Genomic DNA, 143,452 nt, shown 5'->3' on the forward strand with positions numbered 1-143,452 from the left:
GAGACACGACCTAGTAATCATGACCCAGACTTTTAAGCTTAAAAAGATATTCAATGTGAGCTTTGGGCCAAAGTCATGCGCCCCCTACATAATAATCCACCCTTAACAAGAGTGACTACAATATTCGAATTGTTGCTTGGGTCTTTGACCCAAAATCCCAAACTTTTCAGATGCTTGAAAAGAAATTGTGAAGGCAGCCTTGAAACCCACGCAAGGATCTGCTACCAAAGAAATAATGAAATCTGGGGCATGTCAAATATCCTAGATATGTAAGGAAACAGACAATAAATCGCATTTACTTAAGAAATAATATGACTACTTTAACCTGTGTGACAACACCGATACAATAATGTAGTCGTGGATTAAGGCGCTTGTTCACCCTGAGAAGAAAACACACATTTCTGCCATGAATATCTTTTTAATGTAGTGAATAGGGCAGTAAATCACATTTGTTTAAGGGAAAATATAACTACTTTAACCTGCGAGACCACATCCCTCGTTCATACTGAAAAGTTGTTTCCAGCACTCCACAAGCGCTTAGAGGCTTTAGAAAGGCTGGAAACGCTATGCAGGATTCTCATAACGTGAACTCATTATGATTATTATGACCAGACATTTCTCCCATCACATATCCTTTATGTGTAATGAAACAGATAGAAAATCACATTTACTTAAGAAAACATATGACTAATTTAACTTGGGAGACTAGAACGATAAAAAAAATGAAGTTGTGTATTTAGGCGCTCTTTCACTCTGAAAAGGCGTTTCCAGCACCACAAGCTCTCAGAGGCTTTCAACTGGCGAGAAATTCTAGGCAGTATTCTCTTAATGTGACCTTAATATAATGATTATTAACACACACTTCTGCCATGAATATCCTTTTAATGTAGTGAATAGGGCAGTAAATCACAGTCGTTTAAGAGACAGTATACCTACTTTAACCTGCGAGACCACAACTGTACAATAATGAAGTCCTGCATTTAGGCGCTCGTTCACACTGAAAAGGCGTTTCCGGCACTCGACAAGCGCTCAGAGGCTTTAGAAAGGCTGGAAACGGTATGCAGTGTTCTCTCAAGGTGAACTCATTGTGATCAGTAATAACGAGACATTTCTCCCATCAAAAATCCTTTTTATGTTATGAAACGGACAGAAAATCTCATTTACTTAAGAAAACATATGACTAATTTAACCTGCGAGACCACAGCTGTACAACAATGAAGTTGTGACTTTAGGCGCTCGTTCACACTGAAAAGGCGTTTCCAGCACTCCACAAGCGCTCAGAGGCTTTAGAAAGGCTGGAAACGCTAGGCAGTGTTCTCTTAACGTGAACTGTTTAAGAGAAAATATAACTACTTTAACCTGCGAGACCACATTATAAGGATTATTAACACACATTTCTCCCATAACTTTCCCTTAAATGTAATGAATATGACAGCAAATCACTTTTTTAAAAGACAAAATATGACTACTTTAACCTGAGAGACCACACCTGTACAATAATGAAGTTCTGCAGTTAGGCCCTCGTTCATACTGACAAGGCGTTTCCAGCACTCCACAAGCGCTTAGAGGCTTTAGAAAGGCTGGAAACGCTATGCAGGATTCTCATAACGTGAACTGTTTAAGAGAAAATATAACTACTTTAACCTGCGAGACCACACCTGTATAATAATGAAGTCCTGCATTTAGGGTGAACTCATTGTGATCAGTATGAAGAGACATTTCTCCCATCAAAAATCAGTTTTATGTTATGAATCGGACAGAAAATCATATTTACTTAAGAAAACATATGACTAATTTAACTTGGGAGACTAGTCCGGTACAAAAATAAAGTTGTGCATTTAGGCACTCTTTCACACTGAATATCTTAAAATATTAAAAATATCTTTTTAATGAAGTCCTGCATTCAGGCGCTCGTTTATACTGAAAAGTCGTTTCCAGCATTCCACAAGCGCTCAGAGGCTTAAGAAAGGCTAGAAACGCTATGCACTATTCTCTTTTGGTGAACTTATCAGAATCATAATGATTATTAACACACATTTCTGCCATAAATATCTTTTTATTGTAGTGAACAGGGCAGTAAATCACATTTGTTTAAGAGAAAATATAACTACTTTACCCTGAGAGACCACACCTGTACAATAATGAAGAGTAGTTATTAACCCCGGTAAATGTCAAAATGATTTATGAGTTATGCGTGACGTCACGTTTGAAATATGTAAAATATTTTCCCAGAGGGTTGATGTGTATAAAAATGTAAACATCAGTGGTATGACGTCACTTGTGAAATATGTAAAAGAATTTCCCAGGGGTTGGTGTGTGTAAAATGTAAACATCAGTGGTATGACGTCACGTGTGAAAATTGCAACTAATTTTCCCAGGAGGTAATGTGTAAAAATGTGAACAACTATTGTAGGCTGTAAAGAATTTTTTTTTTCGGTGATAAAATGTTCAATTTTCCCCAGGGTGCGTGTTGGGAGGGGTGGCAAGCTTGAGCAAATTTTCCCCTTGAGAAGTGTTACTGAAAAATATTATGTGAATTTTGTGTAAAAGTTTAAAAGGGTGTGAAAAATTAAGAGTAAGGATGAAAAAAAAAAAGATGCGAGGACTTACCGTCGGTGGGGTGGGGTGGGGTGGGGTGGTTGCGTCGGGGTATGGTGTGTGTGTGTGTGTGTGTGTGTGTGTGTGTGATTGCTTTTTGATAACTACCCGAGGTTTGCCCGGTATGATGCCTGGGAATAATTTTCAAAAGATTCCCAGGATGTGTTTTGGAAAAAAAAGATGTGTTTTGGAAAAAAAAAAGATTCCCAGGAGGTAATGGTATGACGTAGTTGTTGTTGTTGTGTTTTTGAGTGACAGTAGCAAGTGGGGGGGCCCCATTCTGCTAAGCGTGACTAATAATTGAACAGGTGTCGCGGTGTTTTTCTCCTCACAATACTACAAAAACTGGCCGAGAGCCATAATAGTTGTAAAAGTTGCTCATTATGGACCAGTTTGCGAGCAATTACAATACCCCTGCTGGGGGTGAAGCTGAGGTGATAAACTTATCGACCGACTCCGAGTACGAGTCTGACACCGAATCTGCGAGAAGTACGATGGTTCTCACAGATTCTGACGAATCATCCACAGCGGAGGATGGTGTTGTTCGCAACACCCCAGAAAAGGACGCGCCAAACTCAGCTGTCGTTCAGAAAAGACCCAGCGTGATCGTGTGGCGATCTTTCAGCGGCACTGGTTCAGACGAATCACTCAGAGCGGGGGCGGCGGATGAAGTTATTTGTATCACCCCTGAAAAAGATGCGACAAACTTGGCGGCGGTTCAAGAAAGACCCAGCGTGATCGTTTGCAACGTCACCAACTGTGTCAACTGTATCACCGCCACAGGAGGAGGAGGAGGAGGAGGAGATTCCAGGGGTTTGTCAGCCACGACCCGGCGACCGTGTTTGCAACACGCCGAAAGTCGGTGCCAACACAGGTGACGGACCGTCGATCGCAGATTACAGCCCGGTCTCCGATTACGAGGGGCGAGTTGATGAGTCGAGAGTTTCTGCTAATTTGACGTCAACGATGAGGTCTGTGTTATTTAACGATAACGCTGTATCTTTTTTTGATGACAGGATACAGAGAGATGCCTATGACGATGTTGCGACAAACGGAGATGTGAACTTTCTAAACGTCGAAGATCCGGTCGATTTGTTTGAACTTGAAACTTTAGTGGACAGAACTTTTCGCTGCGACTTCATTCAATAGAATGAGTGTCGCTCAGCAAAACGATACAGGAATATTGACCGAAGCTGAGGATGGATTACCGTCGCAGAACGAATGGGATTTATCGGATTTTACCTCACACACTGATGATGGAGCGAATCAGGATGTTTTTATGCAGGATATCAACGCATCGACTTTGGGAGGGTTACCACCGCAGAGCGAAGGACACGCGTCACACGTTGACGATGGAGCAAATGGGAGCGCTTAGACGGGGTGTGAACGGAGGTGTCAGGCGGCAGACCCTGAAATTCACACAGAAGACCTTTCGATCAGCAGGCCCTCCACAAGCGGGGAGGGGGATGGGGTGAGGGAGAGACACAGACCCATGTTTAATCACAGTGAATACAATTATCAAATAAATTTATCGGATCTAGGTACAGCCCAGTGAGCAAAAACATGTTAAAACGACGTCTTTATTACGTCTTACCTGGTCGTCTAAATGACGTCCTCAGAGAGTGCAGAATGAAAGTTTTTAAGACGTCTTTTTGGACGTCTTTTAGACGTCACCTTTTAGACGTCCTGTAAACGTTGAAATCTAGTCTTGCATGTTGCCATCAGTTATGTGCAAAAACATGTAAATTGCTTTTTAATTTCCATTTAACTTAAAGGCTGAATGCTTAACTAAATTAATGGCATTTTGATACTTGGAAAAGAATTTTATTTTATTTCAACTCAGAGAGAGAGAGAGAGAGAGAGAGAGAGAGAGAGAGAGAGAGAGAGAGAGAATAATAACATTTTAACCTCTTAGACTCCTTAAGTATAAAACAATTCAGTTACAAACAAGTCATTGCAGTTACATAATAAATCATTGTAGTTACTGAACTACTTTCAAAATAAATTAACTAAATAAGTCTGTGCTTAAAGGGGTTAATGATCATATCCCACACCCCCCATTCTTCCAGGTGCATGTTTCAAGTGGTCAGATGCTGCAATCCGGATCTCCGCTTCAGTGGCACTTTTGTCCCATTTCATAACGGCAGCTACAACATTAATTTCATACATATTAATCATAAAACAAAGTCAAAACTCCCACCAATTATTAAAAATTATTTTCAGAATATATGAAAACACTTACCTTTAATTACAGAATACAAGTGTGTGTCTTCAAGGGCCTTCTTTTTCTTTTTCCCCTTTCCCTTCATGTTGAAGCTGCCCATGAGGTTGTTAGTTAAGAGCCTTAGAACAATAAAAATAGTCAATACATGAGCCAATTTAAGGGGAGCCTGGCCACCTCCTATTTCTCCAGTTATTAAAAACATGACTGCAAAATGCCAGGGGTGCCCACAATCGAGTCCATAAGGAATGGGGCTGAATGGAGCTAAACTGCTAAAAAATTAAAAGAGTTTCCAACCACCAGTACCTTCTTTGAATTTTGGAAAGTAGAGGGACATATTTCACTGAAAAAGCAAAAACTTGCCTGTTTATTTCCTTTTTTCTGCAACAGATTTTAGGCTATATAATACTAGCATTACAGCTACTGAGTGCTGCTGGTGAGCTGATCAGCTCATTGGTGGAATAAAGCAGCTTGCTTGCTTTGCTTGAGTTCAAATGTTCTGTTCTGTGTTCAGGAAATAAATGTATTCTTTTATATAAAAATGTTTAATCATTTACAAACTATGATTTTGCTCAAATGCTCCATATTAACCCATTCATTTTGGACTCGCCTGGGAGCCCCCTCTAGCGTTTAAGAAACCCGTAAGACATTACACAGTGGCAACTCTCCTCTCTACATATTCTGTATCAATACTTAAAAATGAATTAAATTAAAAACAGACAACAGAATTAAATGGTAGTTTTTTATATACAAATCGTGAAAACAAATCCATCTTACTTAACTAATGAAGCTATATGTAGATACCTGTCCAGAACTTTGTGGGTGCAGTCTTTCACATTTTTTCCACCGACACTGGATAGTTGTGCAGTCTTAAAGAAAAAAAAACAACAACAACAAAAAAAAAGACAAAACAGGGCCAACATTGTGACTTTCACTGAGCTCTCCAATGTATGATCTGAACACCTCATCCAGCCTCTGCACTCTTACCAGAACCTCTCTTGCATTCCTGTCCTGAAGTCTATGCTCTTCCCTTTCAAACTCATCAATACTGTCCATTTTAACTATGTGTGTATCAGACAGAGGTGGCTCAGCTCTTCCAAGCCGCTTTACCTCCTCATGTATGTCCAGAAGTTTTGACAACACTCGCTTCTGAAACACTAACCACAAAAATCACAATAAATCCTACCTTAGTTAAAATTTATGAACATTTGTTTGTATTCATCGTTGTAGACATGTAATACCAGTGTTAGATGCAGAAAATATTTCAGGTGGAACATAATATTAATGTCATGTTCATAACAGTAACGAATAATTCATTATCTGTCTGCGCTAATGTTATGTGATCTGTATGAAGACAAATTCTCAATGCAACAATGAGTGAAATTACAAATAGTAACAGTACACCTTAGATAAAAGAGAGGGGGGGGGTAGGGGTGGTAAATAGCTTACAAGCCTCTGACATGGGAAATAGGTTCGGAGTGTTAGGCAGGATGGACACTGTGTTTAATAATTTAAGTGCAAAATTTGTGGCCTGAAACAGCTGTTTTTTGTAAATATTATTTCACTCTGCTAGTCACTGAGAGGCAATATCACATACCAAATTAACTATTATGAATCAAATGACTTACCAGAGGGCTGAGAGGCTCTGTCACCATAAGAACTATAACAAATTTGGCTGCGGCTGTGACAGTCTGAAAACAAGATATAAACAGTACAGTCACTAAAATTTACTACACAAAACCTGAAGGTTGATGTATGATTGTAAATGTAGTTTAGCTAGTTGACACTAGTTTTAACAAATCTATGCTGTGAAAAACAAACCCTGTTACTGTTCCCACTACTAACCAGGAGGCACAAGGTTACTGATACCATGAGAGCTAGGGCAATCTGGACTGTGTCTGTGATGATCCAAATCTACAAAACAAGATAAGTAGCAAAAGCAACAGCACTAGTGTATTCTAGTTTTGCTGGGCCGCCATCTGCTGCATAGTAGCTGCAACATTTTAGTCCACCTGCCTGCAGTGTCTGGTGGATGCACATGCACCAGGCACTTTTCCCCCCAATAAATGCTGCAAGGAGATCATTTCCAACTGATAGACACTCTACAAGCTCAAACATCGAGTACTCACCACTACTGCATTCATTCATGCAGGAGCTTTTCTTGATGTGTTTCAATTAATGCATTTTCTCTTTTCTTCCTTTATATATTAACCCTACATGAGTAAAAGGTGAGTAATGGACATCATGACCTCATTTCATCTAATTTGGTCTATAGCACCATTTAATGAATGAATTCATTTCACTCAGTGACTCAGAGATAGTGACTCTTATAGGGTGGCCTAGCAAAAAATAAATCCAAAAAAAGAAAAAATTAAAGCCAATTGCTATCCATAGGACTGGGGGGCTCTGTCACCACAAGAGCTCAATCGACTTGGGCTGTGTCTGTGGCATACTGTGTATGTAGAAAACAAGACAGGCATCATCAAAGTGACAAACAAACTTGAGGCTGGTGTGTTCACGTGAGAGAGGCTCTTTCTAAATTAAGAAAATTTTGGTACTGATAAATACTGAGTGCTGAAAAAATACATACTGCTTACCAAGAGGCAGGGGCCTTCTGTCATCACCATGAGAACCTGGGCTGCGTCTGCGATGATCTGAATCTGCAAAACAAGGTAGCACTAGTAGTTGTGGGCAGTATGGACAAAAATGTATAATCATGGTACAATTAAATTTTCTGATGGTTTAGTATATTGCATTGGTATATATAAAGGGACCGGCAATAATATACACACACACACACTCACACACACACACACACACACACACACACATACATACATACATACATATATATATATGTATAAAACACACACACACTATATTGCCAAAAGTATTCGTTGGTCTGCCTTCACACGCATATGTAATTGAGTGAGATCCCATTCTTAATCCATAGGGTTTAATATGATGTCGGCCCACCCTTTGCAGCTATCACAGCTTCAACTCTTCTGGTAAGGCTTTCCAAAAGGTTTAGGAGTGTTTATGGGAATTTTTGACCATTCTTCCAGAAGCGCATTTGTGAGGTCAGACACTGACGTTGGACGAGAAGGCCTGGCTTGCAGTCTCCGCTCTAATACATCCCAAAGGTGTTCTTTCGGGTTGAGGTCAGGACTCTGTGCAGGCCTGTCAAGTTCTTCCACACCAAACTCGCTCATCCATGTCTTCATGGACCTGAAATTGTATGGATTATGAAATTGTCCAAAATCTCTTGGTCTGCTGAAGCATTAAGAGTTCCTTTCACTGGAAATAAGGGGCTGAGCCCAACTCCTGAAAAATAACCCCACACCATAATCCCCCCTCCACCAAACTTTACACTTGGCACAATGCAGTCAGACAAGTACCGTCTCCTGGCAACCGCCAAACCCAGACACATCCATCGGATTGCCAGACGGAGAAGCGTGATTCGTCACTCCAGAGAACACGTCTCCACTGCTCTAGAGTCCAGTGGCAGCGCTTCACACCACTGCATTCGGCACTTTGCATTTCGCTTGGTGATGTAAGGCTTGGATGCGGTTGCTCAGCCATGGAAACCCATTCCATGAAGCTCTCTACGCTGTTCTTGAGCTTATCTGAAGGCCACATGAAGTTTGGAGGTCTGTAGCGATTGACTCTGCAGAAAGTTGGTGACCTCTGCACACTATGCGCCTCAGCATCCGCTGACCCCGCTCTGTCATTTTACGTGGCCGACCACTTCGTGGCTGAGTTGCTGTCATTCACAATCGCTTCCACTTTGTTATAATACCACTGACAGTTGACTGTGGAATATTTAGTAGTGAGGAAATTTCACGACTGGACTTGTTGCACAGGTGGCATCCTATCACGGTACCACGCTGGAATTCACTGAGCTCCTGAGAGCGACCCATTCTTTCACTAATGTTTGTAGAAGCAGTCTGCATGGCTAAGTACCTGCGGCCATGGAAGTGATTGGAACACCTGAATTCAGTGATTTGGATGGGTGAGTGAATACTTTTGGAAATATAGTGTGTGTGTGTGTGTGTGTGTGTGTGTGTGTATATATATATATACACACACACACACACACACACACACGATAAATTATGTCAGAATACAAGACACTACTTTTCTGAACAAATCGTGGATACTGTCAATACTTCTAAAGTACTAACCAACTGCATGTTTCATTATAGAGAGAGCAAATTTAGTCCTGTTTAACTGGATTTAGTGTAATGCAGTATAGCAAATATTGAATAAAAATAATTGTGTATGTGTAAATTTGATGATTGATGGACTAAAAGAAACAGCCCAAAATTACTTGGACATCTGGTTCCATTGACTTACATTAAAAGTAAAGTAGGTTTTTTCCTTCTCCTGTAAAGTTTTCAGTTATCGAGGGCCTGCTTCAGTTTTGTTTTATTTTCAATTGAAATATGACAAACGTCCATGACTCATGATACGGTGTTATCTGTGCTTATTTGTGATTAACCACTACAAAGGGTATGACAAAGCTCATACCTTAGGAGGAATTTCAACCAGTACACTGCCTACTAATAAGCACCATAAAAGTACAATAAGCACGATAATAAAATTATTATATGTAGGTATAATACAACCTACGATAATATGTAGGTTGTGTGCTGTGTTTAAAAGGTTAATGATTCTTTGTAAATATGATCAAATAATTGTGCTAACATGTTATATGGAACCTGCAGTGAAGCTGATCACTAACCAGAGGACAGGATGGTTCGGGTTCCACCACAAGAACCAGAGGAACCTGGGCTGCATCTACGATGACATAAATCTGGGAAACAAAGACAGTCAGCATTACAGTGACTTCAACAAATTTGAATGTTGATCTATTCAAAGCAGGTAATTTTTTATAAATACTTAGGAAATAACTCAATTACTTGGCCAGCGCTCACATGAATAATGACCCCAACTACTAACCAAAGGACTGAGGGGTTCTGTCACCATCATGACAACTAGAACGACCTGGCCTGCAACGCTCTAAACCTGGAAAATGAGACAAGTGGTATTGCAATGAGGTATGCTGCATAAATGAAAAAGCCAAGAAATTTAAGAAGGAAGTAAACATGTTTGACTACAGAGAATTCTTAAGCCCTATTCGGACGGGATTAGTTTTACATGGGGAGGTGGTGTAAAGTAATTATTACTGGCATTTGTCAGTGTTTTTAGTCATGTCCGAATGCGCCACGTCAGTCCTGCATCAGTAAAGATTCTGGTGCCTTTTACCTTCTGTAAAATGAGCCATAAACCTTAGTTCATATTAATCCCCGGCGAATAAACGTCAGTAAAAACAATATTACACTCTGTGTATAGTAGTTTAAGTACGGAGGCATGCAAAGAAGCTTTTACTTGTGTTCTCTGACAAAGCTGAAGTCAGCTTCTTATTTGGCAGCTTTTCCCGTTCCACCTTAAATGGTGCGACAGTTATTATTATAACGCCTGAGGTACCAGAATGTAACTGATGCATCATTTAGGGTGGGAACTGAAAAAAATTCCAACAAGAAGCTGACAGATGTTCATGCTAAAATTAGGCCGATGCATAACGTTACAATTCTCTCGTGTACAACTCAGATCATGTAAAAATTACAGAAAAAAAACATTTTATACAGTGAAATTGACTGTTTACTGTGAATTCCCAAGCTAATGGCAATTTTAAATAACATGAATATTGCAATCGCTTAAAACAAAAAGTTTAATGGTTAGGGTAAACGGAATAATGGTTTAATTAAATGTTTTAAAGGGGACCTATTTTGATCATTTTCAGCATTCATAATGTTATTTCTGGGGTCTATTTGAAGCATGTAAATCTGTTCTATGTTCAAAATGCCAGTTCAGGCCCTAGACGCTCTGCCCCTGAACAAACTCTTGCTGCCTCCAGTTGCTGCTGCGGGCCGGGTGAGGGCGTGCAAAGCTTGCCAGTAAGCAGGCAAAAAGGTCTGCGTTACAAGATTGCGTCATCTTGTAACAATGGAAAAGGGCTGGAATTCCACATCCACAAATGAGTTAAACAAGGCTGCATAAAATCATCACACTTCTTAAATCTATATGCTGAACATATAATAACAGGAGCAGGATCAGAGGAAGATGATCAGGTGCATCCATAACCTTCCTTTAGCAGATCTCAATGCTCATAGCAGAAAATCAGGAAGACCTGAAAGCCCTATTTAAGGAAAGTTAAAGAACAGTGGACAGATGAGACTCAAAATATTTTTTAATGCTGTTCTATGCTAACGTTAGCTGAATCCTAACTGGCTTTCAGCATGGCAAACGGAATAGTAACGAGCATTATTTTTTCTCTGGCAAAGCGAAAAAGGTGCCAGGTGTTAACTTACTAGATGGTATTTTATCACTGGAAACACTGGCGTCGGCGTGTGGCTCATATATATTTAGCCCAGATTCTACCATTTCCGGTGGCAATGCAGTGCTGTTCTTCATGCACTTAAGAATTCTGCAGTTTTCTTGATTAATTGCGTATGTAATCAAATATTTCATCAGATTTGACAGATTTCGTTTTGAAAGCCACTATCTTAGGGCACTTGTTGCACCTGGAACTGTTATTAGTTACCTTTTCAAAGTAGAGTCAGACTTACGACATCTTCGACAAATTTATCTAGCTGTGTGCTCTCTGCGTTTCTGTTCGTCAGGGAGGCAATCACATTTTTTTTTTCTTTTCTTTTTTTGCATTAGTAGTAAGGTTACTCCAATAATCCCTCATGATTTGCGTATTATGCAAAGTTTTATGCAAAACAGGCACCAATATTTTTGAGGCTTTTCTGTACTTCGTAGTACTGCAATGTTTCATTTGGTGCCTTTTTGGTATCAAATTTCGGTACCCAGCCCTATTGAAGATACAGAAATATGACACATATCGGCTATGGTCTTTTCTGTAATTCTTCATGGTTGTGAAAGCAGCACAGAAAAAATATTTCTCTCTCTTAACTTTGATGCTGGCAATAAAAATAGTAACTTCAGAAGACAGCAAAAGCCCGGATGACTAAACTGAACCTCATTTTGGACATACTGTAATAAGAGCCAATTCATTAAAAGAATGATGCTTGGAATAGTTGAAAGTAAAAGAGGAAAAAGATGGCCAGCAACAAGATGTACAAAAAATTATCCATATGGTCAGCAGGTGTCAACCTGATGGCATTAATAAGAAGAAAAAGAAGAGGAAAAAAAAGAATGACATAACAGAATAATAACAATAATAATGACACATCAGAAAAAAACAACAGCAAACTTCAAAACCAAACTACTAACCAGAAAGCAGAGCAGTTCTATCAGCACCACGAGAGCTACAGTGACCTGGGCTGTGTCTGCCTTTATCCGACTCTTGAAAACAACATTCATTGGCTTGCATAAATGCTGTTAATTCAGTCCTGTTATGCATATGCAAATAGTCACTCACCATTATATGAAGGCGTCACTTTCTCTGGCTGCTTTGGAAATGGAGCTGACACCATATTCGAAACTGCAAAAGTGCACATGCACGAGGAAAAGAATAAAATGGTAATTTCTGTCATCAGAATATCTAACAAAAATTAATGCAGTTCAACAAAACAGAACTTCTTCGGAGTAAGTTTTGAAATCGGCCTACTTACCCTTACTTGTACTTGGTCTGCTCTCTTCCTCTGCTCCCTCTTGCTCACCTTCCTCAGATAGATCAGTTTCTGCAATTACACAAAGAAACCAAATGATTCACTTTATACATCTTGCACATCACTGTTGTTGGAAGAACACCTTGTATCTAAAAATGATAACTTTGCAGAAGAAGGAAAAAAATCTACTTTTAATGTAAGTCAATGGAAATAATGGAATCAGACAATAAGAGAACTGCTTGTGTTTTCACAATAACAGACTGACCACCCCTCAGAAAGTCCAGACCTCAACATCGCTGAATGTTGTGTTTGGGATTACCTAGATCATGAGAGGCATAAAATGCAACCAACTTCTAAGACTGAACTTTGCAGCTGTGGAAAAATATCCATGCAGATTTCTTGCAAAAACTCAAGGCAAAGGATGGACGTACTTTTTCCTGATGCTCGGGAAAAATAAATTACTTGTGCGTCGTTTTTGACTTGAAACTAAATGAAGGATTGTTTCTCAGAAGAGAAAAGAGAAGGATTCTTCTCTTCTGCACACTACTATAAGTACTGAAATCAAACAAATGTGCCTTTAGAACAGAACACAAAATAAAAAAGGACCACAGATTAATACCAAGGTACTTGTGTGAACATCAACCAGATTCCCAGCCCTAGTCCTGGAGTGCCCATGGCTCTGCATATTTTTGAGTTTTCCCTGCTCTAAAGCCTGTCAGAGTAGGAGCGCTGACCTAAGAAATAGAGGAATCCAACTGATCAGTTCATTAACATGCCCTGAATTTTCATGGACATATTATGAAGTAGGAACACACTACAATATGCAAAACCAGTATACTCCACAACTAGGGTTGAGAAACACTGAACTAGGTTACCTAATGATGAGATACAACAGACTTACAATATTACTTAATAAGAAAGAAGAAACTCACCCAGAATGTAGTCATCATATTTAGTTTTTTTTTACTTTCTCTTTCCTAGGTTTGCAACAGGTTCATCATCCTGGCTTGTGTAATTGTACTTTTCACATTCTTGACGACTTACTACAAGTGAACAATCACCAAAAGTTAAGGACCCCAATTAAATTCAAAGCTAATGACCAAATGTCATTACTGTCAAATATCGAAAAACTATCATTCAACACCAAATTTCTAGCATCTCTGAGCAAACAAGCATGCTTATTTTAAAAACTAGGCTGCTGATTAACAGTCTAAATTTCATGTTATTGAGGTCAGTGCCTTTTGGATAGTCTGCAATCCTCTACAATGACTAAATAGACAAGTTTTCAACACTTCATATTTAAGCTACACTCACTTTCAGTTCGTAATTTAAAGATGATATACACAAAAAGAAGTAATGCTCAGGAATCTGTACCAAGGTATAGTTATCAGTTAAAACGTATTAACTGCAATCAAGAAGCAAAATAACATTTATGTTTTATAATACAACACTCATTCTATGCATAAAAACTTACCAGATGTCATCTTAACCTTGATGAGAGAAAACATGAGCCAGTTTTTCTGAGGTGGTAGATGGTTGTTGAAAGCTTTAGATTCTTGAGACACTGGCCATCTGAGTAATTTTTCAGCCATATTAATCCAACTGTATGGGACGGTGCCTTCCAACTCTTTTCCATCTTCCAACCACACAGCCCTTGCATACAATGGCATTTTACACCTGGAACAGTAACAAATGGAAAAGTATCAAAGTATTTTAAAAACAGTTCAATCAATCATGATAATGTTGCTAACAATGAAGGAAAACAAATTACATAATGTGTACTGAAGGTTACAAGCTTCCACTCATGTTTAAATTATTACTTTAAACAACGATGCACTAGTACATATACACTACATATATATTAAACTAAAGTCATTCAGTATTCAGTATCCAATTTTGGTTCGGTTTAAGTTTATATCCATCGATTTTATTGTGATACTAACCTTGGTGAATTTAATTTGTTGCTTCTCAATTTGATTTCCTGCTGGCATGTAATCTCTGACTCATAATCACTAAATATAACAGATCTTAAGAGTCATGCCAACTTATTCTGTAAGGCATTGCTTCAATAGTTACAATGTTCTGTCCCATGGCGAAGGGGTATAAGGACACATCCACCATTGTGAGGGAGACAGGCAACTTTACGCTGAAGGTCTCTTTGTTGTATCACTCTTCTTTTCATTCTGCCATCAACATTCCTTGTAAATGCTATATTCAGTAGTTTTGATTTACATGGAAGTTGAAAGAAATCCAATGTATGTTAGAAAGTGTCAGAAAAATTCAGTATTATACTCTATGTTAATGCTTGAATCACCATATATGGTTATGCTTAAGCTTAGAACTCTGTAGGCAGAGGAGTTCAGACAGAGTGCACTGCGTACACTCTGGGGTCAGATGAAGGGCTCTCCTATCAGTAAGAAGTGAAGACAACGGTACGCAGAAAGGAGAACTGGACCTTTGGGTAAACTCTAAGAAAAGGGATGTATCAGGAAATAGATAAACAAGAAGTTGAAGAATAGTTCAGCTGAGTAAGAGTGAAACGTACATTTTCAATGGTATAAGACAGGGCATGACCCAAAGCGCTTTGAGCATTACATTCTAGACTTGGCTCTGTGTGTAACTGCTCCCTTGCTGCAAGAATAAAAGCTTCAAAGACATCGGTGGTCTCAGGCTGATTATTTAAAGAAGATTTTTCTAACAGAAAGTCTGCAATTTTTGGTCCACGAGTCAAATACACCAAGATGCGCCTCACTACCCCTAAGCAAACCATGTGCATGTAATCTAAAACAAATGTAGAGACGCAGTGAATTCCTGCATCAATCAAAGGAGTCTTTTTAGTTTGATGGTTTGTGTAATGCATTTCTCTGAATTTATCATCTGTTCTTGCTGTGCATATTTCTTGGTAAACAATCCTTCCTAAGACATGTGTACCTTTAACAGTACACCTCTCACAGCCATAATATGATGTATGACCTTTTATACATTTCAAATACGCCCTGGCTGGTGCATCGCACACAAACGCTTGAATTTGAACTGTATAGTTTTTCTCATTTTGCAGCAGACCATTTTCATTAAGTAGCTTGAACTCGTCTAAAAAGTCCTTCAGGTATTCCTCAAGAGGTTCTGGCTTTTGCTCGCCACAAAATAGCGCCACAACAAAGGGCTGAAAATTGTTACATGTTGCCAAGATTGGCCAAAGCTGCGTTCTGTTGGACTTAAAAAGGGGAACACCATCAATATTTATACTAAGGCTGATCAAATCACAAGGAGGTTTAAACTGTGACAAGCTCTGACGTATCCCTTTCTCCAAGCCAAAATAAATGTAATGTCCTTTACGTTTCTCCTGACACTCTGTAGTTTGGGGTGTAGACAGAAGTGTGCGTGCATCTTTGGGCAAGTGAAGGCCATGTTTTCTGAGAACTCCTAAAAGCCCATTAAGAGCCCTCTGACTGACACCATTTGTTACAGCCTATTGCTGAAGGTCATGTCTAAGATCTGGCAAATCCCTATCTAATATTTCTGTGTCTGATTCTGATGAAGTTGGCAGGCATTCCAAGTCAGAATAAAAATCAGAACTGTCCGTTTCTGAGCCACTTATATTGCTGTCTATATTGCAGCTCCCTGCCTCAAATTCTGCTGGGTTTGAAATATCTGTTGCATCTGGCTGAGCAAGTATGTTCAATTCCCATTTTCTTCTTCTCCATGCTCTTAAATAGGCCATATCTGAAAAACAATTACTTTTCTCAACTTTGGAGAAACATTTAGCTTAGTACCAAAAACCTAATTTGACAAATTAAACGCACTAAATTAGGGATGCACTGATACCATTTTTTTTCAAATCAAGTACATGTTTTTTAGGACTCACTGATACCAATTATGATACCATAGTGAATTATTTCAAATGAGGTAGTTGTTGGTGTAAATGACTGCAATAATAGTTCAATCATTAATTTCTAGCTGATTTTAGTGCATTAGCTATCCATACTAACTACATTAGTTACCTTGTACGGAGTAGCATGACAGTGAAGAACACTGGGTGTTGTTCCACATCAGAAAAACACTTCTGTACAGCTGTTACAGACAGCTCTGTCGACGGACAATTTCAACTTCAGCTGTTTCATTCAAATAACATGCTGCACACCTGAGTACTGAGCAGCTTGGCTAACCATAATGCGCAATAAAATATACATGGTAGGACAATAAAGTCTGTCTAAAGCCTATTTCACAAAAACAGTCACCAAATCAGTTTTAACGTGATTATTATATTCAGTTTTTACTATTATATTCAGTAAAACTAAGTAAATTCAGCATATATTTTACTTTAGAAGCAACTGTCGACTTTTCTGCCTCCGTGTCTCCACCCGTATTGGGAAAGTGGTTGTGATATTGTGTAAATAAAAATGGGCTGAAACCACTCCTTTGAATTCCTTGCTATTCCTTACTATGACAAGGGTTACGTTCACATTATCATGCTGAAGTGGCACAAATCCGATTGTTGCCCTAATGTGACTCAGATCTGATGTTTTCAGAGCTGTGTGGACACACATATCTGATCTTTTTAAATCCGACATGAGTCACTTTCATATGTGGTCCTAGATCGGATACGTATCCGATTCGTGGTCATGTGACCTTAATGTGACGTTCAGATCGGAATTCAAGTGCTTTTTTCCACTGCACTGCGCCGTCATTCAGCGTTACCATGGCAGCAGCCGAACAGAAGTTGAAGCCTGTAAAAGGTGGAAAAGCAACACATCTCACCTCTTTGCCTTAGTCTCGCTCTAATAATAAACAGCTGAGAGCTGATCAGAGTTAATTATCTTCTGAGCGAAGCTCGTTCTGCTTGTTAGTCTGTTTGCTGATGATGCACGTGACGCCCGTGATTCATTCATGTGACGTTATTGAGTAGGATGTGCTCATACAGGTCATTTCAGGATGCTGGTTCGTTCACATTAATGACAGATCTGAATCACTTACCTGAACGAGTGTGAACCATCGTGTGAGACAGATCGGATTTGAGCAAAAAATTGGATTTGAGCAATGAGGCTTGTAATGTCAACATAGTGAAGGTGGAATGTTTAAAGTGACCAACAGCTTTGTGTCCGACCACCACGGTGTCAGCAGCATATCGCTGTGTGAGCAGACTCTCGTTCACTGCCTGCTTGAGTTGTTTGTTCACTAGCACAGCAGCGTACACTCAACTTACATCACACAGTATCAGCGGATATCGGAATGTTCGTATTGGGAAATTTTTATGAGCATGAGTACGGGTAAATGAGTTCTGAACTGGCCCAATACCCGATACCAGTACTGGTACTATTGCATCCCTAAGTTAAATGTGTCTACATCTCTTTGCACCACTAAACATAGTAGCTAAGATAATATGACAAAGCTGTGGTAATATCGTTGTTAGTTTGCTTGCACTGCCTACAATACCTAAAATGGCATTGTCATCACATCTTTTTCAGCAAAGAACAAAGCAAATATGACCATTCAAACTAGCTAGATAACATTAGCTCAGGAGTTGGTATGTTAAACTGTTAGTTACAAACATCATTTATCGACATAAAATACAGCTTTGTAAGAAGCTGTCCACAGCTGGACATGTAGGTGTTTGAGCATATGGTTTACTTGCCTGTGACAAATTTGAGGTTTGTGCGTCCTCCACTGCTTGCACTCACTCTCTCTTAGTCTAAAGTCTCCTCCCACCTGTTAGTGAGACAGAAACATGTACAGTTTATTTGGAAATAAATTACAAGGACAGAAACAGTGAAACTATAAGACAATAAAAAAGAACAAAAGACAAAAAACAATAGAAAAGTGAGAAGAAGAGAGTTATAGACAAGAAAATGAGATCAAGAGAAAATGAGAAAAAAATATAGAAATCATTATGCACCTTTTAAACATAAAGCGAGTGACTGGGCTCACTTGATACAGTGAGTTCATTGCACATTAATACTTTTACAAATGTAGTTAAAACACAAAGAATTCTTCTACTAACATAACATTACAAGTTTAATGAACTCAAATGTCAAGTTAACCAGTTTACATTCATTTTTAAGTTTAAAAGTTACAACATTTTTTTTTTACAGGGAAGAGGGGGAAAAGAGTGACAGAATACAGAAGAGAAAGAATTAAAAAGAAATTAGAGGAAGAGAAAGAGAAAGAAGGATTCAACAACAAAAGAAAGAGAAACAGTAAGCTAACTATAAATAGCTACACCTCTTTCTACCACTTCATAAGAAGCTAGCTTCTCTAACATACTAAAGCTATGGTTATATTGGTTAGCTGGCTACATTAATCCAAAACACCTCACATTTTCTAAAGGACAAACAGCAATTCAAACTAGCTAGCTAACGTTAGCTAACATTACCTCAGAGCTTAGCAGCCATCCAAATTTAGTGTCTAGCCCGTTATGCAAATATACAACACCATCTTGACTTGATTGTAGGTTAACTCACTAAGCTACCTACACAAGATAAAGCTCCCAAACAACAAAACCCTAAAGCAAACTGCATATAAAAGTTAGAGCTAACTAGTATTCAGGGGGTCAAAAGTAGAAGTAAAGATAGCATTAGCCATCTGTGGCGTTAGCTAGCGGTTAACAATTTTGTCTGCTAAGCTAACGTTATCTAGCTAGTTACGCTAACAACATTTAACCTTAGCTAAAATACAGCTGAACATTAATTACAATGCAACGTACATATGCTTTTATTCATACATGTTCCACTAGCTGCCCATGAAGAGACTATTTTAGCTAGCTAATTTACACTTAAAGTCGTAGTCAGAGTTGTTGGTTCATGCTGCAAACTCAAACTAATGTTGGTAGGTTAACTAGTTAGCTAGCGTTAGCTAACGTTTGCTGGTACAGGTTAACGTTAGGTGGCTAACGTTAAGCGATTTTTTTCCTATTTGGATTAAAGTTAACCAAGCCTTACATGACTTCACCAAGTACAACAAATGTAATTCTTTAAGGTGTTCACTAAAAGACAGTTTTACTCACCTTTACCGACTGCACCGGCTTCCTCTTGCTGGTGCTGGTGCTGGTGCTGGTCCTGCTGCCGCTGCGCTTCTCCCTCAGAGGGAAGGAGATGAAAGGGCGCGAAATGAGGTAGTTCATTAAAAGATACGTTAGTAAAAAATATTTTTTTGCCTGACGGAATGGTGTAGCATTACGTATCCTGTTGGTACAGACAGGTTTTGACATTGTGAGTATTATAACCGCACGACTAGTGTTTTTTAATTATTTGGCATATGATTATAAGATGTCCAATTACGACTCCAGCTGACAGCCCAGTTTTCAACCAAGTCAGAACGTCTATGGACATCCAAAACAGAGCCCGACGGACTGGCCTATTATCAGCCAGTTCTGAACGTCTGCGGACGTCGCTTGCTCACTGGGAGGTTTGAATTTAATTCAGTTCACGCAGGCTCTGCACAATCGAGTAGAACGTTTGTTACAAAAAGCCAGACAGGTTTCAGAAGGGGATGACATTATCCAAATAAGTTTGAAAGGTGAAAGCCTGTTCTCGCCCGTGATATTTCAAACTAACGCAGAGGAGCTGAACGCTGAACATTTTCTGAATTACGTAGAATCGGTTGTTCAATCCAATAAAAAAAACTGTTAAGCGACAAATCACTCCCACTGAACGTTCAGACAGTGAGAAACCTTCGAGGCGGAATAGGTTATTCCAGAATGATAAACAGTATTTTGTCATCGGAAATACTTACAAAAAAAGTAGGCATTTAGTTATATTTTTAAACGCTTGCCAAAATTCCTGCTTCGCGTGTAGTTTGACGGGTGTGATGAAACCGGGTTTGACCCAAAGCGAATGTCAAAAGGAAGCTCTATTACTTTTAAATCGGTTAAATATTTCACCGGAACATTTAGTTTCATTTAACGACGTGACTTTATTCGAACAGTTTTTAAACGTCAAAATTGTGATTCTTTACAGAGTAAACAACGGTGGTTCATTTCAGACTTTCCAAGCGCATAAAGAGCCGCACGAGAAGACCTATTACCTTCTTTTGCTAAACAATCATTCTTATGGTATTTTAAATTTAAAAGGTTTTCTCGGTGTTAAACATGTGTGCAAAGCCTGTCACAAGCCGTATTCGCACAGTAAATACACGCACCGCTGCGATTTTATGTGTAACGTGTGTCAGAGGGTTTGTTTAAAAACCGAGAACGTTTTGAGGTGCGCGGAGTGTCTTAGATTCTGCAGATCACAGGATTGTTTTTCACACCACAAACGAATGGGGTATTGTGAGAAGGTTAAATGGTGTGAAAACTGTAATCGCTCATACATAGTGACGACGAAACTCCACAAGTGTCCCCGGACCACGTGTAACATTTGCAAGTCGCCTTTAGCCGAGAAAGAGGATCCCTCTAAACTCCAATGTTTTATCAGACCCACTTTGCCGAGGCCGCAAACGCAGAAATATGTATTTTTTGACATAGAGTCCCATTTTACGGAACAAAACGAGCACGCGGCGATACATATACACCGTCACGTACGAAGGTCGACATTGGTGCGCCACGGGTCACGACTGCATAGCAAAGTTTTTTAAACGTTTTAGAAAAAACAGATACAAAAAGTATACATTTATCGCTCACAACAGCAGCGGTTATGATTCGTATTTTATGCTAAATTATCTAACAAAGAACAAAATAGTACCGCATCTCATTACTCAAGGAAATAAAATCTTATGCATGACCGATATTTTTTTCAAACAACGTTACATAGACAGCCTGAGCTTCTTCCAAACGAAACTGGCTGATTTACCCAGAAGTTTTGGTTTTGAAAATGAGAAAAAGGGTTATTTTCCTCATTATTTTCACACAAAAGATAATTTGTGTTATGTTGGACGTTACCCGAAACCTGAAATGTACGGATATTCACAAATGGCTCCTACGGAGCGGACTGAATTTATAAACTGGTACGATTCTGTAAAAAACGGTGTGTTTAATTTAAAAAAGGAACTGTACCAATATTGTAAGAATGATGTGGTTATTTTAAGAAAAGCCTGCATGATATTCAGGGAACGAGTGCTGTCCATGGCCAACGTGGACCCGTTTCAACACGTCACCATAGCCAGCGCCGCGCTAAGCCTGTACAGAACAAACTTTTTGCCGGATAGGTGTCTGGCGTTAACGGGGCCGCGTTATTTTATGAAAAAAAAACAAAAGTTTTTCAAATTGCAGTATACAGTGGTTAGAGTTGTCAAGTTCAAGGAGAACGTTTTTATCCAACACGCGCTGAACATGGGGGAAAAGAAAGTCGGATCTATTTTTGTGGACGGGTTTTGCGAACGGACCAACACCGTGTTTGAATTTCTGGGCTGCGTGTTTCACGGGTGTCCGAAATGTTCGGACCCTAACGCCGAAAACCCTCTGACCGGTGAGTTACAAGGTGAACTTTATCAACGCACCACGGAACGGTTGGAATATCTGAAATCCTTGGGTTATAACGTTAGGATCATGTGGGAACATACGTGGATTAAGCTGAAAGCGGATAACGGGGAGCTAAAGACTTTTTTGAAAAGATGTGATTTTTCGGAGAAAATGAACCCGAGAGACGCTCTGTACGGCGGACGGACCAACGCCATCCGTTTGCTGCACAAAACCGCCCCGGACGAAAAAATCCATTACTTGGACCATTACTACTACTTTATATCCTTACTGCAACAAGCGTATGGCCTACCCCATTGGACACCCGACGGTGATTGTGACTGATTTTAAAGACATCAGAGAGTACTTTGGCATGCCAGAGTCAAAATCTACCCCCCAAGAAATATTTTCCACCCCGTGTTGCCTTTTAGATGTGATAAACTAAACAAATTAGTTTTCACCCTTTGTAAAACCTGCGCGGAGGAGGAGGCCGGGACGCGTGTCGACATTCGGAAGAAGAGAGAGCCATAACGGGCGTTTATTGCACGGAGGAGATCAAAAAGAGTTTAATCCACGGCTACACGATCGGGAAAGTGTACGAGGTTTGGTACTTTGAACAAAACTCCTGCGATTTGTTCGCAGGATACATCGATTTCCATTTGAAAAACAAAGTGGAAGCCAGCGGCTTCCCCCCGGGCGTGAACACCGACTATTTGTTTAAGTTTAAGCGACACGAACTGGATATGTCAAACATCGGATTTAACCCCGCTCAGAGGAGTATTAGCAAACTCGTGGTTTCTAACGTATTTGTAGCCGTTTCTAACGTATTTGTAGCCGTTTTCACGGCGGCTTACGGACGATTAAAACTGTACGATGTGCTAGAAAAATTACAAAAGCGGGTGTTATATTTTGATACGGATTCTGTCATGTTCACGGTGAAACAGGGGAATACACTCCTCCCACGTGGTTTTATCTCGGTGATCTGTCGAATCAGCTAACGGATGGAGATTATATCAAGGAATTTGTGTCTACAGGACCCAAAAGCTATTGTTTCGTCACAGCCGGCGGGCAAGTTTCTCTGAAGGTCAAGGGGTTTACAGTTAATCCGGAGACTTCTAAAATTCTTCATTTTGATTCCTGGTGGAACAGCACGTTAGCACGGGGCGATCCGACACTCTGCTGACCGAGACCCTTTTAATTCAAAGAAACAAAAAACGCTTGGCTCTGCGGAACGTCAGAGCTCTGAAATAATTTTCATTAATTTATAACAAGAGAATACTGAAATCCGACTTTACCACGGTGACTTATGGATTTTGACGTCAGATTAAAGTTGCCGTTTACATGTATTTTGGCCGGACCGAGCCGTTCGGGGAAGACGTGCTTTGTGCAAAGACTTTTGGAATGTTCTTCCAAAACTCTCAACGGAAAGCCTGGCAAAATCATGTGGTTTTATGAAAACTGGCAAAAAAGTTACGACGAACTACTGGAGCTTATGCCCGACGTGGTTTTCGTTCAAGGAGCACCGAGCAGCCTGCACGACGCTGAACTACAAGGAGGAGGAAGGGGAGGGGGTCTTCTGATCGTTCTGGACGATATGATGGACGTTATGGTCCAGTCGGTAGAATTAGAAAGGGCTTTCACGAGATATTATCACCACAATAATCTTAGCGTGATATATTTGACGCAGAATCTATTTTATAGAGGAAAGAATTCTCGCACCCTTAGTTTCAACGCCTCCTGCCTGATACTTTTTAAAAATCCTAGAGACAAGTTACACATTTCAATTTTGGCTAAACAAATGTATCCCGGACAATCGAAATATTTCCTGGAATCGTTCCAGGACGCTACGAGTAAACCTTTCGGTTATTTAATTGTGGATCTTAAAGCCGAAACGCCAGAAAGATTTAGGTTGCGGAGCGGGCTGTTACCCGGACAAGAATCTGTGGTGTACGTACCTAAAACATAGATTTTTTAAAAAAATGACGTCAGCCCGTTTAAGAAAAGCTCTCCCTTTTCTAAGCGCTTGGATAAACGCCAAGAGAAAAAAAAAGCCGACAAAACCCAAATACGTGATTTTGGCCATATGCGAAATAGTTTTAAACGTTTTAAAAGGCAACGTTCCGCTGACTGACTCTCAGTATAAACAGTTTAAGAAAAGGCGCTGTTTAAGGCATCTGGCTGACAAAAGTTATCCGTTTGGACGCAAGCGTAAACTCATTCAGAAGGGGGGTTTTATCGCCCCGTTAATAGCCGCGGCCCTGCCTTTTGTGTTACAAATGCTGACCCCCAGGCAGCAATGAACCACGCGCGAAAACTGTACCTAGTCTCTGCCGACCAAGGGAAAACAGCGAGAATGAACTGGAGCGGGAGATTAAATCCCTGTTGGAGAGAAAGGATTTATCCGCGGACACCAAACTGGATTTGTATTCTCAACTTTCGCGGAAATATCTGACTCTGGTCAAACCAAAATCTTTGGAAAAAAAAGAACTGACTTTAAGTTTACCTCCTCCTAAAGAAGAAGAAGAAGAAGAAGAAAAACGAAAAGGTAAAACACCGGACGGTTTCTCCATAAAGGTTTTGGAACACTTGCCCGGTCGTTCGAGAAACAAAGCCCGACTGATTATGGACGCGCTGGAAAACGCGTGGACGGCTCGCGGCGAATTCGTGTACAGAGGGGATGTCGTGGAAGGGAGTCATGTATTTGATTTGTTAAAAACGGCAACCTCTTATCAGAAGCTGAATTACAAACCCGTCGGGTGGAGCAGTTTCCTTCGCAGCTTGGCGGACGCCAACGTTCCTTCGGGGGCCTTGGGTAATTCTTTTGTAAGGCGAGAGATGGAAAAATACAAACACATCAAAGGGTCCGTTGATGATTCTTTAACGTTTAGCACGCCTGCGAGTACGCCCTAGCGGGTTAAAAAAAAAGAAATAGAAAAACACACTTTGAACCTCCGGGGTGGATGTCGTATTGAGAAATGTTTTCTTTCGTATGCTTAAATAACCACATCATTTATATCCGAATCAAAGTACATTTTATGCTTTTTATATTCGTGTCATTTTTAAACCAACGGATAATGTGAATGTTTGAATCTTTTTTTACATTTTTATTAATACCAAAATGCTTTAATTTATATCTGAATCAAAGTACATTTTATGCTTTTTATAATCGTGTCATTTTTTTTAAACCAACGGATAATGTGAATGTTTGAATCTTTTTTTTCTTTGCATTTTTATTAAAACCAAAATGCTTACATTCGTATGCTTAAATAACCACATCATTTATATCTGATTCAAAGTACATTTTATGCTTTTGTTTTTTTTTCATTAAAACATAGTCTCATATTTTTCAACTCTTTTAATGTTTTTTCTTGTGTGTGTGTTTGAATAAAGTAAACATTTATGAAATATATAATCACACAGACGTTAAAAGATCATTTTGTAATCATTTATTGATAAAATCACAACGGTAAACACAACACTGCACGCCGTGTACAATATGACAGTAAGAATCTATCCGCAGCAATCTTTTTACATATTTTTTAACAGAGCGATCATTTTCTCGTAAATCGGTGGAATAAGAATTTAGAACCTGAGAAAACGTAAGACCCTTCATACGCTGTTTTAGAAAATACACACAGTGATGACCGCAGGCGTCGGAAGTATAGTCCTGTACTTGTCTAGCGTTACACAAAACTCGTCGTGAATTATTTTTTAGAAAAAGCATGATGTAACTAGGGAAAAATTCAGAGTCCGGCGGAAACCCGTAGGAATCAAAAAATTCTGCATTTCCATCTGACAGTATTAAAACAGCCAACCAGTGTTCTCCAGGCCGAGTGTGAGGATGAGTGTTGACAATAAAACAGGACGGAGGTGTGTGGTTTAACACCCGAGGTAGTTGATCGCAGGGGAATACGCCTCTGAAACCGAGGGTGCATCGCATGGCTTTAGCGATCTGTCTGGTGTCCATTTTTTTTTTTTCAAAAATACTCCATAAGCACTTCACGTTTGTGATTAATTTCTAACACGTTGTCAGAAAAAAACCGCAAACATGATGATGTTTATGATGTTGGGCAAAGGCGCTCGAAACCGGAGGTCCAGTCTGACGTGCCCCGACTGTATTAAGGAAACGTGTTCGCCCGAGCTTTCGTCGGGGGTCAAGTTGAACGCGAATAAACAGTAGCCCTGAGAAAAATCTTCACGAGAGATGGCCAAAGGCTGGTCGCTGAACCCTCTGTCCGTAGCCTCGACCAGGCTGAAGTATTCTCACAGGCAGCGCTGCCTGGGAAAAAGGGGTCGAAAAGGCGTGGACGGGTAGGACACCCCGTCTACGCTCAGATTTAAAGATTCCACGTCGTAATGATGAAAATTAAAAGGATTTCGCGCGTAAGATCCGCTGAAAGGAAAGAATCTGCTGCGAACGACCAGGCCATTAACAGTGTAAAGTAAAAATTGTGGAATGGAAGCTCTGAGGCCTAGGCCCAGTGTCCTCTCACTAACATAAATCACCTTAGAATGTAGCAAATAATATTTTTGTGGAGTTCGAAGGCCCAGGCCCAGGCCAAGGGATCCCTGCCAAATTGCGCAGAAATAATGAAATCTGGCTCTTGATTCTGACACAAAGTCCAATGGCATGGGAACTAAAACCAACACTTAAGGATAGAGAATGTAATAAATTCCTTATTAGTCTCCACGATTGACAAGAAACTGCCAATAAATTATTAATGCCCAAGAAATGAACCAGTAGCATGAGCCAGCCATTTGGACTCTATAGAATAAAATTTGGAACAGAACCTCTGAGGCCAGGTCCCAACATCACATCACACACACAAAATCCCTTACAATAAGGTCAAGACCCACCCTCTTATTATAGGAAGTATAATATTTGAATGGTATTTTGGAGGCCAAAGCCCAGGGTCTTATAAGTGCACTACTGAACTGAGGCCAAGGATGATAAGAAACTGCAATTAAATCTCTGAGCCAATACCCAGTATGAGCCATTTGATTTTTAAAGAGTAAGATGGGACATGAGCACTTAAACACAGGGCCAGATTGACAAGAAACTGCGATTAAATTACTAATGCCCAAGGAATGAACCAGTAGCATGAGCCAGCCATTTGGACTCTATAGAATAAAATTTGGAACAGAACCTCTGAGGCCAGGTCCCAACATCACATCACACACACAAAATCCCTTAGAATAAGGTCAAGACCCACCCTCTTATTATAGGAAGTATAATATTTGAATGGTATTTTGGAGGCCAAAGCCCAGGGTCTTATAAGTGCACTACTGAACTGAGGCCAAGGATGATAAGAAACTGCAATTAAATCTCTGAGCCAATACCCAGTATGAGCCATTTGATTTTAAAAGAGTAAGATGGGACATGAGCACTTAAACACAGGGCCAGATTGACAATAAACTGCCAATAAATTACTAATGCCCAAGAAATGAACCAGTAGCATGAGCCAGCCATTTGGACTCTATAGAATAAAATTTGGAACAGAACCTCTGAGGCCAGGTCCCAACATCACATCACACACACAAAATCCCTTACAATAAGGTCAAGACCCACCCTCTTATTATAGGAAGTATAATATTTGAATGGTATTTTGGAGGCCAAAGCCCAGGGTCTTATAAGTGCACTACTGAACTGAGGCCAAGGATGATAAGAAACTGCAATTAAATCTCTGAGCCAATACCCAGTATGAGCCATTTGATTTTAAAAGAGTAAGATGGGACATGAGCACTTAAACACAGGGCCAGAGGCCTCTATCCTATTAAAATAGAATAGGGAATTAGTATTGTGGAGACACGACCTAGTAATCATGACCCAGACTTTTAAGCTTAAACAGATATTCAATGTGAGCTTTGGGCCAAAGTCCTACGCCCCCTACGTAATAATCAACCCTTAACAAGAGTGACTATAATATTGGAATGGTAGCTTTGAGTCGATGGGTCTTTGAACCAAAATCCCAACCTGCTCAGATGCTTGAAAAGAAATTGTAAATGCAGGTCTGAAACTCAGGAAAGAATCTGCTACGAAAGACCAGGCCATTAACAGTGTAAAGTATAAATTGTGGAATGGAGGCTCTGAGGCCCAGGCCCAGTGTCCTCTCACTAACATAAATCACCTTAGAATGTAGCAAATAATATTTTGGGGAGTTCGAAGGCCCAGGCCCAGGCCAAGGGATCCATGCCAAATTGCACAGAAATAATGAAATCTGGCTCTTGATTCTGACACAAAGTCCAATGGCATGGGAACTAAAACCAACACTTAAGGATAGAGAATGTAATAAATTCCTTATTAGTCTCCACGATTGCCAAGAAACTGCCAATAAATTACTAATGCCCAAGAAATGAACCAGCAGCATGAGCCAGCCATTTGGACTCTATAGAATAAAATTTGGAACAGAACCTCTGAGGCCAGGTCCCAACATCACATCACACACACAAAATCCCTTACAATAAGGTCAAGACCCACCCTCTTATTATAGGAAGTATAATATTTGAATGGTATTTTGGAGGCCAAAGCCCAGGGTCTTATAAGTGCACTACTGAACTGAGGCCAAGGATGATAAGAAACTGCAATTAAATCTCTGAGCCAATACCCAGTATGAGCCATTTGATTTTAAAAGAGTAAGATGGGACATGAGCACTTAAACACAGGGCCAGATTGACAAGAAACTGCCAATAAATTACTAATGCCCAAGAAATGAACCAGTAGCATGAGCCAGCCATTTGGACTCTATAGAATAAAATTTGGAACAGAACCTCTGAGGCCAGGTCCCAACATCACATCATACACACAAAATCCCTTAGAATAAGGTCAAGACCCACCCTCTTATTATAGGAAGTATAATATTTGAATGGTATTTTGGAGGCCAAAGCCCAGGGTCTTATAAGTGCACTACTGAACTGAGGCCAAGGATGATAAGAAACTGCAATTAAATCTCTGAGCCAATACCCAGTATGAGCCATTTGATTTTAAAAGAGTAAGATGGGACATGAGCACTTAAACACAGGGCCAGATTGACAAGAAACTGCCAATAAATTACTAATGCCCAAGAAATGAACCAGTAGCATGAGCCAGCCATTTGGACTCTATAGAATAAAATTTGGAACAGAACCTCTGAGGCCAGGTCCCAACATCACATCACACACACAAAATCCCTTACAATAAGGTCAAGACCCACCCTCTTATTATAGGAAGTATAATATTTGAATGGTATTTTGGAGGCCAAAGCCCAGGGTCTTATAAGTGCACTACTGAACTGAGGCCAAGGATGATAAGAAACTGCAATTAAATCTCTGAGCCAATACCCAGTATGAGCCATTTGATTTTAAAAGAGTAAGATGGGACATGAGCACTTAAACACAGGGCCAGAGGCCTCTATCCTATTAAAATAGAATAGGGAATTAGTATTGTGGAGACACGACCTAGTAATCATGACCCAGACTTTTAAGCTTAAACAGATATTCAATGTGAGCTTTGGGCCAAAGTCCTACGCCCCCTACGTAATAATCAACCCTTAACAAGAGTGACTATAATATTGGAATGGTAGCTTTGAGTCGATGGGTCTTTGAACCAAAATCCCAACCTGCTCAGATGCTTGAAAAGAAATTGTAAATGCAGGTCTGAAACTCAGGAAAGAATCTGCTACGAAAGACCAGGCCATTAACAGTGTAAAGTATAAATTGTGGAATGGAGGCTCTGAGGCCCAGGCCCAGTGTCCTCTCACTAACATAAATCACCTTAGAATGTAGCAAATAATATTTTGGGGAGTTCGAAGGCCCAGGCCCAGGCCAAGGGATCCATGCCAAATTGCACAGAAATAATGAAATCTGGCTCTTGATTCTGACACAAAGTCCAATGGCATGGGAACTAAAACCAACACTTAAGGATAGAGAATGTAATAAATTCCTTATTAGTCTCCACGATTGCCAAGAAACTGCCAATAAATTACTAATGCCCAAGAAATGAACCAGCAGCATGAGCCAGCCATTTGGACTCTATAGAATAAAATTTGGAACAGAACCTCTGAGGCCAGGTCCCAACATCACATCACACACACAAAATCCCTTACAATAAGGTCAAGACCCACCCTCTTATTATAGGAAGTATAATATTTGAATGGTATTTTGGAGGCCAAAGCCCAGGGTCTTATAAGTGCACTACTGAACTGAGGCCAAGGATGATAAGAAACTGCAATTAAATCTCTGAGCCAATACCCAGTATGAGCCATTTGATTTTAAAAGAGTAAGATGGGACATGAGCACTTAAACACAGGGCCAGATTGACAAGAAACTGCCAATAAATTACTAATGCCCAAGAAATGAACCAGTAGCATGAGCCAGCCATTTGGACTCTATAGAATAAAATTTGGAACAGAACCTCTGAGGCCAGGTCCCAACATCACATCATACACACAAAATCCCTTAGAATAAGGTCAAGACCCACCCTCTTATTATAGGAAGTATAATATTTGAATGGTATTTTGGAGGCCAAAGCCCAGGGTCTTATAAGTGCACTACTGAACTGAGGCCAAGGATGATAAGAAACTGCAATTAAATCTCTGAGCCAATACCCAGTATGAGCCATTTGATTTTAAAAGAGTAAGATGGGACATGAGCACTTAAACACAGGGCCAGATTGACAAGAAACTGCCAATAAATTACTAATGCCCAAGAAATGAACCAGTAGCATGAGCCAGCCATTTGGACTCTATAGAATAAAATTTGGAACAGAACCTCTGAGGCCAGGTCCCAACATCACATCATACACACAAAATCCCTTAGAATAAGGTCAAGACCCACCCTCTTATTATAGGAAGTATAATATTTGAATGGTATTTTGGAGGCCAAAGCCCAGGGTCTTATAAGTGCACTACTGAACTGAGGCCAAGGATGATAAGAAACTGCAATTAAATCTCTGAGCCAATACCCAGTATGAGCCATTTGATTTTAAAAGAGTAAGATGAGACATGAGCACTTAAACACAGGGCCAGAGGCCTCTATCCTATTAAAATAGAATAGGGAATTAGTATTGTGGAGACACGACCTAGTAATCATGAGCCAGACTTTTAAGCTTAAAAAGATATTCAATGTGAGCTTTGGGCCAAAGTCCTACGCCCCCTACATGATAGTCAACCCTTAACAAGAGTGACTATAATATTGGAATGGTAGCTGTGAGTCGATGGGTCTTTGAACCAAAATCCCAACCTGCTCAGATGCTTGAAAGAAATTGTAAATGCAGGTCTGAAACTCAGGAAAGAATCTGCTGCGAACGACCAGGCCATTAACGGTGTAAAGTATAAATTGTGGAATGGAGGCTTCGAGGCCTAGGCCCAGTGTCCTCTCACTAACATAAATCACCTTAGAATGTAACAAATAATATTTTTGGGGAGTTCGAAGGCCCAGGCCCAGGCCAAGGGATCCCTGCCATATTGCGCAGAAATAATGAAATCTGGCTCTTGATTCTGACACAAAGTCCAATGGCATGGGAACTTAAACCAACACTTAAGGATAGAGAATGTAATAAATTCCTTATTAGTCTCCACGATGGACAAGAAACTGCGACTAAATTACCAATGCCCAAGAAATGAACCAGTAGCATGAGCCAGCCATTTGGACTCTATAGAATAAAATTTGGAACAGAACCTCTGAGGCCAGGTCCCAACATCACATCACACACACAAAATCCCTTACAATAAGGTCAAGACCCACCCTCTTATTATAGGAAGTATAATATTTGAATGGTATTTTGGAGGCCAAAGCCCAGGGTCTTATAAGTGCACTACTGAACTGAGGCCAAGGATGATAAGAAACTGCAATTAAATCTCTGAGCCAATACCCAGTATGAGCCATTTGATTTTAAAAGAGTAAGATGGGACATGAGCACTTAAACACAGGGACAGAGGCCTCTATCCTATGAAAAATGGAATTGGGAATTAGTATTGTGGAGACACGACCTAGTAATCATGACCCAGACTTTTAAGCTTAAAAAGATATTCAATGTGAGCTTTGGGCCAAAGTCTTGCGCCCCCTGCGTAATAATCAACCCTTAACAAGAGTGACTATAATATTGGAATGGTAGCTTTGAGTCGATGGGTCTTTGAACCAAAATCCCAACCTGCTCAGATGCTTGAAAAGAAATTGTAAATGCAGGTCTGAAACTCAGGAAAGAATCTGCTGCGAAAGACCAGGCAATTAACAGTGTAAAGTATAAATTGTGGAATGGAGGCTCTGAGGCCTAGGCCCAGTGTCCTCTCACTAACATAAATCACCTTAGAATGTAGCAAATAATTCCTTTACACACAGGGCCAGAGGCCTCTATCCCATGAAAAATGGAATTGGGAATTAGTATTGTGGAGACACAACCTAGTAATCATGAGCCAGACTTTTAAGCTTAAAAAGATATTCAGTGTGAGCTTTGGGCCAAAGTCATGCGCCCCCTGCGTAATAATCAACCCTTAACAAGAGTGACTATAATATTGGAATGGTAGCTTTGAGTCGATGGGTCTTTGAACCAAAATCCCAACCTGCTCAGATGCTTGAAAAGAAATTGTAAATGCAGGTCTGAAACTCAGGAAAGAATCTGCTGCGAAAGACCAGGCCATTAACGGTGTAAAGTATAAATTGTGGAATGGAGGCTCTGAGGCCTAGGCCCAGTGTCCTCTCACTAACATAAATCACCTTAGAATGTAGCAAATAATTCCATGTTGTGTAATCCCACAACTTTATTGAGTGCATTCTGCCCTTCTTGTGGTAGGCTTCTCTTGAGCACCATTTGAAAAAGCCTTTGATTGGTTTCCGTCTGGTTCCAGGATGAGCCTGTTTCCTCCAACCATTTTTTTTGGAAGCTGTTGATAAATTCATTGACACATGTGCTTGGTTTCAGTTCCATTGTTTCCAGTTGGCTGGGGTCCATTACAGATGGAAATTCTTTCCTTTTAGCATCCTATATCCCATTCCTGTATGGGTCTAAGGATCTGTCATTATCTTCTGATGAATTGATCAAACTCGTCATATAGGTTTGAATCAGGATGGCCTCCATCTTTGCTTTTCCTATTGTCTGCAACAGAATGGCTTTGATGTCTCCAACCGCCAGTCTGTATCCTGATGTATGTTTTCCTCAAAGGCAGTGATCCACTTCTGGCCTCCGCTGTTCATACTTGGCAGCTGTTTAATTAACCTCTTCGGGTCTGTGAATGACCCGCTTACACCCTTTATACAGCAGAGGGAGTTGAGAGGCTACTTGCGGTCTTGGTCTCAATTGCATGTTGTGGGTGGAGTGTGCTGGCCAGGAATGCCTACGTCTTTGCTGAATGTCTGATGGGTCCTCCTTGTCATTGCAGTTCATCTGATAGTTCTCTTCATCTTGCTCTAGGCTTCCTGCATATTCCTCAACACTCTCTTTGACCCTTTTTTCCATTTCGTCTATCTTTTTTGTGAGGTTCTGAGACACCTGCTCCATCCATTCCAGCAGTTCCTCCATGTTCCTCTGTTCTTGTTGCAACTTTTCGTCTTCGTTGAAGTCTTTCTTGTTCTTCTTTTTCTTTGTGTGTTTGCTTTTCTTCTTGCATGACCTTAAATAATTCATTCGTTTCTCTTTGCATGGCATGTTGTCTTTCTCTGGCTGCTGCAAGCGATTCAATGACAACTTCTCCAGTGATTAATTGGGGAACGGTTTGGTCATTCCTTTGGAGTGGTTGCCGCTCGTGGTCAGGCCTATGCCATATTCTAATGCATCTATTGGACCAGCTGCAGTCTTCTGGTTGAGGGCATCATGCTGTGCTGGCATGGGTTCTGTCGACTTATAGGCTCTTGAAGAGTACATTTTGGCTAGGGACCTTAATGACTCCAGATTAAGCTGTCCATCACTCATCATTGATCCAGGCTCTGACATAGGTGGGGGCGACCTCTGGCCTGTGGGGCCATACAGACGTATCAGTTCTTCCCCTTGACTACCCATACTATGGACACTGACGAGCATAAGGTGGAGGCCCTTCTTCACCTTCTGTTACACGCTGACCTTTTTTCTCTTCATCTGCTCGTGTCTGCATATAGCTTCGTTCTTTCTCTTTCAGCTATATAGCACATTCTCTGAATGCTTGCAGGATGGCCAGTCTACGCTGTTTCTCTGCAAGTTGAGCCTGTGTCCTTTTCACTTTGTTTTTGGCAGTTGTTAGTCTATTTTGGTCTTGGGCTAGTCGAGCTTGTACCCTTATTGTTCCCTTTTCCTCCATCTCTTTTACAATGGTGCATAATTCAGTGTCAAATGACCCTCTGAGTGGCCATTACTTCTCTTCAAACCGAGTTAATTTATTTCATTTGTTCATGCATTGTAATTCCTTTTTGGATGCAATGACTTTTGCCAACATCAAGCTAAAAGGTGTTATTTCTCCTCTCTCTGACTTGGCTAATTTATTTCCCATTTTAATTCTCCTTCTCTAAGTAGTGTTTGATATTTTATATAAGTTAGGGCTGTCTGTGTTTAAAGCTCACAGTGCAGAGTGGCTGCTCTTTTTTTCTCAACAGGAGGGGCTGTTGCATGTGAGTGTGCACAGAATCTGCCCTCCTCTGAGGCCCCCCTTCTCTCACTCCCTGCACATAGTCCACTCTCCTTTGAGTCTCCCCTTCTCCTCTCACTCCCTGCTGAGACAAGACCATTATTACTCATATATTTAATACCTTTTATATTTTTATTTTAAGCCCTCAATTAATTTAAACAGCTGACCTTTCACCAACCATGCTTTCCACACCTCCTTTCTCCTTTAATTTAATGGGGCATTTTTGAAGTAATTTCCCTTAACTAGCTCGTTTTGTGAATTTCTAATGAAATGTTGAACTCCTACAAGAGCATTAGTGTGACCATCCTGCTGAGTATGCAACACTACTGCTTCCAAATTTGGATTTGGCTGTAAAATATCATATATTGGGTCAGATGGCCACCATCCTAAACCAATTGCTTTTCCTCTTCCCCACAGTTTATCTTGCTTTTGATAGACAAATATTTTAGAATTTCATCTACATACAACATCCATTCCTATTTAGGTTGACTTATTATGCTAGCTTGAAATAGTGTATTCCTGGGGCCATTCTGCATGGGACTCTATGGCCAGAGGCAGCAGCCTCATTCCAACTCATTATTGCATTTATTTTCCCCAACGTAACTGTTGGTCTCATTAACAACTCACAGTAATGGCCTTGTCCCAATGCATAAGTTTTATCAACCAGTATGGATGTTGCCAATCCTCTCTCCCACAGCACTTCTCTTTTCACAATTGTGAGATGGACTTCTAGCTCCCTGCATTGTCTCTCATCCTGGGGGGCAAATGGGCCCCAAGGTAAAGGTTCTATTCCTAACACAGATTCTAATGATATTTCACTAGCCAGCAATGCATTTAACACTGGTGTCAGAAGATCCATGCTCCAGATTCGCTTTATCCTCTCCTTTAATCTATGGTTTGGAAACACTGCTTGCACTTCGTCCCAGTTAACCCACTGCGTTAATCCCCACAACTTTTCATTAATTAACGTATTTGACTGCCCATGCTCTCTGCCCTCTACGTCTCTGTAAGTTCTCTCTAACCAGAAGTGTGTGTGAATTCCCTGTGTTTCTACTAACAAGTTATTATCCATGAAGCGGTTACAGTTAATACTCTAATACGACCACCCTGCTTTCTATTGCACCCAAGGTTCGGTTTATATGCTGACTTAAACACGGCCTACTACTGTGGACCAGGTTGGGCCCCACCCAGGTTTCAATTAATTTCCACTTTCTTAATTCAAATTCCCGGTCCCGATCTACATTTACACTAGTCACTGTAACAATGGTTATTTTCAACTGTTTGTATTCAATCCTACTTTTATACTTTACTTCAAGTAACACAATCATTTGCTTCTCTCCTTCTTTTTCGTCCCAAAAAATAATATTTTCAAAGCTTTAAATGACAGTGCTGGTACATATTCTTGTGTTACTTGTAACAAACGCGTTTCATCCGATCTAATGGGTCTCCCCAAGGGGTATAATTTCATTTCTCTACTGGTACCCAGTTATCTTTACCTCTTGTTCTGTAACTTTATTATTTCTTACCATTATCATTGTAATTCTAATTAGAACTTACTCAAAATTTCTCAATGTTTTAATACACACTTCTTCGTTTATGTAAAATATAAGCCTAATTCCTGATTTTCTCATGCTACTGCAGTCAGTCATGCATTTTAGAATTTTTCTACTCCCTTACCTCTTCACTTTTATGGCCACACACTTAGACAAAATCACACAGACATACACTTAAGATTTATCTCTCAGTGCTTTTTCCTTTATAGCATGCTTTTTCTTCTCTCTTTTCTCTCTATTTTTATTACCTCTTTTATTTCTCTGGCGCGCTATTTCTTTCACTTACTTTTTTTGTTGGTTTTCTATTACTCCTTTTTATAACATTTTCTACTTTCTTACATTCTCCTCCCTTCGTACTCAGCTTATAATCTTCCCTATTCACAATCACAAACTGATTTAAAGGTTACTCATGAACTTCCAATCACATCGCGACCACATAACCCAGTGAATAAAGCCTGTTCCCACATTTAAAGATCTTTAAAACAGGTGTCTGCTCACCTTTTTAGTACACGCGTTGTGGGCAGACCTTTTTTTTTCATGCGGTGGCTCCCCTTCGGCCTGGTGCTGGTTACGCAATGGTGTCACCGGTTCGTCTGGTCCCCGACACAGGGCCACCAATTCTGTCGGGCCCAAAAGCCTCTCTTCTGTGCTCAAGGCCCGTGGACAGAGATGGATTCTTCTAGTGTGTTCTAATACTGTTTCCTTAAGAGCTAACTGCAGTATAACTTCTTCTAACAAAATAAGAAAAAAGTCTAAGTGTAAAAGAGCAAAGTAAAACATCATTTCCAATCTTTACATTTCCTTGCGAACTCTTACACTTTCACTTGGGAACCCTTATTTCCAAACATACGTGAGATATGTTTTTTAAAAATATCTTATCTTAGCTGTACCAGGATGTTCTACTTTCCCAAGGACATTAGCTTTGACTGGTCGCATTATAAATTCACCTACTTCAGGACTGGGCAAGGACAGCTCTTCTCGCTCACACAGCAGATTCTCACAAACTTCTGGAGGCCCCCCTCTTTACTTAAAAGGGCACTCTGTGTCCAATTTCCCACGCAAGCTAAGGCCTATCTTACAGTGTAAGGACTAATACTCTTTTGGTTAATAAGCAATACTTGTTAGAATTATCAAAGATAAAGATTATTTATTCAAATCATCCAACATTATCTTGGGGGAGATGATGTTAGGCCTTGGCTCTTGTTCAAATTTTTAATTTTTAGGCACTAAATGTCTGGATCATTGGTACTTTTTCTTTTCCTGCTGTTTAATAATTTCATTACAATTTCTTATAAATCAAGAAGACTAGTCAGGGATATAATATATTCTCAATTCTTAAGTGTTGGTTTTAGTTCCTGGGTCTTTGGCCTTTGCCTCAGAATCATGTTTGCCTCAAAGGTCATGGTTACTAGGTCTTGTCTCCAAAATTTTTATTTCCTCCTCTATTGTAATAGGATAGAGGTCTCTGGGCCTGTGTAATTGCAATTTCTTTTCATCATTGGCCTAAGTTCAGAAGTGAACTTAAAAGACACTGGTTTTTGGCCTCCAAAGGACCATTCAAATATTACAGTTCCTATTCAAAGAGGTTGGGTGTTGGCCTTTTTGTGTTTTTGATCAGATGCTGGGACCTGGCCTCAGAGGTCCTATTCCAAATTTTATTCTCAAGAGTCCAAATGGCAGACTCATGCTACTGGACCTTTGCCTGGATGTCTTTCATTTCAACATTATTGTCCCTGTTTTAAGGTTTGGTTTATTGGTATTGCGCTTTGGACCACAGCCTTAGAACACAAATCCTAGACTTTAATCTTTCATAGTTAAAGGAAAGAAGATTAAGAACATGTCCCTGGGACTGGGCTTCAGAGAACCCAGAAAAATTTCTTTGTGTTATTCTAATGATATTATGTTGGGGGAGATGAAATTAGGGCTTGACTCTTGATCAAATTTTTATTTGTTAGACACTATATGGCTGGATCATTGGTACTTTTTCTTTTTTCCTGAGCTTTAGTAATTTCATCGCCATTTCTCATCATTTGAGAAGACTTATACATACATACATACATACATCATCTAAACCGCTTATCCTTCTGGGTCACGGTGGGGTGCTGGAGCCTATCCCAGCTGTCATTGGGCGGAAGGCAGGATACACCCTGGACAGGTCGCCAGTCCCTCGCAGGGCTTGAGAAGACTTGTCAAGGATTTATTATATTCTATATCCTTAAGTGTTGGTTTTAGTTCCTGGGTTCTTTGCCTTTCCTTAAAATCATATTTTAATTCTTTCAAGGCAAAATCGTAGAGTATTGAGAGTAAGACCCTTGGTCTTACTCTCAATACTCTACTAAGGCCTTTCATGTTGCAAAGAGGACACTGGCCCTAGGCCTCAGAGCTCTCATTCCACATTTTATTCTTTACAGTCTAAATGGCTGGGTCATTGGTAGGTTATCCTTGCCTGGGTTTCAGAGCTCCATTCACAATTGCTTTTCAACCGTCTGAAAAGTTTGGGAATTTGGTTCAAAGACCCACTGACTCCAAGCACCCATTCCAATGTTATAATCACTATCCATAAGAGTTGTGTATTAGACACTGGGCCCATTACCATTGACTCAAAGCTCAGATTAAATGTTTTCTTAAGCCGAAAATTCTGGGTCATGTTTACTAGGTCTTGTCTTCACAATTTTAATTCCCTCTTCTAATGTTATAGGATAGAGGCCTCTGAGCCTGTGTTTAACAGCTAATGTCCCATCTTAACCTTTCAAAATGAAATGGCTCATAGTGGGTATTGCCTCTGAGGTTTCATTGCAGTTTCTTTTCATCATTGGCCTAAGTTCAGAAGTGCATTTAAAAGACCCTGGGCTTATTCCAAATTTTTTTCTTTAGAGTCCAAATAGCTGGCTCGTGCTACTGGACCTTTGCCTGAGTATTCGGTCTTTCATGTCAACATTATTGTCCCCGTCTTAAGGTTTGGTACATTGGTCTTGGGCTTTGGACCACAGCCTTAGAACACAAATCCTAGACTTTAATGTTTCATAGCTAAAGGAAAGAAGCTTGAGAATGTGCCCTTGGGACTGGGCTTCAGAGAAACTAGCAAAATGTATTTGTATTATTCTAATGATATTATTTCATGGGCGATGATGTAAGGTCTTGGCTCTTGTTCAAATTTTTAATCTTTAGAAACTAAATGTCTGGATCATTTGTACATTTTTTTCCTGGGTTTTAATAAATTCATTGCAATTTCTTATAAGCCTAGAAGACTAGTCAGGGATTTATTATATTCTCTATTCTTAAGGGTTGGTTTTAGTACCTAGGTTTTTGGCCTTTGCCTCAGAATCATGTTTTAATTCTTTCGAGGCAAAATGGTAGTGTATTGAGTGTAAGACTCTTGGCCTAGGCCTGGGCCTAACCCCTTTCTAAGAAATTTATTTGCTATATTCTAAGGCCTTTCATGTTGCCGAGAGGACACTGGGCTTAGGACTCAGAGCTCTCATTCCACAATTTATTCTTTACAGTCTAAATGGCTGGGTCATTCATAGCCTATCTTTGTCTCCTTTTCAGTGCTCCATTCACCATTTCTATTCCACCACCTGAAAAGGTTGGGAATTTGGTTCGATGAAACAATGACTACAAGCACCCATTCCAATGTAATAGTCACTATTCATAAGGTATGTGTATTAGATACTGGGCCCATTACCTTTAACTCAAAGCTCAGATTAAATGTTTTCTTAAGCCCAAAATTCTGGGTCATGGTTATGGTCTTGTCTTCACAATTTTAATTCCCCTTTCTATTGTACTAGGACAGAGGCCTCTGGGCCTTTGTTTAACATCCAATGTCCCATCTTAATTGCGTCAAAGATTTAATTGTAATTTCCTTTCATCGTTGGCCTTAGTTCAGAAGTGCATTTAAAAGACTCTTGGCATTGGCCTCCAAATTACCATTCAAATATTATAGTTCCTATTTTAAGGGTTTTGGTCTTGGCCTTATTATAAGTGATTGTGTTTTTGATCAGATGCTGGGAACTGGCCTCAGAGGTCCTATTCCCAATTTCATTCTTTAGAGTCCAAATGGCTGGCTCATGCTACTGGACATTTGCCTGGGTGTTAGGTCTTTCATTTCAACATTATTGTCCCTGTCCAGTAGGTCCAGTAGCATGAGTCAGCCATTTGGACTCTAAAGAATAAAATTTGGAATAGGACCTCTGAGGCTTGGTCCCAGCATCTGATCAAAAACACAAAACCCCTTACAAAAAGGCCAATACCAAGCCTCTTAGAGTAGGAACTATAATTTCTGAATGGTCATTTGGAGGCCAAAGCCCAGGGTCTTTTTAATGCACTTCTGAACTTAGGCTAGTGATGAAAAGAAATTGCAATGAAATCTCTGAAGCAATACTCACTAGCCATTAGACCTAGTAAACATGACCCAGAATTTTCATTTTAAGAAACCATTTAATCTGAGCTTTGAGCCAATGTTAATGGGCCCAGTATCTAATACACAACATGTATGAATAATGAATATAATATTGGAATGAGGGCTTGCATTTAGTGGCTCATGGAACCAAATTCCCAAACTTTTCAGATGGTTGAAAAGAAATTGTGAATGGAGCTCTGAAACCCAGGCAACGATAAGCTACCCATGATCCAGATGTTTAGACTGTAAAGACTAAAATATGGAATAAGGGCTCTGAGGCCTAGGGTCAGCGTCCTCTCGGAAACATAAAAGGCCTTAGTAAATCGCCAACAAATTTCTTTAAGAGGGCTGTGGCCCAGGCCCAGGTCAAGGGTCCTACACTCAATACCCTACCATTTTGCCAAGAAAGAATTAAAACATAATCCTGAAGCAAAGGACAAGGACCCAAAACCTAAAATCAACACATAAGGATATAGAATATAATAAATCTCTGACTCGTCTTCTCGGTCGATGAGTAATTTTGAAAGTTTTTAATGCACAGGAAAAGAAAAAGTACAAATGATCCAGACCTTTAGTGTCTAACAATTAAACATTTGAACCAAGAGCCAAGGCCTAACATCATCTCCCCCAACATAATATCATTAGAATAATACAAAGAAATTTTGCTGGTTTCTCAGAAGTCCATTCTTAGGGGCATGTTCTCAAGCTTCTTTCATTTAGATTAAGGGACCCTTATTAGTCCCACAACGAGGAAATTTCACCTCCACATTTGACCCACCCATGTAGTGAAACACCGCATATACACTAGTGAACAGTGAGCACACTTGCGCAGAGTGGGGGACAGCACTATCCACAGCGCCCATGGAGCAGTTGGGGGTAGGTGCCCTGCCTGTTTTGTGATGACGACTCTGGACTTCGAATCCTTCAGTAAAGCCTCATTTGTGTTTTACATCTACAAGCATCTGAATCTGGTTGGTACATTACAAAGACAGGGAAAACATTATTCATTGTTCAACATTATTTTCCCTGTCTTTGTAACGTAGATGTAAAACACAAATGAGGCTTTACTGAAGGATTCGAAGTCCAGAGTCGTCGTCACAAAACAGGCAGGGGTCAAATCCAAAAGGCATAGCAAAAACAAACAGATGTACACAACACAGGGCATACAGTCCAAACTGGAGATGTAAAGTCATAGTCAAAGATGCAGGCAAAAAGGTCAAAAAACAGGAGTCAGATGATAAGGCAAATAAACCAAACGGCAGAGCAAAAAGGCAGAGTTGAAAGAAAGAAAGCCAAAGGTCATACACAATACACAATACACAATAAATGGATAGACCACTCAGAAGATCTCTAAATGGATACAATACCTCAAAACCAGCAAAGGCTAAAGCGCTGGGCTTATATACTAAACTATACACGTCATATGACCAACAAAACAGGTGTTTGACATTAGTACTCTGGTGATCCAGAGCGCTGATTGGAGCGCGATGACCTGCCAGGAGTCAGGTGATCTCCCAGAGGATTCTGGGAGATGGAGTCCGTATGAGTGTCTGCATTAGAGGGAAGTTCAGAAGTCATCTGATCTCCCAGAGGAGTCTGGGAGATCGAGTCCAGATCCACGGTGGGACTCGGTGGATGCATGTCTTAAGGTTTGGTTTATTGATATTGAACATTGGAACATTGGAACATTGGAAAGAAGCTTGAGAACATGCCCCTGGGACTGGGCTTCAGAGAACCCAGCAAAATTTCTTTGTGTTATTCGAATTATATTATGTTGGGGGAGATGATGTTAGGCCTTGGCTCTTGTTCAAATTTCTAATCTTTAGACTCTAAATGTCTGCATCATTGATACTTTTTCTTTTCCTGGGTTTCATAATTTCATCACAATTTCTAATTGACTAAGAAGACCTGTCAGGGATTTATTATATTCTCTATCCTTAAGTGTTGGTTTTAGTTCCTGGGTCTTTGGCCTTTGCCTCAGAATCATGTTTTAATTCTTTCAAGGCAAAATGGTAGGTTATTCAGTATAAGACCCTACGCCTGGGCCTCTGCCCTCTCAAAGAAATTTATTTGCTATATACTAAGGCCTTTCATGTTGCCGAGAGGACACTGACCCTAGGCCTCGGAGATCTCATTCCATGTTTTATTCTTTACAGTCTAAATGATTGGGTCATTGGTAGCTTATCTTTGCCTGGGTTTCAGAGCTCTATTCACAATTTCTTTTCAACCATCTGAAAAGGTTGGGAAATTGGTTCCATGACCCACTGACTCCAAGCACCCATTCCAGTGTTATAGTCACTAAGCTGTCATGGTAATTCCCAAAGTTTTGTCATGGAAATCCTGATAAAAGAATGAATCACACGTTTTGAATACCCCAAACTTGGTGTTGACTAGATACCAAATAAGGAAAAGATGTGACAGCTGCTGTTATCAGTCTTTGGCAGATTTCTGTTAATATAGCCATACAAGGTTGTGAGTACATGGGGGCATCTTCAGGTTATGCTGTACATGCACGACCAGAGATGCCCCGACTAGAATACCTTATGAAAGAGAAGTGTAGGACAGGTGACTGAGGTCAGTCGCTTTATGAGGATCTTTTGTATCTAGGCAGCTTAGCACTTCTATTAGTCAGAGGACTAGGTATTTTGTCCAATCCTGTTCTTATCTAGGCAGCTTAGCATTTCCATCAGTCAGAGGACAAGGTGTTTTGTCCATGACCTTTTGCCTGTACATAGTCTTACACTCTGCAAGCAATAAAGCAAATACATTGAATTAATACAATTTCCATAACATTTCCCCTCTTTTATCATGTAAATGATAACAAAATAGCGAATTAATTCAAGATGGATATGAGTAGGACTACTGTGCTAAGGCTGTTTTTAAGAGTGTACAACACTCTTATAATTCTGAGCTAAGCTATAGAGAGTAGGAAAATATGTTTATAGCATTCAATTCATTTCTGATGGAAAGGAGCACATGCGCGTCTTCTTCATCTGTGTTGGGCTCGGACGGAGGGTCAGGCACCCAGTCAGGTGTGGGGTACAGGTCAGGTGGATTCACAAAGGAGTCATAGTCACCGTCGTTGATGGCCACCATCATCTGATACGTGTGACTTGAATCATTCTTCGTGAGGGCAGTTTCAATGAGCCTTTCCAAAAGTCCTCGTGCAGATGGGTTTATGCAGCAACCACAGGTGCTACAAGGAGTAAAAGGTACAAGGCTGTATTGGTATGTGGCACTCAGACACATATATTTGTCAGCAGTCATCAATTGCTGAGCATAAGTTGCGTCAGGGCAGGGGGCTACTGAACAGAAGTCGAAACTAAAGGTGGTTATGTTTCCTTCCATAATGGTTAGGGTGAGCTCCTTTCCGTGATTTAAGTCTGTTAGCATCAACATTAACATTATGCTGAGCAACATGTTTGGTTCTTTGAGTGTTTGTTTGTTCTTGGGGAATTAATGTGTCAGTATCTCGATCTACTACACACCTTTTGCACCTTAAACTGTGTCCAAATATTCTGCAGGCAATGTTTCTAGGTGGTAAATATGGTTCTGGCATATGGGGTGAGCTTTTACCCTTCTTGATGTATTTTGGTGCTCAGAGTGCGGGCACGCCCAATCAGCGCTCGTCCCACCTCAACAGGGCTCCAGCACACCCTCTCTACCACTGAAACGTCTTCAGTGAACAGCTGTGGTGGATTATTCCTCCACTGGGCCCCAACCCCTAGTACATGCAGGATCCCACTGTGGCCAGGGCAAAGTCGATAAACTGAGATGATATGTGATAAGTGTGCAACCCCTCCTGTACTCCCTTGTACTCGCAGTTAATTATTGACTGTCTGGTGAGGAAAGCAGGCACCTGGTGATGCAGTCTGCAAGTGCCCCAGTCATGTCTTTTGCTGAAGTCTCTCTCAGCCTATCCACTATGTTGGCAGCTGGGCAAACAAGCTTAGATCCAGGAAGCACCCACGCCCACTGATCGAGTGACATCTAGGAGGCTGAGGATTCTGGCCCTGGTACTCATCTGCAGTGACTAGCATGCACCAACGTAGTCCTTCCTTCCACCTTCACTGCTGATTGAGTCGTCAGAAGGACTTGGAATGGTCCTTGCCACCACGGCTTGTTCCACCAGGCTCGTCCTTCACTACCACCCAGTCTCCCGGTTTCAGGTCATGTAGGGGTTGTGCAGCTGGTTTGGGAAGTGCAGCTTTCACCTGTTTGTGAATAGAGTTCAGAGTAGAAGACAAGGACACACAATAAGACAACATTAGTTCATCACACATGCTTGCATTTGGAACAGGTTTCCCCAGAGGTTTCACCCCTGTATTGGGAGGTCTTCTGAAGAGGATCTCAATTGGGCTCAATTGATATTTAGGTCTTTCTCTCATTCGCATTTGAGTCAGCACAATTGGCAGGACCTTTGTCCATGCTTGTTTCTGCACAGCACTTAATTTATTTTTCAGGGTGCCATTTTCTCTCTCTACTGCACCCCCACTTGCAGAATGGTAGGCACAATGTTGTCTCATGTCTATACCTAAAAATGTGCCTAGCTGCTTCACTGCTGCGCTCACAAAGGGTGTGCCGTTGTCACTAGAGGTCCTGTTGGGTAGTCCCCACCTAGGAATGATTTCTCTCAATAAGTCCCATTTGGAGGTCAGAAAAGCCTCATTCGATTTCGAAAACGTCCAAAATTATAAGACAATATTTCTTTCCCTTGCTTGCAGTGAGCTCAGTGAAATCCATCTGCAAATGTTCAGACAGGCCCTGAGGTATTGGGTGTGCTGTCTGTTCCACCTTCAAACCTCACCCAACATTGTCAGCACAAATCATGCATCTATTGCAAAAATTATTTGAGTAGTTAGAGAACCCTTGTGAACCAATGTTTTGTTACTGCTGCTACCATACCCCCTTTTGACACATGGTCCTTCCCATGCGTCAACTTAGCAAAGTAAGGAAACATGCTTTTGGGTAGGCATGGGCGGCCCTCAGGGCACATCCACGTGCCTTCCTTCTGAACACAACCTGCTTTCTTCCAAGCTGCCCGTTCCTCTGCTGTAGAATGTTTTTGCAGCTCAGTGACATGCAAAGAAGGAGTCTGTGGTAAAACACCAGAATACATTGCAAACATTTCTTGGTTCTGAGCAGCTTGTTGCTTGTTGCTGCTGCATCTGCGCTTGCATTTCCTAGGGAAACAGGGTCTGTTTTATGTGTGTGTGCATCACATTTGCAAACAGCGATTTGTTTTGGAAGAAACAAGGTGCTGTTCTGTGAGAAGAAGAGAGGCAGGGTTAAGAGTTGTACATCTCCTAATTGTGATATTCGGCATATCAAGCAACACAGTGTTATACCTTAACTACCTCTGTGTGGACAGATGTGACACTCTCTGTTCCGTGAGAAGCATGGAGACCGCATGTGGCAACAGCAAAGTAAGATCTAAATATCCTACCAGATCTTGTGATCTTTTCCGCAGCTGCTACTGCCCTGAGACACAGGGGCAGGCCTGCTGCTACTGGGTCTAATTTGCTAGAGGAATAGGCAACTGGTTTCAGCCTGTCCCCAAGTGCCTGCAACAGTACAGAGAGCATACATCCATTATTCTCATCCACAGTTTGTACAAACGGTTGGTTGGATTGGGTAGACCCAAAGTGGGAGTGGTTTGCAAGGCCTTTTTCATGTTTTCAAAAGCTCTGTGGCCCTCTTTAGCGAGGTGTTGCAACAATGCCACAGTGTCTCGCTCGCACTGTTCTCTAGTTGGTGCACAGATCATCAAATCATCTACATACTGCAAAAGTGCAGTTCCAGGCATTAAGGATAGTGAGTCTAGGCTGTGTTTGAGTGCCTGATTATAAATTGTGGGGCTTTCACAATATCCTTGGCATAGCCAAGTAAATGTATATGGTTTCCCGTCAAACATAAAGGCGAACCAAAATTGGCTGTCGTTATGGAGGGGAATGTTGGCCAAATCGACTACCGAAAACCACTGGCTATCCCCAGGAACTTGACTCAGAATTGTGCATGGATTTGGTACATCTGGGGCTCTTTGCACCACGGCCGAATTTACTGCCTGCAGGTCTTGTACAAAGCTCCACTCGTCGGGTTGAGAGGACTTTCGGGCCTTTTTTATTGGGAATATTGGTGTTCGAACTGGTGAATCAGGACAGCGAACAATTACTCCTGCTTTTAATAGGGAGTCAAACAGAGGTCTGATCCCTTCCACAGCTTCCTGTTTTAGTAGGTGTTGTGCTTGTTTAGGCCTGTAGTCTGATTTGGGTGTGATCACAACTGGTTCTGCACCTTTGATAAGTCCCACATCATGTTTACTTTTGCCCATAATTCAGGAGGTACCTCTACCAATTTAGGGTGAATTTGTTCTGTGAGTATTTCTTGGTGTATACACCACTAGCCATGTCATGTGGTGCAAGTTCAATTCCCCTTTTACTGTGTGTTAACAATGGCATTTTCTGTTTATAGGCTTGCAGCCTAGCACTAAACCAAATACCTGGGGTGTCTGTGAGCATTCAGTCGGACACCATAGGATCAGAACATCTAAACATCCATGGGCCTATTGTCTACCTGCTGCTGGTTTAGCTAGGGAGATGTGTGGGGCTGAGTGTTCCACACAAAACATTTGCTTCTGATTACACTCACAATTAAGCCCCTCTGATCCAGTGAGTTCAACTAGGCACGCACAGAAATATTTGTCCCAGTACAGTTCTGTTATTCGCAATTTTTCATTCAGGCACTTTTCCCTGAACCATTCTTTTTCATATGTCTCGTCCCTTCCGTCATGCACATGAGCTGTGCAATGGAGGTTGGGAGGGGACATATACTCAATATTATGTTCCCCACTCATTTTCTCCTTTGCCTATTCCATCAAATATTCTGTGATTTTTTGTGGTTGGGTCAGGACACAATTTCCACTCATATACATAGAGAGGACTTTCTGATCCTATTTTGACACAATTCAGGCTATTTTCTATGACAGTGACCCTCTTTGGTGCCGACTCTAGGGAGAGGCTCAATGCACACATCAAATCCCTTCCTAATAAGTTTATGGGACATGTGCTTGAGATAAAGAATGAATGTTTTATTTTGCGCCCCTCCTCAGTCTTGCACCCCAGTGATTCACTGAAATGTTCCAATACTGAGTGCCCAGTAGCCCCCACAGTGCGAACACTGCGGTTGCTGTGTTTTGGATTCTCATGAAATTCAGCCATTTGTATTACTGAGTGGGTTGCTCCAGAGTCAACCAGGAATTGTATTTTCCTTCCCTCAACTGTCAGAGGTACACATGGCAGTTGGGGGAAAGTAAAAGCTGTGTATTGTAAAAATGTCCATACAAAGTGGGAAGCCAGCTGTAAGGCACTGGTCAGGTTTTTAACAAATTCTCTGTAGTCAGCATTGTCCTCGTGATCCCACCCTGGTTGGACCATGTGCTTCTCCTGTTTCGGCCAGTCGGTCGAGATCTTTGACCAATCCATTCCCATCTTTGTCATCAGGAGCCTTCTGAGTTCATGTGATGTGGGTCTGAACTCCTTGAAAAACGTTTGGAGTTCCCCCCACGGCACGAACGTATGGTAGGTGAGCCATGCTTTCTTTGATGTCATCCATCGTCCATGCCGGTGAACCAGTACCGGTCCATCAGGCCTGGAGACTTCTACCATAGGGCAGCTGAGTTCCGATTTCTGTACCATCTGTGTGCTGGGTCTGTCAGGACTCAGGGTCTCTGTCTTGCCAGTCTGCCAGGGTGGGGTCGGCCAGTTCACTGAGGCTGCCGCCTTGGGTCCAGGTCCATAGCTGGCGCCGCTCCTAGTTGTTTTTGAGTTCGCAATTGGTGTGGACGGACTCCTGGACGGTCGTAAGCGGGGGAGTCTTCTGGGGCAGGCGGGGCTGAAGGTTTGGCTGGTTCTTGTTCTGCTGCTCTGCCTTCCGCACGTAAGTGTCTTGGTGGGGCGGAGTCCAGGTCTGGTTCGGCCTGAAACTTAACACACTGAGAAGAGGGTAAGGGCTTTCCCAGCACTTCTCTATTTATTTTGTTCAGAATTAAGTTATTCAAAACCTGGATTCGTTTCACCACCAATATACAAAAAAAACTGTCTTTTGAATTGGACCTAAATTGTCAAACTTACAGTGTTCTCAAACTGATTAGGCTGATCGGACCGGTCCTTTCGTGGATATATTCCCTCGTACACAGCGATCACCACTTCTTGTGGAGTGCATACTTCTATATATCTCACCACATGTTTTCGTCAAAACCATGTGCCTTATTTTATCCAAAAACAAGGACAAACAACATCACACAGGCAGAGAATCTCACTCCCCTTTTATGTTAAAGGTACTGCAACTTCTACAAATCAGCCAAATCAATGCAAACACTTTTCCCTTCAAAATTTCAACAAGTCAGAGAGATCATACCTTTTAGGTGGTTCTAATCGGGGAGCCACAGCAGTCCCCTGGTGCAGGATATGATGAAAAGCCTTCACTCAAAATTTATTTGAGGTTAAGGATGAGTTTATTTTCATCTCATGAGCGTGCTCCAATTCGTCCTTCATCCGATGACCAGGGACACGTGTGGCCCATCCAAGGGACGCCAAGTACTGTCATGGTAATTCCCAAAGTTTTGTCATGGAAATCCTGACAAAAGAACGAATCACAAGTTTTGAATAAGCAAGAGTGATTTATTTAAGAAATGGAAGTGATACAGACCAGAGAGTGAAGAGATGAGAGCGCACTCTGAGGCAGTCTGCCTTACATAGGGGTCTTATACCCCAAACTAGGTGTTGGCTAGATACCAAATAAGGAAAGGATTTGACAGCTGCTGTTATCAGTCTTTGGCAGATTTCTGTTGTGAGTACATGGGGGGATCTTCAGGTCATGCTTTACGTGCACGACCAGAGATGCCCCGACTAGAATACCTTATGAAAGCAGAAGTACTGGGGGGTGTAGGACAGGTGACTGAGGTCGGTCACTATATGAGGATACTTCCTGTTTTTTGTATCTAGGCAGTTAAACACTTCTATCGGTCAGAGGACAAGGTGTTTTGTCAAATCCTGTTCTGTATCTAGGCAGCTAATATGCAATATGAGCCATTTCATTTTGAAAGCGTAAGATGGGACATTAACTGTTAAACACAGGCCCACAGGCCTCTATCCTATTAGAACAGAAGAGGGAATCAAAATTGTGGAGACAAGACCTAGTAACCATGATCCAGACTTTTAGGCTTAAGAAAACATAAAGAAGACATGTTTCTGCCATACAATACCCTTTATATGTGTGAGAACTGACCTTAAATCACATTTTCATGAGAATGAACACTAAAGCTTCAACTTGGGTGACTAAACATCTACAATACAGAAATCCTTGTTGTAGACGCTTACTCATACTGAAAAGGCATTTACTGCACTCCGTAAGTGCCCAAACGCTTTAGGAAGGCCAGAAATTAAAATGAATATAAACAGACATTTCTGCCATAAAATACCCTTTATATGTAAGGGAAATGACTGTAAATCACATTTTATCGAGAAAAAATATGACTGCTAAAACTTCGGTTACAATATCTCTACTTTGATGAAGTCATGATTTTAGGCGTTTGTACACACTGAAAAGGCGTTTCCTGCACTCCACAAGCGCTGAAGAACTTTAGAAAGGCCAGAAATGCTCTGCAGTTTTCTCTTCTCACGTGAAGGCATTGTAATTATGACAAAAAGACATTTCTGCCATACAATACACTTTATATGTAAGAATACTGTCTGTAAATCACATTTCATGAGAAATAACACTAAAGCTTCAACCTGGGTGACTGATACTGTACAATACTGAATACTGAAATCGTTGTTGTAGAGGCTTACTTACACTGAAAAGGCATTTTCTGCATTCTAGAAGCACTAAAATGCTTTAGAAAGGCCTGAAACTCTATGTAGTATTCTCTTGACGTGCAGAAATTATAATGAATTATAATGACATTTCTGCCATAAAATACCTTTTATATGTAAGGGAAATGACCGTAAATCACACTTTATTGAGAAAAAATATGACTGCTTAAACTTGGGTAACAGCACTTGTACTACCATAAAATTTTGTTTATAGGTGTTTGTTTACACTAAAAAAGCATTTCCTGCACTCCACAAGCACTCAAGCGCTTTAGAAAGGCCAGAAATGCTCTGCAGTATTCTCTTTATGTGAAGGCATCATAATGATTACAAAAAAACATTTCTGCCATACAATTATCCTTTAACTGTAAGAGAACTGATTTTAAATCACATTTTCATGAGAATAAACACTAAAGCTTCAACCTGGGTGACTAAACATGTACAATGCTGAAGTCGCTGTTGCAGACGCTAACTTACACTGAAAAGGCGTTTATTGCACTCCACAATTGCTAACACACTTTAGAAAGGCCAGAAACACTATGTAGTATTCTCTTCAGAAGAAGAGAAGAAATCATAGTGAATATAAACTGATATTTCTGCCATAAACTACCCTTTATATGTAAAGGAACTGACAGTAAATCACATTTTATTAAAATATGACTGCTTAAACTTGAATGACAACACCTGTACTATCATGAAATCATTGTTTTAGGCGTTTGTTTACAATGAAAAGGCGTTTACTGCGCTCCACAAGCACTCAAAGCGCTTTAGAAAGGCCAGAAATTGTCTGCTGTATTCTCTTCACATTTTAACATCAGAATGATTACAAAAATACATTTCTGCCAAAATACTTCTTATTTGAAAGAGAACTGACGGTAAATCATATTTTCATGAGAACGAACAATAAAGCTTCAATTCGAGTGACTGAACGTGTACAATACTGAAATTGTTGTTGTAGATGCAAACTTACACTGTAAGGCTTTCACTGCACTCCACAAGCACTGGAACACTTTAGAAAGGCCAGAAACACTATGCAGTACCCTCTTTACGTGAAGAAATTTTAGTGAATATAAACAGACCTTTCTGGCATAAAATACCCTTTATATGTGTTTATATGAGAAAAAATATGACTGCTTAAACTTGAGTGACATCACCTGTACAATCAGGAAATCATGGTTTTTCTTTACAGTGAAAAGGCGTTTACTGTACTCCACAAGCGCTCAAACTCTTTAGAAAGGCCAGAAGCGCTATGCAGGATTCCTTTAATGTGAAGACGTTATGATTATAACTAGACATTCTTGCCATAAAATACCCTTTGTATGTGATCAACCTGACCTAAAATCACCTTTTCATGAGAACACTAAAACGTTAACTTGTGGTACTGCACGTCAGAAGCGCTGAAATGTAACTTCAATAACATTAAAAGGTATATTATGACAGAAATGTCTGTTCATAATCATTACAGTGTTTTTACTTAAAGATAATACTGCATAATGTTTCTGGCTTTTATAATTCATATAATGGCTTTTATAACCGCAATTTCAGTGTTGTCACGGTTTAGTCCCCCAAGTTAAAGTTGTAGTTTTCTTTCTCATGAAAAAGTGATTTCACATCAGTTTGTTTAGAGTTAAAGATTTCGTGGCAGAAATGTCTGTTATAATCATTACAGTTTCTTCATTTAAAGCTAATACTGCACAGAGTATCTAGCCTTTCTAAAGTGTTTAAGCGCTTGTGAAGTACAGTTTTACGTGTGCGTCCACGTGGATGATTTCAGTATTGCCCAGGTTTTGTCACCCAAGTTAATGACTTAGTGTTCTTTCTCATGAAAATATGATTATAGATCAGTTCCTTTGGAACAAAGGGTATTTTTTGGCCAAAATGTCTGTTTATAATAATTATAATGTCTTCATATTTACATAGAACTCCATAGCATTTCAAGACTTTCTAATACGCCTTTTCAGTGTAACTCAACGACGATTTTAGTATTGTAAAGGATAAGTCACCCAAGTTAAAGCTTTATCACTCTTCCTCAAAAATGATTTCATGTCAGTTCGTTTGGAGTTAAAGGGCATTTATTTTGTGGCAGAAATGTCTGTTTATAATTATCAGCTTTTAAAGCATAATTTAAAGATAAATTAAGTGCTTCTGACTCCTGGAAATAATTTCAACGCATGTGGAGTGCAGTAAAAGCCTTTACAGTGTAACTTAGCATATAACGACAATTTTAGTATTGCACAGGTTTGGTCACCCAGCACACAGCCTGTTCACCATCCTGCCATCAGGCAGGAGATTTCGCAGCATACAGGCTAGAACGACCCGGTTAATGAACAGTTTCTACACACAGGCTGTCAGGCTTCTGAACAAGCTGTGAAGCTGTGGGTCCTTCCCCAACTAACATTTCACTCAGTCACTTTGTCAGACTTATTATTATATCATATCACTGCTATGGACAATAACACTTCAACACTAAGTCACTTTAAATAACAATAAGACTGAGTCACTTAAGTCACTTTAAAATGTATATTGTCTCTATATTTGTGTATATTTTGTGTATATTTAATATATTTCAGGTTGTTTTTCTTGTATTTTTATTTTTACTTATTTACTTGAGTGATTACCTGAGCCTCACCACAAGCATTTTAATGCATAAATGTCCTGACATGTTGTGCAAATGACAAATAAACTTGAAACTTGAAACTAAACCACCACTCAAAAATATACAGTGAAGAGCATCTCTGTGACCAGAAACTGACCATTGATAAAGGAGTAGTAAGTGTATGCATGAAAAAAAAAGTGAAAAGTATGTTAACACATCCCCTACCATACCGATTGCATAGGCCACATAATAGGTTTTATGTTTTTCCAATATGCTAAATTCAACAAAAAAAAACAGTAATTGTGCATTAAAATGTGCAGAGGTCTGTTCTCTTTAAAGGATGTCTTACCTTATTTTCATAAAGCAACAAAACCTAGAATGTACACACTCACTGAGCACTTTATTAGATACAACTCTTTCTAACTACACTTTTTTTTGTCTATTTTATCAGTTCCACTGACCATATAGTAGCACTTTCTAGTTCTATCATCTCTGATGTTACATCTACAAGGTGAACCAACAAGGTAGGAGTGTCTAACAGAAGTGGACAGTGAGTGGACACTGTTTAAAAACTCCAGCAGCACTGCTGTGTCTGACTCACTCATACCAGCACAACAGTGCCACTGCAGTACTGAGAATGACCCACCACCCAAAAAATACTTGCTCTGTGGGGGTCCTGACTATTGAAAAACAGGGTAACAAAGTGTGCAGAGAAACAGATGGACTACAGTCTGTAACTGTAGAACTACAAACCATACATATATGGTAAGTGGAGCTATATGCATTACACTTGTATCTTCACTCATACATTGGGCGGTGGATCATTCTCAGCATTTAGGAATGAACCTCTTCAGTCACAAACTGTAATCCTGTAATCCATCTGTTTCTCTGTATACTTTGTTAGCTCCCTTTTACCCTGTTCTTCATTGGTCAGTACCCCCACAGAGCATGCATTATTTGGGTCGTGGATTATTCTCAGCCATTATTATAATTATAATTATAATGACTGAATGTAAAAAAGAAGCATCTCCCTCTGGTTTGCAGCCAGAGTGTCTACTTTTTGAAGTAGAATTTGAAGTGTTTCTGAAATTAAGAAGCAATTTTGTACATAGCACTGTAATTCTCTGCATACAAAATACGTTTGTCTTTGTATATACACTTATCTTTATCTTTTTTTTCTCAAATATTGTGGTGAAAGGCCAAACACTTTGTCCTACGGGTGTTTGGAATTGGCTTTACATTTAGTCACATTTGAATGGTCTTCATTTGTAGTGAATTCACAAGTATACCTTGAAATCTTCTCTGTATTGGAGGCTCCCAAGTCGTTCTTGCCCATGATGGTCCACCATCTAAATCATATCATAAATATACTGTTAACACAGTGAACATTACTATTTTAGAGCAACTGTTTAAATTAGGTTCAAAATAAACTTTTTCTACCACTGATTAAGTCTTGTGCCACAGCCATTGAGTGTGATGTGTCTGGTAGTTCATTTTCTGCAAGCCAGACATTAACATACATTGGGTAACTTTTAACGGTAAAAAGCAACAGATGCAACCAAATTGCTGTATATGCGTATTTGCCAGCTATGCACCCAGTGTGCCCCTGCCCTGCATTTTTGTTGTAGTTTTCCCTGCTATAACAAACCTGGGAACATATTCACAAAGCATCTCAGAGCAGGAGTGCTGATCTAGGATCTGTTTCTGTTAGTAAAATCATAAGACATGAACTTGGTCCTAAACCAGCACTCCTACTCTTAGAAATGTTGTGAACATGGGTGATTTCAACAAATTAGCTTAGTATCTTATGACTTAAAGTGGCCGTGGTAGAGCCGGGATAACTTTGGATTGTCGAAGACACAGGAGCTCCAGGGGATTAATTTATAAAGCCCAGAGTGAGCAATGCATTCCCCTATGCATTCCTCTATGCATTCCTCATAGAGTGTCTATGAATTCCTCTGCTATTAGACTGGTATGACTTTGGGTTTAAGTTAACTGAGTAATACTGCTTTGAGAAATACAAATTTGAGAACTACTTAGTTATTGGATCAGTTTTACTATCAATCAAATCTGGTGCCAGGGTGGGAGCGCTATGGGGTGTGAGGGTCAGTGTTTGGCTTTGTCTATTTGGGCATATGACAATAATATGTAAAAGTGAAACTTCAAAAAAAGAAAATTATAGAACTCGAACTGTCATGCATGTTGGTTTACTGTTTTATGTTAGGATTTTGCAATGACGATCGATTCTGGTTTTTCTGTACACGGGATGGTAGCTGGAGGGTGTGGGAAGCTTAGCTTGTTTCTGTACAACTGCTTGAGACATAAATATAAAATTATCTGATGAAATGGGAAATGTTCAATGTTCAAAATACACTGTCTTGATCCTAACAAGCTTTAGCAGCGTTAAATCACGTCTGCTCCTCTCAACTAAAGCGCTGTTACAGCGCTCAAAAAGTCATATTTAAGTATTAGTGCATTCCCAAGCAACGAAAGTGAAAGAAAGAAGTGGGTTCATGCAAGTTACAGCCCTGATTTAAACGAAAGTAAATTGAGGAAGCTGTGAGGCATTGAAGAGCGGGAGAGCACTATCTTTCCAGGCTAGCTGTTTTTAGCAGCTGGCTAACTTGAAGCTGCGCTCCGTCACTCGCACAACATGGCAAATTGATATTACTGTAGATCAAATAAGACACAAAAGCACCGCTTTCAGTTTAAACATACCTAAAAGGAGGACTCTGTTTGTCTGGTGTTAGATATATTGCGGTTCACCCCTTAAACTACTACGATAGAATAGACAAATCCAGACGTCTGTCTGATAAAAACAGCTTACCAGAAACTTTCTCCCACTCTCCCATGATAGATTTGTGAAATGTTCCACTGTTTGGTGAGTGTTTGTCATATTCCATTAAAGATAGTTTAAAACAGCAATTAACCACCCAGGAGCAAAAATCAGCCTTCAAACTTGAAAGAAATACTGATTTGACATTTATCGTGATAGGTATCGATGAATATGAATTTTGTTTATCGTGATAACATTTTTGGCCATATAGCCCAGCTCTACTGCCACACCTTCATCTGTCTTTTGACAGAAAAATCTTGCCTTTTAAGCACATTATTGCAAGTTATGGAATAATCAGTTCGGTCTGGCCTATTCTGAAACAGAGGACCACAAATTTGTCAGTTATGCTCTGATTGTGACCAAAATCGATTTGTATATTGATAATAATCAGTTAAGGAAACGTATGACATTTGGCTTGATTCTGCTTATGTTAGCTCTTACAATGTTCAGTTTACTGCCAAAAATCTAAAATGTAATTATTCCTGTCTAAGAATAAAAGAAAAAACATGAAAATTGTTTCAAATTATGCATCTTGAGAATTGTCACTTTGCAAATATGTGTAGGTTGTACTGTACAGGAAATCCTATGATTTGATTTCAGCAAATTTTGGTCAGAGCAACAAGTGTTTCATTTTTCTCTGGACACCAGAGAGAACCAAATCAGTAACTGCAAATGTCACTGTTAAAATATACATGGAAAGCGTTACTGTATGTCTTTAAGCGAAGAGCATTTCTGAATGTTATGCTTTCCACTGAGCCTAACAATTTTGCAAATACAACTCTTAAAAAACTTTCAGTAATTGCACAGTTGAAAAAAGATGGAGAATAGACATTTTCTTACTAATTTTAGTTTAAACTTTAATTTAGTTTAAATCAATTTCATTATCCTTAAAACAATCTAAATTATTAAAAATATCATGACTATTAAGCATAGTGTGGCTGAAGATTTGAATAAATTGATGTGAACTGGCTTATTCTGCTATAAAAGGCTAAAAATACATAAATAATTGTCTGATTATAACCAAATTTGACACAAATATAAAAATTACAAACTGACAGTATATTATGATTTCAATTGGAATTATACTACTCAATAGTAATTGCAAGGTGGGAACTAATTCCCAAAATGGTGCTTGGTTCCTTATTGCTCTGTACCAACAAATTGTCTCAAAAAACAGGCTGCTGTGGGCCTCCTGTAGCTCACCATGAAAACATCTGCCTTTGAAGATCAAAGTTGTGGGTTTGATTCCCTGTCAAAGATGTTGCATGGTGCTGTAGCAATTGTTGTGAACACACACTTAATTATCTTAAGGAAGGGTCTTTCTTAAAAATCCAACGATTTGCTGCCTTCTATGACCAGAGACATGAATTTGTTTATGCTGCTACTTTTCCTAAAATGGTGCGTGGTTCCTTGTTGCTTCATTTCAATAAATTGTTTCAAAAGCTGTTTTTGCAGCTGTGCCACAGATGTCTTGTGGCTCATCATGAGAGCCTCCACCTTTGAACTCTAGGGTCATGGATTCGAATCCCTGTCATGGATGTTAAACTGAGTTGCATAGATTGTAGCAGATGTACCACCTAGTGGTCTTAATCATAAGGAAAGAAGATCTTTCTTCAACATCTCCTGCATTCCACGACCAGAGACCACTACTTTACTCCTACTAGAAACTGTCAAACACTAAATAATCATGAAGCTGAAGCACGAATTTTTCCCGTTCCACCTTAAACAGTGCAGCAGTTACATTCTGGCGCTTCAGGCACCATTTCAGGTGGAACGGAAAAATTCTAACAGAAAAAAACAATACTGATGCAATGCAGTTTTATATGGACAAAAAAATCTTTTCAGTGGGATAGTGAAGAGAAGTAAAATTCTTTGGCTATGGGGAGAAAAGGTAAATCTTGCTCAAATGAGGAGAGTGTCAAAGCCAGTGGGTCGATTCATAAGGAGCTTGGAGGAAGAACCAAAATTTGTCCCAATGTATGCAAGTTATATTGAGAAATGAAAGTGAAGATCACTTGATGTGCTTTGTTGACAGAAAGAGGGAGAGAGAGAGAAAGAGGGATGAGAGAAACACAGCAATAATTAGGATTGAAATGTAACCATATAAAAGTATTTGCAATACGTATTTAGAATAAAGAAGTATCTGTATTCAGACCAGGTTATAATTTGTAAAGGCAGTATTCTGAAATCTTTTCAATTCTTTTAAAAGGTTTAGCCACTAAATTTAAAAATATATCCCAAAAACAGTGTCTTTAAAACCCTTACGTTCCTGCTAAAGCCTGAGTAGACTGATAAATTACTGTGGTTAGCCAGTTATTAATTTCAGTGTTACTAAACTCCTTTGAGGAATGACTGAATCTTCTCACTACTGAACATGTTCACAAGTGGTAAGCTTACCACTACCACAACAGCTATGACAAACCAAGAACCAATAAAACAACCACACTTAGAAGTACTTGGGTGCTGTTGCACCATTAATGAAAGCCTCTCTTTTTATGCCGGTAAAAACGTAAGATACGTAAGTAATAACCATTTAAATATTTATTAATGTACGTAAATCAACAGCCTGTGTTAACAATGCCATTATATTTCCTATGACCAGCATAAGGAATAAGCTACCTCTGACTTCAATTTCAATTAACAAAAAAAAAAACAAACAAACAGTACTAAGTCCTTAGTTAGACAATGGATGTTCAATCCATATCAATATCCAGTGTCAATGAAAATACAGACTCTTTATTCAACTATGAGCTATCATATATTAACACATTTTCACAGCTAAACTTTTAGTTTAATTTAAAAGCATAATGAACAATCAATATATGAAGTAATGCCATAAAACATCACAAAATATATCACAGAATATCACCAAATGCATTGACTTTGTGGTTACATGAATGTGTTAACATTTTCAGCATCTTATTGGATCGGTGTTCTATCTTCAACTGAACGTTTCTTGGCAAAGAGATGATTTGGATCTCTGTTGCGCATACTGGGTTGGATCTTGAACATGGGAGGTCCCAGGGGCCAGCGAAAACTCTCCTGGCTATCTGTCCCAGCGTGGCCAGTACCAAAATCCATGGGGCATAGGTTCTTTTGCAGCAGCTGGAAAAGGGTGTCCATGTCAGGGCCCAGTCTTGCCACCAACCCTGACCGAACTACCCCCACTATTTCCTCCTCACACTTCATCAAGCTCTGCAGCAGGGTACTGTAGTACCTATCATATAGAGATGTTGAGCCATTACACATCACTCGTGATTACAATATACTTAAATGTACATTTCTTCTATTACAAGGTTGGGAGAGTTACTTCAAAAATGTGTTCTAACTTAATGTCTCTGATTACTTTCTGTTACTTTTAGATTTCTTGTCTTTGTAAAATCTTATTTTCAGATCAACAAGATGATTTTTACTATGATACGAACAGGAAAGTTGCATTGTTTTAGCAAACAAACAAACATAGGCAATATAGAGTTTACGGTATGATGGACACCATGAAGGGCAAGGTCCTGACTTCGGATGAAGTTCCTGGGTGAAAGAGGGCATACTGGATGCCACCCCAAAAGCAGGCTGAAACACATTCAGATGATGCTGAAGGAAGGCATCATTGAAATGTTCTTGCCCACCTGGATATCATCTGTGGTCTTGATGCAGAAGAAAGACTCCTCCTTTAGATTTTGCATTGTCTATCATGGGCTAAATGCTAAGACTCACCATGATGCCACTGGTCCATGAAATCTTGAAAACCATGCAGGGTGCTTAAGTCGTCAGCTCAGTGGACCTGCTGCAGTGGACGCTGGTGCTAAGAGGGAGGATTTGAGCTAAGAGGGAGGATTTGCTTCGTTCACCTTGACAACATCATTGTGTTCTCTCAGAGCCTATAACAATATCTGCGAGAAATGGAAGCTGTCTTCTGAAATCTCCATCAGGCCCATCTCACCCTAACCCAACTAAACTTCTCAGGCTACATGGTTTCTGCCAGAGGAGCTAAAGTAGATCCAGCCAAGGTTGATGCCATTACTCAGTATTCTCTCCCTGTTGACTTAAAGTCTCTCCAGAGGTTTCTGGGACTGGTGTGATGGTACCACAAATTCATTCCATATCTTTCAGATATCTTTGCCTCTCTAAACAATTTGTAGAGGAAGGATGTTCTCTGGGAATGGATAACCGCATGTCAAGATTGAAATGTTCAATGCAGACTCCACCCATGCTGGCTCAACCAAGCCCACATTACCCTTTTCAAGTGCATATTGAAGACAGTGACATTAGCTTGGGAGCTGTCCTCAACTAGTGGATTGATGGGGAGAAAAAGGTTTGCTTCCAGACCACTGAGGGGCCCAGACCACAGAGAAATTTAGGCATAGTTTAGGCCGTGGAGAAAAGCCACCATTATCTGGAGGGAGAGATGTTTAACATCTTTACTGACCATAGTGCTTTTGCGTGAACCTTCAATTATGTTAAAACATAATCTCTGCTCATAAGATGGACTTTGAGACTGCAGGCTTTCACCTTCAGAGTCCACTACAAGAGGGAGTGTTGTAATGTGGTCCCTGGTGCCTTGTCATGCACTCCTGTGCAAGCAACTGTGGTTGTCTGCACAGCCATTGCCAAGATCAAATGGGCTGATTTAGCGCCCACTTTGCAAGAAATTGGAAATGCTCAGCGGACCAATGCCCTGTGCAAAAAGGGCAAAGAGACACTCTTGGGAATCTGGGAAGTTGCAAGGTGGCCAACGATACAGAGAGATATACATCATGTCTGATCCTGTCACACCTGTCAAGAGTACAAAGTAACCAGCCTATGACCTGCTGGATTGATGCAATTTGCTGAAGTGAAAACACCAGGTCTGACAGTTCACACACCAGGTGATGTCCGACTTGTGCAAATCCTGGGGTGTGGCTCAGAAGGTGCCCACTGAAAGGGTGAACAGGACCCTTATGATAACCTAATTTGTGGGAAGCAGACACCCAGATTAGGCTCCCTGAATTTCACCTGGATATTTGTGAGACAACAAACATGGCTACTTGTCTGGCCCTGGGCCACAATCTCATAGGCTCACTAAAACACCTCTTTCACTGCATCCCTGCACCTGATTCCCCTGCATATAGTACCTTACAGTGCCAAAAACTGAGCTGAGGTAGAAAAACATGTAGGTGTAGCCAGACAAGCCAGGAATTAAAATGCACAATGCAGAGATGTACAATTTGAAGTAATCTGGTCTTGGTTAGAGCACATCCACTTTCTAAAGCAGCTAAAATCTTCTCTCATGAAACCTCATCTTATGCTTTATGTATAGCCATGAACATTCCTCTGCTGTGCATGTTTTTGAGAACCTAAACCAGAGAGACATGAAAGGGGGGAATCAGGAAGAAAAAAGTTGAGCTTGCACACAGGTGAGCCGTGTTGTGTGAACCTGCACACACGCCAGCCGAAGCTTAACCAGAGATGGCACTTCTGGACTGCTTTCATTTGCATTATCTGTCACATAAAAGGGGATACTTACTAAAAAAACAAGCTACTTGGGTGGGAATCTCCTCTGAACTGAAACTAGTGAATGGTTTATCAGGATACTAAAATGGTGGTTGACCTAGTTTATGCTTTTTTTGTGTTTATTTTGGCCATTTGGGTTTGTTGTATTTGTGGGCAAGTCCTCCCAAAGCGTTTTGTGCATTGCTGTGCTATACCTTACTTAAAGGTTTGACTTACTTAAGGTTTGAGTGTTTCAAACTAACAAGATGTTTGTTAAATGTTAAGTTAAATGTTAAAAACATGACAGCATTATCACTGCACAATGAGCAAGCAAGGTCATAATTTCAGTAACAAATACTACTAATAAATTGTATCTAATGTGCAGGTATGCCAGAGAAATCATCTTAGAGTCTGAAAAAAATGACAGAGTAGACAGGAATGCAATTTAGTTATTATGCTGAACTGATTTGGTCTACTCTGCCAGTATGGAATGACTATTGCCTAGCATGGCGGAGAACTTCACCTTGTTCAAACCAGGAACGTCATTGCTATCACAATAAGACTCCTAAGAATTCTACTGTTTAAATATAAGGCAACTTGATTTACTTGAACAACTGCTTAATTACGTAAATATTTTGTATTATTATTATTATTATTATTATTATTAGTTTTGTTGTTGTTGTTGTTGTTATTTAGGAACAATAATAAATAATTTATAAGAATAAATTATAAGTAACCCCAACAAAACCAAAGTGAAGCTATACACTGATTTCATGCTTAGGCTTCAACATGTATTTTCAGCTATAAAAATAAATAGCTAGTTATTTAACAAAATAAAATGAAACCATCTAATTTGAGTCAAAGCATTCATGAAAGAGTAACAGCTGTTTAAAAAAGAATGACAGGAAACAAACAAACAAAATAGGAACATAAAAGAGCAATGAAGTGATGAAAAATTTGAAAAAGTACTTAAGCAAAGGGGACTAAAGGGAACTTTTACTTAATTATTTTATGCAAGTATCAATACTTTTACCTGAGTATTTATTTAGGCTACTGTACCCCCCTCTGAACCTGATCAAGAACAGTGTCAGTGTTTGTTTTGATGCTGCTTCAGTAGTAGCCTCAGCAATATTTGTTAGCCAACATCTCTAAAGAACATCAGGCTGTTTCCACACCCAGTTCATTTTCTAAAGACCACACCACAGTTTATTTTTTTTTTTTTGTGATATTTTATCTCTTCCCTTTGGTATGGCTGATGGACTGTAAGGACTAAAGTGGTCTAAATTAAACACATGGGTGTTTGTTTATTGATCAGAAGTTTTGCAAGGATAAAAGCGCCCCGTTACTCTCACTTTCACCACCATGAAAACAGAACAGAGATGCTTATTGTCTATGTGTACACAAATTTACAATTTTGCAGGCAGTAAGTCTCTATATTCAAACACTGGCAGTGCTAAATTATTTGGCACCTCACTTGTTTTTTAATTTTTCAAAAATGAAAGTGAGTTTTAGCTAAAATATTTGATATATGCTTTTGATTTATTTAGTTAATTCTAAAAACACACATAGGCAAAAGAAAACAAAGAAAATCTTCATGTGCAGTTTTTATCAAGAAGATTGTTATACAACCCCATTTCCGAAAAAGTTGGGACACAGTGCAAAATGTAAATAAAAACAAAATGCAATGATGTGCAGATCATTTAAACATTGTTTCTTTGAAAATAGTACAAAGGCAATATATCAAATGTTGAAACTGAGAAATTTTATTGTTTTTTGAAAAATATATGCCCATTTTGAATTTGATGGCAACAACACAATCGAAAAAAGTTGGAATGGGGCAACAAAAGGCTGGTAAAGTTGTGTAATGCTAAAAAAAAAACCTGGTGGTTAATTGGCAACAGCTCAGTAACATCACTGGGTATGTAAAGAGCATCTAAGAGAGCCTGAGTCTTTCAGAAGTAAAGATGGGGAGGGGTTCACCACTCTGGAGAATCTGGAGAAATCTCTGTATGCAAGGGACAAGGCTGAAAACCAGTATTTGCTGGCCATGACCTTTGGGCACTCAGGCGGCACTACATTAAAAACAGACATGATTCTGTAGTGGAAATCACTGCATGGGCTCAGAAACACACTGTCTGTGTGTTTGTCGCTTAATAGTTTGTTGCTTCAGCCACAAATGCAAGTTCAAACTCTAAAAGGCAAAGAAGAAACCATACATAAACAGGAATCCAGAGATGCCGCCGCCTTCTCTGAGCCCTCATTTAGAAGGGACTGAATGGAAAAGTGTTCTGTCATCTGACAAATCAAAATATGAAATTCTTTTTGGAAATCATGGACACTGCATCCTCTGGGCTAATGACCACTCAGTTTGTTATCAGCGCACGGTTCAAAAGCCAGTATTCATGATGATATAGGGGTGCATTAGTGCACATGGCATGGGTGACTGTCACATCTGTGAAGGGACCATTAAGGCTGACTGAGATATACATGTTTTGGCAACATATACTGCCATCCAAATGATGTCTTTGTCAGAGAAGGCCTTGTTGGTTTCAGCAAGACAGTGTAAAACCATATTCTGCATGTGTTACAACTGCATTGCTCCTTATTAAAAGAGTCCGGGTGCTAAACTGGCCTGTCTGCAGTTCAGACCTATCACCACTGATAACATTTGGCACATTATGAAATGAAAAATACGACAAAGGAGACCTCAAACTGTTGAGCAGCTAAAATCTTATATCAAACAAGAACGGGAAAACATTTCATTTTCAAAACTACAGTAATTGGTCTCCTCAGTTCCCTATCGCTTACAGAGTGTTGTTAAGAGGTGATGAAACACAGTGGTAAACATGCCCCCGTCCCAATTTTTTTTTGGACTATGTTGGCATCAAATTGAAAAAGGGCATATATTTTTCAAAAAACAATAACATTTCTTAGTTTCAATGTTTGATATGTTGTCTTTGTAGTATTTTCAAAGAAGGGTTTATGTGATTTGCGCATCATTGCCTTTTGTTTTTATTTACATTTTGCACAGCGTCACAACCTTTTTGGAAATGGGATTGTATGTAGATAATGACCAGTCCTAATAATGTAATTTTGCTGAATAACATGTGATGGTGGTGGCTGGATAGGTGGCTGTACTGCACTTTGTAAGAAGTCCCTAATTCAATGTGTTTTCACATGTGCGCACCATGAACACCTTTTTTGGCCATATATATATTTTGTCCATAAAGAATCAAAATCTGGGCAAAAAGTACAGTATAAAAGGTATAAATATAATTTAACACAATATGCTGCAAGTTAATACAGCGCTATAAAGTCATTGTGAAATTTTAATATACCACAGGCATTAGAGAATAAAATGACATAATGGTTTCAAACTAATTTATTGGACTGGATTGTACACTATTACCTCACAATAGGATGCTAAATATCACTAAATTTTAACTTTTTTTTTAAGAGCATAACAGGTGAGCAAACAACACTGCAACACAAAGGTGCATATGTTATATGACTCATAACTGGATTGATTTGATTGCCTATAGGCCAATGGTGTGTTTTTCACAAATGTTGACGGAGACTACCGCTAGCACTATGCAAGAATGTGCTGTTGGGGTATATGGGTGGCAGTCAGTCAGCATATCAGTGATATATCCGATCAGCATGCTCAGGCTCAGGTCCTGGCTGTTTGTTGAGCAGCACACAAATTCAAATAGGGCTTCAGTATAATGGCATTCCTCACGCAGCTGCCTATGTGGCCTAGGACTGGCCCTGCTTCAAATAACTGATCATGTGCACTGCTGCTTTGTTCAAAGTGATGAATGAATGAAAACCTGCAAACACACCAGCCCTTTGTGGAAATGACTGAACACTCCTGCCTTATACTGAATATATATCAGAAATTCATGATGTTACTATTCATCTTAATGACATTGCTTTTCTTTATGCTTAAATAAGCATTAGATGTGTTGAAATAGCAAGTATATTTCATTATAGTAGGTATACTTTGTTTACCTAGTTTTATGTTTGCATAAAACTACACGTTATAAAACTGTATTCATGTTATTTAATGGCAATTTTTTTGTGTTTTGTTTACATAATACACACACTAGCCTTGGATGGTAGAAGTCCTTTTCTATCTCTGATATTATTTAATGGTATTTTAATCTTTACATATGGGACATGGAATAAGTTTGGTCTGAAATATAAAATATTCCCAAGCACCAGTGCCAAGAGATACTGACAGAATTGGACTTGATGTACCTGTTTGGAAAATGTCTGGGCACCTGGACAACTTCTCCAATAGCATCAGGGTTGGAGCGGGCCATTCCACAGATGCCCAGCTTGCTGTAGCATTCCTCTTGCACCTCAGTAATCATTTTTTGGAAGGTGGCACAGCGACGGATGGTCTGATAAACCTTGGAGGTGATGCCTTTGGTAATGCACTTAATGCTCTCCTTGACGAAGGTCTTGCCCTGTATGAGATTCAAATATATTTTTATAGGTTTTCTACCAATTTAAAACATAGGACTTCTCTCATACATGTAAATATTAGAATCCAGTAAGCACACTGAAATTTGCTTGAATATGCTTGAAATTCATTACCTCTGTGTTGAAAACTGTTGCTGTATTGATAAAGACGTTGCAGATGTCATGCATACCATCAGTATCACAGGTAGAATTTTCCAAGCAGGCAAATGCACTACAGCCCACTTGCAGAGCACTGCTCAGACAGCGGGCCACTTCAGCTAACAGGAAAAAAAGAAAATAAGAAAACAGTTTTAAGTAAATAAATAAAACAGTGGTGAGATGAAAAACTATGAATGAATAAAAAGCTGTACAAAATAAATTCACTTTAAATATATTGAAAATTCCATGAAATGCTTTGAACACTATCTAAGCAATCTATACAACATAGTTTGGAATCTAGATGGGAAACTTACATGGACTGCTGGCTGAGAAACGAGTTCGTCTCAGTTCAGGTTCATGCTTGTCTGTTTCAAAGGCAGACACAGCCAGGACAAAGAACACAAGAAATCCACTTTTTAGGAGCATTTTTACAGCTGTGACCAAGTGTTGCGGCCCTTGTTGAAGCTTTAATGGTAACCCTCTTCTTGTTTTAGGTGGATGGAAAAGTCCTATTTATACAGTTTACCAGTTTTAGGATAACGAATCATAAATCCTGAGATTTGGGCCCTAGTCCAATCAGAATCCAGTACTTCAGAGTAAAGTGAAGCCTGCATGGATCCTAAAACTTTCCATGCCTTCATAAATATTCATGATTCATGCTGATTTTATCTCACCAACAGCATGACAGCATGAGAGGACAGCATGTTAATGTTGCTAACACGGAATGAAAGTGAATACTGTAGCGCCACCGTGCCTGCACTGAGTGTGTTCAGATAATTTGCATACCCATTAGCCTCTGCGGCTTCTATAGTTTGGTGTTTAATGTCACTGTTTAGCCAGAATAAATGTTGCTTTTAAAAAGGCACTGTGTTAACCTGCTTGGTGCCCATGCTGGTGAGTGTCATACCAGCATGTTTACTTGTGTTTGTTAATGTTTACCATCAGCAGGAAACAGACAGGTTTTTGCCAATTACCATCCCTTTCCCCTTGCTTAGTCATCCTCTAGCTAGCCACCAAATATTACAGCTACATACCGTAAGTGTTGAGCTATACCAAGATGCCTCCCAATTCCACTTCTTTCTTGCAGATGCCGCAATACAATAGCCATCAGTTTAGATAGATATAGAACCCACTTCGCTGTCACCCAATGATGTACGGAGGCATTAAGCTGATGTCAAGAACATGACTGCAATGACAATACTATAGATTATTAGGTATTGTGCTATGAAACCTCTTGAAATTGTTATGATTTCTCTTCTTATTATTATTATTATTCTTTTTCTGCCTTAAAATGAATCATGCAGATCAAACTGTAAGTTGTATGCACATGAGACTTGGTTGGTAGATAGTAAACCCTCTCACAACTTAGGTGCACAAGTTCTGCCAGATCAACCAGGCAAAGCATTAAGAGTTTTGGGCCACATCTCCTGCCCTGTATGTCATAGAGACAAAATTATTTTGCCATTGATTACTTGTTTCATGGCCAACAAAAAAGCCTCAACAACCACATAGCTCTGGCCACAAAGATTCTGAGAAAATTTGCGTTTTATGCAAAACTGCACACATTTTTAGTGCAAATTAGTCCCCGAGCTTTTGACTGATCTGCACAAATCCGGTGTCAAAAGAATCCCAAGAGACTGAACTTTAATAATTATCAAAAAAAAAAAAGTCAGAATTTTATCAGAAGATTATCTGTAGTTTATCTGTAGATTATCTCAAGTCAAAGTTTATTTATACAGTGCTTTTTACAACAGCTGTTGTCATGAAGCAGCTTTACAGAAAAATCCGGGTCCAAGCCCCCATGAGCAAGCCAGTGGCAACAGTGGCAAGGAAAAACTTCCTAAAAAAAAGAGGAAGAAATCTTCAGTGGAGTCAAGACTCAAAAAGGGAACCCATCCTCCTCTGGTCAACACGGAATAGCAAAACAATAACACAAGCACAATATAAGCAGAGAATAAGGTTTTACCATTAGTACAAGTATAGGATATGGAAAAGGAGAAATGCAGGAGAAGCAATGGCTATAATTAAATAGTTCGAGTCTATGCATGCAGCAGTATCATCAGGAGGGTCTGTGGCGTGCAGTTGTGGTTTGCACAGCGTTGTTAAGCGTGATGGTTCATGATAAGGGATAAGTTCACTAAGGTACTAAGGGGTGAGGCCATTTAGAGGTTTATATGTCAGTAGAATTTTGTACTAGATGCAGAATTTAACTGGCAACCAGTGTAGGTTTGATAAAACTGGGCTGATATGGTCAAATTTTCTAGTTCTAGTAAGGACTGGCTGTTGAGGCCATTGATGGAACATCCAGACAGTAAAGCATTATAGTAATCCAACCTCGAGGTAATACATGCATGAACTAGCTTCCTTTTCTTGAAGAGATATTTCTTAATTTGGCAATATTGCGAAGATGGAGCACTAACCCCAACAATTGGGATAGTAACTAAGCACAAATTAACAATTTATAGAAGTTTCTGAAAATGTCATATAAAGTATTAATACTTAATTAATACCTTATAATTGAATCATTCACCAAAAAGACTAAAAAACTAAAATCTAATGTTGATATTCAGAAATTGTTTAAATATTACTTAAGGTAACAACTGAAATACTTGATAAAAGTGGTTACTTATGCTTGGAGTATTCCTGCCCTGCATGTTTTCGTATTTCCCTATTCCAACTATTTAGGCCTAGCTTCCCAAAAGATCTTGGAATTAAGATCATCTTAACTGGTAGAAATAATGTACACTGTAATACTCAATCTACTGTTTAACAATCATCTATGTGCAAAGATAAGTTAAGAACTTTTAGTAAAGGCTGAGATCTGTGGACAGGCTTCAGGTAGATGTTTGCTTTGTCTGGTCTCCAGTATGATGGTATTGTAGCACATCTAATATATTAGTTTCAATATTATATTTTATCTATATCATTTCTTTTGAAAGTATTACTTAGGCATTATTAATAATTATTGTGTTTCTGTGACCCTTATTATAAAGTTGTATATACATATCTCTTAAGAGCCACTTTGTAAGAACAATTGATTAATCCAGGAGATAAATTCAACACATTATGAAATGAACACTACCAATAAGTAGATAAAAAACAAGACATATTTTGTTTGTCTGTTATGCACAAACTGAAGATGAAGTCATTTTACTGCAGTATTTTTAAGTAGTTGGAAGCCAAAATGACCAAATTGGTTCAAGTAGCTTCCAATTAAACTGACTTGAGACAAATTCAAATTCAAAATGACCATTATCAGTAACTGGATCGTAAAATTAAAATCGACTGAATCAAATGAATTTTAACAATTATCCAAAAAATAAAAACAATATAATCACCAGATGGCTGTGGAAGATTATTTTATAACATAAAATCTAAAATATCTTTCAAAATTTGTTTAAGAAATAGATTAATTGAATCATAACTATTCATACAAGTGCTGTATGGCTTTAGCTGTGGATGAATAGTTGTTGCTGCCTGTGTGTGTCTGTGAGTGGCCTCGAGGTGTGGGGACAAGGAGGCCTTATCGCACACAGCTGGAGTCTGTCTATATCATAAAACATTAAAATTGTCATGGGGAAAAAAACACATGTAGCAGAAATAAATTAAAAACACAAGCAAATAAAGTTTGAAGGTTTAGGCTTGAATGTGACCTTGACTTGCAATAATAAAAAAAAAATTGTAAAATTGTCAGTTGCTCCTGGGCCAACTCAGATTATTGTTTGTTGCTGGAAAGGCTTCAATAAAACAGTTTGTGCCTTTTCCTGCCAATCCTTATGTTTTGAGTTTTATTTGAGTTCTGTGTCTGGAGCAAAGCTGCAGAGATATTTTTTTATCTTGCTCTAATGCTAACCACACACTAGAAGACTAAAAAAAGACTTTGAAAAGACTTTTGAATGACTAAAGTCTGACACCCTCTCACATCTTAAGACAATGTCAGAGTTTTTAGTCACAGAATATGATTTTGCAAAGACTGGGGATCTTGCAGAGCCACTATTTGCAATACTGCAACTAGGTTTTTGAGATTTCCCATCATGCACCTGGTGGAAATTTTACAAGAAGAGAAACGCTTCACTTCACTCTATAGTGGTACAAATGGGAAAATATGTTTACTGGGCATGTAAAGACCTGGGGCTCTGCCCAATTCACTGTAGAAATGTATATTCTGGCATATCATCACCCACTTTTTTATTTTTTTATTAACTGGTAAAATGTGCAGTTATTTTTTTATTTATTTTTATTTTATATAAAGATTTGCACATGAACAAAACATGCAGCGATTCAACATTGTTGGTTGGTGTTATGAACTAAAATAAAAAAAATAAAATAAACCATAAGAAACAAACAAAATAAATAACTGTCATGCATCCTTCCAGTCCTGACTCCCTGGTGGACAGGCTGACAAGACCGTGGCAGCAGTGCAGCTCCAGGATGCAGATGCGAGTGATGGCTATCATCCAGGCTGAAGCCTCACCAAACCAGCGAGCAGCACCCAAGTTTCCGCATCTGCGAGAAAATGGCAAACAAGAGAGATCCTAAAGAACAAAGCTACAGATGACAAAATGCCTCCAAGAAAGTTAACAGTGACACAGCAAACAATATATTTAGGAGCAAGTTCACAATCATAGCCTTCAACAAGCGACAGTGAAAAGGGCTGTAAGCATCAAATATCTGTGCAAAATGTTCCAAAGATTCAAAATGAAAGAGATGAGCAGTTTCACAACAAAGTAGTGAAACAAGAACACAGTTAGCGGACACTACAGAACCAATTCAGACTCAATTCAAGAGGAGCTGCAGAGAGGGCAGAGAGAACTGAGACCAGCAGTAAGAACAGACACGGGAGCTGAAGCCACCACCAGGCATCGATATTGAGCACAGGTCACTTAAGCTCCAACATACGTGGACATGGTCAGCCCCAAAGATGCCTCCACTGTAAGAGCAAGATGACACAGAGCATTATTTAACAATATTCAAGCAGATTGCACAAGCTGCAAGGTGGCCAAAAAAGACTGTGCTCTACACCTAGCACCACTGCTTAAAGGAAAGGCTAGAGCGGCAAATGTAGCCACAGACTCTGATGATGTATGTGAGTATGACAAAATCAAAGAAGCTGTCTTGAAAAAGTATGAGATAAATAAGAACACATATAGGCTGCGCTTCAGAGAGAACACAGTGCTTGAGGGGGAAACACCTAGAGAACTGTATACTAGACTGAAAAACCTGTCTGAAAAGTGGATGATGCGAAGAGAAAAGACCAAGGAGGAGATCGGAGATTAAATGGTTCCTTGAAATGGTCAACCCGGAGCTGAGAAGCTGGATTATTGAACACAGCCTGAAGTCATAGAACTAGGCAGTGGAAATGGCTGAGTCATTCATGGAAATGGTCCCAGCACCAGCGAGTTTGGGAGGTCAGGTGGCATTGGTCCTAAGCAGCAGGATAGTTTTACAGTCACTCAAGGCTACTGGGCAAAAGAGAGTTTCAGAAACAGCATGTTTAGAGATTATTGGTCAAATTTACCTCCTGAATGGAGGGGTCTGCAGAAGCCGCCATTTGCATTTCTTCTGGGTAGAGATATTCCAATTTTGGTAGACCTTCTTAACTCATCAAATGTATTGCATGTAGGCAAGGCTATGGTTGTTACTAGGCAACAAACTAGGCTTAGAGAGTCAGCATAGTGGTTAAACACACTAAATGACTTACTGTTTGCAGGGAAGCCTAGGAAGGAAAAGTAAAGAAAAGAAAAAAGGTGAGAAAAAGTGAAAGGCACTAAAATTGAGGAACAGCTAAAACCACCAGAGAGTAATGACATGTTATCATGTCTTGGTGTTACCAAGTAATATTTGTGAGCTGCAGAGGCAGGATGAAACACTCATTCTATTGTTTGCCAGGTGCACAAAAGACAAGTTAAAGGTAGGCAAAGGGAAGATTGTTCTGAAAGAAAATAAGCTGTACAGAATTAAAGAGCAATTCAAACAACTAGTGGTACCTAAATGCCTTCGACGTGATGTAATGAAGTTGGCACACTCAAACTCTTGGACAGGTCACAGCTAACAGGTTTTACTGGCCAGGAAAGTTTGTGGATGTAGTTTTTGTAAATCATGCCCATAATGTCAGCTGATGGCCCATAGACAAAAGTCTGACAAAGCTGCTTTAATAAATATGCCAATCATAGATGTGCCATTTACAAGAATTGCTAAGTAAAGACACGCCAGATTGTAAACGCACTGATACAACTTATTTCAAGAGTAGGCATTCCAAGTGAAGTACTTACTGAGCAAGGCACCAACTTCACACCGACAGATTACGGAAGTAAGGAAGTGTTTATTCTATTGGCCATTAGGGGAATACAGACCACGTCATACATACTCGGTACATGACAGAGACAGGAGCAGACTGCGACACATGGCTCCCCTTTGCATGTAGGGAGGTTCCCAAGTCCTCAACAGCATTTTCACAGTTCAAGTTACTTTTTTGGAAGGTGCATGGGCCACTAAACATGCTGAAAGAGGCATGGGAAGGAGACAACACAAGCATATGACAAAATGGAGGAGGCACAGGTGACACAGAAAAGGCGGTATGACAGAGCAACCAGAAGTAGGGAACTAACACCTCGTCAGAAAGTGCTCATTTTGCTGCCCACATCAGAAACAAGTCTAATGGCAAAATGGCAAGGACCATGTGAGGTGCAGCGGAGGTTAAGACCCACCGCATATAAACTGCCGACACTTGCTTGCCTTTAACAGGTCTAAACCAAAATTACCAGCCAGGCCACAAATTTTGTTTTAGACATTATGATTAATCCAGTGACATGGTGGCAGGCCTTTTTCTGGGCTGTCACTGGAATTTTTTTCAGACTTCATTTTGAAGTGAAAACAGAACATGTGTTTGGCACATGGCTGGCATTGCATGGTTAAACAATGTGAGCCTATTGAATCAAACTTGATCTTAAATTCAAAATGATGGGAATACCTCAAGAAGGGCATCCTTGATGTGCTGGATCTTCATTTTTGCAGCCCCTCCTCTTGATGACACTATGTTCATAAGCTTTGGGGAGTAATGATCAAGCTTTGCCATGAATGTTGATTCAAAACTGATTGTAGTAATTCTCTTGAATTCTTCACTTATCTATAACACACAAAATAAAATTATGTTTTAATTTAACCCTAAACATATAAGCTATTCCAGTGGGTCTCCACTCTGGTCCTGGAGTACACCCTGCCTTGATTTTTTTTTGTGTGTTTTTCCTCCAGAGAAACGCTACAATCTGCATGATACTAATAAGGGATAAGGAGTAATTTAGGACTAGGTTTGAGATCATGAGAAGCAGTTCATCATTCATTCACTGGCACTGCATCAAAAAGGTCAGGCCAGTGTTCCAAAGCACCAACAAGTGGGGCTAGGTTGACAACTTCCTGCCTGCAAATGGACAAGGTCTTTGCCATTTTCTCACTGATGATATAATTGTTGTCATGCGCTCGCTTCCTTTTGAAAGAGTTCACTTCAAGCTCTGGACATTTAAGTGTTCTAAGGCAAGGATGCTTTTGGATTAGTGCTTTTGCCACATGGTTTAACTGCACATTTGTAGGATAGGCAATATACTGAAAGATGGTTTCAGCTAATTTCTCAAGGATGTCAGGAAGAATCACTGTTGGACTGAGCAGAATTCCTTCTCTCTTGAAAGCATAGTGAGGTATTGGAAATTCCACTGGACAACACTGAGAGCGGTGTGTCATATGTTCAGGTGAAGAGAGAATCACTGTATCTTGGGATCCAGATGAGCAACTATCATAGAAAGGAGAAATTGAGCTTTCTGTTGCACTTGTGGCAGAGGTGCCCACATCAGTCAAGGTCAAAGTGACCATGGGGGGTTCAACAGCATGCACCACCCTAATTGTGTCTTTGTCCATGAGGTCACTTGTTGAAGCTAGAGAAAAGTACTCCTCTCCAAAATCACCCTCAATCTGGAATGTCTCTCACACAGCAGCACGAAGTTCATCCTCTGTCTCAGGGATTCCAGAAGGTAATTCTAGTTTCCGAATGTTGTGGTCCTGAATTATGATTAGCAGGCTGAGACATTGCAGCATCAAACTGGAAAAACATTACTTTGGTTTACCATCAATATTTCACATACACACACAGAGTACTGTTGAAAATTCTTAGGCAGCCAAGTTTTTTTTTTTTTTTCTCAGCAGTGAGCTTTGCCAGTAAAAAACATTACATAATAATTGAATAAATAAAAATAAACAAATACAGTAATAAGAAGTATTTCCTATTTTCAGTAAAATTACTAGTATATTGGTTAGAAGAACAGTAGAAAGAACAGTTCAGCCACTGTATGAATTTGTTAAATTCCATCAGTAATACACCTGATTAAATTTAATGAAGGACTGATTAGATGAACTAGGTATTGGGTGGTAACTTTATATACTGGACTTCCTCCAGGAGAGCTTCAGTTAAGCTAACACATTGATATAAAATCACTATATTGTTTATTTGTATTTATATGAATGGTAGCATTTTTCAATCAATTTACTGCCTCGATAAATGGTTTTACAAAGAATTTTCTTAAATGTCTAAGACTTTCACTGTACTGTATACATTACTGTAAACAACAGATACAAAAACAAATACATTGTGAAACCAACACTCAAAATAGGTCATCCACTTGCAATGCTTTACCATCATTAATGTCAGTTAATTTCTTAAGCTGGTTAATTTTTATTGTTGGTTCACTTCTATTTTTAAGTCAGGTAGTGTTACACCTAACACTTGGTTTTGCTGAACCCACCACAAAATACAGAGGTCTGGTCTGAATGTCTGTTTCTAGTTCAACTAGCAGGCTCGTTTGTATTTTCTAGAAGAAAAGGAGACTTGTAGAGGCCAACTGCATGAGTTCATGAGCCAACTGCAAGAGCAGCAATACACTGTGTACACAATTATTAGGCAAGTGAGTATTTTGACCATATCATCATTTCTATGCATATTTTCCGACTCCAAGCTGTATAAACTTGAATGCTTACAGGATTTAAGCATATCAGGTGATGTGTATTTGAGTAATAAGGGAGGGTGTGCCTAAGGAGATCAAGACCCTATATCAAGGTGTGCACAATTACTAGGCAGCTTCTTTTTCTCAGGCACTATGGGCCAAAAAAGAGATTTAACTGACTCTGAAAAGTCAAAAATTGCAAAAAGTCTTTCAGAGGGATGAGGCACTCTTGAAATTGCTAAGATATTGGGACGTGATCATAGAACCATCAAACGTTTTGTTGCAAATAGTCAACGGAGTCACAAGAAACGTTTTGAGAAATAAAGACGCAAATTAACTGCCAAAGATTTCAGAAGAATCAAACGTGAAGTGACCAGGAACCCATTATCCTCCAGTGCTGTCATATTCCAGAACTGCAACCTACCTGGAGTGCCCAGAAGTACAAGGTGTTCAGTGCTCAGAGACTTGGCCAAGGTAAGGAAGGCTGAAACCCGACCACCACTAAATAAGATACATAAGTTGAAACATCAAGACTGGGCCAAGAAATGTCTGAAGACAGATTTTTCAAAGGTTTTATGGACTGATGAGATGAGAGTGACTCTTGATGGACCAGATGGATGGGCCCATGGCTGGATCAGTAACGGGCACAGAGCTCCACTTCGACTCAGACGCCAGCAAGGTGGAGGTGGGGTTGGTATTATTAAAGATGAGCTAATTGGACCTTTTTGGGTTGAAGATGGACTCAAAATCAACTCCCAAACCTACTGCCAGTTTTTAGAAGACACTTTCTTCAAGCAGTGGTACAGGAAGAAGTATGCATCTTTCAAGAAGACCATGATTTTTATGCAGGACAACAATCGATCGCATGCATCGAAGTACTCCACTGCGTGGCTAGCCAGTAAAGGCCTTAAAAATGAAAGAATAATGACATGGCCCCCTTCCTCACCTGACCTAAACCCTATTGAGAACTTGTGGGCCCTTCTTAAACGGGTGATTGACGGTGAAGGAAAACAGTACACCTCTCTAAACAGTGTCTGGGAGGCTGTGGTTGCTGCTGCACAAAAAGTTGATTGTCAACAGATTAAGAAACTGACAGACTCCATGAATGGAAGGCTTATGACTGTGATTGAAAAGAAGGGTGGCTATATTGGTCACTGATTTTTTTTTTTAAATGTCAGAAATGTTTATTTGTCAATTTTGAGTTGTTTGTTTATTATTCTCACTTTAACAGATGAAAATAAACAAGTGAGATGGGAAAATTTGTGTTTTATTATTTAATTGCATAATAATTCTGCACAGTAATAGTTGCCCAATAATTATGCACACATAGATATTCTCCTAAGAAACTATAATAAAATTAATCCTCAAAAATACAACTTGCCTAATAACTGTGCAAAACAGTATAGACTTTAAGAGTCAAAAAATTAAGAGAAGGATTATGCCTAGCCCTGAATTGTGTCGCATTCTAAAGGAGGCTCTCTATTAAAAGGAAACTTCAGTGAAGAACTAGGCTTGTCCCCCTGTCCAGAAAACAAACCCTTAATATTTCCAAATATAATGTAAACAAGTACAAAAACAAACATTATTTATGAAGGTCAGTCTACCACAGGGGACATTACAAAACAAATCTCTTTAGTTGAGAGTGCATTTAATTTGACCTATTTGCCACAGATGTGACTACATCTTTTAGCATCTCTCTTTTGAATGTATTATTCACAGGAGTGCAAAGGAATTCAGGTTGAAAAGAATATTCCTTATATAACCAGCATAAATAATACAAATCAGATCATTCCAATTGAGTAGCTAGTGCCACAATAACACAGTGTTTGCGATCTGGACACGTGACTCAGTTGGTCATTTTGTTTTCAGTACTTCCTTTGTCTTCCTTTCGTACATTCATATCTACCATTGACAGCTTGGTTACCTGTAAACAAGGTTCTACACTACTGACATGCAGATGATATGCAACCATTAACTGATATTTCACTGAGATGGACAGTAGAATGTTTCGAAAACTGTGGGTATGTCTAACAACACGCTTTCAACTGTTCAACTGTATCCTTAAGGTTCATAAGAACCTGCCATGTTGGCTCAGTAAAGCCCAATTTTCATGAATATTCCCACCAACAGTTCTTCTTGAAGCAAAATTTAGAGGAACTGGCTGTGGTGCATCCCTTTTACGTGCCCACCTGTATTGGAAATTTCTGATTAATCTGTTCAGTTGATCAAGAGTGCAGTACTTTGTCCTGATTAAAGCATTAAGGCACAATACTAACTCCAAAGGTACAATACCTTCAAAAAGATCATGGAACAAATCAGGTGGGTAACCAGATAAAACAAAATGTTTTAGCTTTTCTGTTAGTGGACACTGTCTCTTTACTCCAAAGCAATTATTAGACACAATTGTATTCTCCTGTGCAATCTGGATGTGCACTCTGTGCACTTGTTTAATCCTAGGAAAAAAAATTCACTTACTAACTTCTAACTTCACTTATTTGGAACTGTGACCTTTCTCCAAGATAGAAATGGCAGAAATGTGAAATAGAGAAGCTCTCAACAAACCCCACAAGAGAATGAGCACAAAGGTTGTCTGCAACAACACAAAACACAGTACCTTTGACCTGTCTGCTTAAAGAAAATATGTAAATTTCTTCCTCTTCTAGGCTCATAAGATCTTTCAGTAGGGGCTCTAACACAGCACTACATCCAAATTGTTTTATATCATCAGCTTTACAGAGAATGGATAAATAGATTGAAGTGAGTGAGGATCGGAGCAAAGGAGGCACATTAACTAAAACCCAATACACAGCAGTGACTTTATGCTTTTTTCTGGATGTTCCAAGTGGATTACGTGCAAGACTCTGCAGATAGCGTTTATAGTTAGTGCTTATGTCATAGCAGTATTATGCATGATAAGATATAATAGAGGTTTCAAACACGTCCCTGTGGAGGCAAATCCACAACACTTTGTGGGCCTAGCACGCATGGCCGGTCTCTCTCTCTCTCTCTCTCTCTTTAATTGCCTTTGTGTTTGTATGTGTATTTAACTGTGTAAGAGGCTGTTTAGCTGTTTAACATTCAAATAAAGTAAAATTATTTTCTTATTGCAATTAACAGATTACCAAACTGCATAAACTGCTGTTGCTGTTAATGATTTTAATGGAAGAATTATACTACACAGGTATTAGTGAATGTTTACAGTTTGAAGGCCGGGAATGTAACGCACTGTATAGAGGTTGACATTTGTTAATGTATTCTAACATTCACGGAGCTGATGGGTAGCAGGGCTGTCACTTAAAATTACATTATTATGAGAATATCCCATTGTTTTGCTAGGAAGTGTACACAGAAAGATGTGTTAATGTGCACCGGCAGAGCACACTGTGATCAGTCTCACAACTGAAAACTTTTTTTTCTCATGTAAAATCATATTTTGCTTTAGTTTTGTTTGTACAGGTTATTGTACAGATGGTACAGTCATATTGTTAAGTCAACAAACATTTTCATACTGACTGCCGATATACAAAACAGTAACTCACTCAAGTAGTTATGACTTGCTATGCCATACTGTTTGCAATATTATTATTGTTGTTGTTTTTGTAAAGAAAACATTATAATAATCGTGATATGAAACCTACAAAAAGGCAGTGATAAAAGCTAGAATAACAATATAAACATGCCTTTTTCTGGTGCGTGTATCTACTTTGGCTACTTTGGCTGTTGAATTTTGAACAAGTTAAATTCCCACAGCCATATTGGTAGTCTAGTGCACAGTACGTATATGGTTTTGAGAAAAAATAACACAGTCTTAGTGAGTAATTTGAGTAATTGAATGGCAGGGCCAATAATAACACCTTTCTTAAACTCATATTGACTATTAGTGAGTGACAAATAGATATTTTTCTTTTTGCATATAAACATCCTTTCCTGTCCATTACTTTTCATTCCTGTTGCTTCTGCTGTTGACGTATTTTACTTTTGTCAGCATAAGGGGGGCGTTAACTGCTTTCCATGATGAATACAATTACCTCAAAGACCTTTCCACATATGTTCCTCTAAAGGTTTAATTACACTGATAGTGATCAAAGCTCCCCACTTTTGGGGAAATGAGACTGCTATTTGTGTTTTACTGCCTTTGTTCACACTGTTTCCTGTAGGTCGGTGAAATGGTCTAGGAAAAGGCCAATTAGTATAGACTAAAAATAAGAGTGGTGGAAAAAGATCACAGAAAGGTTTGGATACTGTGTAAAAATCTTACTCGGTTAAAAGTGAATGTTTAAGCCAAGTTGAGTATCAATCAAAAAGCATCAACATAATCATATTCAAGTAAATGTTTTAACAATTAACAGTAAAAGTCAAAAAGTAAAAAGGATTTTTTAAATTGCTTAACCCTTAGCATGAAGTGATCTCACACTTCCTCACCCAGACTAGAGAATCTACCTACTCTTAATCCTTTAGGAAGATTAAGAAACAGACAATGCATAAATTCGGAGATCAGTTACAGAAATTTGACCACAACTGGGTCCTGCTAAGGCAGTGCTTGGAAATGAGAAAAGTCAAATCAAAATGTCATTTCCTATAGAGAATATTATGCAAAGACACCAACAAAATGTGTCAAGGCCAAAAGTATGTGAACATCCCTTGTGATTATGATGTTCAGCTATTTCAGCACACCCATAAATAAACATTAGTAGTAGAATGAGCCATACTGAAGAGCTCAGGGACTTACAGTGTGGTACTTCGTAGGATGCTACCTTTCCAGTTTGTCAAATATCTGCTCTGCAAGAGCTGTCCCAATCAACTGTAAGTGTTCTTACAATTTTTCCCAACTGGATACACACATTTCTCAGAACATTACACATGTTCATGTACATTTAAATCATGATTGACCGGTTTTTGATTTTATTGAAAAGTGATTTTGTAAATTACAGTTTTTCTCAATCAATTTTTTTGCCTTTCTTTGAAGCACTAATATCATTCTCTTTTTTGTGATCAAATATTTATTGAAATTCAACCATCAACATTATGCAAAAATAGTACAAGTACAAATAAAATGAAGTAGAAATAAACAAACAATTAAGCATTACACACGTAACAATGGGCATATGCATGAGAAGCACTAAATTCTAAAATAAAAAGAGACAGGGTTACACAGAGACAGAGACTCCCTCCAGAACAACATGCTTTTTGAATTAAGCAATGTTAAGCACTCACAAGTCATTCCGAATCAAATTAGGTATGGTTATGGGCACTAATCCAAATATAAAATCTGATTATTTAGAGGCCACCTATGCCCACTGTATGGATAAAAGTGCAAGGGACCTTCATGGGGCATAGGCTATGTAGATGATGACTTACAATTTCCATGTGCTGAAATATGCAAGAAGTCAAATGTGTTCTGTGCAAATAATTAAAATGAATTAGCTGATGATCAGGCCTCTTGGACACATTTTGAACACTGGACCATACTGATTCCCAATTAAAATCAAGATCTAAACTTTCACCTCCACAGCCAGTCTAGTGTCGTATAAGCAGCTTTTAGTGAGAACTGGTTGACCAAACATAAACTGCTACAAGATGTTACATCAGTAATGCCTCTTGTGTCAGTCATTACAAGATTCACACCGTCGCACCGAATTTGATATGCTAATCTCTGGAGGCTGATGTTAGCCACTAAATCTAATTTCCATTTTATATTATATAGTACAGATGTTACAAGACAGGACCCATACAGGCATCTGAATGTAACTGCTACATCATATAAGGTGGAACGACAAATAAGAAACTAGAAAATAGAATAGATGGACACTTATGTCCATCAAAACATTTTTTATAGACAGCTTGATTAGTTATAATTGAGTGATTTGGTTTTGTCATTGACTCTTGCTCTTGTCGCTTGCTGTTAGGACACGGTGAAAGAGGGAGGAAAGCTAAAAGTTTGTCGCTACACTTGCAAAGTTTGTTTTTTCAGTCAGGACAGAGTGCTGCACAGGCTCAGCAGACTGTAAATAATGCAAGTGTTAATGCTAGTATAGATAGAGTGAGTGTTGAGGTAGTTACTCAAAAAAGTAATCTATTACAAAGTACTAATTACTTCTCTCAAAATAGCTTGGGATAACATTACTTAGTACTTCCTAGAAATGTAAAAAAAAATGCTAATTTCTTGTTACACCACAATACTAAATGAAGGGGGGGGTGGTGTACCAGTACTGACATTCTTTTTTTTAATAAATATTTTTATTAAACATTTTAAGGCAAAACAAAGATATTATTGTACAAAATACGTGATGAAATCATTATAAGCAACATACAATTAAAGAGGGGGAGAAAGGGGGAGAGAAAAAAGAAGAAAAAAAAATAAATATAGCCGATGAGTGAGTGGTCCAAGCACGCATAAGCACAAGAAGCTCCATGCACTTTGAGCCAAATAGGCCTAATCAGGCCTCATGCAGTTTGGGCCAAATAGGCATAGAGGCTGAAATGAAGTTTGAGTTTATCAAAAGGCCTTCATTTGTCATGAACCATTTTACTTTCAACATATGTTTACATTTCTATGGACTGATCTACAAAGGTTTGTAGAACATGCAAAGGATTATCAACATAGATGTCAAAAATACATGAGCAATGGTAAAATATCTGTCATAGTTGTGTTTGCAAGGGGTTTTATTTCTCCATGTTTAAGGCTTTAATCAGGCCATAATGAGACCCAGTGCACTCATAAGGGACCCTTTTGACAAAGAGGAGCTCACTGAAAGTGGTTTAGAATTGGTCAAAAGGTCTCCACATGTTATGATAATTGATCAGGGAACTTGATCAAAGCTGTTCACTGAGTTATGTTCAGATTGACCTTTTGACCTTAGTATAATAAGCTGTAATTGTTGAAGGAATAATTCAAAATACTACACAAGGAGTGAAATATTTGACAAAACATGTAATTACAAAGGTATTCAGGTCAGTGAACTGAATCAAATGGCACCATGTGTTTATCTGTAGACTTTGTAATAACACTGTAATAGCATCTTTAATGATTTTTGAGGTTTTTGACAGCTAAGGCGCCCTCTAAAGGTCATATGTGGACCAAATTTTGCACACCCTGTCTGAGTCTCAATATATATAAGTGCTCAAAGTTTTGAGATGATACACCAAAAGACTGATGAGTTATAGCAAATCAAGCTGGCTATGCCATGGCCGCAGTGATGTATTGAAGGAGCAACACCAGGTCGAGTGAAAAAGTCAATATTTTTTTGATAATTATTTACCTAGAGAGGCCACAGAGTATTTCTAGACCAAATTTGAGAAGTTTGGATTAAAACTCAGAGACTAGTTCGAAAAGCATGGTTTTCAAACAGTTAACGATTACAAAAAAACTCTGCATTTTTATAATAAACATGCAATGGTAAAATTGTTTGGCATACTGTACTACATAAGATTCATAAAGAGTTTGTGTCAAAAATTGTAATAATATGTTTATATCATGTAATAATATATGATTTTTATGAATAGCACCCCCCAGTGGCCAAATCTGTTGAAACTTCACTGGTTGTTAGAAAGGGGCTACATGTAGACATCATTCAAGTTTCAACATGATTGGTCAATGTTAAGCCTGTCAAAAGCCTGCTGAATGCTGATTGGCTGATGGCGGCCATGAATTTCAATGAATCAAATTGTCTTTCAAGATTCACTTATAGTATGTCTAGTAGATGCTACCTGTCAAGTTTCAGCTCAATTGGATGCACGGATGCTGAGAAACAGTTAATTTGCAATTGCCCCGCCCCTAATGACGTATGCCCACCAAAATTGATATGCTAGCACAGAATCTTGTCCTAAATGTGCATGTCAAGTTTCAGTGTTGTTGGCAGAAGCATTCTCCACTTATAGAGTTTTAAATGAATTATGAGCTATGTCAGAAGGGTTTATTAGCATATGGCAGCCATATTGTTGACAAAAGTCAACATTTTTTTGATAATTATTGAGGTTCAGGCTCTTCTGAATTTTTTGATACCAAAAAGATGAGGATTGAGTGAAAACCCTAGAACTAGTTCGCAAAAGTAGGTTTTGCACATTATGCAAATTAGCAAAAAATCTAAGTGGGCGGAGCTTAATGGTCCAAATTGCAAAACTGTTTGGCTTGACCCAAGGAATCAGGCAAAAAAATTTTGTCTCTACACATCATGGTGTAGATGTTATGAAGCAAAACGTATTTTGATGCTCTATAGCGCCCCCCTTTGGCCAATCATTTTTGTTGCCTGGCGAGATGCATAAAAACTACATCTAGCCACCAAGTTTGGTGTCTCTAGGACTTACGGTCTGTTCTCCACAACACGTTTTTCAGGAGAAAAAGAATAATAAATATAGCCGCAAGCGGCAATGAGCGGGTTCAAGCACGCAACAGCAGTACGGGCCCTTGTGCAGGTTTAGCCCATTAGGCCTAAAAAGGCCTCAAGCATCTGGTTTAGGCCATTAGGCCTAAAAAGGCCTCAAGCCTTCTCTTATATTAGGCCTAGAAAGGCCTCAAGCCTTTGTATAGTAAGTCTTTGTATAGTGAAATCTTTGAATGAATAAGTCAAAATAAAAAACAAGCAGTGCAATTTTTGACATAACATGCAATTAGACAGTTGTTCCTCTTAGTGGACTGAGTCACATGGCACCAATTGTTTATATGTGGGCCTTGTAATAACATTGTAATAGCATTTTTATTGATTTGTCAGTGTTTTTGAGTGCTGAAGGACCCCCAAAGGCCAATCTGGACCAAACTTGGCATACTCCATTAGAATCTCAATTTGTATACATGCTCAAAGTTTGAACATGATCTGATCAATGAATGTTGAGTTATAGCTAACCAAGCTAACAATGCCACGTATGCAGGAATTTGGTGATTAATTCACATGGCCCTGAGTAGAAAAGTCAAAATGTTTTTGTTAATTATTTACCTACAGATGCCAAAGAATTGTTCTAGACCAACTTTGACAAGATTGGATCAAAATCCAGAGACTAGTTCGAAAAGTAGGGTTTTCAAACATTTATCGATTACAAAAAACTATACAAATTTTTAATAAACATGTATAGGCAAAATTGTTTGTCACACTGTATTATAATAGGCTGTAGGTGGAAATTGTAATAATATTGTAATAACATGTAATAATATGTACATTTTTGAAATTGCGCCCCCCAGTGGTCAAATCTTTTGAAACTCGACTGGTTGTTAGAAAGTGGCTACATATAGACACCAGTCAAGTTTCGTCATGATTGGTCAATGATAAGCCCTTCAAAAGGCCTGCTGAATGCTTATTGGCCGATGGCGACCACAAATTTCGATGTATCCAAATGTCCTTATAGTCACACTTGTAGAATGTCGAGAGGATGCTGCTTGCAAAGTTTCAGCTTGATAGGATGTACAACTGCAGAGAAAATGCCCTGTTTTTGTTGCTCTGCCCCCTAATTACTTATGCACACAAAAATCGAATGGCTACCTCAGAATGGGCTACTGACATGGCCTGTGAAGTTTGAAATTTTTTGGCTGAAGGATTCTTGAGTTACAGATTTTTCAATTAATTCTGAATTATTTTGAATTTATCCAGAAGGGTTCATTTGCATATGGCAGCCATGTTGTACGGAAAACTTGAAATGTTTTTGATAATTATTGACCAGGACACTCTTCTGAATTTTTTGACACCAAACACATGAGGATTGGGCAAAGATTGGAGGACGAGTACACAAAAGTAGGTTTCGCACATTTTGCAGTATTGCGAAAAATCTAAGTGGGCGGAGCTAAATAATCAAAATAGCCAAAAGGTTTATTTGGACCCATAGAACCAGGAAAAAAATATGGCTTGTCTGGCAAAAATCTAGTTTAGGAGATATAGACCCTAACGCGTTGGCCTTCGCTGTAGCGCCCCCTTGTGGCCGACTGGGCTGGTTTCTTGCGCCTGAGTAGCGGGAGGGACTACTACCTATTGACCAAGTTTGGTGTCTCTAGGACTTACGGTTTGGGCTGTGCGTTCCGTTTCAGGGCAGAAAAATAATAATAATAATAAATATAGCCGCGAGCGGCAATGAGCGGGTTCAAGAACGCAACAGCAGTATGGGCCCTTCTGCAGGTTTAGCCCATTAGGCCTAAAAAGGCCTCAAGCTTCTGGTTTAGGCCATTAGGCCTAAAAAGGCCTCAAGCTTTTGGTTTCGCCCATTAGGCCTAAAAAGGCCTCAAGCCTTCTATTATATTAGGCTTAAACAGGCTTCAAGCCTTTGTACAGTAAGTCTTTGTATAGTGAAATCTTTGAAAGAATAACCCAAAATAAAAGACAAGCAGTGCAATTTTTGACATAACATGCAATTAGAAAGTTGTTCATCGAAGTGGACTGAGTCATATGACACCAATAGTTCATATGTGGACCTTGTAATAACATTGTAATAGCATTTTCATTGATTTTTCAGTGTTTTTGAGTGCTAAGGCACACCCAAAGGCCAATCTGGACCAAAATTGGCAGACACCATTAGAGTCAGAATATGTATAAATCCTCAAAGTTTGAACATGATCTGACCAATGACTGGTGAGTTATAGCTAATCAAGCTAACAATACCACGTACGCAGAAATTTAGTGATTAATCCACATGACCCTGAGAAGAAAAGTCAAAATGTTTTTGATAATTATGTACCTAGAGATGCCAAAGAATTGTTCTAGACCAAGTTTGACAAAATTGGATCAATATCCAGAGACTAGTTCAAAAAATAGGGTTTTGAAACATTTATCTATTACAAAAAAACGATACAGATTTGTAATAAACATGTATAGGCAAAATTGTTTGTCCCAATGTACTACAATAGGCTGTAGGCGAAAACTGTAATAATATTGTAATTACATGTAATAATATGTAATTTTTTGAAATAGCGCCCCCCAGTGGTCAAATCTTTTGAAACTCGACTGGTTGTTAGAAAGTGGCTAGATATAGACACCAGTCAAGTTTCGTCATGATTGGTCAATGTTAAGCCTGTCAAATGGCCTGCTGAATGCTTATTGGCCGATGGCGACCACAAATTTCAATGTATCCAAACGTCCTTCAATGCACACTTGTAGACTGGTGAGAGGATGCTGGATGCAAAGTTTCAGCTTGATCGGATGTTCAGAGGCAGAGAAAATGCCCTGTTTTTGTTGCTCCGCCCCCTAATTACTTATGGACACAAAAATCGAATGGCTACCTCAGAATGGGCTACTGACATGCCCTATATAGTTTGAAATTTTTTGGCAGAAGGATTCTTGAGTTACAGATTTTTCAATTAATTCTGAATTATTTTGAATTTATCCAGAAGGGTTCATTTGCATATAGCAGCCATGTTGTATGGAAAACTTGAAATGTTTTTGATAATTATTGACCAGGACACTCTTCTGAATTTTTTGACACCAAACACATGAGGATTGGGCAAAGATTGGAGGACTAGTACACAAAAGTAGGTTTCGCACATTTTGCAGTATTGCGAAAAATCTAAGTGGGCGGAGCTAAATAATCAAAATAGCCAAAAGGTTTATTTGGACCCATAGAATCAGGAAAAAAATATGGCTTGTCTGCCAAAAATCTGGTTTAAGAGATATAGACCCAAACGTGTTGACCTGCGCTGTAGCGCCCCCTTGTGGCCGACTGGGCTGATTCCTTGCGCCTGAGTAGCGGGAGGGACTACTACCTATTGACCAAGTTTGGTGTCTCTAGGACTTACGGTTTGGGCTGTGCGTTCCGTTTCAGGGCAGAAAAATAATAATAATAATAATAATAATAATAAATATAGCCGCAAGCGGCAATGAGCGGGTTCAAGCACGCAACAGCAGTACGGGCCCTTCTGCAGGTTTAGCCCATTAGGCCTAAAAAGGCCTCAAGCTTCTGGTTTAGGCCATTAGGCCTAAAAAGGCCTCAAGCTTTTGGTTTAGGCCATTAGGCCTAAAAAGGCCTCAAGCCTTCTATTATATTAGGCTTAAACAGGCTTCAAGCCTTTGTATAGTAAGTCTTTGTATAGTGAAATCTTTGAAAGAATAAGCCAAAATAAAAGACAAGCAGTGCAATTTTTGACATAACATGTAATTAGAAAGTTGTTCATCTTAGTGGACTGAGTCACATGGCACCATTTGTTTATATGTGGACCTTGTAATAACATTGTAATAGCATTTTCATTGATTTTTCAGTGTTTTTGAGTGCTAAGGCACACCCAAAGGCCAATGTGGACCAAAATTGGCAGACACCATTAGAGTCCAAATATGTATAAATCCTCAAAGTTTGAACATGATCTGACCAATGACTGGTGAGTTATAGCTAATCAAGCTAACAATACCACGTACGCAGGAATTTAGTGATTAATCCACATGACCCTGAGAAGAAAAGTCAAAATGTTTTTGATAATTATGTACCTAGAGATGCCAAAGAATTGTTCTAGACCAATTTTGAAAAGACTGGATCAAAATCCAGAGACTAGTTCAAAAAGTAGGGTTTTCAAACATTTATCTATTACAAAAAAATGATACAGTTTTAATGAACATGTATAGGCAAAATTGTTTGTCACATGGTAATACAATAGACTATAGGCAAAAATTGTAATAATATTGTAATAACATGTAATAATATGTAATTTTTTGAAATAGCGCCCCCCAGTGGTCAAATCTTTTGAAACTCGACTGGTTGTTAGAAAGTGGCTACATATAGACACCAGTCAAGTTTCGTCATGATTGGTCAATGTTAAGCCTGTCAAATGGCCTGCTGAATGCTTATTGGCTGCTGGCGACCACAAACTTCAATGTATCCAAACGTCCTTAAATGCACACTTGTAGACTGGCGAGAGGATGCTGCATGCCAAGTTTCAGCTTGATCGGATGTTCAGAGGCAGAGAAAATGCCCTGTTTTTGTTGCTCCGCCCCCTAATTACTTATGCACACAAAATTCGAATGGCTACCTCAGAATGGGCTACTGACATGGCCTGTGAAGTTTGAATTTTTTTGACTGAAGGATTCTTGAGTTACAGATTTTTCAATTAATTCTGAATTATTTTGAATTTATCCAGAAGGGTTCATTTGCATATGGCAGCCATGTTGTATGGAAAACTTAAAATGTTTTTGATAATTATTGACCTTGAGGCTCTTCTGAATTTTTTGACACCAAACACATGAGGATTGGGCAAAAATTGTAGGACTAGTACACAAAAGTAGGTTTCACACATTTTGCAGTATTGCGAAAAATCTAAGTGGGCGGAGCTAAATAATCAAAATAGCCAAAAGGTTTATTTGGACCCATAGAACCAGGAAAAAAATATGGCTTGTCTGGCAAAAATCTGGTTTAGGAGATATAGACCCAAACGCGTTGACCTGCGCTGTAGCGCCCCCTTGTGGCCGACAGGGCTGGTTCCTTGCACCTGAGTAGCGGGAGGGACTACTACCTATTGACCAAGTTTGGTGTCTCTAGGACTTACGGTTTGGGCTGTGCGTTCCGTTTCAGGGCGGAAAAAGAATAATAATAATAATAAATATAGCCGCAAGCGGCAATGAGCGGGTTCAAGCACGCAACAGCGGGACCTCCTGCAGGTTTAGCCCATTAGGCCTAAAAAGGCCTCAAGCTTCTGGTTTAGGCCATTAGGCCTAAAAAGGCCTCAAGGTTTTGGTTTCGCCCATTAGGCCTAAAAAGGCCCCAAGCCTTCTATTATATTAGGCTTAAACAGGCCTCAAGCCTTTGTATAGTAAGTCTTTGTATAGTGAAATCTTTGAAAGAATAAGCCAAAATAAAAGACAAGCAGTGCAATTTTTGACATAACATGTAATTAGAAAGTTGTTCATCGAAGTGGACTGAGTCATATGACACCAATAGTTCATATGTGGACCTTGTAATAACATTGTAATAGCATTTTCATTGATTTTTCAGTGTTTTTGAGTGCTAAGGCACACCCAAAGGCCAATGTGGACCAAAATTGGCAGACACCATTAGAGTCCAAATATGTATAAATCCTCAAAGTTTGGACAGGATCTGACCAATGGCTGGTGAGTTATAGCTAATCAAGCTAACAATACCACGTACGCAGGAATTTAGTGATTAATCCACATGACCTTGAGAAGAAAAGTCAAAATGTTTTTGATAATTATTTACCTAGAGATGCCAAAGAATTGTTCTAGACCAAGTTTGACAAAATTGGATCAATATCCAGAGACTAGTTCAAAAAATAGGGTTTTGAAACATTTATCTATTACAAAAAAACGATACAGATTTTTAATAAACATGTATAGGCAAAATTGTTTGTCCCAATGTACTACAATAGGCTGTAGGCGAAAACTGTAATAATATTGTAATTACATGTAATAATATGTAATTTTTTGAAATAGCGCCCCCCAGTGGTCAAATCTTTTGAAACTCGACTGGTTGTTAGAAAGTGGCTACATATAGACACCAGTCAAGTTTCGTCATGATTGGTCAATGTTAAGCCTGTCAAATGGCCTGCTGAATGCTTATTGGCTGCTGGCGACCACAAACTTCAATGTATCCAAACGTCCTTAAATGCACACTTGTAGACTGGCGAGAGGATGCTGCATGCCAAGTTTCAGCTTGATCGGATGTTCAGAGGCAGAGAAAATGCCCTGTTTTTGTTGCTCCGCCCCCTAATTACTTATGCACACAAAATTCGAATGGCTACCTCAGAATGGGCTACTGACATGGCCTGTGAAGTTTGAATTTTTTTGACTGAAGGATTCTTGAGTTACAGATTTTTCAATTAATTCTGAATTATTTTGAATTTATCCAGAAGGGTTCATTTGCATATGGCAGCCATGTTGTATGGAAAACTTAAAATGTTTTTGATAATTTTTGACCTTGAGGCTCTTCTGAATTTTTTGACACCAAACACATGAGGATTGGGCAAAAATTGTAGGACTAGTACACAAAAGTAGGTTTCACACATTTTGCAGTATTGCGAAAAATCTAAGTGGGCGGAGCTAAATAATCAAAATAGCCAAAAGGTTTATTTGGACCCATAGAACCAGAAAAAAAATATGGTTTGTCTGGCAAAAATCTGGTTTAGGAGATATAGACCCAAACGCGTTGACCTGCGCTGTAGCGCCCCCTTGTGGCCGACTGGGCTGATTCCTTGCGCCTGAGTAGCGGGAGGGACTACTACCTATTGACCAAGTTTGGTGTCTCTAGGACTTACGGTTTGGGCTGTGCGTTCCGTTTCAGGGCGGAAAAAGAATAATAATAATAAGAAGAAGAAAAATCCGCACAATTCCAATAGGGTTCAATGCATTGCATGCTTGAACCCTAATAAATATAGCCGCGAGCGGCAATGAGCGGGTTCAAGCACACAACAGCAGCACGGGCCCTTCTGCAGGTTTAGCCCATTAGGCCTAAAAAGGCCTCAAGCTTTTCTTTTAGCCCATTAGGCCTAAAAAGGCCTCAAGCTGTGGGTCTTATTTATAGGCAGAGTGAATAGAACTGAAAGGAAGTCAGTTCATCAAGACGCCTTCAGTTGCCATAAACAATGAGCAGATGAGAAGGCTCTCAATTACAGCTTAGGTCAACAACTGAGTGAATGGAGTCCAGAAGTTGCAAGGAATTTCAGGAAGACAGTTGAGTTTATTCCTGTGACTACTGGCTGTAGTGCTGGAAGTATTATTATTTTTATGAAGCATTAGAGAGCTGCAGTGTGGACTGAAATCGAGTGTGTGCTGTTGAGTACAGTCCTTGGGTGCCTGAAAAGGTCTTATTGTGAAAGAGTGGGAAGTGAAGATAGTTGTTAACTAACCTGTTTCAGTGGAGACTGTGGGTGACAGACTTAGGATATTAAAGTGTCTTTGCTCTGTCAGTGGTTCACTGGACCCCTTGGGTGCCAGACTCAGGATACTGAAGAGATGCTGCTCTATCAGTGGTTCACTGGACCCCCTGGGTGCCAGACTCAGGATACTGGAGAGTTGTGGGTGTATCAGTGGTTCACTGGACCCCGTGGGTGCCAAACTCAGGATACTAGAGAGTGGTCGGCTGATGCGTAGCTTCAGTGGACACCTAGAAAGAAGGGTAGAAAATATCAGCAAGTTGTTGAAGGAATGTTTGTCTCACTTGAGCTCTTGTGTGAAACAGTCAGGACAGGGGAGTTGTTGTGTGATCAGTGTTTTGCTGTAGGTGTTGGTTGCGAAGTGTATGATTCCAGAGAAATGCTGGCTGAGTTACAGCTATAATGGTGTGTTGAGAGACAGAATAGAGGGAGAGTTGTTGACTTCAGGTATGGTGTTCTAAAATGAGAAATAAAGAGACAAAGTTGTGTTAAGGTGTGATATACAAGTCATGTGTGGTTATTTTGTTATGTACTATGAATATGTTTAGGAGTTGTGCAGTAATTACTGTAAAAGTCTTTTTGCTGAATGATGTTTACTTGGTTAAGCATTTTAGTTTGTGCTTTTTATGAGCATAATGTCCATAAGGGGTGCTAGCAGTGTAGAGGGAGCCTGTGTGTGTAGAACTGCAAATGAAGGCAATGTGATCAATAGTGTGGAACAGTTAAGAAAAATGTATGTTTTAGTGGGGAATGTGAAAACAGAATGTGTGTATAAGTAATATAAAAGTGGTAATGGTTTAAGAGTAGTGGATGTGACAATGTAGTCCATTTAAGGCAATTATTATAAAGATAGTGTGTATGAGAGTGTATCAGTGTTAATCCATGACAATTTATATTTGAGAAACAAGTGTTTTAGCAGGGTGTAATATTCTGTAATGGTGTGACAGCTGTAGTGAAGGTTAGGTTGTGCTTTGTATGAAATATATCAGGGAGTTGTAGTGTATATAGTGATGAAGTGCGTACATGTAACTATGTTGTGTACTAAAGTCCTAGGATGGCAAACTTAGTCTGATTGAGAATTGTTGCTTCATTGGTGGTTCCAGACTCAGGACACTGGAGAGCTGATCAGTGGTTCACTGGATGCTTTGGATGGTAGACTCAGTATACTGGAGGTTTTGGCTGATATGTTGCTTCAGTGGACACCTACAGGCAAAGATGAAATGGAAGACATCACAGAGTTGTTTTCATGTGTAGGTCAATGGAGTGATTTTGGGTTTGTGAATGTGGCCCACTGTTTGTAGTGTGTATGCAGTATGCAATATGTCCATAATAGTTTATTTCATTGTATGTGAGTGTGAAGTGTATGTTGCTTGAAATATTTGAACATAATTTGCTGGCAGTGATGGGTTGAAAATGCAGGACACATGGGAAGTTAATTAATATTTGGTATTTGTAAAGATAACAAATAATGACTGCAGTGAATGTGTTTAACATGATTATATGAAGATGTATCATAGGTTATTATAGTGAAAGCATGCTATAAAAAGCCTTTTTTGGGGTACAAAGGACATATTTCAAAGATGTACATGGTATCAGGTAAGGTAATGTAAGTTAGTTATGGACAGTTTTGAAATTAACAAATGAATGAAAATATAAGCAAATATTATCAACTGGGTTATTAGAACAAAGTGTCCATGAATTGTGTTGATAAAAGTGAACTGAATGCTTAACAGAGCAGTTTTCTGATAAGGAAATGTGCTGTATATGAGAACACAGTAAAGTTTACATAGAGAATATAAGGTGAGGCTGATGCTATGAAAGGTCGTGTAGGTCTTAGTAATGCTAGCTAGATTACTGTATATGGTGTTCTGCAGTACTGAAGAGGGGCAAAGGAGCGTGCTATGCTTCACTGTGTGGTATGACATGTACAATAACAAACACCCTCTGATTTGTTTTGTGAGAGTATGATCGAAACAGGAAGATCTGACGGATAACCATTCCTAAAAAATGTTCTCAACACACAAGATATGTGGAAACGCTCAGCTGTAGTAGATAAAAATAGGCGTAGGAGCAGCTACATGCTAAGTTCCACAGTGGAGACTTAGCCCTGGAGATGTAGATAACCGGGTAAGTGAACACTTGATAGTATATTACATTCTGTATAGAAAGTTTTAGCACGTTTCAGGAAAAACAACTTACTTTACACCGGAGAACCGTGTTAGTCGTTCAATAGGTTTGTGCTGGAAAAACCCATGTGACCAATGACCTCTGAACGCGCATGGATACAATCATGTGACATCGGTGAAAAACGTATTCAACAGAAACGAACCGGTAGTTGTTCATGGTTTTAAGGCAATAAAAATCCATATGCGTACACATTTATTCAGCTTTCATATCAAGGCTACAACTTAAATGTGAAATAATAAGGAAAAGTTATTTCTGTGTAGTTGTGTAGACCTTATAAGAGTTTTGCGAAATATGAGCTGTAAAGATGACCTGTAAGGTGATATAACTCAAAAGTCATGTTTAGTAATTACCTGTAGTGCTTTACAAATAAATTAGGTTATTTTAAATGCGTTGGAGATCAAGATTTAGTAGAGTCAATTTAGCAGAGCGGAGTTATAAGTGCAGTTCACCTTTTTAACCGCTAGATGTCATTTATGTTCATGGTTTTAAACACAGAGAAAGGAACCTTTTTAGATAGAAGATCAAACAAAGCTTCGCTGGTTCAGGAAGCTTCGCTTTACAGTAACTAGACAGCACAAATCTGTGTTTTATCAGCTTTATAGGTACAGGGGCGGAGTAAACGGTAGGAAAGGAAGGAAAGAAGTAAAACAAGTGTTTTTGAGGTAAAAGTTAGTGAAAAGCGTTCAGGAAGTGGTTGGTACATATAATAAAAGAACAATTTTAGGATATATATTTTTGCTATTGGTAGTTGTGGGTTCAAGAAAGCATGAAAATATTTTGTAAATTATATTTTGTCAAACATATTGTAGGCTAAAGTCGAGGAGCTCAAAGGTGCATTAAAGAAAATTTGGCTTTATTTGAGTTAAGTTGTATTATTAGATCATCTGGATGAGTTTATGTAGAAGTGTGTAGCAGTATATTAACTCGTATTAGTAGCGAATTGTACACCAATAGATCACTGAACATTACGATTGTGTGTTTGTGGTGCATTCTAGGACATTAACATAATTTAAAGTTTGGATTGAAAGAAACGTAATAATCCAAATGTCCACACAAAAGTTAAATTCCAACGACTTTATTACAAAAACAGTGAACGGCAATTTAGTTCAAGGCAAAGCGTTGCACAACAACGATCGAGTAGGAACAGTGACAATTTACCAAAAAAATAAAGACTTTTAAGAAGAAAAATTACGAGTTGACAAAACAATAGTAGTAAACAGAAATGCATAATGTTCGGAAAGCACGCTAAAGTAAACTCACCTAACAGGTAATAAGGACTGGGAACTCAGACAGTCAGTGTTTGTCGGGCTGAGAGTGTTCGGCTGCGGCGGCGCTTGGGGGCGCTGTGGGCTGAGAGTGTTCGGCTGCGGCGGCGCTTGGGGGCGCTGTGGGCTGAGAGTGTTCGGCTGCGGCGGCGCTTGGAGGGGCTGACGGCTCAGAGTGTTCGGCTGCGTCGGCGCTTGGAGAGTCTGACGGCTCAGAGTGGTGGGCGCTGCTGGGACCGGTTGCGGCAGGTTGAGTGATGTTAGTGACGCGGAGTTCGTCATCAAACGAAATGCAGACAGACGATTGTCCTAAGAAGTGCTCCTCCAGCTCTTCAACATTGTCCACCCACTGCAGGCCGTACCTTTCCAGGTAAGATGAAAGCGGAGAATTGTTTACCGTCAGCGTGAACTCTAGGTTGTCCTCGTCAACTTTGATCGTGCCAGAGAGCAGTCTTTTGTAGGTCGCCGTCTTCTGCAGCATCCGGCACTGCTGGCAGCGGTGGAACCTGTTTTTGGGGAGGAAGCTGTCCTGCCGGCCGCCGCAGAGAGAACACTTCATGGTAGCTCGGATCTCTAGCGCGTGGACGGGGCCAGTGACGGAGCTCAGCCGCGGATCTGAAGAGCCGCCGGTGCTGTCAGGGACATCCAAGTCTCCGATGGGGCTGCAGGTGGTGTTGATGGAGGTGGTAAGCTGAAGTTTCCCCTCAAATGTCCTAGTTGAGAGCTCCGTGAAGGTGTAGGATGACAGCGCCTGGACGGTGTCCACCTGTCTCTCCCACAGCTGCAGCGTCATCTGCGCGGTCCCGTCGGAGATGCAGCAGTTTCTGACCTCCCGCTCGGCCCCGCGGATGTTCACCCTTCGAACGGATGGACTTAGGGAGAGGACTTTAGCTTCCACCAAGCTGACCTGCAACCAGAGAGACAAGACAGGACAGAAAGGTCAGTAAAGCGCAGTAAAGGATTAAAGTGCAATTTAATCAGCTCATAGAGAGTTTAAAGTGTTTACCTTTCTGCCTGCCTGCATCGTCATGACTTCTTTTAGGGCCGTTTTCTGCGGTGATGGGGGGCTCCGTGCGGCGAACGGCACCGTGGTGACTGAGACGTCAGTCCTGTTATTGACGATCACGTCAAAGTCTGACGTGCCCTTGAAACCTGGAAGACATACAATACTGGATTAGGGAGAGGTTCGTAAACGGTGACGTATTCATAGAGTTGTGCGCAAGAGAAGTACTTACTTAACGCCTTCTTTACGCTCTTCAGGCAGAGCGGAGTTCCATTCCGCGCAGCCTGCAGAAATGCGTGCCGTTTGCCCGGGCTGAAGACCACCGCATCGTGGAAGTCCTCTCGGCCGGTCTGAAGCACCGCGTTGAAGAACTCCACGCTGTTGGCAGAGAACTTCACGGGGGGGACGCTGTGAATGTAGCAGGAAACGGTCTCTTGGTCTTCTCTGGGACGCTTCGCTGGAGTTGCCATGTTGATGGTCAGTGATTCAAGCCCACAAGTGAAGTCTGATTGTCCCGTAGCCGTATTTGTACTCCCTGTCGCAGTAAACAGCAACATTGTTTCAAGTCTTAGAAGAAGTGAGAATCAGGTTTGAAGCAAAGTTGTTATAGTACTAGACGTGTCTGTCTGGAGACCCAGACGAGACCTCAATGTTGCAACTTTGACAGACGTTCCATAGTCCAGTGTGTAGAATCCAGACCAACACAATTGTGTAGTGAAGCTTTTATTTATTTATAAGTTATTCAGACTTTCTACACGTATTTTCCATTGTTTTAAAATGCAGTGAGGGCAGGTGTGTGGTGAAGTGTGTTTAAAGACATTTTAGTAAATGGAATGGCAGTAGATAGAACCATTTGTTCATTTGATGCTTAAGTGGTTCTGTGGTTGGTGAAGTTGCTCAGTTTGATGGAGAAGGTGTTGGGTATATGTTTCTATGAAGCACAAAAAATATTTTTCTAACAGCAGCAGAACTGTTTTTATTGTTATACAGGAGTAGTTTCCAAAAGGTTCTATATAGAACTATATACTACACATTCTACATCAACGTGAAGGTCATCCTGCAAGTAACCATTTAGTTATGAACTGCTTATATAGAGCTCATGGTTGTTAATAGAATTATTGTCTTTACTAAAGAGCCCATGAAGAACCATCTTTAATAGTGCATGTAAAAGTAATACACACTTATTACAAGTATGTTCACTGACATAATTTGCATGAGATAGTAGTATGTTGTTTTGAGACAGTGTTAGTCATTGTAGTGAACTGTTTCAGAAGCTCAGAAAAATCACACAACAAAAGTAACTTTTGAATTGTTATTGGTTGTTATTCCTCAACCCTTTAAGGCGTCACCAGATGAACAGTTGTTGTTTAGTGTAACAAGTTTTCAAACAGAATTCAAATTAAGTTAGATGTTGTAATGTACTTGTTTGAAGTGATTCATGTTGTGTCGCAAAAAAGCCAGTGACAGTCACTAATTGGTTTTGTAAGAGCTCAATAGTATAATCTAACTTGCATCTTTATGTAAATGTAAAGACATCTACTGTACAACAATCATCAGGTTTTGTGATGACAGATATTGTTTTTATGTGTGTTCTGCATGATAAACATAATCATCAATATTGAAATATTTTGTGAAAATATTTATAGCAACAGGCAGATTAGAACTACCATTTCAGTGACATACAAAGGGATAAAGTATAGTTTTATGTGTAACATATATATCACAAGCATTAGTACTAAAGATAATTTTGTTTGTGTTTCTGTTTTATATTAATAGAAAGGTTTATGGATTATGATAATCAAATAAGTCTGATTAAAGATTTAACCAATTTTAGAACATCACAAATTTTCCCAGTTGTTCCTGCACAAGGTATCTTCGATTGCTCATTTCATGCGTAGTAGTTACTAATATCAGGAAAGTTCTTTAAATGGAGTGCTAATTCTTATGTTTTTTTTTGTGTTTTCTGTAGGTAAGATGTATGTCCACATCACTGCAGTCAATGCTACTGCTGATAACAAATGGACTTCAGGAGACAAAAACATGCAGCGTTCATTGCACCATCGTCTGCGTTTCACCAGATGGTACAGTTGTACATCTCATATGTTTTATCTATGTGCTTACACATTTTAGAAAACAATGGATTTACCATTGATCATTAGCGATTAATTATAGCATGTCACTTTAGGAATTTACTCATGTAGCTGGGTTGTTGTAAATGCATGCCTGACATATAACCAAAACACACGTACACAGTGTAATAGTTTGTGTGACATTAAATACAAATAACAGCCATTTTGTCTTCAGCATGTTACTACATCACAGAACACTGTATCAAACTCATATACTTCATGTTGTGTATAGGAGTAGTTTATCAGGGCACAGACCTTATCCCATGATCCAGAACAAACCTAAGTATATGATATTGGTAACATTATGTTATCAATTGTTATCTTCAGTTATATTAGTTTATCACATTTTGAAATGATGCACACAGAGAGTATGAACATACACTGCTTCATTCAAGCTTACTTTTTAGTAGTGCACCACTTATAGAAAATGGATACAGTGAAGCATGAAAACCATACTTTATACATCAGCCGTTCTATGAGTGTGACTATGGTTACTGTGTCTTCATAAAACCCAAATTTGATCAATATTAGTAATTTATAACACATGTTGTAGATGACAATGGATCATGTTCAGTGTGTTCTATAAGTTTAATGTGATTGTGTAGAGTGTTATTTTAAAACCAGTTATTTTAGTGTTTAGTTGTATTTTTGGTGTGTCTAACAATATCATAATTGAAGAATCTGTGTTGTACATTTATTTAAATAGTGGTGTTTTTATGTAGACTTCATTGCATTTTAAGGAAATGTAAAATACGAATGGTTAATAATTTCAAAATGCTTGATTAGACATATGTGTTGGTCTGTAAGTCAGCCGTCAGGCTGGCTGTGTTGGTGGCTGTGTGTCATGTCTGTGAAAGTTGCAACATTGATGTCTCGTCTGGGTCTGCAGACAAACATTCGCAGCCATCACTGGAAAGAGGAGCTGAGAAGATTTCTGTCCAACTGCACAGCTGTACAGCAGCATGTCACATGAGCTGGGAGCTTCTGCGATGTTCACATATGAAATATAATGTTTATTTAAGAAACAAATTCACATATGAAAATAAAAACCTTGTAATGAACTGTGCCCTGTGGTCTACATAATTTCTGTGTAAAGAATTGTTAGCAGAAGTTTTAATCTGTGAGAAGATTAAGCAAGTTGTATGTGCAGTTATGTAGATTATAACACCCCTGTCAGCATGATTACAAAGTAAATCAGTATAGACTGTGCTGGTCAGTCCAGCACAGTGTTAAATGAAGAAAGCCTGGGGCCAGCCATGACAGAAGTGAAAAACTGCAACGGAAAACTGAGTGACGTATAACATTGCAAAACTAAGATATGCTCACTTAGGTAAATGCACTAGGAGATTATAATTCACATTATGTATTGATATAACTTTGTATTTAGTATGTTTTCATGGTTGTGTTATTGCTAAAGTGCCACGTTCGTTTTTGAGATGGTGTCAGATAAATGAGAGGTCTGAAAGTCTTTCTGGGGTGTAGAGCGCCCCCCGTGTGGTCAATCACGAACATCTATATAAGCGGTGTTCCATGTTATCTGCGAAGGGCCGGTGTGGCTGCGGGTTTTCACTGTAAAGATGCTGAAGCACAATTGATTTTACTTATTTAATCAGTGGGTCTTGCTCTTTAAATAATTAATCAGGTGATGTTCTGCTTTGATAGAGTGAAAACCTACAGCCACACCGTACCTTCGCACACACTGGCCCTTGGATAGGATTGGATCTCTGGAATGGATGTCTGTTCCATATAATGCACAAAACAGGCCGAAAAGACACTAAAGCAGCACAACTGAGCACATATTTTGATAGGATTGACTAACAGTAGAAAGAGTTAAAACAGTAGTTAGGACAGTGTTTGTCTTGAAGTTAGAAGAGCATTAGATGTTTTGAGAATTTAGGATGGTTCTGTATGTATATATTTATTTATGTACTGAATAGGTTGATATGATAACATCTTAAGGTCTAAAACGTGTTGGTTATGTAGCACAGCTTGTAGTGTTGACAGTGTAGCTGATGTTGTAGACAATAAATATTTAAATGTGTTGGCGAGATATTTTCTGTTCTGAAATTGTGTTTTCATTTCAGGCAGGGTAGGCATAGTGATTCAGCAGTGTAAATTTAAATATAGAAGATGTGCAAAGTGATGTATTTGAAGTGTGGTGTATTTCAAAAAGGACTTTTATTTTAATCAGTTCAGCCACGGTAAAGCGTTTCCTGTGGAATTCGCCTTAAGAGCGAGTGAGAGCGGAAATTCTTTCCCTTTCATTGCGATCCTGCATTGAGGTAGGAGCTTCTCCCTGAGTTCAGTAGGCACTATGTTCAGTAGTCACTGTCCAATAGTCACCATGTTTAATAATCACTGTTCAATAATCACTATGTTCAATAGTCACCATGTTCGATAGTCACTGTCCAATAATCACTATGTGGCTAGTTAGGGTGTTTTTGTACGATATTTGTCCGTCTTTAAGGTACAGTTATTGTGAGTCTTTAACAGGCGAGCCTTTCTCAGTAGCGTCGTGTTTAGTTGATTATTCCCGTTTTAAACGCTGTAAAACTGTTGTGGCTAATTTATTAGCACAGGTAGCATGTGGAGCACGAGGCAGCACGTGCGAGTTTAAAGGGTTATGAAGGGTGTCGACTGTAGAATGATGCTGGTTTAGGATGCTGTGTTTTCTGTGAAGTGTAGATGTAGTTTTTAAAATCTTTCCCTGACCCAATACTTCAGTTATACACTGGCTGTGTGTAAATAGCACGACGAACGGTGTTTTATCCGCTTCCCTCGGCTTCGCCTGATGTCGTCGTCCCCCCGAACTCAAAACAAGCATCGTCGGTCAATGCAGACAGACAGCGCGGCCTGTACGTTTCAGTAGCGTCGTACCATGAAGTTTAAGAGTTTGGAGATGGTTAGTTAAAGGTTCGTTTGCCCTGTTTTTGCCCTACTTTATGATTGTTAAACAACCCCATGTTTATCCCGATGTCCACATTATTCGCTTCCATCACTGCCACTTTTATTTGGCGGATGTTAATGAAAATTAACAAACATGGCTAGGTTATGGGAATTGGTACAATCTGAGATGTTCTTTCCTGGGCAAATATAAATGTATAAATTGAATAAAGTGTATAAGCTGGTTAATGCTAATGAAGGTGAAATGCTTGTTACAGCAGGCAAAAATATATTTTGATAAGATTGACTAGCAGTAGAAAGAGTTAGGACAGTGTTTTTGTTGAAGTTAGATCATTAGATTTTTGAGAATTTAGGATGGTTATGAATGTATGTATTATTTATAAATAACTTGGACTTGGCATGAGATTATGAACTGTGACTATGCTGTACCTATCTGAAGTTAATGTCACTGAAGAGAAGATTTAAAGGGAGACGTTGCTGATCTTTCAAGAAATTGTACATAATTGAATGGTTTCAGTATTAAATCACGTACACTGATTATGATCTGAAATGATCTGTACTAGATACATTTGGCAAGTCAGTTCAGAGTAGTGGTGATGGCAGTTTAATCATTCAGAAAACTCCCCCACCGAAAATACTTACGTGAAATGGTTAAATATGTGCTCCCTGCTGTCAGAAATGTATGTTGTAATGTTTTACATTAATATGCATTTTAATTCGTTTGTGATGGAGGGGCACATGCAGGGTGTTGAGGCAAAATAGTAACTGAAATATTCCATACAAAACTCACAACACGTGTAGGTTCCCTGGTTTACGATACTAAGTAAAGTGGCTACTTGTGTTATCACTTGTAAAGACGTTTGTCTAATGAGTAATTTCACACCAATCCATTCTGACTGTCTTTATATCTCAAGCACCCAATTATTCAGAAGTGTATAAAAATTGGTGGAATTGTCCTTAAAAAAAAATCCTGTGCTATGACCACTGGTTCACAACCGTGGTCCTGTAGTCCACTGTCCTGTAGATATTGATTTACATGAAAACATTTTTGTTCAGTTTCCATAGTGGTTTTGCTGGAAATGATATTTTAGGTGGCAGCAAAGAGTCTTACGATGAAAGGTTTAAATGGAGTTGACAGCATAATGACGGCAAAGCTGCCCTTGTAACAGCCAGCTTGTTATACACGTTTGAACTAACTAATGTCTTTCTCTGTGTATTATGTGGCTGCTGGATTTGGTGACAACTGATGGAAACCTTTTGGTAAGTATTGCTGTTACTATTTTCTTCCGAGTCTTTTTCAACGTTAATCATGAATCAGCAAACAGCTCACTTGTATACAAAAGGTGTCCCAGTATCTATTATGAACCAAGACTGACAGCTGTGTGTAGTGCTAGGATTGAGTTCGCTTATATGGGCATAGTACAATGCCTTAAGGATAGAAGTTGGTAAATTGTGCCTCAGTGTATAATTGTGATCAGTGTAAAAGGAAAAAGTATTTACCATATTTTAACAGTGAAGAAATCAGTGAACAAAGAAAATTTTCTCCTAAAATAGAATAGCTCATTATATAACTGTTGCTTGTGGTTGTGACCTATCTGGTTTCAGAGATACTTGCACAGTTAAACTTCTGAATGTGTTTTTTGTGTGTGTGTGTGTGTGTGTACCTGGAAATGGGAAGTTGGCAGATTCAGCAGTAAGAAGTACAGGTATGTGTTCAATGGAAAACATGCATCATGATGATGAAAATTTTTGGAACAGATTCAAACAAAATTGGTATATAAAAATTAATCTACTGTACCCAGATAAAGCCATGAAACTGTCAATGTCAAGTTCTTTTTCAGTCAGTCCCTGACTTTGGAGTAATATTTTGCATGGAGTGGGAAACATGACTGTGGAATTGCCAGCAGTGGCAGTACTTTCATAGTGACCTAATGTTCAGTAGTATACCAGTGTTATTTCTTGTTGAATAGTCTGACAATTCTAATTTGAGGAAATAATTTTTCAGTGTACAACAGGCCCTTTAAGCTGTAAAAGGAATCACAGTTCTTCCATTTATACCTCTGTCATTAAGTGTGATTGTTATAAGCAATCTGCAGTCAAAATCTCTGTAGCATTGCTAAATTAATATCAAGTTCATGTGGAATTATGAAAATATTTATGACTGCGTACATGAATTGTGACATTTTTGTACGTCTCTGTTTTCTGGGAAATTTCCTGTGGCTGGAAAATCGTAATACTTCAGACGTTGTTGAAGGTATGTTTATCCAATGTCACATAGTTTTATATCATTTATAAACACTTGTTTTACTTCTGTAGTCTAAGACAGGTTTTATACGTACAGTGGTACACAGATTCATATGGTTACTTCAGAATCAATGTACTGAAAGCTAATGTGATCATTACATTTCCCGTTTTTGTGGCTACTGAGCTGCAGAAATATTCACATTGAATGAACTAAATGAGTCTTTTATTAAATATGCTTCAGTATTTGTAATAATACAAGCATAATATAGAAAACTTACTGTCTTCTTAATGCTGTTTTAGCTGTTCTGTTTCAGCAGAATCAAGACTTGAAGGTGTGCTCAAGGGCATACTGCATACCTGAAATTACACTGAGTTCCTGGTAGTTACAAATTATTGCTTATATAATAACGTAATAGTATAGCAGTATGGAGAACTGATGGCATGAAGTAGACCATCAGTCAAGGTTATTTCTTTATGTAGATGCATGTACACACAGGTAGATGTATTGTGCAGGGTGAGAAGGTGGTTGATTTCTGTGGAATCTTCTAAATCTTCTATTAAATGGTAAAAACCAGATGTGCATACGATGGCTTTATTATAGCAGGGCGTCTGAACGGCGTATTCGACAGCTGGTCAACATCATGTTCCTGGTCCTGGTTTCTCTTTGGCCCAACAGCAAGATGACTGCATTGGACAGAAGGCTGCACAGTCAACATCAGACCTGCCACACACACACACACACAGAAGCAGTGAAGCTGATATATAGAAGTCTTATTCAGTGAAGATGTGTAGTGTCTCACTAGCAAAAATGTGTAGAACAATACTGTGATGCTGTTATGTAATTAAAATATTTACTGTTGTGCAGATGGTTTTGATGTGCCCATATGCAGGATTTCTTTTATGTGTGTGGTAGTATAACATGCAGCACATGCTGTACTTAAGTTTAAATACTGTGAATATTATTATTTTTTTTTTTAGTGTAAAGTGTAAAGAAATGTGACAGGTCCTGTGTTATGGAAAATATTTCTTTCTATTCATGTAGCTTGTAGTACACATTTATATCATGGTGTTTAAATGTGTGAAACCGGTGTTTTTGCAGTGTTACTGTGATGTTAATTAGACTAAGAATGAACTGAAACTTGGTGTGGATAGACATTGCAATGCTGTTTAATACATGTTAAGTATAACAGGATTCTTATAAAACTAGGAGCTTTTTTTTAACCTAGGAATTGAATAATTGCCAGTAGCGTTCAGTATATGTCAGTACCGTTTTGTGTTATTGAACACTCATGTTTTCGTGGCTTTTTTTTTCCTTGTATTTTCTGTTTTCAGATGCCCCGCACGAAGGCGTCCAGGCGGTCAGCTGTAGCGAGGAAGAGGATGGCGGACCAGCGCGGTGGAGCTGTCCCGGCTGTGGCTCTGTCTGACGAGGTTGTGCCTTTACCCTCACCCAAAAAGGTCCGGACTGAGACTGGTCCTGTGAGCTGCAGCCCACCTCTTCGCCAGGCCAGCGCTCCGAGCGCTGCATCTCTGACTGACGGGGTTATGCCTCATCCCCACGACGAAAAGGCTCTGTCTGACGGGTCTATGCCTTTTGCCCACAACACAAAGGTCGGAAATGACTTGCCTTTTCCCCATGTTGAAAAGGTCCCTGAGAAGATTGTACCATGTGGTACCGATAAGACGTGCAATAAGCCTTGTGATGAACTTGATCATTCCTCTGTCAATGCCTTCGGGTCCAATACACTCTGCCATTCCTCTGCCAATGCCTTCGGGTCCAATACGCTCTGCCATTCCTTTGCCAATGCCTTCGGGTCCAATACGCTCTGCCATTCCTCTGCCAGTACCTCTGTCAATGCCTTCGGGTCCATATCTGATCAATCATTCGAGTCGAACTCTGACGCTGTTTGTGGTGAAAACCCTGTGACTATCTGTTTTGATCGTCCTCAGGCACAGACTGTGAGAGGCTCCTTCCATCAGCGACACCCAAGGTTTGGCGTCAATAGTAATAAGCAGTGTGTTGCTAATAGTGTTACGGCTATAATGATATCCAGAGTGAAAAACATGTTAAGCTGGACTACAAGAGACCTTGACAACATCCTGCTGAAGGGGGACGACCTGTACAGTAGCATTAGAGATGCAGGCAGGATTCATGATGCGTCAGGCTACCTGTTTGTTACAGACTTGCCCACAGAGCACGTGTTACATGGACGCAGGTTTGAGTTGAGCTACAGTGACGAAATGTTCGTTGGACTGTTTGGTGTCAGTGAATATGGTGAAATGCAGAATGTGTACATGTCGCATGATGAGGCAATAAAAACCGTTCTGACGCACTTTGATGCTTGTTTATTCACTGTTAAACTGAATACCTGTGCTATCGTCAAACAGGGCTCTTGGTATGCTGTTATTGACTCTCATGCACGAAATGTCCATGGTGAGGAGGATAAAGACTCAGGTAAAAGCTTAGTAGCTTATCATGCAAACATTGGGTCTCTTCTGAACCACGTCACGATTCTGGGTCTGTCATTACAAGCAGAAAGTGAGCCGTTTGAAGTCACTGGTGTTCTCGTTACTCCTGCTGGCGCCAGTACGGTGTCCGATGTGCGTGATGATAACTGTCTGTCTGTCTGTGAACTCCCAGATGTTACGAAGCGTCTCCAAGGCGTCACATATGAAAGAACAATGCAGGAAGCTGATTATGGTAGTGCACAGTCCTTCAGCAGCCGCTCTTTGTACAGTGATGCAGTAAAACGTACACGTACAGACGGCAATACTGAACGTACATCAGCGGTAAACAGCCTCGTCAACAGTGAAGGTGACGTAGTGTTGATTAGTGAAACAAACTGAAAGGTTTCAGTTCAATCCTTTAACAGTGCAGCAGCAGAAGAGCGCTTGTCTGAAACTGAATATTTTGTACAATGAGTGTAATAATGGACACTTCAATGCAGCAGTAGCGCTGGCAGAGCCTTGTCAAACACAAGTGATAACAGCTGATGGTAACTGCTTTTTCAGGTCAGTAGCTTTTGGGATTTCTGGAAGTGAAATTGAACACAGGAAAATCAGACGTGCTGTTGTTTCACACATGGAGAAAAACGAGGCTATTTATGTTCATCATCTCAGAGAAGGTTACTGTTCTGTTCCACAATACATCTCTAACAGTAGAATGAAATATGTTGGAACTTGGGCCACTGAGGTTGAAATTCGGGCTGCTGCTGACTTCCTTGGTGTAAACATTTTCACATACACTGACAACAAATGGTTGAAATATGCACCATGCCATCATTCCAGAGTTTGCAGTCGAGATACAGGAATTTATCTGAAACACTGTAATCAGTCACACTATGAAGTTGTAATATGTGTTAAAACTGGTGACAGTAGTTGTAGTGGAGTCTGTTCACTTAGTTGTGAAAATAAGCAATCAGAACATGTATCAACACGCCGCAAGCTTGAAAGGCAGAAACGGAAGTATGATAAAAATGAAGAATACAGGGAGGAAAAAAATCAGAAAAGTATAAAATTGTACCATGGTAATGAAATTTACAGAAATCAGTTGAAAAAGTTGAGCACTGATAAATATTCCAGAGACGAAGAACACAGAGACCATGTAAAACAGTTAAGCATTGATAAATATTCCAGAGACCAGGAACACAGAGAACATGTGAAACAATTAAGCATTGATAAATATTCCACAGACCAGGAACACAGAGACCATGTAAAACAATTAAGCACTGATAAATATTCCACAGACCAGGAACACAGAGAACATGTGAAACAATTAAGCATTGATAAATATTCCACAGACCAGGAACACAGAGAACATGTAAAACAATTAAGCATTAATAAATATTCCAGAAATGAAGATCACAGAGAAGCACTTAAAAGGAAGAGTTTTGAATTGTATCATACGGATTCAGTGTATCAAACAGCTAAAAAGCAAAGTACTATGGACAGATATAAGACAGACAGTGCTTATGCTAATGCCACTAAAATCAGAAATGCAGAAAGAAGAAATACACAAAAGAATAACAGGCAAGAAATCAACTATTGCATTCAAAATTTCAGAGAAAAAATAAGCAGAGGGCCAGAATACGTATGTTCAGTATGTCACCGAACACTATTCAAACACCAAGTACGCAAATGCAGAAAGGATGACTATCTCAAAAGAGATCATTTGGTTGCATCTGTGGCGGAAAAATGTATCACAGACACATATTTACATCTATGCAGTGATGTGTGCTCCGATGACTGTTCTATGAAAACTGGCCCTGCTGGTTCACTATGGATTTGCTTCACATGTCACAGAAAGATTCTGAATAAAAAAATGCCTGCAGAGAGTGTTGTGAATAATCTTTCACTGGATCCAATTCCTCCAGAGTTACAGAGTCTAAACTCAATGGAAAGGCATTTAATTGCATTGCATATTCCATTCATGAGACTTGTGTCTTTACCAAAAGGGGGACAAAATGGTGTTCATGGACCTGTAACTTGTGTGCCTTCCAATGTTGCAGATGTAGCCCAAGTTTTACCAAGATCAGAAAATTCAGATCTGATGATTCGTGTGAAATTAAAGAGGAAATTGACATACAAAGGGCATTATCAGTATCAATTTGTCCATCCAGAAAAGGTACAAAATGCACTGATGTATCTGAAAGAGCATAACAAGTTCTATAGTGATGTTGAGTTTAACAATGACTGGATTAATCCACTCAGTAAAACTCCAGAAGCAGACAAGCATGATGATGCTTATGAGCAACATATTGATGAGGAAAACACTAAGAGCACTTGTGAGGACGACAGCATTGATGACACTCTGCATGATAGACAACAACATGGTATGTTCATGGATACATGCCTTCAACCTGTTGATATAGCTCAGGAGGTTTTAGACCAACACTTTGACGGAATCATTTCTGTGGCACCTGGGGAAACAAATAATCCTGTGAGGCTTCTATGTGATGAATCTAATGAGGCTAAGTGTTTTCCAGTTCTTTTTCCAAAAGGCACAGGCACTTTTCATGATACAAGGCAAGAAAACCTCACATTGTGTAGATATTTAAATACAAGAATACTGAATGCAGATGGGCGGTTTGCAAAAAACTTGGACTTTTTATTTTATGGCCAATATATATCAGAGTTAAATCAAGTTATATCAAATGTTTCACTTGCTTTGAGGAAAGGACATGACACAATCAAAAGAGATGTTACTTCAGAAATGTTAACAAACAAAGACTCCCTACAAAGGATTTTGAATGTTGATGAAGGCTACAAATTCCTCAAACCCATAAGAGGGACCCCTGTTTTCTGGCAAAGTGTTCAGAAAGACTTGTTCGCCATGGTGAGGCAGCTGGGTATTCCTACATGGTTTTGTTCATTCTCGTCTGCTGATCTGCGATGGCCTGAACTACTTCAAACAATCCTGAAACAAGAGAGAAAAGAAGTAGCAGTTGATGATCTTGACTGGTCAGAACGATGCGCTCTGTTGAAGACCAACCCAGTGACAGCTGCTAGAATGTTTGACCATCGATTCCACTGCTTTCTTAAAGATGTGATTATGTCTGAAGCACAGCCAATTGGTAAAATTGTGGACTACTTTTACAGAGTAGAATTTCAGCAGCGTGGCTCACCTCACACTCACTGCTTGTTCTGGGTGGAAAATGCTCCTCAGATTGATAAAGATGATGATGATGACGTTGTAGCATTTGTTGACCGTTATGTTACATGTGAAATGCCACCAGATGATGACACAGAAATGCATGAAATTGTATCCAGTGTCCAACAACACAGCAAAAGACATTCAAAAACATGCAAAAAGAAAGGAACACCATGCAGGTTCAATTTTCCACGTCCTCCAACTAACAGAACATTTATCACAAGATGCAAAACTGATGAACTTGAAAAGGATGTTGATGGGAAATCTGCAGAGGAGAGAGATTCTGCAAACTCAGCAAAAATGAAACACAGTGTGCGAATAGAAAAAGATTTAGCGGAATCTATTCTAAAAGGGGTAAAGAATGCTTTACTGAGTTCTGAGCATAACTTTGAATCTGCTGATGATTTATTTGCTTCACTTGGAATAAATCAGGAAATATTTGAAGCTGCTTACATACGCATGACGAGAAAAACTAGTGTTCTTTTGAAGAGAAAACCGTGTGATGTGTGGGTGAATCAATATAACCGAGACCTTTTACTTGCATGGAATGCAAATATAGACATTCAGTTTGTGGTTGATGCATATTCCTGTATTGTGTACATCATCTCCTACATTTCCAAAGCAGAAAGAGAGATGGGACTGCTGTTGTCACATGCTCAGAAAGAGGCTTCACAACAAGGAAATTTAGATGCCAAACAAGCTTTACGCAAACTGGGCAGTGTTTTCCTACATAATCGTGAAGTTTCAGCTCAGGAAAGTGTTTATCGCCTCACTAACATGAAACTAAAACAAGGATCTCGCAAAGTGCAGTTTGTTCCAACTGGAGATGCTATCAGAATGAGTCTACCCCTCAATGTGTTACAGAGGAAAGCTGAATGTGGTGATGAAGACAGCCAAAACATTTGGATGCACAGCATCAGTGACAGATATAAAGGAAGGCCTAAAACTACAGAATTTGTGGAAATGTGTCTAGCAACATTTGCATCTGAGTACAGAGTACTGTCACAATCTGAGAGCTCATCCACTGACTGCATAAAGCTGGACAAAGGATTAGGCTTCATAAAGAAAAGGTCACACACAGACGCTGCTGTTGTTAGATATGCCCGTTTCTCACCAACAAAGAATCCAGAGAAATATTATCAAAGTATTTTGCAGCTGTTTTTGCCTCATTATTCACATGATCAGTTGAAACCCAACAATTTCAATACTTACCAGGAATTTTATGAGACCGGATTTGTAAAATTTTCTGATGAACTACTTTTAGTGAAAAATATAGTGGATTCTAACATGGCAATGTTTGAGAAAGAAGCTGATTCCATACATGAAGCTCAAGAACACTTAGAGAGAAATGGTCCAATGGAGGATGCATGGGCAGAAATCTGTCCAGAAACTGAACATGAGCGATTAGAATGTATTGCTATGAAATCAGTGCAAGAGGCAGAAATTGGGGAAAGTAATGATATCATACCAGATCTGCTACCAAAGGAAACCAGTGTGGTACAAGATAATCCTTGTGGTATACCAAAGAAAGAAGCAGTGGCTTTGCTTCGTTCACTCAATGAAAAACAGTCTCAAATATTCTATCAGATTCATAACTGGTGTTTACAGAAGGCACGTGGTGAAAATCCTGAGCCATTTCATGTGTTCATTTCAGGTCCTGGAGGTGTAGGAAAGTCTGTCTTGATTAAAGCAATATTTTATGAAGCATCTCGAATCCTATCTGTGTTGTCAGACAACCCTGATGAGATACACATACTATTAACAGCTCCAACTGGTGTCAGTGCCTACAACATCAATGCTGCAACAATTCACACCTTGTTCTCCATCGGAACAGATGTAAAATTGCCTTATCAACCACTAGGAGATGACAAAATAAATTCACTCAGAGCTAAGATAGGAAAGCTGGAGATACTAATTATTGATGAAATTTCAATGGTTGATCACAAACTTCTTGCTTATGTTCACGGCAGACTGAGACAGATCAAACAGACAGGTGATTTCTCTGCTTTTGGAAAAGTATCAGTTATTGCAGTTGGAGACTTCTATCAGCTTGGTCCTGTAAAGGGAAAACCTCTGTATGCTGACTCTGTAGGTGTGAATCTATGGCAGAACCATTTTGCTTTGGCTGAGCTCACAGATATATTGAGACAAAAAGACGTGGAATTTGCACAGTTACTCAATCGGTTAAGGAAACGCAAAAGAACTGATGCAATGCTGGAACATGATATCTCAATGCTGAAGCAGCGTGAAACAGGTGAAGGAGAGGACAGAACTGATCTCCATATTTATGCAACTAATGAGGAAGCTAATGATCACAATAGGCACAAGTTGTATAAAACATGCTCAGACCCTGTTACCATTCATGCACAAGACTTTGAAAGGGTTGCTAAAACTGGTCGACTGGAAAGAATACACGGCCATCATGCCCATGTTTCCAAAACATGTCTGACACAATCACTTCATATAGATGTCAATGCACGGGTCATGCTTGTCAAAAACATTGATGTTTCAGATGGACTAGTAAATGGTGCTTTTGGTACAGTTAATGAAATATGCTTTGATAGTGAAGATCAATTTCCATCAAAAATATACGTAACATTTGACAATGAAAGGGCAGGTAAAACGATAAGAACAAAGAAACCATGCTTCAAACCTGGTCTAGAAAAAGCAACACCAATTGAACCAGAGGAAGAGAGAGTGACCAAGAGTGGGGGCATACGGCGTCAGTTTCCTTTGAAATTAGCTTGGGCTTGCACTATACATAAAGTACAAGGCTTAACTGTGGAAAAGGCTGTTGTGTCACTCAAAAAGATCTTTGCAGCTGGACAAGCATATGTGGCTTTGAGTCGTGTCACGTCTCTGTCAGGCCTTATAATAGAAGATTTCAATGAGAAAGCAATATATGCCAAGCAAGACATTGAAGGTTTCATGCAGAGCATGCCTGCATTTATTCAGTCAGACTCAGCACCCTTACTGCCATCATGCAAGATACTTCTGCACAATGTACAAGGACTGTCATATCACCTGGAAGACCTAAAACAAGACAGAAGGTATATGGAAGCTGATATCATTTGTGTGACTGAAACTTGGTTAAAATCAGACCACTGTGCAGCTGATGTACAAATATCTGGATTTGTATTTCATAGCAGACCAAGGTGTGTTTCATATGACACGAGTGAAAGAATGTTTGCTGAACTAAAGGAGCAACAACATGGTGGTGTTGGTCTGTATTACAAGGAGCATATGAATTGTAGTGTTGTTCAGTCACCATGTGTGAACTTGGAATGCCTGCAGTTTGTGATTGCTCATCTTAATACAACAGCAGCAGTTTTGTACAGACCACCTTCATACAACTTGCAAGTTGTATGAAGGTGGTCCAAACGTCCGGCAAAAATCTGGTTTAGGAGATATAGACCCAAACGCGTTGGCCTTCGCTGTAGCGCCCCCTTGTGGTCGACTGGGCTGATTTCTTGCGCCTGAGTAGCGGGAGGGACTACTACCTATTGACCAAGTTTGATGTCTCTAGGACTTACGGTTTGGGCTGTGCGTTCCGTTTCAGGGCAGAAAAATAATAATAATAAATATAGCCGCAAGCGGCAATGAGCGGGTTCAAGCACGCAACAGCAGTACGGGCCCTTCTGCAGGTTTAGCCCATTAGGCCTAAAAAGGCCTCAAGCTGTTGGTTTAGGCCATTAGGCCTAAAAAGGCCTCAAGCTTTTGGTTGAGCCCATTAGGCCTAAAAAGGCCTCAAGACTTTTATTATATTAGGCATAAACAGGCCTCAAGCCTTTGTATAGTAAGTGTTTGTATAGTGAAATCTTTGAAAGAATAAGCCAAAATAAAAAACAAGCAGTGCAATTTTTGACATAACATGTAATTAGAAAGTTGTTCATCGTAGTGGACTGAGTCACATGGCACCAATTGTTTACATGTGGACCTTGTAATAACATTGTAATAGCATTTTTATTGATTTGTCAGTGTTTTTGAGTGCTGAAGCACCCCCAAAGGCCAATCTGGACCAAACTTGGCATACTCCATTAGAATCTGAATATCTACAAATCCTCAAAGTTTAAACATGATCTGATCAATGACTGACGAGTTATAGCTAACCAAGCTAACAATGCCACGTATGCAGGAATGTAGTGATTAATCCACATGACCCTGAGTAGAAAACTCAAAATGTTCTTGATAATTATTTACCTAGAGATGCCAAAGAATTGTTCTAGACCAACGTTGACAAGATTGGATCAAGATCCAGAGACTAGTTCGAAAAGTATGGTTTTCAAACATTTATAGATTACAAAAAAACTATGCAGATTTTTAATAAACATGTATAGGCAAAATTGTTTGTCCCAATGTACTACAATTGGCTTTCAGTGAAAATTGTAATAATATAGTAATATCATGTAATAATATGTAAATTTTTGAAATAGCGCCCCCCAGTGGTCAAATCTTTTGAAACTCGACTGGTTGTTAGAAAGTGGCTATATATAGACACCAGTCAAGTTTCGTCATGATTGGTCAATGTTAAGCCTGTCAAATGGCCTGCTGAATGCTTATTGGCCGATGGCGACCACAAATTTCAATGTATCCAAACGTCCTTCAATGCACACTTGTAGACTGGCGAGAGGATGCTGGATGCCAAGGTTCAGCTTGATCGGATGTTCAGAGGCAGAGAAAATGCCCTGTTTTTGTTGCTCCGCCCCCTAATTACTTATGCGCACAAAATTCGAATGGCTACCTCAGAATGGGCTACTGACATGGCCTGTGAAGTTTGAATTTTTTTGGCTGAAGGATTCTTGAGTTACAGATTTTTCAATTAATTCTGAATTATTTTGAATTTATCCAGAAGGGTTCATTTGCATATAGCAGCCATGTTGTATGGAAAACTTGAAATGTTTTTGATAATTATTGACCAGGACACTCTTCTGAATTTTTTGACACCAAACACATGAGGATTGGGCAAAGATTGGAGGACTAGTACACAAATGTAGGTTTCGCACATTTTGCAGTATTGCGAAAAATCGAAGTGGGCGGAGCTAAATAATCAAAATAGCCAAAAGGTTTATTTGAACCCATAGAATCAGGAAAAAAATATGGCTTGTCTGGCAAAAATCTGGTTTAGGAGATATAGACCCAAACGCGTTGACCTGCGCTGTAGCGCCCCCTTGTGGCCGACTGGGCTGATTCCTTGCGCCTGAGTAGCGGGAGGGACCACTACCTATTGACCAAGTTTGGTGTCTCTAGGACTTACGGTTTGGGCTGTGCGTTTCGTTTCAGGGCAGAAAAATAATAATAAATATAGCCGCAAGCGGCAATGAGCGGGTCCAGGCATGCAACAGCGGTACGGGCCCTTCTGCAGGTTTAGCTCATTAGGCCTAAAAAGGCCTCAAGCTGTTGGTTTAGGCCATTAGGCCTAAAAAGGCCTCAAGCTTTTGGTTTCGCCCATTAGGCCTAAAAAGGCCTCAAGCCTTTAATTATATTAGGCCTAAACAGGCCTCAAGCCTTTGTATAGTAAGTCTTTGTATAGTGAAAAATAAAAAACAAGCAGTGCAATTTTTGACATAACATGTAATTAGAAAGTTGTTACTCTTAGTGGACTGAGTCACATGACACCAATTGTTTACATGTGGACCTTGTAATAACATTGTAATAGCATTTTTATTGATTTTTCAGTGTTTTTGAGTGCTGAAGGACCCCCAAAGGCCAATCTGGACCAAACTTGGCATACTCCATTAGAATCTCAATTTGTATAAATACTCAAAGTTTGAACATGATCTGACCAATGAATGTTGAGTTATAGCTAATCAAGCTAACAATGCCACGTATGCAGGAATTTGGTGATTAATTCACATGAACCTGAGTAGAAAAGTCAAAATGTTTTTGATAATTATTTACCTACAGATGCCAAAGAATTGTTCTAGACCAACTTTGACAAGATTGGATCAAAATCCAGAGACTAGTTCGAAAAGTAGGGTTTTCAAACATTTATCGATTACAAAAAAACGATACAGATTTTTAATAAACATGTATTGGCAAAATTGTTTGTCACACTGTATTATAATAGGCTGTAGGTGGAAATTGTAATAATATAGTAATAACATGTAATAATGTGTAAATTTTTGAAATAGCGCCCCCCAGTGGTCAAATCTTTTGAAACTCGACTGGTTGTTAGAAAGTGGCTATATATAGACACCAGTCAAGTTTCGTCATGATTGGTCAATGTTAAGCCTGTCAAATGGCCTGCTGAATGCTTATTGGCCGATGGCAACCACAAATTTCGATGTATCCAAACGTCCTTAAATGCACACTTGTAGACTGGCGAGAGGATGCTGCATGCCAAGTTTCAGCTTGATCGGATGTTCAGAGGCAGAGAAAATGCCCTGTTTTTGTTGCTCCGCCCCCTAATTACTTATGCGCACAAAATTCGAATGGCTACCTCAGAATGGGCTACTGACATGGCCTGTGAAGTTTGAATTTTTTTGGCTGAAGGATTCTTGAGTTACAGATTTTTCAATTAATTCTGAATTATTTTGAATTTATCCAGAAGGGTTCATTTGCATATGGCCGCCATGTTGTATGGAAAACTTAAAATGTTTTTGATAATTATTGACCTTGAGGCTCTTCTGAATTTTTTGACACCAAACACATCAGGATTGGGCAAAAATTGGAGGACTAGTTCGCAAAAGTAGGTTTCGCACATTTTGCAGTATTGCGAAAAATCTAAGTGGGCGGAGCTAAATAATCAAAATAGCCAAAAGGTTTATTTGGACCCATAGAATCAGGAAAAAAATATGGCTTGTCTGCCAAAAATCTGGTTTAGGAGATATAGACCCAAACGCGTTGGCCTTCGCTGTAGCGCCCCCTTGTGGTCGACTGGGCTGATTCCTTGCGCCTGAGTAGCGGGAGGGACTACTACCTATTGACCAAGTTTGGTGTCTCTAGGACTTACGGTTTGGGCTGTGCGTTCCGTTTCAGGGCAGAAAAATAATAATAATAATAAATATAGCCGCAAGCGGCAATGAGCGGGTTCAAGCATGCAATGGCAGTACGGGCCCTCCTGCAGGTTTAGCCCATTAGGCCTAAAAAGGCCTCAAGCTTCTGGTTTAGGCCATTAGGCCTAAAAAGGCCTCAAGGTTTTGGTTTCGCCCATTAGGCCTAAAAAGGCCTCAAGCTTTTATTATATTAAGCCTAGAAAAGCCTCAAGCCTTTGTATAGTAAGTCTTTGTATAGTGAAATCTTTGAATGAATAATCCAAAATAAAAGACAAGCAGTACAATTTTTGACATAACATGTAATTAGAAAGTTGTTCATCTTAGTGGACTGAGTCACATGGCACCATTTGTTTATATGTGGGCCTTGTAATAACATTGTAATAGCATTTTTATTGATTTTTCAGTGTTTTTGAGTGCTGAAGCACCCCCAAAGGCCAATCTGGACCAAACTTGGTGTGCTCCATTAGAATCTCAATTTGTATAAATACTCAAAGTTTGAACATGATCTGATCAATGACTGATGAGTTATAGCTAACCAAGCTAACAATGCCACATATGCAGGAATTTGGTGATTAATCCACATGACCCTGAGTAGAAAAGTCAAAATGTTTTTGATAATTATTTACCTAGAGATGCCAAAGAATTGTTCTAGACAAACTTTGACAAAATTGGATCAAAATCCAGAGACTAGTTCGAAAAGTAGGGTTTTGAAACATTTATCTATTACAAAAAAACGATACAGATTTGTAATAAATATGTATTGGCAAAATTGTTTGTCACATGGTAATACAATAGGCTGTAGGTGAAGATTGTAATAATATTGTAATAACATGTAATAATATGTAATTTTTTGAAATAGCGCCCCCCAGTGGTCAAATCTTTTGAAACTCGACTGGTTGTTAGAAAGTGGCTAGATATAGACACCAGTCAAGTTTCGTCATGATTGGTCAATGGTAAGCCTGTCAAATGGCCTGCTGAATGCTTATTGGCCGATGGCGACCACAAATTTCGATGTATCCAAACGTCCTTAAATGCACACTTGTAGACTGGCGAGAGGATGCTGCATGCCAAGTTTCAGCTTGATCGGATGTTCAGAGGCAGAGAAAATGCCCTGTTTTTGTTGCTCCGCCCCCTAATTACTTATGCGCACAAAAATCGAATGGCTACCTCAGAATGGGCTACTGACATGGCCTGTGAAGTTTGAAATTTTTTGGCTGAAGAATTCTTGAGTTACAGATTTTGCAATTAATTCTGAATTATTTTGAATTTATCCAGAAGGGTTCATTTGCATATGGCAGCCATGTTGTTTAGAAAAGTCAAAATGTTTTTGATGATTATTGACTTTCAGGATCTTCTGAATTTTTTGACACCAAAGAGATGAGGATGGGCAGAAAATTGTAGGACTAGTTCGCAAAAGTAGGTTTCGCATATTATGTAAATTAGCTCAAAATCTAAGTGGGCGGAGCTAAATGTTCCCAATAGCAAAGTTGTTTGTTTGGACCCAAGGAACCAGGAAAAAAATATGTCTTGTCTAGGAAAAATCTTTTTTTAGGAGTTATAGGCCAAAACGCGTTGACCTGCGCAATAGCGCCCCTTTGTGGTCGACTGGGCTGATTCCTTGCGCCTGAGTAGCAGGAGGGACTACTACCTATTGACCAAGTTTGGTGTCTCTAGGACTTACGGTTTGGGCTGTGCGTTCCGTTTTAGGGAAGAAAAATAATAATAAGAAAAACCCTGACAATTCCAATAGGGTTCAATGCATTGCATGCTTGAACCCTAATAAGAAGAAGAAGAAGAAGAAGAAAAATCTTAGCAAAAGCAATAGGGTCCTACGCACTGCGTGCTTGGACCCTAAAAATCTTGACAATTCCAATAGGGTTCAATGCATTGCATGCTTGAACCCTAAATATAGCCGCGAGCGGCAATGAGCGGGTTCAAGCACGCAACAGCAGTACGTGCCCTCCTGCAGGTTTAGCCCATTAGGCCTAAAAAGGCCTCAAGCTTTTGGTATAGGCCATTAGGCCTAAAAAGGCCTCAAGCTTTTTGTTTCGCCCATTAGGCCTAAAAAGGTTGATTGAATTGGATCAAAATCCAGAGACTAGTTCGAAAAGTATGGTTTTCAAACAGTTATCGATTACAAAAAAACTATGCAGTTTTGTAATAAACATGTATTGGCAAAATTGTTTGTCACACAGTAATACAATAGGCTGTAGGTGAAAACTGTAATAATATTGTAATAACATGTAATATGTAAATTTTTGAAATAGCGCCCCCCAGTGGTCAAAACTTTTGAAACTCGACTGGTTGTTAGAAAGTGGCTACATATAGACGCCAGTCAAGTTTCGTCATGATTGGTCAATGTTAAGCCTGTCAAATGGCCTGCTGAATGCTTATTGGCCGATAGCGACCACAAATTTTAATGTATCCAAATGTCCTTAAATGCACACTTGTAGTCTGGCCCAATGATGCTGCATGCAAAGTTTCAGCTTGATTGGATATGCGGCTGCAGAGAAAATGCCCTGGTTTTGTTGCTCCGCCCCCTAATTACTTATGCACACAAAAATCAAATGGCTACTTCAGAATTGGCTACTGACATGGCCTGTCAAGTTTGAAATTTTTTGGCTGAAGAATTCTTGAGTTAGAGATTTTTCAATTAATTCTGAATTATTTTGAATTTATCCAGAAGGGTTCATTTGCATATGGCAGCCACGTTGTTTCCAAAAGTCAAAATGTTTTTGATAATTCTTGACCTTGAGGCTCTTCTGAATTTTTTGACACCAAAAACATGAGGATCGAGCAAAAATTGTAGTACTAGTTCGCAAAAGTAGGTTTCGCATATTATGCAAATTAGCTCAAAATCTAAGTGGGCGGAGCTAAACGTTCCAAATGGCAAAGTTGTTTGTTTGGACCCAAGGAACCAGGAAAAAAATATGGCTTGTCTGGCAAAAATCTGCTTTAGGAGTTATAGACCCAAACGCGTTGACCTGCGCTATAGCGACCCCTTGTGGCCGACAGGGCTGATTCCTTGCGCCTGAGTAGCGGAAGGGAGTACTACCTATTGACCAAGTTTGGTGTCTCTAGGACTTACGGTTTGGGCTGTGCATTCCGTTTCAGGGCGGAAAAAGAATAATAAGAAAAATCTTGACAAAAACAATAGGGTTCAATGCATTGCATGCTTGGACCCTAAAAATCCGCACAATTTCAATAGGGTTCAATGCATTGCGTGCTTGAACCCTAATAATAATAATAAGAAAAATCTGCACAATTCCAATAGGGTTCTACGCACTTCGTGCTTGAACCCTACTAAGAAGAAGAAGAAAAATCCGAGCAAAAACAATAGGGTTCTACGCACTGCGTGCTTGAACCCTAAAAATCTTGACAATTTCTATAGGGTTCTACGCACTGCATGCTTGAACCCTAATAAGAAAAATCTTGACAATTCCAATAGGATTCAATGCATTGCATGCTTGAACCCTATTAAGAAAAATCTTGACGATTCCAATAGGGTTCTACGCACTGCGTGCTTGAACCCTAATAAGAAAATCTCTAACAAAAACAATAAAAAGAAGAAGAAGAAGAAAAATCCGAGCAAAAACAATAGGGTCCTACGCACTGCGTGCTTTGACCCTAAAAAAACACAGTAGGAGCTACATGTACATCCTAGATACACTTATATACACATGCAGATAAACAATTTGTATTCAAACATAAACTTTCCAAGTGGGACTAATTTAAGAACAAAGAGCACATGCTAAAAATAGCAAATATTGCAAGCCCTTAACACTTTTTCCAAGGTAGATCCTGAACCCTAATAAGAAAAATCTTGACAATTCCAATAGGATTCAATGCATTGCATGCTTGAACCCTATTAAGAAAAATCTTGACAATTCCAATAGGGTTCTACGCACTGCGTGCTTGAACCCTAATAAGAAAATCTCTAACAAAAACAATAAAAAGAAGAAGAAGAAGAAAAATCCGAGCAAAAACAATAGGGTCCTACGCACTGCGTGCTTTGACCCTAAAAAAACACAGTAGGAGCTACATGTACATCCTAGATACACTTATATACACATGCAGATAAACAATTTGTATTCAAACATAAACTTTCCAAGTGGGACTAATTTAAGAACAAAGAGCACATGCTAAAAATAGCAAATATTGCAAGCCCTTAACACTTTTTCCAAGGTAGATCCTGGAGCCCAGAAATAAGTTTTGTTTTTTCGTTGCCCAAATAGTCCAAATAAGGGGTCCATATTTTAAATAACAAAAATGGCTTGCTTTTCAGGGCTAAAGAAAACGCCTCCAACGGAATAATACTGGTTACCGACTGCTGCCACTGAATTATCATTATTGAGCCCTAACACACAAATATTAGCCTTAATGACCTCAAACCAAAACTTCTGTATATGTGGACAACCCCACATACAATGGAAAAAAGATCCAACAAGTTTGGATTCATCTTATGTCTAGATTCTGGGGTAATATAGAGCCAATGCAGTATTTTAAATTGCCTCTCCCAACCTGAGTTGCTCGCTACAACATGAGTGGGTTGTCCACATATATTTCTCCAGTCAGCCAAATCAATTGTTAAACCAAAATCTTCTTCCCACAGTCTTTTAACTTTATTATTATTGTCCATATTGGTATTACTAAGCTCACTGTACAACCTTTTTGTCACAAATCTTATTTGTTTTGTATCTCTCAAGAGTAGTTCTACCAGGGAGATAGCGAAGCCACCTGTGAGCAGCTTCAACCTTGTACGTATAAAACTCTGAATCTGTAAAAACTTTAGAACATCAGACTTTGGTATACCAAACCTATCTCTGATCTGCTGAAAAGAGAGGATATCACCATCCTGTACTATGTCTCCAACAACCCTAACACCCTTAAGCTTCCAATCACTCCAAAGTCCAGAGTTAAGTCCAGGGGGGAAATTTGGGTTTTCATGCAGGGTGGTTAATAAAGAGAGGCAGTTACTAAATCCTTCTAATTTCCTAACCTGTTTCCAGATAGAAAGCATATTCCTCAGTATGATATTATTTTTTGTTAGCTCTGCAGGTGATATATAAAGAAGATTAGGGAGGGGAATTTTCTTCAATGATGTAGCTTCACAACTAATCCAGGTTGAATCAGGATCATCAATAATCCATTCTAAAATAAATCTTAGCTGAATTGACAAATGATAGAGCTTCAGTGAGGGTGCAGATAAACCTCCCAGCTTTGAAGGCAAACTAAGATAGCTGTATCTTAACCTAGGTTGTTTTCTGCACCAAATAAATGATATGATGGCACTGTTTATTTGAGTTAGACTTTTCCTTGACAGTAGCACTGGGACCATCTGGAAAAGATACAAAAAGGGTGGAAGGATGCTCATTTTAATTAAGTGAATATGACCCAACAATGATAAGGGTAAGCTACTCCATTTTTCCAAGTCATTTTTTACAGCCTGAAGAAGAGGAGCAAAGTTGTGCTACAGGAGGTTTCTTAGCTGCGGAGAGATTTTTATACCTAAATAGGTAAAGCTGGATGGGGACCAACGAAAGGGATATGCTACCCTTGGGTTTAATGTGTGTGAATTCTTAAGAGCCATGGCTTCACTCTTAGAAAAGTTTATTTTATACCCAGAGAATGCACCATATTCATTTATTAGCTCTATTAATTTAGGAATAGATTGTTTCAGAGAATCCAAATAAATCAAGACATCAGCATACAATGAAATCTTGTGCTGACGAGTCCCCAGAGTGATACCTCTAATTTCCTTATTCTGCCTTACAGCTGCGGCAAGTGGTTCCATGGCGAGTGCAAACAATGCACTCATTGGGCAGCCTTGTCTAGTACCTCTTCCAAAGCTAAAATTTGCAGATTTATACCCGTTTGTAATAACAGCAGAAGATGGGGAGGTATATAGAATCTGTACCCATTTAATAAAATAATCTCCTAAATCAAATTTAGACAAGGTAAAAATTAAATAGGGCCACTCTAGCCGATCAAAGGTGTTTTCAGCGTCTAGGGATCCAACCAAAGCCTCCGGACTATTCAATGATGCATGCTGAATGATATTTAATAGTCTCCTAACATTGTGCGAATAGTATCTCCCTTGGACAAACCCAGTCTGGTCATAATCAACAAGAAATGGTAAAACCTTTTCTAGTCTTAAAGCGAGGGTTTTAGCTAACAATTTAAAATCCAGATTTAAGACAGTTATCGGTCTATAAGAGGAGCATTCCTCTGGGGGTATTCCTTTTTCAAAACTAAAGAAATATTGGCTTCCAATAAAGAAGGGGGAGGGGATCCCAATTCAAATGAATACTGGATCATATCATGTAAGGGTGATACCAGGATGTCTACAAATCTTTTATAAAACTCAGCATTTAGCCTGTCAGGACCTGGCGCTTTACTATTTGGTAGCAACATAATACTTTTTTTAATATCACTAATACTAGTCTGCACAAATTTCACTTTTTGCTGATCTCTGACTCTGGGGAGATCTAATTTTGAAAAGAAGCTGGTCATACTTTCCATTGAGTCTGTCTTTAATTGGGAAGTGTATAGTTGCTTGTAGAAAACCTTAAAAATATCATTTATTTCTCTGATTGAATGCTTAGCGATCCCTTTTAAGTCCTTAATCCCAGATATACTTTGATTATAAGACCTATTCTTTAAAAGATTAGCTAGGTAGCGATTTGGCTTATTTGCACACTCGTACATTCGCTGCCTGGCAAAGAAAACTGATTTCTCCGCTTTCTTTGTCCATATTGCCTCTAACGAGGCTTTAATCGTCTGTAATTCACTCAACAGCTCATCTGATGGGGACCTGTTAAATCTCTGCTGTAAATCATGTAGTTCTATTTCCAGTTTCCTTTGCTCTACTCTGCTCCTCCTCCTCTGATTGGCCACATATGCTATAACCAGAAGAAAAACAGCAATTAAAATCTCCAGCAGTCGTTCGACTGTATAGTTGGAAAATAAATGTTCATAAAAGAAACATCCTGACCATAGAGTCCCTTTCAACATAATATATCTACCAGCCTTATCAGAAATGGTCTGCACATCAGAAAGTGGTATATGTTTATGAACTAAAATGACTACCCCTCTACTTTTAGTATTAAAAGAAGAAACATATACTCCACCCACCCAGTCCTGCTTCAGCTTTAAATGTTCATTTGCAGAGAGATGGGTCTCCTGCAAGAGAGCTATGTGAATCCCCTTTTTCTTAAGAAAACTCAGTATCTTTTTTCTCTTAAATGGGTTGTGTATACGTCTTACATTCCAAGAACAAACTTTAAGTCTTGGCTTATCATCCATTAGTTATAACATTGTCTAAGAAATATATCGACTTCCCCTGTTCAATTTTAAAATCAGTAACACAAGCTCCCATGTAAAGAACACGAAACAATGTAAGAGCGCAATACAGAGTAAGAAACACTTTTTTTGCCATAACATAAGAACTATGTACAAAAAACATTCAAAAAAAGAAGAGATCATATGGGTCTGACTGTGGTCTCTTTTACCCACCAAAGGCAAAAAGCTACCCACACCATAATTAACGGGAGGGATGCTGGACCAGAACAGTCTTTGGCAGAGATGGACGTGCTATAGCATAACTGCGCCCCTTAGCCGCAATAATACAAACTAGAACATTTCACTAAACAAAATACAAAGCAAGAGGGAACAAATAACCAAGAGCGCAGTACTAGGTAACCTTGCTTCCAACCAATATAGATCCCCGTTAAACACCCGCAGGCATTTTAAAAGCTAAGAATACCAACTTAGAAGGTAACAACATAGCCGTTAACAACAAACATACTACTGTATCAAAAGTTATACTAAACTTTAGCCTTCGTACATTACATTGAATGCTGGCAGCTTCTCATCCACCTCAATGAGATGCCGATGGCTCCCCCGCTGGACGAGACGACGCAGGTGAAGCCTCCGCCTGCAAGCTGTTCAGGAGAGCCTCAACATCCCGCGGTTGCTTGAAGAATTTCTCCTGGCCGCCATGGCTAACACGGAGGACCGCCGGGTATAACATAGCAAAGGGAATCCCTCTGGACCGCAGCCGCTGCTTAACCAGGAAGAATTCCTGCCATCTCCTAATCACCGCGGTGGAAAAGTCCTCGTATATTGAGATGGGGGGAGCCCTTATAAGACAGCTCCTGAGCTTTCCTCGCAGCCTGCATGATCAGTACTTTATCCTGGAAGTTGTGGAGCTTTACAATGACAGCCCGGGGCCGTTGACCTTGCATGGGGTCACGAGTGAGTGCCCGGTGACAACGATCCAGCTTCACAGATCCCCCTTTAAAAGAGACTTTAACAAGCTCGGACAGCCAGGTCTTTAAGAATAAAGTTGGGCTGCTGCCCTCCGCTCCTTCAGGTAGGCCCACAATACGGATGTTGCACCGTCTGCTTCTGTTCTCCAAGTCGTCTATTTTCTCAATAGCCGCAACTAGTTTGCGCTCAACACTGGCGAACTTGGCAGCGTGGTTTGCTACGATGTCATTTGAGACTGATATGCGAGCCTCTGCTTCAGTCATTCGTGTTTCAATTTTTTGCGATGTTAGCAGCACACGCCTCTAGCCTCCGCAAAACTGGATCAATCTTTTTGTCGAAGAACGCCTCCACTCCCTTGAGAACCTCAGTTGTAATCCTGCTGACCAGTCGGTCGGTGCTATCGCTGCATGCAGCTTGAAGCTCGGCCTCATCGCCTTTAGCCACTTTAGCATTAGCTTCTGACGGGGATTCCACTTCGCTCCCCCGCGTTGTTTTCGGCACAAGCGTAAGTTTCCACTGGCCAACCGGCATTATAATGCACTGTCTTAGAATTTCTAGCCCCTTATCGAATTTGCAGTTAACAAAATCTTAATATTCCATTGGGCTGGGGAGCACGTTCGCCAAGCCACTATCCCACCATTTGCGTCATGTGACCCCCTCCAGTACTGACATTTAATTTAGACCTTTTACAAGTAGCTGATTGCCGTTTAATTTTGATATTTGTTCACTTGTCAGTCATCCCATCACAGCAGGGCCAACACCGGAAAAAGGCTTTTTCTGGTATAAGCCAATTTGTCCTAACTGGAACCAATAGAATCTTCCAAGTGGTATTCTACACCAGTCAGCAACAGTAGAAGTGTAAAATTCTGTGTAAAAACAGCTGAATATTCCACTGGTATGATTTGGAACCAATAAGACTTTCTGATTAGTATTCCACTGACATGTCCACAAGGAAAATTTTGAAAAGAAATAGAGACATAATTATCACTGTTTACTAATATTACCACTTTTTAAATGTACAGTAATACAAAGATAATTGACAAATTAGCTCAGTAACATTAACTGCACCAGTTATGCAAATACTATGTAACTGGTTGAATGCTACAGGTGCAATGATTAATGAGTGAGACAATTTGGTACAAAGTAACATAGAAGTAAAGAGAACAATATTTTTTACATTTGGTGTATTTTTCATGAAATAATTAGTGATTTAATCCCAAGACAGCCTCCTGAGCCTATGCAGCACACTGTTCTCACTGAAAAAAAACAAACTTTGCAAGTGTAGGGAGAAACCACTTGTTTTCTTCCTTCTTTCACCATGTCCTAACAGCAAGAGATGAAAGTGAGCAACAACAAAACCAAAATACTTACATTTGAACTAGTGAAGTAGTCTACATCAGCTGCGAGTGGCAGAGTGTGATGCAATGCTTTTTTAAATGTATCAACACATAATATACAAACAACTAAGGGGCAGCAGTCATTTAAAAAATAACATGCATACCAACATACAACATACATGCATACATATTAGCTGACAAACCTATTGTACACATTCATCAATTAAAGTGCTAATTTGTTACAAGAAAAATGCAAAGCAACCACATAATGATGAAATCCAGCATAGGGGGAGACAAAAACTAGTTGTTTATCAGTCCATTTACATTTATGGATAAAAACTTGGACATAAGAATAACAGTGTTAAAAAAAGAAATTAATACTAAAGTCACTAGAATGATCAAAACCCACTTTATGTCATCATACTGAAATGCATGTAGGTGAATAAAAGGTGGAAAGCCATTTTTGAGTGATGGTCACACTGTTTTTGATGGACAACACAAAACGACAAAAATAGCTTTTGACGGTTAGCATGTCTCTGCCATTTCAACTCTAAATGGAAGAGGTGAAACTCTTCTATGAAGTGGAGAAAAGGAGAGATCTCTACAACCCTTCCAGTAAATATTATAAGAATTTTACCAGAAAGGAAACAGTTTGGAGAGAAATTTCCAGAGTGCTTAAAGTAGACAATAATGTTTGTTTTGGGCTACTGATTGATAAGGAGACTTGGCCAGCTAAGCAGACTTAGCAGATACAACTTAGCATATAAAACTGAACTGCCCAACACAGGAGCATAGCAAGGAAGCTCACCCACTTAAGTGTGGAGATATTCTCTGATAGGTCTTAGGATTATTTTCACTTGATGCTCGCATTTGCCGTTTCCAGTTTTCAAATGCTCGCTTGCTGTTGTTTTTTTGTTTCTCTACTGCACTTCAATAACTTTTGTTTATATTTTCCTCTGAACACTCAAGAACCTCCTCTCGAAGTTGTAGATCAGTGCGTATTTCATACCAGGCTTATCTTCAGGCAGTTGTGTAATGTAACAACATGGAATAATCTTTTCTAATCATGATATTTCTGTATATATTTCAGAATAGATTATTAATGTACAATTTGTATCTTAATGGGGCCCTTGGCTCATGGGGGCCATAGGTGCCTGTCTACTTTTGCCTAGTGCAAAGACCACCTGAGTCCATGCTAACCTTTGACCATTGTTGAAAACGCCTACAATGGGCATGCGAGTGTCGGAACTGGACCTTGGAGTAACGAAGGAAGGCCACCTAGTCCAATGAGGCCTGTTTTCCTCTACATCACGAGGATGGCTTGTGCTCTGTTTACCTAGGGAAGTGTTGACACAGTCATAGCACTGGGATGCACTGCCAGTGGAGAGAGTACAATGCTCTTGGCAATGTTCTGCTGCAAAACCCTTGGTCAGGGCATTAATGTGGATGTCAGTTTGACATATGCCACCTACCAAAATAGGTACACCCCTTAATGGTAATGATGTTCCCAAAGGCTGTGGCCTCTTTCAGCAGGATAAAGTGCTCTGCCACACTCCATACATTGTTCAGGAATAGTTTGAGGAACATGCTGAAGAGATCAGTGTGTTGCCTGGCCTCCAAATTCCCAAGATCTCAATCTGATCAAGCATCTCTGTAATGTTCTGGAACATGTCTGACACCACAGATACCACAGGGCAACTTCAAAGTCCAACACTTGATTTGCACGATTTGGCCTAGTTCCAGTAGCCACTGAGTTTAGGCTACAAGCTCTGTAGTTAGCTATATTACTTGTACTTAAGTAAAATATTGATGGATATGTACTGTCTGGAGTATTTTCAAATCATAACCTTACTTGCTTATACTATATGGAAGCATAGAGTATAAGTAAGTAGCAAAGATGAAAATAATAAGTGGTTAACTGACAACAGGTCAGTAACATGATATAAGATGGGTATAAAAAAAAGCATCCCAGAGAGGCTGAGTCTTTCAGAAGTAAAGATGTTAAGTTTCACTCTGTGAAAGACTGCACAAGCAAATTGTGCAACAATTCAAGAATAACATTTCTCAACATAAAATAGCAAAGAACTTTGCTTTTCATCATCTATGGTACATAATAACATTGAAAGAAAGAATCTGGAGAAATCTCTGTATGCAAGGACAAGGCCAAAAAACTGTATTTGCTGGCCATGATCTTTGGGCCCTCAGGGGGCACTGCATTAAAAACAGACATGATTCTGTAGTGGAAATCACTGCATGGGCTCAGAAACACTTCAGAAAAACACTGTCTGTGAAAACAGTTCGTAGCTGCATCTACAAATGCAAGTTAAAACTCTAAAATGCAAAGAAGAAACCAGATATAAACAGGATCCACCTGTCACCTTCTCTGGGCCTGAGCTCATTTAAGATGGACTGACATGAAGTGGAAAAGTGTCCCGTGGTCTGACAAATCAACATTTGAAATTCTTTTTGGAAATCATGGACACTGTGTCCTCCAAGCTAAAGACCGCTCAGCTTGTTATCATCGCATGGTTCAAAAGCCAGTATTCATGATGGTATAGGGGTGCATTAGTGCACATGGCTTGGGTGATGTGCACATTAATGCTGAATGATATATGCATGTTTTGGCAACATATCCAGATGACAATGCCAAACCACATTCTGCATGTATTACAACAGCATTGCTCATTAAAAGAGTCCAGGTGCTAAACTGATCTGCCTGCAGTCCAGACCCGCCACCCACTGAAAACATTTAGCGCATTATTAAATGAAAAATATGACAAATGAGCCTCTGAACTGTTGAGCAGCAGAAACCCTATATCAAACAAGAATGGGAAAACATTTCACTTTCAAAACTACAGCAGTTGGTCTCCTGAGTTCCCAAACACTTACAGAGTTTGTTAAAAGAAGAAGTGATGAAACACAGTGGTAAACATGCTTTTTTGGAATGTGTTGTTGGCATCAAATTCAAAATGGGCACATAATTTTTAAAATACAATAAAATTTCTCAGTTTTAACATTTGATGTGTTGTCTTTATAGTATTTTCCTTAAAAATATGGTTTACATGAATTGCATATCATTGCATTCTATTTTTATTTACATTCTGCACAGCATCCCAGCTTTATTGGAAATGGAGTTGTATTTCCAGAACTGCAGTTATGCTTCATATGATTATGCAATAAATTATAATTTGTTTTATTATTACCCAGTATTCTCAATTCAGCTGTGGCCAATAAGATCTAAATAATTTAATAATCTAAGGTCATATTTAATTTATTTATTATTGTGGCATCCCACCACTGGCTGCACACCACTGGCGTGCAGGAAGATGCAAAGTGCAAAGTGGCCATATGAAGAAGCTCTGGGGAGCCCCCATGCTACTGGTAAGGAAAGACTTTAATTTGTTCATGTTGCCGTTGTTGGTTTGGAATGTGCAGCAATGTTGTTTGTGTTATCCTGTGCTTGGGCTGTGGGTTTGGTTAGGTGGGTCTAGGAGAATTGTGTGGCTAGAGGTGACCTGCCTACTATCCTGGCTGCTTGGTTAGTGCTGAATAGCGGTGCCTCCTTGCTGCCTGTTCAATAAAAGAGCCTTTTCAAAAATTCAGTATTTTTTTAAAAGGAAAAAAAAATGAGTATTTTCGTTCCTACGTCCCGATTTACCAGGGGCACCAATGAGATAGGGGGGTACTCTGACAGAGAAAGAGTGGAAAATTGAAAGTATCACCTGGTGTGAGACTCACAGTTGCTATACTGTTCAGAGCTGTTTGGGTTGAACTAAAAGAAGTCAGCGTACTTCGGTGTAACCTGCATCATCTTCTGTCTACACCTCCGAAAATAACAGTGAGGCTCTGTACAACGAATTCCAAACCAAAAAAGGATTACAGGCTGGTGGCAAAGAAAGTTTTTTCCTATGGAAAGCTGCTGTTAAATGGTACTGTTAAATGCTGTTAAATGGAACTTGCTGTTAAAGCCTGCATGGGCACACAGACTCATAATTTGGCCACAGTTCTTCCCACTAGGCTGTGTGGTGATGCTCTAGCATACTGGCTATCTTTACCTCGGTCTGTACAACATAATTATGAACAATGCAGAAGAAACCTCGTTGATGTTTTTGAAAGGAAACAATTTTTGCTTCATTTTCAAACTTTTGTGAATGTCAGGTCAAGAAAGCTTAAAGAGGGCTCCCAAGTGGCGCAACCGTCTAAGCGTTGGCCTTATCATCAGGAGATCGCGAGTTCGATCCCTGGTGATGCTACAGCCATCCGTAGCCGGGAGTCCAAGAGAGCACAATTGGCCTCTCTCTCCCTGGGTGGGTGGAATGAGAGTTACGCTCTAAACCAAATGTAGCTAGCTGGCTAACACACCTGCTTCTGCTTACCAAGCATGGCCCCTCCTTCTCCCCTCATCACTCAACGCGATGCTAGTTAGCGCAGGCGTCTGTTAGCTGACGTAACAGATCTGGCGGTTGGCGCTTTCCTCCGAGCGCATCCAGCTGTCCAATGACGTTGCGCGCGCGGCAGCTCGAAAAGATGCGGTGGCTGGTTTCGCAGGTCTCGGAGGAAGCCTGTGCTAGTCTTCACCCTGTGTGTATCGTGTGATTGGGGGAGTCCTAACTAGTGGGTGGAATTGGAAACGACTAAATTGGGGAGAAAATTGGGTAAAAATCCAAAAGAAAGCTTAAAGAGCCATTAGAAGTCTATGCAATTGAGATGTGCTTGAAGCTTTTCCAAATTATGGTGACTCTTGCCATTGCTATGGAGTGGTTCAGGTGATTTGTTGCTGGTCTAGATCCAGTTCTTAAGTCTAAGTGCCATGAACATGATGCCACCACCTTAGATGAAGCCCTCTCCATGGCATGCAACTCCATGGCATCTGCCCCCAACTCCCCAGGTGAGAAGACTTTAGCCATGGCATCAACAAAGCATGGCACATTTAGCCCAGACCAGTCTCCTGGTAAAGAAATTATCTGCTGATCCGAAAGCCCTCAGACTTTAAATAAATTACCTGAAGCAAAACCAAGACAGCTCTGTCACTCCCAGCCCTCCAAACAGACATGTGCACAGAGACAGACACTACTTACCTGACTGGTCAAACATGGCGTGAGGCTGGAAAGCATCACCATTCTCCGCATTCATCTCCTGATCGGTATGGATGCTCAAACTGCAATTGATCCTCAGAACCCACATCAGAGAGTGACAGGGCACATCACAGCTCTTCGGGGGTCCAAGACAATGCCGCTAATCACCATCCTTCATCCTCTCCTTGATGCACGCACCATTTTCTCAGTGATTATGACTGCTTCTGGGATTCCGGTGTTCTAGCCTTGCATCCACACATCCCATACGTCATAAGCAGTGGTGGACAGTAACAAAGTAAATGTAATTCGTTACTTTACTTAAGTAGTTTTTTGTGTATCTGTACTGTACTGAAGTATTTCCAGTTTGGGCGACTTTTTACTTTCACTCCACTACATTTCAAAGTCAAATATCTTACTTTTTACTCCACCACATTATGCAAAATCTGTCGTTCCTTTTGGCTTATGTGTATGTAAAAAACGTAACGTCAAAACAAAAGAAGCGTGAAGCAAGCACACCAATCAGGGTACAGCTCGCACTTTGTTTTGAGGTTGTTTTGTCCTGTTGGATATACCTACCCAGTGCAAGCATACGGTTCAGCGTAAACCGGCGTAAAATTTTGGGAGTGCCTATGCCAACATAAATGATGGAACTAACCTAACTTTGTGTAAATAGACCACAATATAGAAATATGTACACATATACAGTTGTGACTGGCATGTGTCTTTTTTCTGAATTTATACAAACACTATTTCCTTTTATAGTACATTTGTTTTGGCTAGTTATGTTTATGAACAGAGACCTACAGATGCAATATAGTAAAGGAAAACACATTTGTGAACCTGTGTTTAAAGCAAGTTAGTTACAAGTTTAAGTTAATTAATCTTTTACTTTCGATACTTAAGTACATTTGAAGGCAGTACTTTTGTACTTTTACTCAAGTGGAGGTCTAAAGGGAGGACTTCTACGTTTACTGGAGTAATATTTTACCTTGGGTATCTCTACTTAAAGTCAAGTACATGATTTGTGTACTTCGTCCACCACTGGTCATAAGTGTTACTTCCCAGTCATGTGGTCTGAATCAACAAGAACCATGTACAGTCCACTGCACGATCTCACCATTTCACCATTGACCTCTGTTAAGAAGGATGTCACTTGCGTGCGTGTAATGAACCCCGCAAATGTTGATTGCCGTATTCCCAGGGACACCAGAATAGGAGGTTTTCATACTGTAGCAAACTGAGAATCTGGCCCATTCACCCCCCCAAGACAGGTTAAGCCAGTCAGTACTTATACTGCGTTTGGGGGGTGCTGGAAACTGGTAAATGCCAGTTTTCCCACCTGTAAAGTGTGCTCAAACATCGTATTTACCACTGGTAAACTCTAAATGATATTCTAAATTGGGATTCTAAATGATACATGAGTGAAAAACACTAAAATTGGCTTTACCAAATGGCCTTCCAAGGTTAGAGTGAGATTCACATAAGTAGGAGAGGAATAGGTACAGCCCATTGTCCCTAACTACAGGGCACGTGGCTCTGTGCCTCCCTCTGGTGGCTGGGGATGACCTAGCAGGCGGCCCAGCCCCAATGTGGCTGGTTTAGCTTTGTCTTTTGCAATTTTCAGTAAATCATTGAGTACATAAAACTTAACTCTAAATACTGTAGGACAGATTTTTTAGACTGTTAGCTATCTGCAAAACTGCATATTATATGGCTCATTCCTCACAAGTTTGGAGCAGAACCCAAATTTAACATGATTTTACAACACTTTGATCAACAAAATAAAATGTTTTGCATAGTTTGTATAGATAAATACTGTCAAAAATAAATTGTTAGATGGCTAGCTGAAAACGGTTAACTTAGCCACTTGGCTGTTTTAGAATTTGTTTATGGTTCACTGGCTTACAGGCTTTAGTCATTTTCACTAATATATTATCTGTTTAACAAAATGTTCCATTTTACTTAGCAATTGCAGTGAAATTGGATTAAATGTTACTTTTTTTACCTCCATAATTCTGTTGAAAAACCTTTTGCAGTCTTTTAGCTATAGAAGATGGGAGGTGCCTAGAATGTTCTAGGCTTGAGGGGAAGGGGACTGCAACATTGCACTGTGTGGAATTTAATTCTGAATGTGTCATTTTGACAAACTTTAATATTTTCAACCAGTTCCAACCAGTTATAGGGCCTTTTATCTTTGGTAAAAAATTAAACAATGTGGAATAGCAGACACATTTATAGACTGTCTTGTACTCATGTTTAAGCTGAAGCAGAAAATTATGCACATAAATCTGTCTGTTCTTACAATATTTTATTACAAATATTGAAATTATGTTTATACTTAATATTTTTTAAAGAATTTGATATTCCGTAGTTGGATATTTATGAAAATAAATGCAAGAAAGCATTACAAAACAACTCCCACAACTCACACATGAATGGGCGGCTTGACTGGGACCCACAGCATTAACCCACCTGGGGCTCACAAATCTAACCTGACTGGGACACCTGGCTATAACGCATTTGAGGATAACATACAGTCCATCAAAAAGCCCACTTCATGCCTGAGAAAAACTCATGCATCCCAGCTGAAACCCATATGAGGCCCATATGGACATGTTAGCTGGGGCAGCAGCAGTCTAAAGTTGCTTCTAAAGTATTCAATGCTTATTAGCATAATGACAGGCATAGTATCAGGACCAGGCGATGCTCAGCCCCAAGGCAGCAAGCTTACACTGGTATGTTGGAGAAACTAAATAGGATGCTCAAAAACTAGCTTGCTAAATACATGTCTCAGAGTGAGGGTGAATGGGACAGGATATTTGCCACAGGTTGAACTTACTTATAACTCATCAACAGCATTTATTCCAGCACAGGGTTTTCTCCTTTCCTTCTGGCTCATGAGAGAGAGCCATATCTGCTTGTTGATATGTTATTGAATTGCAGCCCAATGGTGAAACCTCCCATGCCTGGTTCTCCAGCAGCATATGCAAATGACCTCAATGCACACTTGTTACAGGCCCTTGAACCAGAATGTAAAAAAACCTTTGGCTGCTGCCAAATGGCAACAGAAAATCCAGTGACAAAAAGGTTGTGTTCCCCTCACAAAAAAGGGACCTGATACTACTCGATGACCCTGCACATAGAGCAAATAAGTTGACTCTCAGATAGAAAGGGCCTTCTGTTATTCTAAAAAGAACGGACAAGGATGGTATTCCAGGTGTCACATATGAGATCAACAGCTCTAATCTCCAGTCTCAGCTGATGTTAACAATGCTCTGAAGCCTTCCCAATCAACTCACTGCATTATCAGGGGCTGTTCTTTTTTGCCCTTTTTCTCCACCATGCGAAACCTACTAGGACTATTAGTCAGAGTAAACATGCAGATGTTAGCAGCCCCCCTCAGGTTCATTCCCATCCTGTCCCGGGATCCTAGGCAACCCTCCAATCTTGTATCCCCCCTAGTCCCAAGTCTCACTCCCCAACCCTTCCTGTTCCAGTTTCAAGGAAGTAGCCACACAGTTAGGCCTCTCTCCAAGTTCAAAGACCTTGAGCTATAAATCTATGAATGTATGCTTTAACCCCATTTCCAAAAAAGTTTGGACGCTGTGCAGAATGTAAATAAAAATAGGATACATTGATATGCAAATCATGTAAACCATATTTTTAAAGGAAAATACAACAAAGACAACATATCAACTGTTGAAACTGAGAAATTTTATTGTTTTTTGAAAAATATATGCCCATTTTGAATTTGATGCCAGTGACACGTTCCAAAAAAGTTGTGACGGGGGTATGTTTGCCACTGTGTTACATCACCCCTTCTTTTAACAAACTCTGTAAGTGTTTGGGAACTGAGGAAACCGACTGCTGTGGTTTTGAAAGTGAAATGTTTTTCCATTCTTGTTTTATATAGGATTTCAGCTGCTCAACAGTTCTTTGTCGTATTTTTCATTTCATAACGCGCCAAATGTTTTCAGTGGGTAACAGGCAGTCTGGACTGCAGGCAAGTCAGTTTAACACTGACACTCTTTTAATAAGGAGCAATGCTGTTGTAAAACATGCAGAATGTGGTTTGACATTGTCTTGTTGAAATAAGCAAGACCTTTCCTGAAAAAGACGTTGTCTGGATGGCAACATATGTTGCCAAAACATGTATATATCGTTCAGCATTAACTTGCATTTGTGGATGCAGCAACAAACAGTTTTCATAGACAGTGGTTTTCAGAAGTGTTCCTGAACCCATGCAGTGATTTTCACTACAGAATTATGTCTGTTTTTAATGCAGTGCTGCCTGAGGGCCCAAAAATCACAGCCAGAAAATACTGGTTTTCAGCCTTGTCCCTTGCATAGAGATTTCTCCAGATTCTCTGAATCTTTTAATGTTATTATGTACCGAGATGATGAAAAGCAAGAGTTCTTTACTGTCTTACATTAAGAAACGTTATTCTCGAATTGTTGCACTATTTGCTCGTGCAGTTTTTCACAGAATGGTGAACCCCTCCCCATCTGTACTTCTAAAAGACTCTCTGGGATGCTCTTTTATACCCAGTCATGTTACTGACCTGTTGTCACTCAACCACCAGGTGTTTTTTTTTAGCATTACACAACTTTACCAGCCTTTGAATTGCCAGCATCGAATTCAAAATGGGCATATATTTAAAAAAAATTAAAAATCTCAGTTTCAACATTTGAAATGTTTCCTTTGTACTATTTTTAATGAAATATAGGGTTTAAATGATTTGCACATCATTGCATTTTGTTTTCATTTACATTTTGCACAGCGTTCCAACTTTTTTGGACATGGGGTTGTATTTTACATGAGCAAAAAATTCAATACCTTCTTAATTGAATGGGCATAATTTGTCAAACCAAATGCATTATTAAGCATAATTCAAATTAACTGTTGAATTTGTGTTGAATTTTGATTAATATTGTATAAACTAAAGCCATACCAATATGGGATTTTTAAGACAGATAGTGATTTTGATATTTGAGGATTTAAAAATCTGATATATCTGATATATTGGCCGATTTTCTTCTTCAGAAATACATATCAAACAAAGATTTATTCTATGTGTAGTTAATAAACAGTCATCACCAAGATAACATGACATAATGCAGTTTAAAAATAAACTTGCAACTTTGGGATTTCACTCTGTAGTCTTCTGAACACATATAAACATCTGTGGTATTATTGTTTAAATAAATAATTAAAAGGATTACATGTGGGAGCATCTGAACTTGGTGTTACTCATAACTATACTGGAGTTGTATTCAATTCGGTTACCCCTCCAATTCACATTCCCTTTGACAAATCAGGCCCTCAGGTGCGCATTCACTGAACAGAAAACTACGCCAAACAACAGTGGAATTACAGAAAGCAAAAAGAAAAAAAGTTGTACGGCAGAGTGTATTCACCTAATCAGCAATGAACAGTGCATACAGTATATATCGGTACTACTGTTTCCTGTTTAAAATTAAAAATAATATTTATCACAGAATAAGAATTATGTTCTATTTATCTTGGCATTGTGTGACACACAAGATAAATAAATAAATAAAAAAAAGCATGATTGCTTTCTGATTAAGAATGACGAAACAATGCTTTATTAGCTAATACACGTATTATTACTGGATTTGTTGTTGTTAATGTGATACAGACTGAAGAATGGTCTATGTAATTACCCAGATGTGGAGACAGTTTTAGGAGAAACACTTTTACCCAGAAGAGATATCCAGATCTGTTTCTCCTGCTTAATACAGCTATGAGAAGGTTATCCTGAACAATATGCATGTGGATGAAATATACACTGTAAAAAAATTATGGCAACAAATGACACGTAATATAATTGAGTAGATTTTAATTACCTAAATTTTGATTAAAATGCATTAAATAAGTGAACTCAATTTAAGCAAAAAAAATTAAGTAAATGTTAATAAAAGCAACAGTTAAAATGTGTTGTATTTATTAATAGTATGCCACATTATGAGTTAATACAGCCCACAAATATTGAGTAAACACAAATGAATTTAACAAGGAAAATTTAGTAATATCTATCAAGTGTCTAAGCATTATTATTGCTTTATATTTACTCAATATCTGGGGAAAATGTATATACATTTACTAAATATCTGGTGAAAACTGGTTCATATTTACTACACTTTACTACAGCTGTGGTTGCCAGATCTTCACAGTAAACATATATAGTGGAAAAGTATAAGACATTACAGTATGCTTTTTTGCCAACCATAAATTTCTCTGTTGAGACCTGTTGTTTGTTTAACTGTGGAAAAAAATACATATATTGTAAACCTGTATACAGTAAATTATTTTGAAAAAAAATAGATATACTGCAAGGCCTTCTGCTGTTAAACTGAGCTCCAACGTAGTAAATATACGAGAAACCAGCATTCAGCAATACAGTTCTGCAGGTCACTTTGATAACTGATAGAGTTTGGGAGTGAAAAGTAAACAAGGACACATTTCAACACTACAACGTCATCAGCATTTGTCTCTAGTCTCAAGCAAAGAGGAGAAGTACAACACAGGTGAACACAGCTGACCAATCAATAATCTATCACTGTTCTAAGAAAGTAATATGCATTATCACATATTAAGACACTATATACTGTATCATGTCTTGAAAAGTTAACAATTCTTAAAGCTCACGTGTTCACAGGTAAGCATAAATGAACTGATTACACCACAAATCCTTTAGAAACAATTGCATTAACTGCCTAAGCAAATATATATACAACTTACACACAATTCAGACATATTGAGTGGAATAGCAGGTAACAGCTACAACGTTGTTAAAAAAAATACAAATTAAATTACATCACTCTGTTTGATTATATGTATACACTTACTGGCCACTTAATGCTGCCTTGTATTTACTTACTTTTCTGTTGAATCAGGTCTATTTAATATATATGTGCACTTTGTAGTTCTGCAATTGCAAATTGTTGATCTTTTTCTCTGCATACTTTTTAGCACCCTTTCACGTCATTCATCAATGATCAGGACCCACCCAGACCACCACAAAGCAGGTATTATTGATTAATTCTTAGCACTGCAGTGACACTGACACAGTAAGTGTGGTACTAGTGTATCAGATACAGCAATGCTTTAATCACCTCAGTGTCAATACTGGACCGAGAATAGTCCACTGATGAAGGACTTGAGGATGACCAAACTCCAGCAGCACTGCTGTGTCTGATCCACTCGTACCAGCACAACACGCACTAACACACCAACACCATGTCAGTGTCGCTGCATTGCTGAGAATGTTTCATGAATGCTTGCTCTGTGGTGGCCCTGTAAAAAGGGAAAGGGGGGGCACTGTATAAAAGGAAAAGATGGACTCCAGTCCGTAAGTCAGGAGTACTGTAAAAATAGCCAGTGAGCATATATGTAGAGTATGTTTGGGAAAGAGAAAAAACATCTGAATCCTACCTGTTAAAAATACTCAGCTCTTGACAGATGTAGAGGTCTCTGGTCAATTTCTTTGTCACTTGCAGTTTGTGAAGATGGATTCCTCATGATTGCATGTAAAATGAAGAAATAAGTGAGCAAAATTAGTAATAAACAGTAAACAGTATCAGAAATAAAAAGTAACAAGAAAAAGGTATATGCAAAGCAATACAAAAAAAGCATGTTACTGTGAACAACATTGTACTATGTCTTTTACAGAGGCACACAATCCTTAAAGTTCTATTGTTTTCATACAACAGTTTTGCAAAGCAAAGAAAAAAGCAAAGCAAGTGATTCAAATACATGTTAAAATACATAATATTGACAATGTCTTGTGCTAAAAGACGTAATAAAATATTTAGCGTAATATGTAATAATATTACAAAGAGCAATACCATAAAGATACTATAAATTAAAGTACCTGGGACAATTCCTGATCAGTTGAGAACCAGAAGCAGCAGTGGATGGCTGTAAAAGATAAAACATTTGGTAAAGGTTTAAAAGACTAGCTTCAACAACTGAAACAGATACAGGCACATTTATGTTGGCTAACTGCATCTGTATAAGCATTCAAGCCTCTCGAATCTAGTAAACATGCTGCTTTTATAGCTTAGAGATATTTTTCTGGCTTATTCTGGAGTTGGTAATCAGCAAGAAGCAGGATGGACAAAATACACAGCTTCTTAGTTGTTGTGCAAGACAGGTGCTGGTAATTTGAGTAAAAGCAGAAACACTCTTGGTTAAATATTACTTGTGAAAAGGTACTCAGTCAACATCTGTACTTGAGTCAACATGCACCCTCCATGAGAAAGCATTTAAAAACGTCACAAAACTGTTCTTTACCAAAGGTTATTACAGTCAGTCAACAGTCAGTCATGAGAAACAGACATACTAATAACTATTAAATTTAAAACACTGACTTCAATTAAAGACAGACATATTAATCTTAGACGATTACAAATGTAGAAAAATTAACGTAAACAAACCAGCAACATGCCAGAGAAAGAGAGGTAAATAAAAGCTGCTTCCATACCTGAGAAATGCTGGTGGTACATGTAGGAAAACGTGTCGCGAACTACAAGAAGAAAAGACACGGTTAAGCCTGAAAATAGGGACATAAGGAGAAGAAAAACAGATTTCACAAACTTTAGTGTGATATAGTTAGGATTGTTAGCTTATCATGTAAAATCACTAGCAGCTAGTTGCCAAATAGAAGCTCAGTTGACCTTATTAAACTAATGCTTTAACTGTACCAGTCACTCCACATCTCTCTCTCAGATTTCTGTTTTTATCCTCTAAACTCGTGTGAGAAAAGCATCAAGTATGCTCTGTGGTGTGTGAGCCCGTTAGCCTGCTGGCCACCAAGCTAACAGCCCCACACATCACAGACCGTAGTTAGCTAACCTAGGTAAGCTAGCTAGTTTCTGCCTTTCTAACACCAGTCGGTCACTCGATGTCTCCCGTTCAGATTTGAGCCCATCATGGTCTGCACAGGTTAGCCGGAGTGAACCAGTCGTCCAGCAGAGCTATTATGCCAGCCTTACACCAAACGACTTTTCAAGCGATTTCACTGTCGCAGACAAATATCCAATATCGGAATACAATCATGAGAGTCTTGTTAGAGTAGCGTTGTGCTCGGGTCATCTCGATCGCTTAGTGTGAGGTGGTCAAGATGGCCGTCTTAGGTCAGTCTTTTTCTCGTCTTGACGCTGCGTCAAAATCAACCGTGTTTAATATTATCGTAAGTTTTAAGTCTTGGCTCATGCAAATAGTGACGCGCCAGGGGCGCGCTTGGCTGCTTGCGGGCGAGCGCATGTGCGCGGTGCGGTAGAAAAAGAGATAGTGAGTGAAAATGTTTGTGTGAGTGCCTGAAAGCTCTGTAAAAACGGCAAATCTGCTCCACTTTAATACAATAATCATATTAATTTAGAATGTAAACTGACTACTTTAATATTTCAGGTTCACTGAGCCTAACAGTGATGAAAGGAAATGTGCAGAGGACTTTAAGAACGGCATTATTGAAGAATCATCAATGTTTTGTCCTCTTTTTTTGCCTTCTGTTACACTGTTTGTTTTTTATGATTTGGTTCATGACACCCAATCAACAACAATGAATCGCTGCATGTTGTGTTGATGTGTAAATCTTTATATCAAATTTTAAAAAGTAACTGCACATTTTACAGGTTAATTAAAAAGATTCTGGGTGATGATCTGTCAGAATATACAGCTCTACAGTGAACTGGGCTGAGCCTCAGATCTTTACATGACCAGCCAGCGTATCATAGTCTGTGACTAAAAACTGTGACACTGTCTTTAGATGTGAGAGGGTGTCCAACTTTAGTCTTTCAAAAGTCTTTCAAAAGTCTTTTCAAAGTCTTTTCAAAGTCTTCTAGTGTATGGATAGCATTAGCCTAAGCTCACGCATATGTAGCTAAGCTAGCTAAGGTTATTTAGCTAGCTAGCAACTCTAACAAGTGTACACACTAGTTTATTATACCATAAATTCCACACCGTCTCACTTTAAAATTATAATCTAGCTAAAAAGGTGCCTCATATTTTATGAGAGCAGTCATCTAAAAGAGGTGACTCGCTAGCGAGCTAACGCTAGTTAGTTAGCTAGCTAACTTAACTATTAGCAAGTGATGCTTATTTTTGTTTTGACATATGAAGAGTTCAACATTCACAAATTACAGAATTAGGTTTAAATAAATATTCAATTGAAAAGCTGCTTCTACATCAAATAAACCAATAATTTATTCACCAAACGCATTTTGAATCCTTTCGAAGTTTCCAGAAACTGCTCTAGGCGCACAGTTATTGCCTCCGCGGTGAAACGTTGGTGACGGCACGGAGCTCAATACGGATGGAATCTTCCCGTATGTTTTTTAACGACGCATTAGAGAGCCTCGCCTCTATCTGTACCTCAACAGCAAAATCTGTAATTTAAGTCCAGGCTATGCTTCTATGCTAATGAAAACTAAAATGCATTAGCTAGGTGCTATCTTAAATTTGACTTACGGCACAGGAAATGTGACATGTTTGATGAGCTGCAGTAACTTAAAAGAATGAGCAACTGCTACAGTGACCTACTTGGAAATTGTTTCCTAGAAATAATTAAAAGGGTCTTACCTTTGGGAAGTTGGAGGATTGCAATCCCTAAAACATGTAGTCACTCATGTCCATGAGGCACAGAATGCGTTGGGCAGAAGTGTGAGGTGATTAAAACCAATAACCGCCCAATGAGTAAAATCTAATAAATTTTCTGCATCGTTGTTGTTCCTGATAAAACATAAGTAAATTCTACACAATGTATCACAGCTAATTTTATTCAACCAAAACTGTGTAAAATGCAATTAATAAAACATTACAATTTATTGGATTGAGCTCAGTTTGATTTCTAACTGAACATAGTCTTTTTTATTATGTAGAGGTTACTATTAGTTATTTAGTAAATATTTATTTTTGTACGGTGTATAGTCATATTAATTTATGATACACCAGCAGTAATTACTGCAGAGGTAAGCAAATCAGTTAAATTATGGGTATTTTACAGGCAGGTAAAAACACCAGAACTCCTTTTTGAGACGTGAATAACATATAACAATGCGCTCTTCTCTCTAACAAAACAGCACCATTACAACACACACTACACATGTGAAATAGAAGCTAGATAACCTGAAGGAATGGTAAATATATGTGCGACTCGCATGTCTGTTATTATTAGAGTCATTGGAAATTATTAAACCAGAGGGGACATGTAAATAAACATGAGCTGAATAACAGAATAAATGATAGAGACTTCGTGAACATGAGAGGGCAGAAAGCCGCATATAGCAGATGGCAAACAAAAGCTGGCATTTTGTTTCAGTGAAGAAGGGAAATAGATATTTTCTCTAGCACAATGAAGACTTGGACTTTGTAAAAGAAAAACATGATGATGGCAGCTTATTATGTGACATCATCGTAAAAAAGCCTGGAAAGCCTTTTTCTGTACCTTGTGACTCAAAGCTTATTAATGTGGTGTATGTCAGAAACTTGGAGAGAGTCAGAAAATACTGCAGGCTTCTTGAAGTTAAAAGAAACCGTAAAGTGGCCTGTCTACCCTATCAAACAGAATACGTGCATATGTATATCCCCTGAGACCAGTTTGGTTGTCTGATAGTCTGTCTTAAGGCTTGAGTATGATCATTGAACCATGGGACAAGGTTTTTCCGTCTTATTCTTTTACTTTCTAACGGAGTCACGTTACCTAGAGTAGAACGAACAGTATCCTTTGCGCACTCGGTCATAATATCTAATTCAGCAGGTTCAGACAGACAGCTGATAGAAGCTTTTAGATCTGGGAGGTTTCTGATTAGGCTACTAGCTGTGGAAAATGTTATAATCCGCTTAACACAATAGCATGGCAATGAACATATATTATGACTAAAGGGAATTTCATATCAGATTAGGTAATGATCTGAGACTGCTGTGCCCTGGGGGAGAATGGCTAAATGATCTATGTTTACAGCAAAGGTCAAAATTGGGTTAGAAGTGTGGTTGCAATAATGTGTGGGGCCCTTTCTATTTTGAGTGAACCAAACAGAGTCTAAGATAGATACAAATACCTTATTTAGTGGATCCTGTGATTTGTCAAAGTTGACATTAAAATTGTGTTAAACCTGTACTTTGTGAGGTTTGTCGTTCTTCCTCATTGATTTGTATGATCTGGCCCTCATTATATTAAATATATTAGATAGAACTATATATAATATGAAATTGATCAGGCTAAACTTTAGCCTGGTACAGAGCAGGTTGGTCCAAAAGCATATGTTGTCATGGTGACAAAGTGGGGTTTAAGATTAGCTTCTTTTGTGGAATACCCTCAGATGCACTGTCGAAGTACGTCATGAACAGCCCAACTAAAACAAAACACCGCATAATCAGGACATATTTTGCTATATAATTTTTTTTTATTCATCAGTCTATATATTATGAAATTTCATTTATATATTTAAAATATATACTTTTTTCACATTTTTATTTCAGGTCTAGTCCATGCATGTACTGAGCCTCACTGTGTGCAGTGCTTTGTCTTTTATTTCTAGGCTACTTGAAACTCATCAATTAAAACCGTGTTTCCACTCACTTAAAGATTTGTCCATGGATTTTCTTAAAACATAAGCTGAAATGAAACTTAATGACCGAGGCTACACTCTACCTCTCCAAAAGGCTTTCTTCACCTGTGGAGCTATGATCCAACAGAAGCCAGAAAGCATGCTGCTGCATTGAATGGGCTGTCTGCTCTGGAGCCACATGCGGCTCTTTTACTGTCCTGTTGTGGCTGCACAGCAGAATTAGATTTTTAGGTAATCATCCTTTACAGTAAAATAAAGCTGATTGTTCTAACACAGTTTTACCAATAAATGGTCTTAAAGGCTGGAGATAATGTATAACTGCTAACTCACCCTTTAACCCTGAAGACTGGTGCACAGACTGCTGGTCACCTAGCAACGCAAAGAGTCTTGCCTAGCTAGGCACTAACAAATGGCAAAGAGAAGGATTAAAGACAGACGTCCATAATTCAGACACGAATGGACTTATTTGAGTTCATAAGCACTCAGTTGGTTTCCTGATACGTTTAATTTGCAACAAGAAACTGTCAAACACTAAAAAGTCACAAAGCTAAAGTCAGCTTCTCAAATGCCAGCTCCTTGTTTAAATTTTCATGTTCCACCTTAAATGGTGATGCAGTTACATTCTGCCACCTCAGGCGCCATTTAAGGTGGAATGAGAAGATTAGTACAAGTATTAGTGTATTTAGGTCTTTTTACTCTAATCTCTATACTTCTGAAAAGAAAGCCTCACCAGAAGAAATTGAAGCCTTCCTGAGCAGTGTCTCCCTACCTAAATTACCTACATCCGTATCAGAATCAACAGACAGACCTCTTTCCTCTGAAGACATCTTTCTAATGCCTAATCATAAATCACCAGGACCTGATGGCTACCCAGTAGACTTTTACAAACAATTCTGGCCTCTGATTTTACTGCTTTTTTCAAAAGTAATCTCAGAAATGTTTGAAAATGCATCCATACCATATCATATGAATACTGCTCTCATCACACTTATCTTAAAACCAAATAAAAAATCTACAGATTGCTCCAGCTACCGTCCCATTTCACTGATCAATTCAGATATATATTGTGGGGCAGTCATGGGCTGGAGGTTGGGGAACCAGCCCTGTGACCGGAAGGTTGCCAGTTCGATCCCCTGAGCTGACAGCACGTGACTGAGCAAGGTACCTAAACCCCAACTGCTCCCTGGGTGCTGCGGATAGGGCTGCCCACCGGTCCGGGCAAGTGTGCCCCCTGGTGTGTGTGTTCACTAGTGTGTATGTGGTGTTTCATAG

General features: G+C 39.3%; 3 protein-coding genes and 2 long non-coding RNA genes across 6 annotated transcripts; 2 read left to right on the forward strand and 3 right to left on the reverse strand.

The window, feature by feature from the left end:
* Positions 1 to 9,798: 9,798 nt before the first annotated feature.
* LOC118825133 lies at positions 9,799 to 12,613 on the reverse strand. The gene is made up of 3 exons (XR_005008639.1): positions 12,463 to 12,613; positions 12,270 to 12,332; positions 9,799 to 9,847 (listed from the first exon to the last, which is right to left on the reverse strand). It is a non-coding gene; the product is annotated as an uncharacterized LOC118825133 (long non-coding RNA).
* A 45,579-nt stretch (positions 12,614 to 58,192) lies between these two features.
* stc1l (stanniocalcin 1, like) lies at positions 58,193 to 66,264 on the reverse strand. Its single transcript, XM_036595726.1, has 4 exons — positions 66,076 to 66,264; positions 65,738 to 65,880; positions 65,396 to 65,607; positions 58,193 to 58,883 (listed from the first exon to the last, which is right to left on the reverse strand). Exons 1-4 carry the CDS (start codon positions 66,185 to 66,187, stop codon positions 58,586 to 58,588), a joined length of 765 nt encoding a protein of 254 aa, XP_036451619.1. The 5' UTR covers positions 66,188 to 66,264; the 3' UTR covers positions 58,193 to 58,585.
* Positions 66,265 to 70,027: 3,763 nt separating this feature from the next.
* On the reverse strand, positions 70,028 to 92,833 carry LOC118825124. Of its 2 annotated transcripts, XR_005008638.1 has the most exons (4): positions 92,729 to 92,833; positions 91,553 to 91,732; positions 90,503 to 90,759; positions 70,028 to 70,267 (listed from the first exon to the last, which is right to left on the reverse strand). It is a non-coding gene; the product is annotated as an uncharacterized LOC118825124 (long non-coding RNA). The 2 variants fall into 2 exon arrangements; XR_005008637.1 differs by lacking the exon at positions 70,028 to 70,267 and having other exon boundaries at positions 90,360 to 90,759.
* Positions 92,834 to 100,047: 7,214 nt separating this feature from the next.
* LOC118825090 lies at positions 100,048 to 105,108 on the forward strand. The gene is made up of 4 exons (XM_036595627.1): positions 100,048 to 101,277; positions 101,696 to 101,723; positions 102,260 to 102,271; positions 103,594 to 105,108. The coding sequence occupies exon 4, from the start codon at positions 103,594 to 103,596 to the stop codon at positions 105,106 to 105,108; it is 1,515 nt and encodes a 504-aa protein (XP_036451520.1). The 5' UTR covers positions 100,048 to 101,277; positions 101,696 to 101,723; positions 102,260 to 102,271.
* A 1,792-nt stretch (positions 105,109 to 106,900) lies between these two features.
* On the forward strand, positions 106,901 to 111,280 carry LOC118825091. The gene has a single exon (XM_036595628.1). The coding sequence runs from the start codon at positions 106,901 to 106,903 to the stop codon at positions 111,278 to 111,280; it is 4,380 nt and encodes a 1,459-aa protein (XP_036451521.1).
* The last annotated feature ends 32,172 nt before the right edge of the window (positions 111,281 to 143,452 follow it).

This window comes from Colossoma macropomum, unplaced genomic scaffold (genome assembly GCF_904425465.1).
Source record: "Colossoma macropomum unplaced genomic scaffold, Colossoma_macropomum, whole genome shotgun sequence".
Lineage (NCBI taxonomy): Eukaryota > Metazoa > Chordata > Actinopteri > Characiformes > Serrasalmidae > Colossoma > Colossoma macropomum.

Excerpts from the sequence above, each read along its gene's own strand:
- stc1l (XM_036595726.1), bottom strand. The coding sequence starts at position 66,187 with ATGCTCCTAAAAAGTGGATTTCTTGTGTTCTTTGTCCTGGCTGTGTCT. Across the intron at positions 65,881-66,075 it reads TTTCTCAGCCAGCAGTCCAT|CTGAAGTGGCCCGCTGTCTG; the intron begins GTAAGTTTCCCA and ends TTTTCCTGTTAG. Across the intron at positions 65,608-65,737 it reads CAACAGTTTTCAACACAGAG|GGCAAGACCTTCGTCAAGGA; the intron begins GTAATGAATTTC and ends AATCTCATACAG.
- LOC118825090 (XM_036595627.1), top strand. The coding sequence starts at position 103,594 with ATGCCCCGCACGAAGGCGTCCAGGCGGTCAGCTGTAGCGAGGAAGAGG.
- LOC118825091 (XM_036595628.1), top strand. The coding sequence starts at position 106,901 with ATGTATCTGAAAGAGCATAACAAGTTCTATAGTGATGTTGAGTTTAAC.